Genomic DNA, 111430 nt, shown 5'->3' with positions numbered 1-111430 from the left:
AGACTAAATTTTAAATTTATTCATCAACACATTGAATCATACAGATTCGTATTCTTAATATCAGTACGTTCGTGTATAACAGGCGTTAACACGGATATTTTGGTCCGATAACCATTCATTCACCAAAAATATAAAAAAATATATATAATTCGGCTGTTTAGTCTGTTCATGGACACAGACCCCATGTTTACATTAGAATTAAAAAAAAAATTACTTCCCGGCCTAGGCCTTCAATTTCGTATGAAATTCCTTTACAGTTCTCTGAAGTTGCTCCGCCCTAAACGTGATACTTCGAAGCCTGATATAACGCCCGGAGCGACGACATTTCATTGCATGTTTGAGAAAAGTTATTATAAAAGTAATTATTTATTTAATGTAATATTATTCGTTTTCATTAGTGTCTTGTCCCCTCTTGTTATGTATATTTTTTGACATGATGTATCAAAAGCCGTCACGAGTAGGTATTACAGGGATGCACATAGCCAATAACGGCTTATTATACCTAATACAAAATAGCCATTAGTGAATGACCTAAAAGCAATAATAATAATTGCTTGTTATTGCTATACTATAAGTTGCTGTTTCGCAAGTATGCAATAAATAGTGTACCTCAATCCCAATGTACATTCAGACTCAGTAGGTAAATAGATTCTCTAAGCTTTCAAAGTACGAGGGGCGTTCAATATATAATGAGAATGAGATGCAAACTCTTTAAATATTAGGAAAGTAAATACTGGCCGACGAAGCTAATCTACCTAGCTGATTGCCATGAAAAAAAAAACTAACTGTTCTTTGTTTAAAAAAAAAATACGGCGATTTCTTTGCGATGCTATTGAGTACGTTAGCGAAAATGGAGAAAATTGAACTGCGCGCCGTTATCAAATACTTGTGTTTGAAATTTTTTTCTATGGACCAAGTCAATTTAGATTTACGGGACACTTTAAGGTCTAATGCTCCTCCGTATTCGACAGTCGCACGTTGGTGCGCCGAATTTAGACGTGGAAGAACATCGACCATGGATCACCCCCGCTCCGGACGCCCTACTACAGCAGTAACTGAAGAAATTGTGAAAAAAGTTGAAAACTTAATTTTGGCGGATCGTCGTGTCACGGTTCGTTTTATTGCTGAAAATGTAAAGATTTCAATGGGGAGCGTGCATAATATTTTACATGAACCTTTGGGTATGAAAAAGGTATCAGCGCGTTGGGTACCCAGAATGCTTACTGACACGCAAAAACAAACTAGAGTCGAGATTTGTCAAGAAGCTTTGGACCTGATACAGCAAGACCGGGAACTTTTTTTGGCGCGATTTATAACAATGGACGAAACATGGCTCCATCATTACGACCCTGAAACGAAACTGCAGTCTATGACATGGAAAAGGCCATCATCTCCAACTCCGAAGAAATTCAAGGTGGGCCCATCTGCCGGTAAGGTCATGGGCTCTGTTTTTTGGGATGGTAAAGGGGTCGTAATGATTGAGTATCTCGAGCATGGAGCCACTATTACGGGCTCTTTATATGCCAAACAAATAGCAACATTGCGCAATTAGATCCGTGAAAAACGGCGAGGTAAACTCTCGAAAATTGTGTTGTTCCATCAGGACAATGCACGGGCACACAAGTCCGCCGTTGCAATGGCTGCAATACGTGATGCTGGGTTCGATATCCTTAAGCATCCTCCGTATTCACCAGACCTCTCCCCTAGTGATTTCTACCTATTTCCGAGATTGAAGGAATACCTAAGAGGCAAGGAAGACGACGACGCGGTAGTCGCTGCAATACAAGATTTTTCAAGTACTCAAGATGAAACCTTTTTTAGAAATGGAATTTTAAGTTTAGAAAAAAGATATACTAAGTGTATTATGCTAAAAGGTGACTATGTCGAAAAATAAAATAACATTTAATAAAAGTTGTATATAACATACTCATTCTCACTTTTTATTGAACGCCCCTCGTAAGTATAAACAATTGCGTGTGGCTGTAATATTTTAGTACCTATGGCTTACTTCCTTCTAAATGTCTCAGACCTAGAATGAAAATATTACATTATTATGAAAAAGGTTATACAAGTTATACGCCAACTAAAAGTTATATGTGACGTTCCACGGAAAAAGGTACCTTATGAGGGGTTTTAGTTTCGGAGATATTTTTACAAAACATTTAATGTTTTGTAAAAAGGTGATAAAATGTTAAATTTTTTGTATTGTGGAATCTCAAACCATAATGTGTAATTGTAATAAAGAACTAGTGTACTGACTACAGTATGGTAAAAGAAGTTTGGTAGGGAACTGTATAAGCATACTAAAAGACAAATTTATCATTTCAGTTCTGCTTAGGAACGAATATTGTGACACAATTAATGCCAAAATCCATAACTGCGTTTTTTACAAATCCAAGTAGCCTGCTATTATCCCAAAGTTACTCTTGTAAAGTCTTTTTACAGCAGAATAATCTTCAATTGGTTTATTTGCTGCCATTGGATACTGAAAAAAATGGCCTTTCCTTAAGCATTATAGCGAGGTTATCAAACCACAAAGCCATGGTAGCCAAATGATATCTATTTGATAAAAAATTGATTATTTGTGCCATTTTAACCAAAAATATTAGTTTATCCTAACTGTCCCATCAATCGTCATGCCTCATCGTCTAACTTAGCAACACGGTATAGTTTTTTTCCTCGCAAGTGTGTTGAAAAACTTCGTATGGAACACGTGTGCATTGGTCATTACACACATAGGCTTTCTTATTGCGCAATATCGCCTGGTGTGTAATGGCCAACGTAGCACACTTGTATCACAATGTACTATTCTCTAATCTAGTAATGGTGTAGTATTACCGGGGGGCGGGTCTTGTCAAAGGCGCCCATGGCGATCTTAAAGCCGGCGCCCTCGCCGATAAGCACGTTCTCCTTGGGGATGCGCACGTCCTCAAACGTGATGCCGCGCGTGTCCGAAGCACGCTGCCCCATGTTTTGTTCCTGATATTAATACACACATCAGCAACCATTAAAAAGAAACAAGAAAAGGAAATACATTCAATTGCATCACAGTTGCAAGAAATTAATTTTACAAGAATAGAAAACTTAAACACAAATTAGTCAAACAGGGTCCCCACTCAGCATGCTGCCATGGCAAGCCATTGTGCTAGTTTTCAGTGGGGACAAAAAAATACTGCCGTATCAAACCGGACATTGATAAGTAGATACATTGTATCTTTCCCAAATGTATACAGTGCTATTTGTTTATTCTTATAAATCAAGGATTCAAATTAAATTAGAACTAAAAATACTTTTAAATATAGCTGATCAAGCAATTCTTGTCAGTAAAAAAAGGCGCGAAATTCAAATTTTCTATGGGCCGATATCCCTTCGCGCCTACATTTTTCAAATTTTCCGCCTTTTTCTACTGACAAGATCTGCTTGACCAAGTATAGGTATATATTTTCGTTATAATAATTATTGTACCTTGCGTCCTGGGGTAACTCCGGGCCAGTCCCTCTCGACAATGAAGCCAGTGAAAGCCTTGCCGGCCGGGCACTTCGGGTCCGGGTTGGTTCTTGCCAGCACGAAGTACCTTTACATATATAAACACTGTATTAGGGCATTATTCAAGTTAAAAGCTTAATTATTGACATATTGTGAGCGTGAGTTACAATTATCTTAAAATTATGTCAGGGTAGAAACACCACAATCAACGCGATACTGCGTACAAAGTAGAAAAAATCACAAAATGTATTGGTGGATAAATTGGGTGAAAATATTTTCATCTTCAATATTTTATTTAAAACCTAACTAGGTTTGGAGCGTATCTTTCACAAACGTTACTTATTCCTTACTTTGCCTCCTAGTCAAATTGGCAGTGTCCCTGCCTACGGTCACATACTTATTGAATGTTTTTATCTATATATCTAGTTATTATAATATATCGTCGTCTAGTACCCACAACACAAGCCTTATTGAGCTTACCGTGGGACATGGTCGATGTGCGTAAGATTGTCCCGTAATAGGATCGAGTGCCATTATTCGGGCAACTTTTAGATTTTTTTTTAAATTGGTCTTTAAAGATAAATTGCTCAACAAGTTATTATAGCATTCCGCTCGCTACTCAAAATGTTAGAAGTCGATAACTTTTATAATAAATGAATGAATTGAACTTTATTCGAAGCTCTCATAAGTATTATCCTCGTGACTCGTTACGAAAATGAATGAAAATGAAACTTACAACAATTGAGCAATAGTTACATATTTTAATTTAACACCCCTCATGTCGATTGCGACGGCTGCGTTAACACCTAACTTCGTGGACACCTGAATCTCACCAACAGCTACTTAATACACGCAAAGCTGTAATAATTACGCTGTTCTGATATGCTGTAAGAGTGGATTTATGAAGATACCCCGTGTCCGAATGGTGCCAATCTACCCTTAAAGAACCTTTTCCCTTCTATAAAATCCTATCTGGAAAGGAGTAAAGACCTTACCAGTTGGCGACACCACCATTGGTGATCCACATCTTCTGTCCGTTGAGGATCCATTCGTCGCCCTTCTTCTCGGCCCGGGTCTTGATGCCGGCCACGTCGGAACCTGCGCCGGGCTCGGTCACACCGTAAGCCTACAATCAGTCAATTGCTCTTTAATATGTTGTTGCAAGGCGGATTGTCTGATCGTAAGCGCTAGGCTCATATAGCGCGTAAGCTCGCGCTGGAAGTGAATGTGTTAATTATTATTAGAGAATCTGGCAGCCCTATTGGGAAAGTAGCCGACGTACCCGCTGAAGCCATAAATAATGTTTTCACCACACCAGCTCGTAAAGGCTCTATTGGTTGTTCAAAAACTGATAAAGTTACAAAGAGAGATGAGAGTTGTATAATCCACAAGAGTGGCAAAGTAATTTGATGCAAAATTTGAGTTGCTTCCTTATGTTGACTGGTAGAATTGACTTTTAAATGATGAATTTGAATGATAAATAATTACTAACGTTCATTTAGATTTAATTTTGTTTGATGTTTTACAGTTCGTATTATCCCCGCATTGGTGTGGTGAAAAATTTTGTGTTTCACTCGGTGGCAAAATTACTTTAACCCTCGTGCGTTGAAACCCTCGCACTCGCAACGATCAAGTTTCCACTTTTAGAACCACTCGCTACGCTCGTTGCTCAATTTGGGAAAATTTCGCTCGCTCGGGTATCAATATTTGCACGAGAGGTAAAACAAATAACTATTATTTGTAGTTTTTGCTTAAATATGTTAAATATATTAAGTTTTGTTATTTATGGTGAGTGGTGAGTCAAAGTTTCCTAGGATACACTAATGTTGTGACGGCCTGCACTTTTCCAAGAGTTGGTAACGCGCATGTAACATCTCTGGTGGTATTTCGTCCGTTGCCTACGGTGTTCGCTTGCCATTAAAATGCCCAAGCGGTGCTGAGGGTACAGTAAGCTTAGCGTACTTTATTTTCTTTATTTAGATACTGAATAATGTTAAGATAGACGTGTCAAGGTTGAGGTAGGAACTGGCGAGGTTCTGGCGAGGTTGCGGAAGAGTACTTCGGCGTTCCTGGGACCTCGCCGTATAGCAGCGAGGCGGCAACAGAGGGGTTTTAGTGGGTAAACCTGGGGTCTCATTAGCCTACAACAGGGAGTCCCACATAACCATCCCGGCCCGTCCCCGCACCGGGTGGTATGCGTAAAGCATTTCCCCTCTTCTGGCGAGGTTGCGGAAGAGTACTTCGGCGTTCCTGGGATCTCGCCGTATAGCAGCGAGGCGGCAACAGAGGGGTTTTAATGGGTAAACCTAGGGTCTCATTAGCCCACAACAGGGAGTCCCACATAACCATCCCGGCCCGTCTCCGCCCCGGGTGGTATGCGTAAAGCATTTCCCCTTTAAAAAAACAGGTAGGAAACTTACAGCAACAAGCGGTTCGTCGATGAGCCTGCCCAAGTACTTCTTTTGCTGCTCCTTATTACCAGCAATGATCACGGGTGTTTGCTGAAATATTAGAAATAAAGGAGTTAACTCACGGACGGGATATTAAACATACAACATACTAATGTTCTATCAAACCAATATCCCAAAGCACATAAATGCACTATAAAGCAAGCAAAAGGTATGATGTTAGTAAACTACGAAGTAAAGCGTATTATACGAGTCTCCATGGAGTGACAATATGTGAGGTATAAATAAATAAATAAATATTATAGGACATTTTTACACAAATTGATTAAGCCCCACGGTAAGCTCAAGAAAGCTTGTGTTGTGGGTACTCAGACAACGATATATATAATATACACATACATAAATACATAGAAAACACCCAAGACTCAGGAACAAATATCTGTGCTCATAACACAAATAAATGCCCTTACTAGGATTCGAACCCAGGACCGCGGCTTCACAGGTATGCATAATGTAATAATGTATCTACATAAATGGATCAGCTGCTCGTCGCTACAGTTATTAATATTTACGTGAATTTTACACGCCATGACTTCAAATTATTTACGCCCGAACAACTACTACAAAACTTGCTGCACTCCAAAACGACGAGTGGCAGGATACCACTTTTACATCATTAAGTTATTACAATAACAAATGAAACTAAAATGAAACTAGTCCGCTCTACAAAGTACTTAGCTGGACTGCGACAGGGCTTACATGCAGACCAGACACGTTTTCCATTCACAGAATATCTTCCGACGCCCATCACGCTGAACTCACAACTGCTTTCATGCACGGGTTACATTCCTCTTAACATAAGTAGAATGGCATGTTAATATAACACCAATACATATATTCGTCGTATGAGGTACCTAGTTCAAATTATGTTTTACTTATTCATTACAATATTGGATTTTGGAAATAACATTCTTCGATCATTCTACAAATATTAGGACTCGGAGAAAAGAAACCCTAAAGTAACTTTTCGAAGGAAACCGATTAGTATTTTTAATAGGATCAAGATCATGCACTGTGCAAGTATTTTGTCGAAAAAGGCCAATCGCTTCACTCACGCCAAGCCCACTGGCTTCCATCGCAGTCATGATACCGGTGCAGCCATAGGCCAGCTCCTCTGCTACCATGCAACCTTCGAAAACTCCCATGTTCATACCACCTAAGGAAATGAGAAGGGTGAAGTGATGTAAGCCACGATGTATATAACAGATACATGTAGATCAATACTTAGATAATACATAGAAAACATCCATAACTCAGGAACAAATATATGCCCTTACCAGGATTCGAACCCGGACTTCCTGCTTCGTAAAAGTCACTTGCCGTCCTTGCCGACTAGGCCGGGGGGGCGTTAAATGCTTGTCCCTTCAAAATTAATTACATCAGCTCTGTACCGATTAAAATAAATATTTATTTGAAAGCAATGTGTGCTCCCTGGTTTTATAGATATACAAATGCAGTCCCAGAGCCATCAATTCAGTACCTCCTTCTCCAGTCCTTGAAATAAAATATTGCCTGTAAATATTTGTGTACAGTAAATTTGAGTTCCAAAAATAATGATGATAATAAATAAATATATTAAGTAAGTACCTAAGGTAAAAAATATTTTTTGTTTGTGTACAAGTTTACGAGAAGACCATAAGTAGACCAATACCACAACAGGTATTTATTAAAGGACGAATGTTTGAAAGCTGTAGAATTATGCTGTCCCTCACTAATAAAAAGTGTGTTTTTTTTCGTCTCCCTATGGTTCAATGCGGATATTACTTGGATGATAAAACTGCGCGAAATCTGTGTATCTGCGGCCAAAACACTTATCACAGTCAACGCTGAATATTCCAAAATCCAAATAGAATGACGAATTGTCAAAGAGAAACATTTTTTATGAACGATTTAACCATGATTCCGAAGATCACTGACGGCCAATTTGTTTATGTGATCTTAGTTAAAATTGAAAATGCACCGACCACGGGAACTACGATGCACCTACAATGCGAAATTCAACCAAACATTCGTCGAATACTCCCATCTCGACGCCTCCTGAAACATCTCTAATTCACATAATATCTATATTAGACGATTTTAACACGACCTACAAACCACTTAACTAGTACTTATTTATGAATGTTAGCAGAGATATCACGAGTATCACGACAATATCACACCTTCACGCCTGCATCGACTCCATTACATACACATCTCGTACAAGAGTAAATGTTAAATAAATATATCGGCAATGGATTTCGAAAAAATATTTTTACTGTGAAAGTAAAATGAATGTAAGAATGAAAGCTTAATACTGCATGTTAATCCATAAAATGATCGCGTTTTGTAATATAAATTAATTTATAGACGTATTTTTTGGCAATTCCCTGTTTCTTCGTTAGTAAATTAAGCTAATTTTTGTGTCATAGAACCTTGAGGTCCTAGGTTTGAATCCCGGTAAGTCCCTGGTTCCTGTACAACATATTTTAATTTGGGGCTAGTTCGATCTGTGTATGTGTCCCTAGTCCCCAAATATTCATTTACTTGTATACCTACTGAATTAGTAGGCCGTTACGAGAGTAAGAAGAAACATAATCGGTGATTTTGCTGAACATGCTACCAAGGAACTTGTGACGACCTCGATAACTGCGAAGCATGAGCATTGAGTTTGTAACTTTGTAACATAAAACTTACTCCCAAGTTAGTACTGATGATGGCCGTCTTAATACCCGAACACCCGAAAGCAAATTCTTCAGAGATAAGACATTCCTCGAACACTCCTAAATTGCCAACGCCGCCTGAAAAACCTCTCACTTCTAAATCAATACTAATATTATAAATGCGAAAGTGTGTCTGTCTGTCTGTCTGTCTGTTACCTTTTCACGCTTAAACCGCTAAACCGATTTAGTTGAAATTTGGTATGGAGATAGTTTGAGTCCCGGGGAAGGACACATGGTTTTTATCCCAAAAATCACCATTTAAGGGAGTGAAAAGGGGGATGGAAGTTTGTATGGGGAATCGTTAAAAAGTAGATTGCGTAAAAATAAGCTACCCATATTACTAACTCCACGCAGACGAAGTCGCGGGCAAAAGCTAGTAATGCTATAGTTCAAGGAACAGCTGTCACTATCACCAACTACTTATCTCCCGATAGTCGATAATTATTCCTCCTACTCGTTATTGGATACTCGAAGTTTTACCCTTGTTCCTGTATACCTCTGTACCTTACGAGGAACTTATCAAACTTTTATGAGATGATAACCTGGGCAGTAAAAATTACACATAATGTTATCTCGGTTTTGGATTAGGCATAAAAATCATGTCTTGGCCGAAGCTTCGATATCTGCCAAAAATGCCGAAACTGTATTTTCGGTAGCGTCCGACCGAAGTTTTATATATTTTGTTAATTTCATGATATACCATTTTAGAATTGATCACTTCATGATATCGTTCGGTCAGGTTTGCCTTTTTCATGATGTGGCCAACCGATCATTTCATGAAATGATTGCTACATCATGAAATACTTGAAAGTATGACATAATGACAACGTGAAAGACAACACAAAAATATAAGTGAATAATAACTAATAAGTTAACAGAAATGAGCCCACAATACCTACCAAAGCCGAGAGTTAAAATAGGTAATTAATTGGCTTGGCGGAAGTTTTTGAAGTGTTTGATTCGATCGTGATTGATAGGCCGACAATGTTCGACGCACATTCGTGACTTGGAGTCAGCCGTGACAGTAATATAATATGTACATGCATTTTCCTCCACACCCGCCACGAAGTTGCGCTGATAGCCAAGACGAGAGCTGTATGTATTTTTATGGAAATGTAAAATATACTAGAGATAGCGTTAAACCAAGAGGCCCAGCGATTAGCAGCTCATGTGACGGACTCACGCCCAGGCTGGTGCCCCCAATGGCTGTGCAGATGCCAGAGCACCCGAATGCGAACTCTTCGGCGATTATACACTCCTCGAACACTCCTAGATTACCAACACCGCCTGAAACACCCCTCAATTGTACATAGGAAATGTTTTAGCATGTGCCTACACAGGGACTTCATTATTTATTAAAATGAACAAGTGAATACCTAACCTGTATGTATATTAGATGCGGCAAATAATAAACCATACCATACCTCCATGAATAAAGCCCCATTTAGACGGCTCCAGATCGCATGATTTTCAGTATACAGTCGCATGTTTTATTTATGACCCAATTTTTAGGGTTCCGTAGCCAAATGGCAAAAAACGGAACCCTTATAGATTCGTCATGTCTGTCTGTCTGTCCGTCTGTCTGTCCGTCCGTATGTCACAGCCACTTTTCTCCGAAACTATAAGAACTATACTGTTGAAACTTGGTAAGTAGATGTATTCTGTGAACCGCATTAAGATTTTCACACAAAAATAGAAAAAAAACAATAAATTTTTGGGGTTCCCCATACTTCGAACTGAAACTCAAAATTTTTTTTTTCATCAAACCCATACGTGTGGGGTATCTATGGATAGGTCTTCAAAAATGATATTGAGGTGTCTAATATCATTTTTTTCTAAACTGAATAGTTTGCGCGAGAGACACTTCCAAAGTGGTAAAATGTGTGTCCCCCCCCCCCTAACTTCTAAAATAAGAGAATGATAAAACTAAAAAAAATATATGATGTACATTACCATGTAAACTTCCACCGAAAATTGGTTTGAACGAGATCTAGCAAGTAGTTTTTTTTAATACGTCATAAATCGCCTAAATACGGAACCCTTCATGGGCGAGTCCGACTCGCACTTGGCCGCTTTTTACCTTGTCACAATGAAAGTCGCTAGAGACCTCATGCTATTGTCACTGTGACAAGGTACAAAAATGGGTCATAAATTAAAACATGCGACTGTACATTGCGGTGTACGGTCGATCGACTGAATTAATTGTACTCTGTACTCTCTGTACTTAGCAATGTATCGAATATTGCATGCAAGTTCTTGAACCGTCTAAATTACTCTAAATGGAGCTTAAAGAGGTGTATTCAAGACATTACTTTTAACATAGTACTGATATAATAGTCTAATCATAGGTTCAGTTACAAAGAAGTGCATATTAGCTTACATTTATATACTATTATTTATGTATTAGTCCAAAAATCGCATACAAATTATGTCTCATAATAATGATTATTACATTGAAAAGTTATTTTCTTGAGTGGATATCTTTAATCCAATATGTAATTTAAAATAATTTAGTTTTTTTAAAATATTTTTAGTCTGTATTTATATTTAAGTTTCTACAATAAATGTTGTTTCTATATGTAATTATGTATTTAGCTATTAAGTCTAATAGAATATACCTGAACAGTGAACAACATAGTTACATCATTAATAAATCGCCTAAACAAGTTAAGTGCCTTGTCTAATAAATAATAAGCATTTGTTTGTAGAGGTAGATGAATTTATACAATAGCTATGGAACTATCCCAAGCAGCTCATTTCACAATGTATTGAAAGTGGAGGCTGAATATCAAAGCCATAGAAATATTTGTCGTTGACCACTCTCTCCCAAACCACTGGTAGTTATACCTAACGTTACACCCGTGCAGCCAAACGCTAACTCTTCCACGACCATACTCGTTTCGAACGATCGGATATTCCCAATGCCACCTGAAATTGCTGACTTAAATGTTTGTTTTTCCTTTTGTCTGTCCACACATTAAAAAGCAATAATTTTTACTGCTCTAAAACACTAATCTTAGAACCTCTCGCATTCATGACTCAAATAAAATTCTGACGATTAAGTCGACAATATAAAATGCACTTTTGATTTGATCTAAGGATATAAAAAGCCTAACTTTGCTTCAATATCTGAAGTTTGTGTGGCACTACTCATACGGATGTTATTGTTAAGATGAACATGATATGAAGAAAGAACAGAATGAATAACTGACAATGAGGTTAAAATCTGCCAATAGAGACGTTGACCCATATAGAATAATATAGTCAAATTTAGTTCATAAATAAATATCGACAATAGAAACGCTTGTGCCTTTTTTATTTGTACCCTGGCATTAACTTGCGTTGTGGTTTTACATTTTAATCTCATTATCTGTCTCCATTCCGCCAGATTGTCGCAGCCATTCCAGTCAACCCACACAGAACTGAGTTGCATTAGAGCTCACTCCGACTTCGGTGATGTAAACGGCTGCCATGATTCCGGAGCAGCCGAACGCCATTTCCTCTGCGACTAGGCAATTCTCAAACACCCCTAGTCCTAGACCGCCTGTCGTTGAGGTTAAAAAAGACCCGTTAACGGTGGTGAAACTAAAATATCGTAAAATAGAAATTTGTTCTTATATCAATTCCGGTATCTTCTGTTAATTAATACACTAAAGTTACTTTAACAATTCAATACCCGTTATAGCACTTGTGGCAAATATTGCACCGGTTTTCGGATACCATACAGACTGTAGGTCAAAATATTACTATCGTAATCATCTTCTGTCCCTATAGGTAGTTTACAGATACTTAGGCGTCGCATATTTTCTTAGAAAAGCCGGAACAATATTTTCCCAATGCTCAAATTACGTGAAAAGTATGAAAACAATTGATTAAGGTTATAATTGAGTCGATAGCAGACGTATATGAGGTTCTATCTTACCATTCTTACTAGGGCTTCCAAATACCGGACTTCTCACAATACCGGTATTAATACCGAAACTGTCTTTATCAATACCGGGATCCCGGGATCCCGGTATTGGATATGAATCGCTTAAAAATATATAGTTTTATTAAAAAGGGGAATTAGAAAGGCTCACTGGAATACCAGATATGTCCTAAAAGCTATTACAACAATAAACAATCAATGCCGCCATCTGCAATAATTTTAATTCACACTCCAGGTTGGCAATAATTTTATCCAATTTGTTGACTTCACCTCACCAGTCTCATTTGTAGTCCAACTTAACCAACCAGACAACATTTTTTCAAATTTGCGTCACAATTGGTTTGCCATTATTACAGTTATCCCTGCTCTTTCGTTTTATTTTTTGATAAAATTATAAGAACTAATTATGTTAATGTTAATGTCACTATCATCATATTCATCACTCACATAACTTCAGGATTCATCCACCACCAACCACCAAATATTTATCTGACGCATAGACGATCTTGTTTCAATAATAAGATGAGGGCTTAGAGACCAGTTAGAGTTAGACCAAGTAAAGTCTGCAACGATTTTGATAGCATACGCAGTACGCAGTGCAAGTGTTATTTGTACGTCATAATTTCATAGAAGTTTGACGTTTAAAATAACACTTACACTGCGCGTGCTATCAAAATCGTTGCAGACTTTTCTTGGTCTTTAGATGCGTCTGACGTTTAGTAAGCTTTTTGATACAGCTGAATATAATGGATTTAAAGGGTTTATACTGCGCATTTCCCTAATTTTTTTAAATACCGGGATCCCGGTATTGCCTTTAAAAATACCGGTATTGAAAAATGCGTTTAAAAAGACGGGATTCCGGGATCCCGAAATACCGGGATCCCGGTATTGGAAGCCCTAATTCTTACCCAAGTAGGTACATACATACTTACATAATTTATTTTTACCCGACTGCGTCAGAAGGAGGGTAATGGTTTTTGCCCGTATCCTGAGGGTTTATTAAAATAAACCCTCGAATCGAATCGAATTAAAATTCGACTTGTAAGTACGTTTTAGTATTTGATAATAGAGCAAGTTAACTCCTAATTGCCAGTGTATAAATCTTGACACAGGGAAGTTGAAAATTATAATTGACACACTCCATGAAGACGTAGCCGATGTAAATATAAGTATGTATTTTAATAAGTGTTAGTATTTTTAGATAAGTAGGTAAGTACTTAAGTATTTATCTATTTTTATAAATCCAGTAAATAATCACGAGGATGTTACAATTGGAACATTATTTTTACTTTCAACGATTGTTGATAGATAGACAAAGTCGGCATTAATTAGTTGTTTAAAGCTAGGCTATATAAATATGTCTTACATAGAACTTGATCAGGTCCATGACGCCAATGTTTACGATCACTACAATACTTAACATATCCCCATAGGCTTAGCTAATTACAGGCAGTAACGTGCATTATATACCTCTATATGTGTAAGTAGGTATCAAATGTAGGTACGTAGGGGGATTCTGGCCACTTACGCCTATGTTTGAGGTCAACAAGGCTGCCTTAATGCCCGCGCACCCGAATGCAATCTCTTCAACGACTAGGCAACTATCAAATACGCATAGCTCCAACCCCCCTGCAATAACAACTCGTATAAATTGTTAAGTACGCCAATAAGATGTCTTTTATTTTATTTCAATTTGGAGCGTATCTATAGGTATGGTACCTTACCTACACTATAAAATACCTAGTCCATCCAATATACATAGATACAATTAAGGTTCTGTTATGAAATCATTAACCAAAAAAACGATTATTAATATTACCGTGGAGGAGAGAATAATAATCTTAACTACCTACCTAGATAGTTAATACAATAATTTGTCACGCGATAACTTGGATAGTTGTCACGATTGTCACGAAATTATAATGGACCTACTTACCTACATATATTAATTATCACGAGGCGATATTGAAACAAATAGGGATGTTTACTATCAACTATTTAATAATCAACCAATTCATTTTTAGTGCTTCGTACACAACTTTATTCACAAAGAATTTCAGTTAAATGCGTTATTGCTATTGTAATTTAATTTCATTACTGTACTGTTTGGGAACGGGAAGTTGTACTTTTTTTACTTTTTAAACCATCCTCACAAGTCTCACAACCCAGCACAGCTTCTCGCGTGTTTTCGGCAGGGATACCAATTTGTGGATTCGTCTTCTTTGTCGGATTTAGCTTCACATCGTCCGAAAAATTCGAATCTCATTCACAAATTGCCATTTCCCGGCCTCTGCTATCATTTCGAATGATGGAGGATATTCAGGATATCTTAATATAATCATTTTCATCTAAATTTTTGGTTTTTTTTTTTATATTTCATCATCATTGGCCTTTGCGTCTATTCCAGACGATTTATGGTGTAACGCCGGAGAAACACCTTTTTTGGTGGCTGAATAGACCGATGCGAGACCGACATGGTCTACCACAGGACTGACAAAGGAGATTTCCGGAAAACGGCACTGAGACGCCTTGTCGTCGCTTTTGCCTCTTGTCAGCGAGTGCGGCGAACCAGGTCTCATCACAAAACTTGCGACCCTCCACAACACGTTTGCGCCAATCCGTCCGCTGTTCTGCAAGCCTCTCCCAGTCTCGGTGGTCGATATGGAAGGCAATCATGTCCCTCTTTGCGCAATCTTTAAAGCGAAGCAATGGCCTCCCAACGCTACGTTTTGCATTCGCTACTGCACCAAGAAGAACACGGCGGGGTAGTCGAGAGGGTTCCATCCTGTGCACATGCCCTAGCCAACGCAGACGTCTTTGTTTGAGAAACGCGGTTAAGCTAGGCAGCTGTGCAATTTCTAGAACTCTTTCGTTTGTTACCCTGTCTTGCCATGATATTCCCAAGATCTTACGAAGGCAACGCATGTAAAAAGAGTTTATCCGACGTTCTATTTTTGCGTACGTCGTCCAGGTTTCAGCTCCGTACAAGAGTATGCTTAATATAGAAGCATGGAAGACCAACATCTTGGTCTTTGTTGTGAGATGCTTGTTTTGCCATACTCGAGTACTAAGCTTCCCGAACGTAGTCGCCGCTTTGCCGATACGTATGTCGACCTCCGCGTCAAGCGAGAGGTTGTTCGTTACGGTCGACCCTAGGTAGCAAAATCTGTCAACTACTTCTAACAGCGTGCCGTTGAGGGAAATAGCTGGTAACACAGAAGTACCTTGTGCTAGCACAACGGTCTTCCTCGTGTTAATGGACATGGCAAACAGGGAACACGCCTGTGAGAATCGACTCACCATTGACTGGAGCTCGCTTTCAGAGCTAGCAACGAAGGCTGCGTCGTCGGCATATAGGAGGCTGTCAACGAAAAGGTCCTCGCGGTTTCTTTTCGACTTGAGGAGAGAGATGTTAAATATCTTTCCGTCGGCCCTCGTATGCAGATGGATACCCTACCCTTTTATATTTAAGTAGTATTTATTAAACTTTATAGAAGTATATATACCGTGGTTTTGCGTCTATTAAAGTGAACTCTCGTGTACATACCCTACCTAAGGTAATCTTTCGTGGGTGCATTCATCTAAAATGTTTCAATGTGAACGACCACATAAATATTAAATAGTACATCATTTTGAGTTGTTTTCTCATGTTGGCTGGAGGAACTGAGTTTTAAGCGATGATTTTGAATGATAAATATTTAGTAGCATTCATTTGGATTTGATTTGTAATGTTTAACAGATAGTATAATATTCGCATTGGTCTGGTAAAAAATGTTGTTTCTCTCAGTAAAGTTTGTTTAACTCTCGTGCATTGAAACCATAGCTCGTGGTTCAAATTTGGAATATTTCGTTTGTTCGGGTATCAATATTAGCACAAGGAGTTAAACAACAACTTTGCTCCCTTGTAGATCATAACTATTGCCCACTACTTAAATATTTAGCGGAACAAATACTGACTAATGAGCTTAATTATAATTTATTTCAAAAAATTATTGCGGTAGAGTTACGAAGAAAAAAATATACACATTGTTCCACTGTATTTGTTTGTAGGATTACTGGAAAGGTGTTACTAGTTCTACCACGATAACTGGTGGAAATGCACCTATTTGGGAAGACATCTCCGTAACTTCATTTCTGACTTTTGTAATGCAGTTGGACTCCTATAATGACGTTTGAAATAAAAAAAGCGGCCAAGTGCGAGTCGGACTCGCCCATGAAGGGTTCCGTATTTAGGCGATTTATGACGTATTAAAAAAAAAACTACTTACTAGATCTCGTTCAAACCAATTTTCGGTGGAAGTTTACATGGTAATGTACATCATATATTTTTTTTTAGTTTTATCATTCTCTTATTTTAGAAGTTACAGGGGGGGGGACACACATTTTACCACTTTGGAAGTGTCTCTCGCGCAAACTATTCAGTTTAGAAAAAAATGATATTAGAAACCTCAATATCATTTTTGAAGACCTATCCATAGATACCCCACACGTATGGGTTTGATGAAAAAAATTTTTTTGAGTTTCAGTTCGAAGTATGGGGAACCCCAAAAATTTATTGTTTTTTTTCTATTTTTGTGTGAAAATCTTAATGCGGTTCACAGAATACATCTACTTACCAAGTTTCAACAGTATAGTTCTTATAGTTTCGGAGAAAAGTGGCTGTGACATACGGACGGACAGACAGACGGACAGACGGACAGACAGACAGACAGACATGACGAATCTATAAGGGTTCCGTTTTTTGCCATTTGGCTACGGAACCCTAAAAACGGATAAAATAGAATGATAACGTTACCGCAATGTTCGGGGATGTGTCCGTTCATGAGGCCGACCTCCCAGGCCTTCTTGACGATGGGCCATGGGTACTCGCCGGTCTTGTCGTACTGCGCCGCGACTGGGATGATCTCTTCCTTGGTGAACTTGCGGGCTAAATCCTGCAGGGCCTTTTGCTCGTCGGTTAGCTCTGTAAACCGCAGTCAAACAAATTGCTAAACATACTTCCTTTTTTAAATACATAATTGTACCGCTATTATCCTAAGCTAAGTGTTTATCAAGAACTTTGGGTTTTTTGTTTTTCCTTTCGACTTGCCAAATTTCATAGTTCTAGGGAATCTAGGATCTAGGGCAACGGGAAGTAGCCTATAAATTTGATTTCCTTGAGAGTGTCGAAATGTAAGTTTTTAGCAGTATAAACGGCCGTAGCTTTTTTTGACTTTTTCACAGCTTTTAGGGACCTGAGCATATGCTCTCCATTTCAACTCGACTCGACGGATCTCCACACATTTTCGAGATCCGTCCGACAACAAAGTGATTCAAATACGGTACCTATTAAAAATTGCATGAGAGGCTCTCTTTTTCCTATATATTTATTATATGTACTATACATATATACTATTTGATACCAATCACCTGTACACCTGATGTAGTGCATAATTGTTTTCCATCGTATTTTCTCGGGAACGTTCGCATTTCTCATGTTACATCAGTCAACCCGCAAGTACCTACTTTTTGTACCCAGACTGACTGAAATAGCAAGACACGTTACGGTTAAAGATTCTTTATTCTCATAAGAATTACAAATTCACTTACATGAGAACATTATAAACTAAAATACATAAAATAAAAACTAAATTCGTACGTTCGTACGTTTCCGTGAAAATATGATGTAATAATACTGTGTGCAACTGCAATCTCTAGGTTACCCATAGCCTTCGGGAATTAATTCGAAAAAATTAGGTGCTTGTGTTTAAACTATATGTTCTACCGGCATATTGACTACCTGTTCTTATCCATGAAAGAACACCTAACAATCATACATCCATGATTAGTAACTCACCTCACGTAAATAATACTAATATTTAATGTTAATTACTATATTGAAATATATATTTTCCCTACACATAGCTCTGAGTTATTAACACTTGTGCAAGTAGCGAGGCGACTAAATTAATTATTCGCCTCGCTACCAGTAGCTAAAAATGGATAAGTGTATCATTTCGTAGGCTAAAGTCGCAAACCTCTTATCTACTACACATGAAAGTTATGAGATTTTGCGATTTGGTAAAATGTCTTGTATATATAACTCTATCTATCTATCTAATACCTTTAAACGAGCAATTCTTGCATATTTATTTATTTATATATTTATATGTATATATATTTCGGGGATCTCGGGAACGGCTCTAACGATTTCGATGAAATTTGCTATATGGGGGTTTTCGGGGGCGAAAAATCGATCTAGTTAGGTTTTATCTCTGGGAAAACGCGCATTTTTGAGTTTTTATATGTTTTCCGAGCAAAGCTCGGTCTCCCAGATATTACCTATTAAATCCACCTTATCATTCTCAGAACACGGCCGCTAATCCATTCTGCGTTACATCTGATTCGCAAAGATAACGATAACGTTAGTACGTTGAACGCTGTCTAAAGGACAATCGTCAGGTGACAAGCAAAAGTCACTAAGTACCTCCACAAGTTCATAGCCATAGTCGACCATATTAGTACGAAAAGAAGGTTGATTTTTGTTTAAATATTTTATAGTAATTAGTGACTTCTGCTTGTCATCTGACGACATTTCGAACTTTGTACTAAAGGACATGTCATACTTATCGATCTTTGGACTTTGTACTAAAGGACACGTAATACTTATCGATCTTTGGACTTAGACACAGCGGGCTCAGCACGGTTCCATTTTTATCGACTATCACTAAGCCCGTCACTTTCGCACTTACATACTTGTTAGAACGTGACAGGCATGGTGATAGATGATAAAAATGCGACCGTGCTACTAGGGGACAGACTATATCTATTCGTACATAACGGGGGTCTAGAAAGTAGAAACTTAATCAGATGGCTCACTAGCAGAGCTTGAGAGAGCCATTAAACTTAATTATTCGGTTCAATATTAACTTTAATTCTTTTTTTGGGGGGGAATAAGTTGCATGCAGCCAGAGATGGGCAAAATTTATTCGAATGACGAATAACGGATGAAAATAACAAAATTTATCGCGAATGACGAATAAAAATGTCGGATGATTATTCTTATTTGAATAAATTATTCGTCGAATAATTCATCCGCGAATAATTTATTCGGCGAATGAATTGCCACGAATAATTTGTTTATTGGAATACCTTATAAACTTTTCACGGTTTCGAAAGATTTGGCAACTGTGATGTGCGATACAACTACTTGCAAGTCCTATAACTACCTACATAGTTACTGTAAATATAAATTACGCGTTGTGAGATTCGCTGTGAAGCAAACAACTGCTAAGAAAATTTGGTTTTCTTACTCTTTTAGTATATAGCTATCTCTTTCTGTGTCTGGCTAGAAAGTTACTAATATAACTTTGAGTGTGAGTAATTTATTGTTCACGCTACTCCTTTGCAGGGATGTTGCGGATGCAGATTTTTTGACATCCGCGGATGCGGATGCGGATGCGGATTTTTAAAGGCTCACATCCGCGGATGCGGATGCGGATGCGGATGTCAAGATTAGGTACTTAGAAAACGTCAAATATTACATTTTTAGTATTTTTTTATTAAAAAAACCAAACGTTTAGTATTTAAGCAAGAATATAGGTGCGTTATATTTAACCTGTCAGATCCCAGTGGCTCAAATATGAGCCGGAATTGTATGGATTTGAGAGGTCCTGGGAAACAGTAACTTCGCCGACTTTTCTGGATCTAGACGATTTCGTTATAGGTAATGACGAAATTACCTAGCACTTACGCCGCCGCTAAGACGTTCCTGTACCGACTTGTTCAACATCCGCATCCGCATAAGCTCCGCATCGATTTTATGCGGATGCGGATGCGGATGTTGAAAATAATGCGGATGTTCCGCGGTTGCGGATGCGGATGCGGATGTTCGCAACATCCCTGCTCCTTTGTTTATTATACTACCTAGGCTTATCCTTTAACCCTTAACAATCTTTAACTTATCAGAACAAATTTACAGTAAAAACAAGTCATATTAAACGTATTCGTGTTGTTTATTTGAATGGAATAAGCCAATAAACTTAAATATTTATCGTGGATTTATTCGAATGAAATAAAGAATAAATCATTCGTCATTTGAAAAGTGGTCGGATGATTTATCCGCGGATAAATTATTCGCGAATAAATCATCCGCGAATAAATCATTCGCGAATAAATCATCCGCGAATAAATCATTCGCGAATAAATCATCCGCGAATAAAAAAATCGTGAATTATTGTTTATTCGAATGATTATTCCGATAAAAGTTTATTCGAATGATGCCCATCTCTGCATGCAGCTCGACTTATGGTTTATTGTCTCAACACTTATACGTTCTTTTTAGACCCTGTTTGAGAGTTGAGACCCTAGAGGGCTGTCATATCGCTGTACCTATACATTATTTTGATATTCCGAAGCGATTATTTAACAGTAATCAGGTAATCAAAAAACCGTATTTAACATTTATTTCGTTTAAGAGGAAAAGGGACGGCCGCTTTTCCATACAAACGTAGGCCCCATTTTCCTCTCTGACAAGTGACAACTAGTGACAACTACTTTGATTAAAAATTAAAACTTGTTCTCCCAATACACTTACTTATAAATAAATGTTACATAAACAATGTGTTAGGTACTTCATTTGGTAATAATACATCAACAGCTAAGATAATCTTAATCTAGTAATAAAAAAAATATTTTATGGTAAGACCGTTATCTGCAATAACATTGCTGTTGTCGTGCAGTCTAGCCATTAATGTCGGCCTTCAAGGGCGTACTACATTTCAAGGAACGAATACTGATTATCACTGACACGGAGAACTTTATTGCATCTAAGAAATATTAATTTACCTTGTGACCAATAAAAATAAGTTAAAACATTTTCTGAAAACTTGTCTAACTTTCTGATCATCTGCATATCTATAATTTTTTCTTTACAATGAAATCCCTAAATCACACCTGTTTGACTCATGAATTCTGTCCAAGCGTTTAGTATGGCAAAATAGGCCAAATAAGCACATGATTTCTGGAAGACCCAGGGGTAGTTTTGTGGAAATTATGGGGTATACCTAAACTTAATTTTTACTAATAATAATTAATGTAATAGAATGTTCAGTGTTACCTATGTATTACATTACATGTAATCAGAATAACGAACTCTAGGTATGTTACAAAAAAAATTTGCATGAAGTTACCCAAATCTATAAAAAAAAATTAAATCTATTTATTTCGCTAAAAAAGTACTTAAATCTACATACATCTGTGTGCAAAATCTCTAGTATGAGATTATATGCGCGGTCACTAAACTCGCGTTTTGATGTTACCTAATAAATAATAATACATTGAGTAATTCGAAATATAAATATGTCTTTACTTTTTTTTTTAATTTAACTAATGGGTTTATTTTCGTTTGTTTGCCAGTATATTTGCCAGAGCATTATCATTTGTGAAAAGAAACATTTCAAGTATGTTTTTTCTTAAAAGGGTAAATGCACAAGAATTACATTTATAATATGCATGGGCCAATGGGCCATGAATTATTTAATAAAATTTACTCATGCTACCCTACCATGCCAGACTTGTGCGAAGGTAGAGTTTAATTAAATCATGAACAATAGAAATGGTCCAAATGGGTATATTTTGTATACAACTCTTATACTCTCTCTTTGTCATGAAAGTAATTAAGTAGCAAAATCATAATGATTAAATATACTTAGTAAATGATTGTTACCAAAGGAGAAGCCGGTAGTTGGGACAGGTTTTGGAGCCGCAGCTGCCGGGCGCGTGGTAGACAGCTGACGGTACAGTGGACGGGTTGCACGGGCAAGCTATAAAAATTACAAGTTAAACAACATATTTTTATGAATTTTCATTATATTGTGGCTGAAACAACAAGTAAATCATCTTACACTAAGTGTTTTGTAAATAATAAATTGCACATAGATTCTTAGACAAGGAAACCTCCCAACCTGAAAAGATGTACTTATAGCTAGTGAATGTGGGTAAAGCCACCACTTCTAATTATGCCAATAATGATTATTTGTTGAGTGAGTTTGAGAGAGAATAGTCTTGAATGTATGGGGCCCAATACATTTTACGACTCTTCTCTATAGCCATAGACAAACAAACTACCTTTGTCTTATGCTAGTATCATGGGGTATCATCAATCCAAAATAGATGAGTTACTTTTGTAACTGCTAAGTTACTGCTAAGTTTGGCCACTCACACTATATTGTAACAATGTTGGTATCTGGCGCCAATTTGCCAGCATGCAAGTACTGGCAATGCTGGCATAGCGACAATACAATAATTGCAAAGAGGAGATACCAACCTTAATAACAAATTTACAAGAAATAAGTACACAATGTTAATAAAAAATTAACTTCTATAGGTTTTTTTTTGTATCAGCAAGACAACTAGATTGATTTGATTACAAGTGCCTGATAATTTTTTTTTACATAATCATGTTAGCAGTAAATCTATAAGCAAACGTTATGGGAGTAGATACTGTACGAATAATTAAATCTATCGTTTGACAATTATATATTGTTGACAAATTTAAGTAACATTGGCCGAACGCCCTACTGTAAAATGAACTTTGGACATCTTGTTAACCTGGTAATTCAGGCTTTTCGATGATGACCTGCTGCAGTAAACTGTACAAACAAATAGTAATAATAAACGGGCTTTTAACCTGAGAACCTAAATAAGAATCCCTGATAAAATTATGGGTTATATTTTGAATCCTTTTAGCGGTACTAATCAGCATAAAGTAAACGTAAAACTGAATACTTACTTGGCTTAATGGCTGCATTTTGTTAAAAATACTTATTTTCAATAAAATAAAAATTTAACTGATTTCTGGACTTTGCACTATGTTGTGAGTTTGCTAAGTGCCGTGCATATAACACGACACGTAAAATAGAATGAATCTAAAAGGAACCCTACGACTATCACAATAATAAATAAATCAAAAAATGTAGGTGAGGTGAGAGGTGGGGAGTGAAGCGGTGGTAACAGACATCGCAAGCGATTTTTATATAATAGATTGCGGCACTTGAGAGATAGATTGAATTTGTTGCGCGTACTTAGTCGGCAATGTAAAGGAAAACACATGAAAATCACATGCGATTTGTAGCAAGGTCTATGGATCCCACAAATAACATCTTTAAACTCCTATACACTTGCAATCTTTAAAGCAATAACAGACTATCGCACCGCACCGCGACCATGGTGCGCCGCACCCATAAGTGAGAGCGAGAAAGAGATATTTCTTGGTGCAGCAGTCTGTTATGGCTTTTACATCTGCACCGCCAGACTTGGGCTAGCAAAGAAGATTGTAAAGGACTTCCTAGGGGTCATGGCAAGAAGCCTTCGTGCCATTCGTGACGAAGGTGCACTCGTCGAATATATAGTTGATCAAGCAAATCTTGTCAGTAAAAAAGGCGCGAAATTCAAATTTTCTATGGGAAGAAATCCTTTCGCGCCTACATTTTTCAAATTTGCCACCTTTTTCTACTGACAAGATCTGCTTGACCAAGTATTAAACTGGTATTAAACCTAGTATTAAACTGGATTGGGCATGATTGGTGGGGATAACTGACAGAACGGGACAGTCTTATGTATCTTTCAATAGGAGTAGCAGCGAAAGCGAATTGTTTGTCCTTGTCACAGTCTCACTTTTTTTAAATTCCCCACCATAAATTAGTATGGATTATGGTGGGCAACAAATAAATTCGACAATCATAGCGTCGCATTGCGTATGTTTTGTCCCTCACGGAGGCACGCGTAGACCACTTCTATAGCATGCTACCTTCTTTCAATACGTGGGACACAATAATTTGTCGTAAGAGACAAATAAGTCGCCTGGCGACTAAGTTGCCCGTGCGCGCATACCCTTATTATAGCTGGTCAACCAAATCTTGTCAGTAAAAAAAGGCGCGAAATTCAAATTTTTTGTGGGACGATATCCCTTCGCGCCTACATTTTTCAAATTTGCCGCCTTTTTCTACTGTCAAGATTTGGTTGACCATCTATATATCCTACGAACGTCTTAGCATCGGCGTTAAGTGCTAGACTGCAAGGTAATTTAGTCATTAGCCAAAAAAACCTATTAGAAATTAGCAGTCAAGCGCGAGTGGGACTTAACGTACGGAACCCTTGGAACGCGAGTCCGACTCGCACTTGGCCGGTTTTCTTAAATAAAAATTACTAAAATGTAATATTTGACGTTTTTTATGTACCTATCTTGAAATCCGCTTTCGCATCCGCGGATGTGAGCCTTTGAAAATCCGCATCCGCATCCGCATCCGCGGATGTCAAAAAATCGGCATCCGCAACATCCCTGATCGCGACATCCTAAAGGCCCCAGTACACAATGGGCCATCGCTGGCCACTCCAAGGGACGCAGCCATGCGGTACAATGAGATAGCAATATCACTTGCTCTCTCTCTAACGCATAAATGCGTCCCTTGGCGTGGCCGGCAATGGCTCATCGGGTACTGGGGCCTTAATGTCGGTAATATTGCGCAATAAAATTGCTCTGACTCCCTGCAAGAACTGTTGGGGTTAAAAATTAAAAAAAAAACGTCTTTTATTGCCAACCAACCAGCCCAACCACCAGTTCCAACATAATTAAAAAAAGGGCGTCAAGGCGAACAAATAGTGTTTCGATAGAGTAGTTTCTGTGAAATGTGCAACTAACAGTATTTTGAACGAAGACGAAAACGCTAAAATTTAATTGTAATGTTCTCATCTTTTTGAAAATTAAGTAAAGATGACATACGTCACATAATGTAGTATCGTGTCGAATAGGAAAAAGTTGCTAGTCGCGATGTTAAGGAGGCGGAATGGGTGATGGTTGATTTATATTCTGGTTTAAATGTGAATAGTTGTAGGTCAGATAGCAATATTGGCGGTAGAGTAGGTGTTTCGGTATGTGGCACAGTCAGGCCGTGTTATGAATAAGGAATCATTGTTGGCTCGAGCTGCCGAGGAGCGGGAGCGTATCTTTCAACGGTACGAAAGGGGTCGGGAGAATCTCGCCGGACAGATAGACCCTTGGGAGGATCCAGAATATGAGACATACCATAAAACTGACAGGTGAGTTTAGTACAGTAATCAAGTGTTAGGTTAACAGTAGTTAAGTATTGGGACAACTGAACTCTTTATGAACTTAAATAAGTATCATATTAATTAACCATTTGGTAACTTGTTTCAATAAAGGCAAGCACATTGTATATTATGATACAGCTACTGCCCAAAACTTCAGTCAGTATTATTGTTTAGGACAAAACATTCATCTCAGGTGGAATTTATGAATAAATTCAAGCCCAATCTAAAAGGACAAAAACATCTACAAATACTTATTTATATGTTATATTCAGTGATCGGAATTGGTAGTGCCATTTCACGGGACTTCGGTGCGTTAGCTTAGTATGGATATACTTTTTCACCCCGAGTTTTCATATTACCTACTTCAATAGGGATGATGACACATGTTGAATTTTATAACAAAATCTAGTAAAATAGATAGCAAATGAGAATCTTTCATAATAATGTGGATATTAAAATAAAATACGGAAATGTTACAAAAATACAGGACCTGAAGCTTCAAAATTTTAGTTTTTTTTTAACTTCCAAAAACGATAAAAGTAAGGGTACCGTTTGATTCCTTACATTTTATCCAAAAAAATATTGTATAACAACTATATGCCTACATAAACGCAATATTTCACGGACATAAACGCAATTTTCTTGTTTTGTCCATACTTCAAGATGGGATCTCAATGACCTTGACGTCACGTTCACTTATTCTTTTGTGAGGGGCGTTTCGCGAGTGAAGTGCGACTGTCGGACTTTGACTATAATTTCTGACTTTTGTGTTGCTTTAATGCAATGGGTCCCATATAGACATTTGATCCTAAAAACAAACCCGATCGATTGATACCATAAATGAAAATTAGTCATGTAGCCTATTAAAGACATGCCAGCGCGGGAACGCTGCCTGCATATTGGGCACCCTCCCGAGGGCACCAAAGTTTGATAGGTATTTTTAATTTTTAGTTTTAGTTATTTTAATTGTAGTTAGTTTTAATTTTATATTCCTGTCTATGTCCTTTAGTAATTTATATTAATAAATGTATATGCCAAACAATATTTTCGTGAAAAAATAAGAGTCTTGGAATCCCGAGTCTTATCCATGTTAAGTACAATGTTAGAGGTCATTGACCCCAAATGGCACTACCTATTCCGATCATTGGTTATATTTGATTACAATAATTTTAATTTAATTTGATGATATTGTTGGTTATTGATTAGAATGAGTATATTGGTATGTTAATAGGAAACCAGTAGTTATCAAGTATAAAACAGGAAAAAAGAACCTATGCCTGTGTGAAATTAACTACATGATAACATTATGCTTGATACATACAGTCAACGGCAGATATAGTTGACCCCCCTCACAAAAACTAAAAAAAGGGAGGTTAAGTGTCTTCACAACTAACTGAATATCTATAATTATTAATTTTTCTATATAACATTTATGTTTTCTACATCTCACCTGTTTCTTGTTATGCTAATGTAGTTTCTCTACGTAGTGGGATGGAATCTATTGACAATATAGTAGTAGTGTTAGTAAATAGCTGATGTGAAAGACATATTGAACTTTTGGATCTTAATCCAAATTAAACATTTTAGCTATTACTATGAAATTTCAATCTTTTCAGAAACAGTAATGAACCAAAAATCTAATTCTTTTTATTTAGTATAATGTGTGACTATAATTTTTTGCTTCCCCTTTCAATAATTGACTTGTTTTTGCTAGGTGATAGAAGTAAAAAGGCAGGATTGCACTGTATGAATTGCCAGTCAGTTTGTAAAGCTCAAGTTACTGTACATTTGGAAGACCGTCTGGTACTTTTGATGCTGTGTGATGGAGGTTTTATAGTATTATCAGTATTGCCATCAGTATTTATTGACTAATATTTTACATAAATGATTGGATTAAGATTAAACATGGGGTATTTGATTTAAATGGTTTCTCAATATTAAAATCCGACATACTCCAATTTAATATCCAAGATGGTGGCAAGATTCTTCATCATAAAAAATGTTTCTGTAAAATAAAACGGATGTTTATTTATTAATGTCTCCTATCTATTTGGGTATTCTATAATCCCTGAGTAACCGCTGGGATTTTAAGCAGCACAGTTTTAGAAAATTAGACCCACTCCCCGACTTCCGATTGAGCTGAAATTTTGCATATTTACATATGTAAATCGGATGACAATGCAATATGATATCATGGAGCTGATCTGATGACGGAGAGAGGAGGTGGCTAAGGGAACTCTGTGATAAACTAATGCAAAAAAAATTTGGTTGTTTGAATGATCTCGATGAGTAACAGTTGCCTGTGGAAAGAAAAGTACAGTCAGTGATAAAAGCTTATACTAAAAATGATTTTTTTGCCAAAAACTTGTTTACTGTGTGTTTAGTTGCACTGTTACTTAAACATTGTGGCTGGACATTGTAAGAAGTGTACTTAGTATTCCCAATAGTTTTATTGAATCCTACTTGAAAGCTATGCAGCATTATGTGATTACTTCTGAGTGTTTTAACTTTTAAGCAGTTTCATTTGTATGAATTCTTACTAATGGAAATGTGTCTGTGTTGAAAGAACACTTATGTGGTGGCAGGTTGTCAGTGGCCTTTTGAAATTAACGGTATTTTTTTGAATTTCCAGCGTCTCCGTGTACCAAGGCTTTTACAGTAGAAATATACTCAAAGGGCGTTCAGATTTGGGGGTAGTGTGCCATTCGCGAATTGTTCACGCAATGCACCTGCCCTGCACATTGTAACTATGAAATATATGTGATCTTTTCGAAAATTGCATTGGCTAGATCTTGACAACCTGAGTAGGTCTTCAGTTTTAGCGGTGGTAATAGTCGATTTCCTATTGTTTAGGTAGTGTTCAAATTATATTCTTCATTTGTTGATTTAACTCTTAATATCATGAAACATGGAATGTTATTTGTCATTTTCGTTTGTTTTATTAGATACTAGCAAACCGCCCCGGCTTCGCACGGGATAACAAATTATACATAAACCTTCCTCTTCAATCACTCTATCTATTAAAAAAAAAAACCGCATCAAAATCCGTTGCGTAGTTTTAAAGATCTAAGCATACAGGCAGACAGACAGACAGGAAAGCGACTTTGTTTTATACTATGTAGTGAAGACTAAACAAAATTCTGATAATGAACGTTGTGACGGATATAATACGGACATTAATGCAATAAACGAGTTGAATTTGGTGTAACTGAAAGATTCATGTAGTAGGTACAACTTAGAGGATGTTCATGGCAAACAATGAATTTATTCTGCTTTTGCGAATGTTACTAAATAGTTATACGTATTTAGGTACTTTTCAAAATGAATTCATGATATTGTAACCTATTTATATTTTCTAATGTTATGATTAACTTGTCTTTTATTTGGTGATAGCAATGCGAATACTATAGAAATAATCAATATGAAAATGTGTGTTCAGTATAATAAAGTGAGCCAAACAGGAATAAATTGTTGGGATAGCAGGAGCTTAAGTATTTGACTTCTTTAAAACAGTTTCCCAAACTGGCAAGCTGGAGGAAATCGGGGTTTATAGACGTCACTAACTTAACTAATTTAATACCAAACGTAAATTATAATAATTTCTGTCATTGCGTTAATAGTGTAACAAAATGAATTAGGTCAAATGTAGATTGTGGATGGATAGCATTAGGAACTGGCCATTCATTGGTGGTGACGCACTTTGTCGCGGGATGGTGACTAATATTTCACTGCCTAATATCACTGTTCCGTCGGCGTAAAATTCACTCTTAGTCATGACATGATCATATCCCGCACATTGATTATTTAATTTAATTTGTATTATCCTTAATTTAATTACGAATGCAAACATTTCCAGATATGGATTTATCCACGACGAGCGGTTGCTTCAAAAAACGGCGCCGCAAAAAATTAACATCGAAGTCGAAAGAGAAAAGAAATGGCTCAAAATGTTAAAAAACTGGGACTCTCCAGCTACCAAAGAAAAACTACACAAGCGTACATACAAAGGCCTACCACTCTCATTACGACCGCGAATATGGTGCAAACTACTTGACATCAATCGAATAAAAGCAGAGAAACTTGGTAAATATCAGGAAATGTTGAAGCTAGCTAAACTATGGTCTACGGAAGTCAGGCAGATAGACTCTGATGTAAACCGTCAATTTAGAGAACACCAGTTCTACAGAGAGAGATATTCAGAAAAGCAATGCTCGCTGTTCAACGTACTGTGCGCGTACAGCATGTACAACTCGGAGGTGGGGTACTGCCAGGGCATGTCGGGGCTGGCCGGCGTGCTGCTCATGTACATGGACGAGGAGGACGCCTTCTGGGCGCTCGCCATCCTGCTGTCCGACGCCAGGTACAACATGCACGGATTGTATATCGAAGGATTTCCCAAGTTGACGCGGTTTTTAGGCCATCATGATAAGATACTCACAAAGTTTATGCCCAAGTTAAAACAGCATTTTGATAAGTATGGGTTGGATGCAATACTATATTCACTCAAGTGGTTCTTTGTATGTTTTGTGGAGCGTGTGCCCTTCAGTTTGTGTTTGCGAGTGTGGGATATATATCTTCTCGACGGCGAGAGAGTGGTTACTGCCATGGCGTATACGATACTCAAGCTTCATAAAAAAGCTATAATGAAATTGAATGATATGGATCTTATTGTTAATTATATTCAGGTGTGTATTTACTTTTGACTTTATATAAATTACTTGGTAGTTTAGTTAAGTGGTAATTAAATAGGTATTGTTTTTTGCAGGTAAAACTACATAAAGACTTTGGTTTCGAGGATGATATTGTGATAGTAAATCTAGAACGTTCGATGGAGGAGCTCCGGCGAGCCAAGCTGGACTACCCGGGTCCGCCGCCGCCCAGCGAGCTGCCGCAGCGGCGGCTCGGCGTGTTCGTGGAGCCCGACGACAAGTCCAAGATCGGGCAGCGCGCCGACACGTTCTCCGATACCGAGAAACAAGCCAGAGCCACTGTGATATTAAGGTACTCAGTTCCTGCAACAATCATTTACTAGTGGTAGAAGCACTGAGGCGCTCGTAATGCGCTTATGCGAGTCATGACCACAGGTTCATGAATTAAACTCTAACCCCCTTATTCATAAATGCGCTACAATTTCAATTAGCTAATAATCGTTTGTCTTTATCTGTCATTTCGACTTATGTATTTGTAAGAAAGGGATAAAACATAATTTAACTAAATCAGGCCCGTAAAGTTTTATGAATAAGGGGGTAAACCTGTACCTACCACGGCATTATGTCAATTCTGAATTCAAATGGGACCGGCTAAAGTGTCCAAGTCGACTGTAGCCGACTGTAGTTATCTACATTAGAGTTTGTGCTTCTTCAAGACTTCTTCGGGAACTTTTGTTCGTGTAGTTACCTCTGCTCCTCATCTTAGAGCTTCTCCGGTCGTATCCTAAAGACTATTCTAGGTACACAACGTCATCTTGGCCACTTAATAGGTACCTAAATTGGCGAGACGAAATCTGACATTTCTTTTCGGAGGAAAAAATAGACCTTAGCGATTATTCTGATGTTTTCCTTCCATTCGTATTAGTAAACAAACTATGTTTGGTACGCATATATTCGGAGAAACTCAATGGTATCACAGACTTGAGGTCCACCCGGTCTCGAAGCAGCTTACGTCACCCGGCTGCCAGTACCCGCTGTTACTGCTGGCTATTATTGGTTGACTTGATGTTGTTGCAGACGCGAGAAAGCCGCACTGGAGCTGCAGGACCTCCGCGTGTCCCAAAGCGACACCGTGTCAGGTAATTTGGAGAATTCTCCGTACTCCTCGAGCACCTCCTCCCTGGAGAGCTTAGGCTCTGACCACTTTACGCATCTGTAAGACTGTGATGCGCGTTTGTCCTGCTTTCGATGACGTGCCCCCGATTTCACCTAGTCGGTAACAATCCGAGTCTTTCGCGTATTAATTCGGAAGAATTTGTCACACTACAACACTTTTGAGATTTGAGTCGTGAGTTGTGTCCTTTGTAGAGTATTTATGAAACGTGACTCTACAAGGACTCGAGTCCTATAATAATTAGGTACTCAAGTAGACTGTAGAATCTTATTAACCCGGTCTAGTCTTAAAACTGTGGTTTCCCAAGAATCGAGAATTGTCTGTTGACACTGACAATCCATAGTGTAATATTAAATTTTAACTATAGGTTTACCGAAGGAATCAAAACAAACAACCCGTTAGTGGACAAAAACCATTTATTGACAATTCAATTAGTGCCTATGTGCCGAGACGGAAATGCACGGAGGATTGTAAATGTCAGATGGCAATTGCCAGATTGCTAAAATAGAAACTTACCCGAGTGTATCATTGACTTATGGATATTCCGATAGCGATTATGAACATCTTAATGTTTTTTTAAGAAAAATACCTACTCAAAAAAAAATTACCACGATTCATCGAAATATGGATGAGATATCTTTAATAATTACTTGCCAGAATTAAATAATAGTTAGTTGCAAAGTTCTAACTATGATGAAGATCGAATGGCATAGGTACTGACACTACCAAGAATCATTCGTAGTAATTTTAATTTACTTATTTAGATTATAGAAACTAAAGTGCACTGCATGCTTGCCGCTATAAAACCTACTAGATGTTTTGTTTGAGTTTTTATGTCAGGTTGGTTTGGTACTGACTACTGGGAGTACTGGGGCCAAAACGCTGGGGCTGTGCGCCTAGGGGACAGCGAAAATAACGTCAGGTTATAGAATTTGCTAATATTTGGAATAGTTCTACTACTCTATGTCCTGAATTTATATATAATAATATCTGGGAGGCCGAGCTTTGCTCGGAAAACATATAATAAGTCAGAAATGCGCGTTTTCCCAGAGATAAAACCTAGCTAGATCGATTTTTCGCCCCCAAAAACCCCCATATAGCAAATTTCATCGAAATCGTTAGAGCCGTTCCCGAGATCTCCGAAATATATATACACATATAAATCAATAAACTAGTGGCTCTGTGAGCTGTAGACCTCGCGAGCATAGCTTATTGGGACCGTGCACGATGACAGCGCCACACAGCGGTTTGATCAATCAACAATACAAATATTTTAATTTATTAAAAAAAAAAAGAAGTTTAAGTGAAAAAAAAATACAAAAAGTTATGTCTTACTGGGGATCGAACCCAGACCTTCGAACCCAGACCTTCTGTGTGCAAACAAAAAAAAGCGATTGTTTACAAAATGCGCCATGATAGTTCTTAGCTAAGCTGACGAAATTCGGCTACTCATTCTCGAGTACAAACTAAATATCTAAATACCGCCTAAACCAGTAATACAATTCTTCTGCATTTTTTGCCATTTACTATGTAAATATGTCTCAAAAAGAAAATACTCTTATGATATCGATACGACTATTTGTTTAAGCGCGAGGTATCACAACTCCTCCATTTTTGAAAATTTCCAAAAACGGGATCGACAAAAAAAAAATTTACTCATATAATCTGGTCACAAACTTTCACAAGAATCGGTTGAGAATTGTGACCTGTAGAGGAGAACATCCGGACATACAAAAGCAAAATGCCCGAGTCAAAACGTAGACCTTCGCTACGCTTCGGTCAATAAATATACAAGAATCGCTCTTTTAAAGTTATAAGATTTTTATGTTATTTTTATTCGCCACCATTTCCGGTTTCGAAGCATTTTTTAAAGCAATATTAAACTTGTTTTTTAGTTTATATAATAAAGTTAGCTCTATCAGCATTTGAAAAATGAACTCCTCTGATTTCGTATTTTTTTTAATTCTTCTAAATCGGAAGTGGTGCCGGATAAAAATATGCATAAAAATAATGGCCGTAAAAATATGCATAAAATAGGACATCGAGTAAGTATAGTATAACTATTCCAACTTTCCAAGTATCAGCAAATTCTATAACCTGGCATTATTTTCGCTGCCCGTTTGTCGTGAAATGCCCCTAATACTATAAATCCGTCGCTGAACGTCTGTATTAACTACTTGTCAACATAATTAACGTTCTTGTGTTTCCCCATTTTAAGATGCGCTTTCAATTAAAAGTATTTATTATTTATTAGGCGAGTTGTTCTAAATTAGATGAGTCTATTTAACCCTGTTGAGTGCAAATTATATTGTCTGTACTGTAAAAGGTCAGAAAGCGAAGTAAATAAACATATGAAATAGTATTATCTAAGCATGCGGAGTTATAATCTCAAACTGACATGGCTAGTCTGTCTAACATCAGCGCAGCTCAGTTATTAACTTATTACTTACCTAGTGCTATATAATATAATATAGCAAGTATACATTAAACGTATATAAGACACTTAATATTTTGTGGACATGACAGAACCGCAGTATGTAATAAAATCTTATTATTTAAAAAATATACGCAGGAAGTTGAAAGGTCACAATATTGTATCGAATTTATATCCATTTTACACAATAGAATTACTATGTGGATAGAGTATTACCGATACGACTAGTTAATAGGTAGCTGTACTTGTAACTTGTAGTTCTTGTTATTTATGGTGCTCTTTGATTTTACAAGCACTAAACTTGTGAAAGTGGAATTTAATAGATGTGTTATTTGCATAGGTATTTGTGACGTTATTAATGTTGTTTATAAGTACTAAGGCAGGAGGAGATTGTTATATTCTAGAAAAGACAAACTGGAAATTAAATAGAGCTGTGTAAAGTAGCCATTAGGCATTATACTAATAATCGTTGATTTTAAAAGTCATATGAAAAACCACCTTTTAAATGTAATTTGGTTAGAAATTAGGTTATTTAAATAATTGGTCACAGACACTTACAAACTTACATCCTAACTAAAACTTGTAAAATTAACACGTATTCGTCTACACGAATTCAGTTGCAAAAATATCTGCATTACGAATGCACGTAGAAGGTAGTTCTGTATTATGCAATTAAGGTAAAAGAGTTTTCTGGCAATATGTGCTCGTTTACACGTGCTATTCGTTGTGTAGATAGTAAGTAATAAACATTTTATTGTACTACATAAACAAGGATAGGTAACAGTACATATACAGTATACATTTGAAAGTAAATAGGCAGTGCGATAGTTTCGCTGGTCCGAAAAAAATCCTTAGTGGCTATCTAATTTTATCAAAGTTACAGGGCTCAAGGTTACTGCACGGGTTATTGAAAATTTTGATTTTGTTTTGTTTAGGTAAGCTATAATTAAATAATTTTAAAATAAAACGGCCAACATTACATTCATATACCTACTTAATCGCGGATAACTTAACACTGTAATTTATTGCGGTAGGTACATAATTCGCACGTCAATCGAGAAATCCAAAGAGACAAGATTTCTTGTCTTTAATATTAAACTTTCTAGCTTTACCTACATATTTCCTAAATAAATAAAACCTATTTTTTAAATAAATTTTAAATTAAGCCCAACCAAAGGTGTTGAAGAAACTGTCATAGGGATCGTCACGCGAGAAGTATAGATGTCGCTCCACGGCCCCATAGTCCCGCACCTATATATTATACGGTAAATCTGGTTGCCACAAATTGACGTTTTCAATTCAGTTACCACCTTCGATCAACACGGGCTTCCGGCACGGAAGGGATAGGCCCAAGCGATATCTTGACATTCAAATCATTCTGCCATTTTTCGCGGGGGCGAACGTGCACACAGTCGCACTTCTCACACACTTACATACAAAATTTAATCTGTAATGACGACACAAATACATAGAAAATGACACCCTACACAGACAAATCCTGCACACCTCGATCTGTTTTTGTGTACGGACGAGTCACAAGTGTCACAACACGCACACTAACACATTATCGTCAAATAATTTTATCGTTTTCTGAGAGATGAGAAATCGGATTTGTCGCTCGACCGATCCGCAATTTGTACTGGGCGAGGAAAATCGATAAATCCAGCAATTACATGAGACTAAAATATAATAATTGTGTTTAAATGTAATTAAACGTATGACATGTAAAAAAAATATTACATGTGAAATGTAACACCTTCTTTTTGTAAATTTGATGTCCCCGACCTCTTTTTACAACAAAAAACCGAGCAATTAGGCAAATTTTCTGCTGCTGTGTTCACTCGCGCGTCTGGACTCGGTCTAGTTTAAGATCCGAGCGCAACTAGTTTTATTACCCGCGCTAGATCAGTTGATCTTGTACCTAGGCAGAGGGGAAATAGTGTGAATGCCGCATCCCTTCCGTGTTGATCGAAGGTTACCACAAAACATATGGCAAACATATCGGAGTGTACTACTAGTCCATCACTCGGACTTTGTTGTTGATTTTTAACCGACTTCAATATAAAGACACGTCAAGATTGTTTACCTTTTTTCTAATGCTAAAAAAAAACGAACTACTTATATGATAGCGAATTGGAGCGAGCCACGTTTTAAGTTGACATAACTCATGCCTTTATAATATGCTGATGATGTGGCTTTGTTTATAATTTGACGTGGATAGTATTGCTTTTTAGGGCACATAAGCAGTATACAAACGTATATTACACAGTTAAACATGTCTAATCTATGACGTTTAAAAATATGAAGAACACTTGATTTGGCTGTTTTATTTAGAAATTATTATTGTTCACTTGGGTTCAATCGTGTTTTGCATGTTCTCGTACGATGAATTCGTTTGCAAATAAGTATTCAAATATTAGTATGTAGGTACTTACCTCATAACTTTAGTAACATATACGAATGATGCGTTAAGATGTATGCACTAGCAAAGTAATATTTGGTGGTACGGCGGTGGGTTTATGTTGTTATTAACGCTTACAGTCCGCATTTAACACGCTGTTTTAAGATATGAGGAGAATGTAACTTTAAGTGTCTTGTGGTAATACCTATTGAGAGTTAAATCGCTTCCCAAGTCGCGCTTGCGCACTCCTCATATCTTTCATTTGTTTGTGCTAACTTCATAACGCTATTTTCGCATAAACTTTTTATCACGCTCGTACTTCGTTATTTCCTAAGCACTTTAAACAATGTTTTCTTTTTACAAACTTCACAACAAATCTTAGTATTACCTAATGATAAAAGAAGTCGTTTGTTCTGTTTGTGATGTTGAATCTCTGCTCACACTGAGTGCCATCACTGTCCACTGATCGTTTTACATAAACCCACCCCTATCATCCATTCTTAATACGCATTAAAATGTAGCAATAATATGTTTTATTTAATTTATTTTTAAGTAACTTTAGTAAGAGATGAAAATCATCGGCTGAAGCCGAAAGAAGCGAAGCGATATAGTCAACCGTAAATATAATAAATATATTGTAATTGAAATGTATAATATACATTGTATGAATTTTTGCTCCTCGAGTTATGGCCACATGGGACCATTAAGCAGTGCTCGATGAAAATTAAACACATTTAGAGTAAATTTTATGTTTTCGTTTTATTTTTAGTTTTGCCGCCGGTGGTGATATGAGGAATACAAATAGATAAATAAAAAAAAACACATTACAGTAACATAAAATTAAGTGGTACGTGATATAACGAACTATATTAGATATCACATACATTTGTAGCAAGCCCACACTTTATTTGACGCTTATTGTTGTTTACCCTAATAATTTACATAAGGCGTTAATTTTAAACAATAAAAGTGCTTTCTGCAAAGCAAGTGCATTTAAGCGAAAATTAATTATATTATTTCTGTGCCACGTTCACAATATGAATGTGACCCGACCAAACTGTTTAATGTCAGTATCATATGTTATAGAGTAGTAGTTTAGTATTCTTGTAGGATTGAATGGAAGTGCTTTTGTCCCCCAGAGTGCTCGCAAGCCGTTCCCCTCCGCACCTCCCTGGCCTCCGTCGACATCCACCTCGACCCGCCCCCCCCTGTACTAGGCACCAGCAACTCTTTTCCCGCCAAATCACCCAGTTACCTATTTATAAGAAAAAAACGGAAGACTAGAAAGCACAACTACATAAATTTGTAACGTTATTGTAAATAATGTATCCAATAAATATATTTCATAATGTTACCTAATGTGTTTTGCGTCATTTTGAAGAGCAAAGTATGAGCAGAGATTTTCATTACACTCGTCATTACGTAATGCATGTGCATCGGCACAGTTTGGTTTGCTTGAGAATGTGTGTGTTTGTAAAGAACCTGAGGTAAGTTTTTATTTACATTTCATTTTGCATGTAATTTGGTACATCAATTTTAAAGCTCTGCAATTTTAACATGTTAACTCTCAATCGAATCGGCGTCACTACGATTTACGCTTAACTAAAATAACAGGAATCGGAAGTAATTTCCATCACTTACTAAGGTATACCTAATAGTATAGGCATCATGTGTCTTTGAGCAGGGTGCATAATTATATTCCTTCGCATTTTCACGAAAACGTACTAACGTGTCTTGCTATTTCAGTCACTCGATACCAAAAGTACTGAGGTTAACTGAAGAACGTAGCATGAGAAATACGAACGTTTCCGATAAAATACGATGGAAAACAATTATGGACTACATCTGTACGCCCCTGAGACAGATGACATTTTGCTGGCCGCCTTAATTTTGTTTAAAACTTTATAATACAGAACCTCCTCCTTCTATGAAATTGAAGTCGGTTAAAAACTGACAATCATGATTTCTTTCAGTATGTAATTTAGTTATCTATACACTGGCAGCTGGGTGTACATTGCATAATACTTAGCCTTTCACTGTATGTATAATATTTATTCTAAAATTGCCGCCAAACAAAACAGTTATGAATCATTGTATGTATAATACTGAATGAATTAACTGCGGATTCTGCTGAATTGCCAAACAGCAGCATCAGGATTCTGAGTCAGAGATGCTCCCGCACCATCAGTGAAACTTATCAAAACGTTAAGGTTTAATCAGAGAGTTAACGTGGTGAATTGTGAAGTGGTATCTTAATAGCTGCATTTATAGAGTTGGTAGTGTGAGTTCGGTGTACACTTGTAAATTATGTGGGTATTGTGTGACAGAGCACAGCGGCGTGGCGGGCGGCGCGCGCTGCGACGACTCTGTGTCGGCGCTGGGGTCGCGGCGCTCGCTGGCCGACACGTCGGTGACCAGTACGGCGGACCTGAGCGTGTTCTCGAGCGGCCGCTCGCACGCGCCCGACAACTCGCTCGACACGCACAGCAACGCCAGCGACGACGGCACTGGGTCAGATGGGTGAGATGTCTTTGTAGATGTACGCGACCGAACTCTGGTTGCCACGGTGTCATACCAATACCATACCATACCCGACAAAAGTATCTTGGAAAAATATAACAGAACAAAGGCTTCTATTTTTTTCTACTTCGGGTACGGCACTTTCGTTGTATGTACATCACACTCTTACAAAAATATAAGTCAATCAATAGTCACTATACAATTGAATGAATGCAAAACCTTGGCACCCCATGTAAGGCGCGCTACTTGCTAGTGTATATTGCTAAAAAGCCGGCAACACACTACGGCGCACAGTGTAAACTCTTTTTTAATGATTTTATTTAATTCCTTGTTTATCATTCCTGGCTGATAAGTACTCATACATAGCGTGCGCCGTAGAGGAGTTCCGTCTTTTTGCTTCCCACTTTTAGTTGATATGGTTTGTAAATTGTTAAAACATATTTGCTTATCAGTTGCGTTTAGGTTGCTACCAATAGGCAATTTAGTGTTACGGTGGAAAACATAAATCCAACAAGACCCTTGGCTTGGGCTGCGTTTTGATTTGTGGCTTATTTTTATGAAACACATCCTCGCACATTGCTGTTGGAAATGGAAACGCAGCCTTGTGTGGTAGAATGTATTTGGCCGTGATGACGCGGTATTAAGAATTAGTATGCTGTTGTTTTTATTTATTTGAGTGTACCAGCTAGATACTAGTACTAGTAGTAGGGCTTCATGTACAAAAGTGCCTGCTATAATCTATTCTGCGCTTACGGAAGCAAACAAATTAATTCAAAATACATCTATCATATTAGATATAGGTACAGCATGGAATACACAATACGATCAAGCATTGAGAGTGCTGCGAGATTTGCAATGCACACTACTTAGTGGTATTTTCATCGCCCACGCCGCCAATGGTAGGCATTTATGTATTTCATCAATATTCTTAATTTTTGAGATTAAACGTTAAACCAAACCTCCATACGATTCATATGTTAAATAATGGCGGCGGCTTTTCCAGGTCCGGTATTTGCGGGCTGAGCATCCAGCGGGCGCCCTCGACGGCGCACTCGACGCCGCGCGCCACGCCGCACCCGCCCTCCACGTCCCCGCTGTCGGACGACGTCGTGCGTATACACGTCACGTACAACCCACTCGCGGCTAGCCCGTCCCACCTTCACCCGATCTCACCCTCCAAGTACAAACCGTACTCCGAAGAACACCACAAACCGGTCTCGCTCGGCTTCTATGCGAGCAACGGAGCCGGCAATATGCCATCCGATAACAGAATCAGGATACAAGTGCCGTCCGAAGAGCTTTTGACACCTGTCGTCGACTCCGGAAGGATTATAACGCAACGGTACATAAATACACATTCTGACTTGTACGATTTAAAGTAAGCCATTAGTGTTTAGGTAATATTGATCTAAACTTAGGTTTTTTTGGAGAGGAATGATCAATCAACGCAATATAATATAGTAAATTAGAATCTCTTCCGATCCCTGAATCTGATCTATGTAAAGTATTAAATTTTGTCATTGTGTGTAATTTCGTTGAGGCCGAATGTTTATGAAAGTAAAAAGTATGTCGGCTTATGAATCAAGTAAATAATTCAGTCTAGTGTCACGGCATCAATACCTACTTTGGATGGAGTTTGTTTCTTCTAAGAATTAATTGTCTATTATGCTACCAAAGCAATAAAAAGGTAGGCAAGCAGAGTCAATGTCTTAAATTTCCACAAGACTTTCTACACAGGTCATCCCACATGGCTACAAAGTGTGACGCTATATTGTCACTAATTACCGTCACATTATTACAAGCAAAACTCACTAATTACCACCACAAGTTCATAGCCATAGTGAACCAATATATTAGTACTAAAAGAAGGTTGATTTTTGTTTAAATATTTTTAGTAGGTAATTAAAGAGTTTTGCTTGTCATCTGACGATATGAAGTTGTATTCTTTTTTTAATATAGAGATTCGAGTGACAACTTTGGATGAGGTGGTCATTTTTAATATTTTCAAAATTTATTTGTTAATGGCCATTTTGATTTCTCTTTTCCTATGCTATAAATTAAAATATGATATAAAGTTCAATAAGTAAAAACTACCCTATTGTTGAATTTCGCGTGATGATGCTCATCTGAACTGATAGCAAGTTTAAGAACACTCAGTCAATTTCACGATCGCGTATTTAAATTTATTTGTGTAAATACAAGTGTTAATATATTTAAGACGTAGTTAATAAAATACAGTTCAAATTAAGTCACACGTTGTTAGAAATACTGACATATTGCTTCATTTGTAAGAAAGATGTGCGAATAATTAGAATTGTGTAGTGTTTACATAACTCCACTAAATGTAAAATTTATTCTAAGAACCGAAAAAAGTTTAAGCAGCCTTAATTTAGAACATACGTATTGTACATTTTCAAATCCTACCAAAAATAATAATAAATACTGGAATATGATCTTTAAATGTATAATGTATTCAGTCTTTCTGAATGCGAAAAAAATCGTGTCATAGATGTACACTGTACAGGTTCAAAATTGTTTATGCGTTTATTTTGTAAAAAGCAATGTGATAAGCAATAATTTCCTTAAATACCTAGCTGTTTAGTGAATGATTGGGTCGCACATTTGTTGTTAATATGGTTATACTGGAACTAGTACAGATATTTCTATAAGTAGAAACATATTCATCTATACTTATTTGATTATAGTGTACCATGAAGTATCTCGTGACGCTAATTTCTGACAACAATTAAGAAATTCGATACGCTGTTTGATTTGTCTATAAGTACCTATAGTGCGAAATTAGGTATCTCCCCAATACTGAGAAATACGTAGATATTTCAAATAGCGTATCGCGGTGCATTTCAAGTAAGTCATGTGAAACAAAACCGATCTGCGGTTTTTTCAAGATGCAATGCGTTTGCATGGATTTATTTCCGTACAAAAATGTATGACATATTTGGGCGTTATTTTCCCTTTAATTTTGTATCAAAATAATTATGACAACTATATAAACTTTGCGCTAATTAAGTACCTACAATTTGATTTGCACTCGAAAATGGTAGTAATTAGAAGAGATGTAACAATTGGAGCGGTTAAAATTTGTGTCAACTTTTATATGGATATTTGTTTTTTTATGTTACCCTAGGCCCGTAAGTGAGATTTTCTCCTCGCGTAGCGGGCCTGGCCAAGGCAAGACGTAAAACTTTAGACAAACCACGGGCGGTAAGTCGTAAAGCCCCAGATCGCATATTTATGGCCCTCATCTTCGGTTCGGGCCACAAACACCTGCGATCTGGAGCATTCACGAATTCACTTCCCTAGGTATGTAATGAAATGTACTATTTATTACCAGGCCCGTTTGTAAAGAAAAAACAAAATGTGTACCTTGCATATTTGTCGTCTGTTCGTAGATCGCTACGCTATCTACTGTAATAAGGCTTCAATTATAAATCAACCTAACGACTTTTAACATCAGACAATGTGGTACTTTTTGCCTGCAAATATCTCATCATTCTCTTATGAAATCCTGTAACAACTCATAACATAGTCTAAGCGGTATTAGTGACTATACTTGCATTTAGATGGTTACAAAATGTACTACGAATAGCCGCAGACCTATGCACAGACCTATGTAACTTCAAGCTCTATTTATTTAAAGATAGTATATAAGTGTTCAATTAAAATTAAATGTGATTTACGCTGAATCTCTTCAAAGACTTGGATATCATAACATTTTGCTCCATTAAAAATACTATAGATAATAAATATGTTTTCTTCCTACACACACATATGTATGTACATAAATTAGGTATGGTACAAATATTTTTCAACAGTATTTTTTTGTAAGTAACCATATATTTTTTTCTACAAACAGTAAATGGCTATGGCGCATTTTAATAATTATTATTTTGTAGCAAAAAGTTCTCAATGTTTATACATATAGGAATTTCCACATGGTCGATAATGGCACAGGCCTGCATAAAGATTAGTCCGTTAAAAATACTTGAACAGCAGTAGTCAAAATGTGAGAACGTATTTGTGGATTGGATTATTTTAGAACACCTATACCATACATAGATGACAGGAGCATTCTATCAAAATCATTTCATTCGATGAACAATTAACTGTAATATACCATGACAAATAATTGTTACGTGGGTACTTATTTTTTAATATTAATACTTGACAGATACTTTTGAAACATTAATTTGTACAACTTGCACTGATTTCTTCTTGTTCACATAAGAGATTAACCTTTTAACCGCCAGAGTCTGATATATAAGACATTACATATCCAGCTCATTTCGCCACAGTCTGATAAGACAAAGATCTGATTTGGTTCTTACAGCACATTTATAACTCCCGTAACTATGCCAACATTTCTCTGCGTGGGACAATTACTGTCGGTGGTGACACGAGCGCGCTCGATCAAAAATTTTCGGCGGTTAAAAGGTTAATAAACTTGTAGGTTACCTAAAATGACAGTTAATTGTATGAACATGAAATGTCATTTCATACTATTAACTGTCATTTCAGTCTACCGAATAAAAAAATAGACTTTAATATGTACAACAGAAACAAATAAGTACATTGATAAAGTTGTGAACGTTTTTAAATTTGGAATAAAGTACATATATGTATTATTTTTTTATATTGATTCAGCATAATCTTGTTAAGCCTTGCTACCTTAAAATAGGAAATGTGCTTCTAGTACCTATTACCGATTTTCCAAATGATCTCGCTTCCTAAGTTACTCTAATGCACCTTACCTACTTATACATTTTTCTTTTTAGTACCTAATCAAGGATGTCTAAGTAGATTTCAGTTATTATAAAAGGTTACATTTAATTTACAAGAACGCAGTACTGGTGTACAAGAATTGCGCTGGTTGTTTATAAGTAGGTAAATTAAGAATACATATTTTTTGTGTCACTTAATAATCAGAAAAATTAACTTAAGTACAGGCAAAATATAATATGTAGTACTAAATACTTCCGTATAACGTGTTTAAAAATATACCATAACAATTGATACTTTATGGATAGAGGTAGGTACTTCACTAGTGTAGCAAGTTAATTAGGATTTATGACCATACATTACTTGGTCAACCAGATCTTGACAGTAGAAAAAGGCGATAATTTAAAAAATGTAGGCGCGAAGGGATATCGTCCCATAGAAAATTTGAATTTCGCGCCTTTTTTTACTGACAGGATTTGGTTGACCAGCTATACTTAAAGTATATTTATAGTTATAGTCTGTCAAGCCATTTCCGTCAGTAGAAAGGTATCGTCCCGTAACCGCGAAGGGTTATTGTCCCATAGATAATTTGAATTTCGCGCCTTTTTCTACTGACAAAGTTGTTTGACTGGGTATAGATAAGTACCTACTTTGATTTATATGTCCGTATGGTTATGTGTTAAAACGTACAGTACAGTGAGAATCGCAATAACGTCTGAAACTGCTGCTGTTCTATATAGAAATAAAGTTTAAGGTCGGTTTTCATTCAAACGTCTAAAATCACAACATACAGTTTGCTTAAGTATACAATTTTTAGCTTTTGTGCAAAAGTTGTTGCAAATTTTAAGGTGCATTTTAGTTGGTGATTTTTTTCTATAGAGCGAAAGTCTAGAGAACAGGTTTCGAATATGAAGTTACCTACTAGAGAAAGGCCTCAAGATATTTAATTTCTTTTTTATTATATATAATTAATATAATTATATACTTCGTCAAGCAGATCTTGTCAGTAGAAAAAGGCGGCAAATTTAAAAAAATGTAGGCGCGAAGGGATATCGTTCCATAGAAAATTTGAATTTCGCGCCTTTCAAGATTTGCTTGACCAAGTATATAATAAGCAATCGATCGATCTAAAAAAGCGGTACGATTTATCAAAAACTGCTGGCTGAAACAACTGCACCTTAACCACCCTACGAGACCAATGAATAAAAAAAACCACCCTACGAGTAACAGTTTTGAATGATTCACGGTTAGTTTCACTAGTGACTAGACTTATATCGACCGGGGACTTATATCAAAACGTAATCACGGTTCATATGCCGGTCGATATTAAGTCCACCCTACGGTGCCTACGAGTTATCGCCCGGGAAGCCATTTTTGGAACTTAGGTACGTCAAAAATAGGAAAATAAATAATGAATTTGGTTCAAATAGTAGGTATTTATCCCCATGCAAATTGAGATTTAAATATTGCCCTAGTTTATCAACGTTAAATAAAATGTTTCATTACAGGCTTTCATGTTTACTTAACTAAAGGTCATGTAAGCTAAAATTATTTGTCACCGTTTATGTGGTATTTATGTGTGATATACTAGAATTACTATTTTTATGCTATCTATGTATAGAAATATATTTATATTATAAAACACTTGGTCAAATTAATTGATGTAAAAGATTAGACGTCCAATTTATGTTCACAAAAACCTGTGCCATTTCTAAATTAAGGATGATTGGTAAGACATTATGTTTTAACTATATTATTGTTGTATTTTATTATGTATTTGTATATGCAAGGCATTTAATAGGGTAAGTTCCTCACGATATTTTATATAATATTTGTTGACATTTAAGTTCTCTTTATTTCTATATTGGTACTGACACTACACAACCATTACTCAGCAATGTAATAATTTATTTAAATAGCGACGATTTGTAATGGTGTATTCTCATTTGTCTCCACCTCATGTATGGCGGCGGTCAAGTGAAGCAGGTACAAATGGGAATACCCCTTTTTAATTGTTATTAATGGCACAGTCAAAGCTTTTATTATTATTTTATTGTAGTTTTTTTTTATTAAAAACATAACTGAGAGCAAGAACTTAACAGCTAGACAGGGAAGTGTATATGATCAAAATGTCGTGATAGCTAATTATTGGTACTCGTGTCGGTAAATTACCTACACGAATGTGTAGGCTTAGCAAAGGAGCACCGCGATAGTATCTCGCAAGCTAGATGGACTACCCGACCCTCTTGAATTAATACAGGTAGAAAAAGATGGGTAGGTACTCCTATCTCACGCGCGAGATATAAGCCCACTGGATTTAGCCACCTGAAAGGGCGCGCCTCACTCTTATGTTTAGGCTATACCTACCTACTTAATCCCCTTGAACCACGCCCACGAGTAAGAAACGTTGGTAAATGGTAAATGTGTTTAACGTTCTTTAAAAAAATCTTTTTGGACAAATCACGTAAAATATGGGAGTCTATATTAATATTCATCGAAAATTCGTAGTAACAAAACAGGGTAAAGCATTTGCGTGATTATATTCGAATTGATCGTTATATTCCAATGGCAATAGTATTTGAGACATTTGAGTCTGACTTTGCAAAAATGGTTTTATCAAGCAATTTGTATCCAATGGTATTGTCCTATTTCAAATCTTGAAGGTATAAAAATATTTTACGAAAACTTTGAAATTTGCTCAGCATACACGCGACTCACGCGAGTATCGCCTTTAATTTGAGCACTATTGATAGTTAAAAAAATGCCAAGGAGTGGGGTGCGCCTTTGCGAAGGAACTGACCTATAATTGGCTTGAAATAAACTACTTATGCCTAATACGCCCATCGAATGCATAATATGTATTATACTTATTGCATATAATGCCTCGATCTTTTGGTGTAGGTACCTACATATTATCGTTAAGTTTGCCGATGCCTATACTTACTTCATATATTTACTGTTATTTTAAAATTGAAGAGTTCTTGAGTAGTGTTATAAACATTAAACAGATTTCACTATTTCAGATTTTTTTTCAAACAGTTGTTAAGAATGCTCTGATAAAATCTAGCAACGAGAAAGGGATTCGCATCCTAATGTCAATATTACTTACCCACCTAATTAACATGAAAGGGGAAGAAGTCACGTGACCACGTCTCCAACTCCATACAAAAGTCGTCCCCATTTTCCTCTTAGATATTAACATTATAAATAAAATGTTTTCGCAATAAACTGAAGCAGATGTCATATAGTAAAGAAAAAGCGACGAAGCCCTCCAGTGGTGAAGGCCGGATCCGGCCTTGCCGTTGCCGTTGATGGGGAGTATGGGGACTACGTTTGTATGTAGAAGCGGTCGTCCACTATCCTTTTAATCACATACTAGCGACCCGCCCTGGCTTCGCACGGGTTACACAAACGGGTTATACATAAACCTTCCTCTTGAATCACTCTATCTATTTAAAAAAAAACGCATCAACATCCGTTGCGTAGTTTTAAAGATCTAAGCATACATACCTACAGACAGACAGAAGGTAAACTCGTTACATAAAAGAATAACACAAAAACATGATTGAACGATTTATAATTCATTATAATAATAATAATATCTAAAACATATTTTATAAAATTAGATATGACCCTCTTACAGTCGCCATGGAATAATATACGTTACCTATACAGGTTGCTTCATAAAATCGGAATTTGCACTGAATCATACTGAATATAGTCTTGTCCAGATCTTTATGAACACCATGTTCACATCGATATAGGTATTTGATGAATAGCAACTGTACTTCCGGGCAATATGGTTTAAAAAATACATACAGTTATGACGGGCCAAATAGGAACTTCAATAGTATATTTGGTTATTGGTACAATTGTCTAAAAATATACCTACACAATTGTTTAGTACATGTACGATATCTTAGATACCTACTTCCAAAAGGATACAACATTTTTTGTCAGTCCGTCACAGCCGAATTCATGATTTGAAATAAAATCGGTCATCTTTTCATACCTAAATGAAAAAGCCTACAGGGAAAAATATTCATCTCATTCACACGATATGGGTAAGTAGGTAGATACTCGACAATACCACATCATACGATACATTTGTTCCATTAGATTATTTAAAAACTCGTGGAAATTACGACTCCTCGGAATCCATTCCAACCCAATTTTACGAGTAGGCAGGTAAGCTTTGATTTTAAGTAAATAGCAGGGGCCTATCGGCTGTTCATACGCGATTAAACGAAAAATTTGCAGCATAAGTACTTACATGTCGATGTGGTTTAAATATAAATTGACCTAGGTGCCTATGAAATAATGTAACCTTAGCCTTACTGCCTTAGCCTGCTTCAGATCCTTATTTCTACTCTTTGCTTACTATGTTAAACAATAGAGAATATTACGCAAAGCTCTGCGTAGAGGTCGCTACTAGCACAAACTGAGGATCTACCGCGCAACACGAAAACAGAAATTTCCATTTTCGTGTTTCGCGGTAGACTGTAAACAAACCGCCTTGATGCATCAAAGTCATAGTAAAAACTTGTCAAAAAAACTGTTTAAGGAATAGTATGTACAAGTTAATCTATACCTAGTTTACAATATGTGCTGGCGGCAGAACATTGCAGATATACCCCTATTGCATTTTAAAAACATAGGTATTGCTTCTTTTACTGCCTATCGCTTTTGTTTTTGTTTTGATATGGTAACATTTAGATAGTGAGTATCTACTTTTCATCCAAAGGCTTTATATGCCAAGCCAACTACAACCATATGATAGAATATAATACCATACAAAACTGAATTGGACAACTGGTAATTACATTGTAGGGCAGAAGTACCGTGTATGGACATATGCAAGTTTGCATCGTTTGTGGCCGGTTTAAATTTGAATCAATATATTAAAAAACTTATAATATTCAAATAATATTTTTTTAGTTTTTAAAGCGTAACTATTGGAGTTCTGTTATAAATAAATCTATTTGATCATGCATTAAGTACACGGTAGGTATGTTCTGTCCTACTCGTAGGAGTTCCATACATTACAAAATTTAGGCAGGATAATAAACCATACTTGCTAAAACATAAGAAATAACCTCATTATCACTTAATTTCAACATACCTAGTTTAGACTGTAGTTTCTCACAGAATACTAGTAAATGCAACTTCGGCTTTGGGCAAAATATCCCCTTGAGTGAATAACCACCTGTTTTCTAGGATTAGCTAAATACGAGAATAACATCTTTACCGTTACATTCCAGTTAGCGAATTTAAACATGATAAAGTGATAACTAGGTATCGTTATGGGAAATGCAGGCAGGAATCAACTGTTTTTATATAACACAAGTGTTTCTAAGCAAAACTTAAAGACGGGCGTGCCGGACCGCGACCTCGGTACGGTCCAAGCCAAGGACTGTTTCATCGAGTAATAGTTGGTTCGCTGTATGTCCGTTAAGGACGCAGCTGTGAGTGAGAGCGAAAAGAGATACGCGGACCAGACCAAAGTCGCGGTTCGGTACGCCCTTCTATTAGTGCTTTGACAGCCACTTAACTCAGACGATTGTTATCTTGGAGGTAGTCGCACTACTTGATGAGCACATGATTTTTTACTTAATGAGCACAACTGAACACTTAAAGCAAAATCTTTTACCATGCCATAGTGGTCACAATAGTAAGGTCTTACCAATCGTCTAAGTGTAGCTGTAGTGCAGTTAGGTACCCGTTTTATTTATCTCGATTTTTTTTTAAATTCTTATTATATCTACTGTAAAAGGCCACATATTGCCGATATAGGGAATTAAAAATATAGGCACTTAAACTCTTGTCTTTGCTGATTTCAATTTAGATAGCCTGATATCTAGTCTTACTCTCCTCGAATCTGGGACAGGAATGCAATATACTTTTTGATATACCTATGTTTGTACCCAGATACTTTACTAATATCTCCTATAACTCCATGGTTAACATGTCGACTTCCCTGTTTCTTAGTAGCACCATTATCTATCAATGTTAATAGTTTAATAGTTGCATAATATAATAAATTAGTATTTTGATAATTGTAACTAAGGCTTAAATAACATAGTATGAACTAATTATGAAACAGACTGCTTAGCCACAATAGGTACTTTTTTGCTAGCAAGGCTATGCAAAGCCAAGCTAATACAATGCGAATGTTCCGCAGGCATAACACCTGCTTTACGGCACACCGTATCGGCGGGCATTTCCTGTCCATTCTAACACTCACTCAAAAAGCCCACTAGGAATATGCTTTTATTATGTCGGAAACTGCGTCTTTCGTGCCGAAAATGAGCGCAAATAGCCCAAATATGAGCACTAAAATGTTTTTCCAAATTAAAAATTTGCCAGGACCGAAGCCGATGTCCCAGTAGGTGATAACCTCAATGAACGCCGGCGCTATCAGGCCCAGGATGGAGAAGCAGAAAGCGCCGATGACGCCCATGAAGGGGCCTATCGTGGGCACCGCCACGGCCAGCATCACGCACAGCGTCACCATGATGGTGCGCATCACGTAGTCCGCCAGGTCGGGCCGCTTCGTGAACTTGTCCTTGATGCAGCTCCACATAATGTCCACGCACACGAAGAACTGCAGCCCGAATGTGCAGTATACTGCTATGGCGATCGAGATTTTAACAATTTGGGCAGGACTGTAACAAGAAAGAATAAATTTACATATTAGATTATTAGGATCTAGAGTTTTATTTAGAGACCTAGCGTCTTTTGAGCGTCGTCGTCTAGTCAGCGCTATGGAAAATGGTGTCGATGGGGTATCGCTTTCGAAATGGCAAAACTCGAATTTAATTTGTACTTGTACAAGTACACGGGGACTTACGAGGATAAGTAGTTAGGTATAGATATATTATGTGGGGTAGATACTTACATTTCATTTATATCCAGATTGAGTGTAATGGAATCTTCAACCTGGTCAATGTATCGCAGGTATCCGAGGAAACCAAGAAGCATGTAAATGAGAGTAACTCCGGACATTCCCTTGTTGAGTACCCCGCAGAATCCCAGCATCGAACGAGGCGTCTTCATGGCGTTCTCCAGAGGCATCACTACGCCGATAGCTTCCATGGCGAAGATCGTAAGCGAAAAGAATTGAGGCCAACTCGATGGTGGTTGTACTAATTTAACTTTATCGAAATCCAGGCTGCCCGTGCCGACCAAGTAGTAAAAAGTTATGCCAAGCCCAACGCCCATAAAAACGTTGGCAATCATGGATACGGGTGCCAAGTACTTCAGGTTTCGGACCCAAGCCATGAAGATAAGAGGGAGAAGAAGCGCTATAATGAATATTCTTATTTCCACATCTTTTTCTTGAACATTCATGTAATGAGCCACGACCTGAGAAATAAACATTTGATGTTAGATATCGTCAACTAACTTAATTTAGCTTGTTTCTATTAATAGGTAGATACGGTGAAGTGAATATGCACACTATGTGGACAATTATCTACCTATTACTTCGTTCGTAGGTTCGTACACCTTATTTAATTAGCGCAATTTCAAACACAATCTATTATTGTTGTATTGTGGATGAATAAAGGTACTATTATGTATTTTTCAAGGCTTGTAAGTATTAAGAAATATCAAAGTCTATGGAAGTCCGCGTCTCTCGTAAGCTAGACATGAGATTTAGAAACAGGCACTTTACTTCGCGCCATATTATTTCAATCAACCTCTTGTGGCAACGCCTGGTTTAAATAAACGGAGATAAGGCGTTTTCGAGAAATTTTATTTCATGGAGTTTAACTTTTCTGGTTGTATTATATTAAGGGCATTAATTATTTATATATATCTAAAATGTTTAAATACCTGTAAAATGTTTTTGGCCACTATAACCGTGTACACCGAGCAAGTACCAAAGTATGTCATGAACAGACTTACAAGAATGAAAAGTCTGAAAAAAAAAGAATTATGGTAAATGTAAATAATATATAACAAACAATTTCGCAATGAACAATACTCGTATTGTGGGTCTGTTTTCGCGGCTATTACTTTTTTGATAGGTACTTATTAGTTGAAATCTGCTAGAAGTAAGCAATACTTATCATTGAAAGTTTGGGCGTACCTTCATTAACATATTTCACTCGCAGTGCGATGGTGTTATCACTACGCTCTCTGCACATAGCCAACATAAATTTAATTACTTATAATTTATTATATTGGTAAAGTGTACCTGAAGGCGTTTCCCCACCGCTTGAGACATTCTGGACCGTTTTCTAGCGCAGCCTGTCCCACTTCTGGAAAACTCATCGTCGTCCGTCTGGTTTTCTTATACAGCACGTGGGCGCATTTAATCTGCAAGTAGAGATGGGTAGTAAGTAAATACTCACGGGTAAATACCCGTATTTACTCGTTTGTACCCAAATTAGTGGGTATAAACTATTTAGAGTGCTGAAAGGGTCATGTAAATTTGAAATATAGGTGTATTTTGTAAGCCGCTACTGGATTATGTACTCAAAATTGTAAGAAATGTATTTTTAAGAGGGGCACTCCATACATGTAACTAATCGTCACAAAAAAAAAAATCAGAAACCACCAACGTGTTGCACATCATTAAATGGGTCTTTAAAAATAACTGGAATGTTTCTAAGAACTTTTTTGGATAAATTGAATATTTTTGGAAAAAAACCGTTTCCAAAGGCCAAAATAATGTTTATCTCTCTATAACTTTCGAACCAAAGTTCAGAAAAAATATAAAAACATATCAGGAGATTAGCCGTATAATAGAGTACAAAAACTATATTTTGAACATCATCGGTTGAGCCATTTTTGAGTTTTCTTTAAAAAAACCCTTAATAAAAGGTCGTAAGTGCCGCGTAAACACGCACTTTTGTGCGACATGCAGTTATCTAGAACATCGATAGAATTTAAGTACCATATTTTTAAAGTAATTATATGCTTATTTAAAACAAAATTGTTAACTATGCGTTATCACAATTTGCCTCTCACTGATAATTACCTTTTTTTACAAAAACAAGCGTCCTATATGCTTTTTATTTTATAGATATTGTTAACACACGTTAGCATTCGTTATTCTTCGACAATGTTGTTCATAAATCTCACTTTTTGAATATTTTATAAGCAATCGATTTACCCACCTATATGAATAAATACGGGTATTTGTGCTTTGAGTAAATACCGACTAAATACTCAGTATTTACTCACCCCTACCCATCTCTATCTGCAAGGTACACGTTACTATTTAATGCAACATAGGTACTTCTACGCTAACATCAATCGGTTTTTTCGCCTTGCTGTAAGCTAATTAATTATAGGTATGTAAAATTTTGTTCATTAACTTTTAAATGTCAACAGTCTGCTATGGGGTGAATTAACTTTGTGGCAATATTTATCGCAAGACGAGGTACCTACTGTGAAACCAGAATGCTATACAAAGTACTCGGCAATCTTCCTATATTTTCTCACAGTGTTACATGATTTAAGGCTCCGTTAACGATTTTAGAGCCAAAATGTAAAATTGATAGATTTAGTCGTTGAAATTGTACTCCTTTTGTTACGTAATATCTAAATAACAAGTATTGGTTTCTATTAACACGTCTTCTCATCTTGCCTTTTAATAATAAGGTCCCGAGCGTGCGTCACCGGCAATATATGACGAGAAGGGGCAGTTTTTAAAAATTCATCAAAAAATTATAGTTATAAATTATAAAAAATGATGTATAAGAACAGTTTCAGGAAATGTTGTAGATTGTTTAAGTATCAAAATTACGTTGAAATTAAGTCGATTTTCACGAAAAATGTTCACTTGTTTTGAAGTAATTTCTGGTGAAAATTGATTTCGTCTAACTTTCATTTACTCTTGTTCAATATCATATAACAAAAATGTAGTCTATGAAAGTTGGAGTACAGGATATGTGTAATACAAAATTACCATTTTTAGCAGTCCAAACTTTACGAAATTTACAAATAAGATCGACTAAATCAGTGCTTTACGCGCGTTTACCTAAACGTCCATCTGAAAAAAAAATCATTACTAATTTAGTGAGTCAGTTTTAAAAAAAATGATCTGTACAAATGCAAGATAAGAAGACGTGCTAATAGATACCAGTACTTGTTGTTTCTATTACGTAACAAAAGGTGGACAATTTCATCGACTCAATCTATCAATTTTACATTTTTGCGACTAAAATCGATACCGGCCTCTTAAACACGAGTAACACTAATAAACATCAAACTATTTTACGGAGCTTATCGATCGGTTATCTTCTAAAAGGTCGCCTGGCAGCACTGATTATTTATACTTTTATACATCATATATTGATAATTAATCCACCATGATATATATGCAAGTAATCCACCAAATATGTTTATGCAAGGCACACGTGATTAGAATGAACATTAAATACGTATTAGATTTTTTTTAAATGCTAATGCAAATTATCCAGATCTGAAATTCCAGGACAATTTAGCGCCTGAATTTTCCCTTTTAAAAATACTATACCTAAGTGATAATTACCCTGTTTGTATTAATTTTAGGAATTTTCAGGTACATCTTACTAGAAAGTCTGATGATTTGCGGACAATTTTACACCAAAGAAGGCCAATTAACTTTGCGCCAACTCATAGAAATTTAGCATTAAAGATGACATTGCCTCACTTTGTTATTGCAAATACCATGCAGAGTTAGCTTGGTCTGACTATACCATGGTCACAACAATAATTTAATAGTTTATCCGTAACAAGAACAAAATTATTCGCTTTAGCTTATCACTAGCTATAGGTAGGTACTCAAGAGTAATGAAAATGGACGATTATTTATAGAAATTTCAATACAAAGTGACCCTTTTGTATTGATTTTGAGTGTATTTCAATATTACGCGAGCCATTCTTCGGGTAGGTACTGTTGGTGCGCTAGCTCCGAGAATTATGGAAAGTGGTGTGGGAATTCAAGTGTTTACCAGAACATAGGCGCAGTGCGTGCAGACCACGGCCACGAGTATCGTGAAGAAGATCCCAAGCACTAGGCCCGCGGACTTGAACGCGAACGGCATGGCCAGGATGCCCGTCCCCAAGGAAGCCTTCAGCAGATGCGTCAGAGTATCATTGTTCCTGGTGACAAACATTATAAATACAGTTCAAGTAATCTGGAGCAAATTAGATCTTAAATTACCATAGAATTACTCGAATAAACAATAGGTATTTTAGTGAGATTTGTATGTAAAATGATTACCTATTTAGGTAATTAAGTATGTACAGTCAACATCAATAGCAGCGGATGAAACACGTAACAAAAGAATCTGCCACCCTGGAATACTTTTTCAAATATAGATCTCGACATTCTCGACTGGAATTCCGTAACGTCGGATTATAAAGAATGCCCAAATTTGAATTTTATTGTTTTTTTATGCGGACTTCACATGGAACTACATAAGTACAAGTAGAGAGCATAATTTAGAGGTTCTGTATATTACTAACGAGGCAGTATGTAATAATGTACGTACGATGTAGGATTGTCGACTTTTCTCTCCGTAAATGGATCAAAATCTCCTGCGGACTCGACGTCTTTTGTCATATTGTATCTGCAATAATAAACAATAAATATAGAAATTAAGTATATTATTAAATGAGACCAAAAGTAAAAAATAATGTGAACAAAGATTGTACACTTACTTGCTGACAATTTTCTCTTTGTTTTTTTCATCTTCCGGCATTAAGTTTTCCAGTTCATGTTGCGGCTGTAAGCCGTTTGTTTCTTGTTTCTGGAAAAGGAAACCAACTTTGTATCTTAAACGAATTTCAATAGAAATAGTTTGAGTCCCGGGGAAGGACATAGGGTAGTTTTTATCCCAGAAGTCATCCTTTAAGGCGGTGAAAAGGGGGGTGGAAGTTTGTACGGGGAATCGATAAAAAGCAGATTGGATCAAAAATAAGCTACCCAAATTACTAACACCACGCGGACGAAGTCGCGGGCAAAAGCTAGTAAAATATATTCGTTACTTACGGTGCCCATTTTGCTGTAATGGATGCCTCCTGGCTGACCTTGGATTAGGATAAAGATGACGCGATCTGCGGGCAAAGAAAAAAATTACTAAATATTTTTATTGTTAAGAGTAAAATGATCACAGGTAAACGTGGAAATGTAGGTATAAGTATGTGGTTTTGGTTTGAATCGCGAACATAACAAAAGTCTCGCTCTGCGTCTAATACATACGTAGATCAAGGCCAAAATTATGTTTTATTTATTCCTTTACGTCTGGTCGTAGTTTGCATTACAATATCTTTTCATGAAGAAATAATCTTAAAAACATTAAAGACGGGCTTTACGGGCACTACGCAGTGGGCCGTAAATGGCGTTCATGCATATTTCATTCGTGCGCAACTGCAACTGCCCATGTTCGCTCGGCATTATATGAACCGCCTATCTTTACTTTTGAAATCTTTGCTTAAAATTGATTCGCGAATGAAGCGACACCGCTTTAGTTAATTTGCGTCAACGTTTCTACACTTTCTACAGTATTCATATGCTCAGACAGGTTGTCATATAAAGCGACCGTAAAAAAGTAAGTAGATTCCTAGCTGATAGGGCAGAAGTTAGCTAGGCTCTTCATCAGAGTTGCCCGCAGACTTTTTTAGAAGTTTCGGAGTTATTGCCCATGTTAGGCGAATCATTAAAACATCCGTCATTAGCATTATACTGTCATTATAGTCCGACTAAGTTAACTTTGCACCAATTTGAATAGAACAAAGTGAGGGACTGTCAGTACAATCATCATATTTTCATTGAAATTTGACATAAATGATCACCACGCTTTGTCATTGCAATGCCATGCAGAGTTATCATGGCCCGACTCTAGTATATATATATATGTCATTCGCTTTCAGCAGTTTTTAGGGTTCCGTACCCAAAGGGTAAAAACGGGACCCTATTACTAAGACTCCGCTGTCCGTCCTCCGTCCGTCTGTCACCAGGCTGTATCTCACGAACCGTGATAGCTAGACAGTTGAAATTTTCACAGATGATGTATTTCTGTTGCCGCTATAACAACAAATACTAAAAACAGAATAAAATAAAGATTTAAGTGGGGCTCCCATACAACAAACGTGATTTTTGACCGAAGTTAAGCAACGTCGGGCGGGGTCAGTACTTGGATGGGTGACCGTTTTTTTGCTTGTCTTGCTCTATTTTTTGTTGATGGTGCGGAACCCTCCGTGCGCGAGTCCGACTCGCACTTGGCCGGTTTTTGACCAACAACCAAACATCTAAACATACATTATTTCGTATTTAGGAGGATGTATTACCCAATTACCCATTGCGTTTGTAAGTAGAAACCTATAATTAATTATTAAATAAATACAAAATACTGAATACCGTCACTGTTGAATAACTGACCCGTTGGCAGTATTTTAGTAGAAATAGAATTGCTGCTTTGTACTTAATAATATTAAGTAAGACTAAGTTTTTACTTCCGGCATGAAAATAGAGTTAACGCAATGTTCTTTTTATTACTTTTGGGTTCGGTGGGACACGCTTGTGATAGGTACATAGCGATAGGCCATAATATCTACTGATGATAAGAAAACGTGGTCACCCTTGCATCCGACACTGGTGTATCTAACGCGCACGTGTTTATGTATTTATAAATAGTATATTTAATAATCATTTTGGACGCAACTGAATCATTTGTACCTACTGTTCCAGTTTTTCTATAAATACCTAATTAAAAGTTACAAAATGAACTAGGCCTAAAGTAAGTGCGATATGCATATCTGAATAATGTCGTGCAAAATAAGTAGGTACCTAAGAGTTCAAAACTGCAACTTTATGTTTCGCAGACTATCAACACGATTAAGTACGTATCGTAAATTAATTTTTTGTCAGGGCTTATATTTGTTTGATAGTTATTTGTAGATAGGAATTGTTAAAATTTATTTTCACTTCACCAATTCTAAAAAGGGCTTTTTCCTCCCTGCTAGGAGGGATCAAAATGGCAAAAGGCGCCATTTCAGTCTCGGACAATTGCTAAAATGAGTGCCTTTCATCCCTTTGTTAACAATCTAGTATTTCTTCCCTTTTGCTACCTATTTCTCCCTCTAAAATGCCACCCTTTATAAGCAAGTGTCATGAAAACTTAATTAATTATATGTAAATTCAATAATTATTAGAAAGTGTATGATCCTATTGTCTACTTACTGCGTAGTTAATTGAATATGAGTGTTTTATTCCTCACTATCGGATTTATCGTTTCCAACTGCGACCGGGAAGCGACTGATCGTTGCCGGCCATCGATCGCTAGTGACCGATAACGAAGTGTTGCGTACGTATTGACATTCAAAGTTGACACAATATTATTACGAAACAACGCGATGTCAAACGTGTCTTATATCGACTACTGGGATTTTTTCGCACGGGTTAACAAATTATACATAAACCTTCCTCTTGAAACACTATCTATTAAAATAACCGTATTTACTCAGCTTATTTAATCGATCAAATAAAGCAATAAAGTGCGTCAGCACAGACCAGTCTGATCAGAACTACTATTAGTACCTATGTAACGTACCACGGCTCGCCCCGGAGTAATGTACCTATAGCCAGTTTAGTATCAAGATATATTATAAAATAAGATACTTATTTAAGTACCTACTTATTATTATTTTTATAGTTTTAACAGATCACAATCGGCCAGCCGTATAATAATAATTAGAATTCACTTATCACTATAAGAAATTAACCGAACGTGATCCAAAAGTACAATTTTGTAAATTTCGGCGCTAAACATGATTTTTATGCCGAAACCCTAACTTCGGTCGGACACGAGTTAATACGAAGTTCAGCTAAGGACGGGTTGAAAGCTTGATGCCCATTTGTATTATTTAAGTAGATAAGTAAAAATGTAATAGATATATAAAGTAGTTTTAGTCGGGTTATTCCCACTAGTTACCACCAAGGTGTTACCAGTGGTAACTACTGGGATTTTTTTTCCCACCTTTTACCACTGGTAACTACTGGAAAAAATATTCCCCGTAGTTACCACTAACTCGCTTTGGTGGTTACTAGTGGTAAAAGGTGGGAAAAAAATCCCAGTAGTTACCACTGGTAGAGCTTGGTGGGAATAACCTTTTAGTCCCATACAACCATGTCTCAGCTACCTTCTACTATAAAATCACCCAGTCCCAGTCTGAGATAGATAGTATGTATATAGTACCTAGTGGTAGATCTTTAGTGTGAATGGTTGCCATTCCACCTCCTTGGAAGCGTATTGTTTTGTTATTCTAGCCGTGCGTTAAGGTTGGCCATAGTTTCCCCGTTTTACTCGCAGCACATGCAAACTTGCTGCAGTGCAGTAGGTCATCCGATTGACGCATGTGTAATGTATCTAATACACGTGTAAGGAATCACGCGTTTAGGTATACCTACATCTATGTAAATATTCTGACACTGACAATAAAAAGTTGTTTATATGATACGAAACAACCCATTTACCTATTTAATTTACTTATTGTTTATAAGTACCTAGAAGGTAGCTAAACACCTACCTATTGTTGTGGTATGAAAATTAAAACTGTTATCGGTCAGCTAACTTGCAGGTACGATAAGATGTCTATGAATTGTAATGTCTTAAGACATAAAAAAGAGAATTCTTAATCAGTAGTTTTGTTGCGGAACTATTCTTACTTGCCAATTACTTTCGTTTGAAATTAAAGCATCCTACTCTATTATTTGAAATTACTACAGGTGTTTAAAAAAGTAGTTGATATTTAGCTTTTTCTTAGTTTCTTGTACAGGTGCAGACACGATTGGAAAGCAATGCCGATGCCGTTTATCCGTAGTTTATTTACATCACATTTTAGTAATAGGTTTACGCTCCACCGAAGTATCTAAAAGACATAATGATAAAAAAGACTTTCGCCATTATTCGTATTTCTCAAACTTACAATATAGTTTACAAATAAGTAGGTACACCGTTTCTTTAAATTCAAGAAAAAATTGCTTTGTTGATAGATCGGTCAATTACACAAGAAAGTGTAACTATCAGTTTCGCTTACGAACTCGGTAAATCTTGGTGTGTTGTGTTCTTTTTTACGTATTGTTGCATATATGTCGTAACAGGCAGATTATAAGATACGACAAAAGAGCCTAAACGTTACCTTTGTCGCCAAAACGAGACTCCTTGGGACCAAACCACAGGAAACCAGATTGTCTCTCGGTTTCCCAGAAATAAAAGGTAAAAAGTCACCGGTCAGCCTAAATAATGTCTGTCTGATATTAGGTTTAGGTAACGCCAAATTATAATAATTATAAAATACAGAGGTGTTGGCTTGCCCCCATTACTGAACCCGTGGCGCGAAACATTGCTGGGTGTTTGTAGTTACGTTCTTGACGTAATAATAATTTAAAGCATTGTCCATGTTTAAACAGGTTCATTAGCGTTAACAATAGCACCATCACACACATTCATTCATGTTAAATAATATTAACAGTTTAATATTTGCTTTTAATGACGTGTAAAGGCACTACGTATGGGTAGGTACGTACCTGAATCTACCGCCGCACCTACATTAAGAAACTAAGAATATTCTACCGAGTTCAAACTCGAAAAGGTTTGCGTTATTTTAAAGCATTTGAGTTTATTTATAGCATTGCTATCATTTTGTTATCACCAATACGGCTCGGAAGTACTTACCCAAATAATGGCGTTCATAAACGCGCTACTAGCCTCAATTGGACTGCGTTATGACTGTAAGAACTAAGAAGCGATCAAACGACACCGAGAAAGTTTGTTTTAACCCTTTGACTGCCCATGACTACAACTGGCGCAGTCTGTTACAGATTTATATCAACCTTCGTGCATTCCAATAACAACGGCGCGTTGTATATAATAGGAACTATTAATGTTGTATGTTTATTTATTTTTGGTGTTGGATTCTGTATTATATACAACTATTTATACGTGAAATAAGGCGTCTATGTAAGCGTAAGCGGAAGTTCAGTTTCAATCAAGTTGGTATTTTGTTTACTGAACATCAAAGATGAACATTAATGGATTAAGTGCCAAATTTTGGGCAAATTGTTACAGATAACTCTTAATCCATGTTTGGATCCTTTTTGATTGGCCAGAGAAGAGAAAAGAGAAAGAAAGAGATAAATAACATAAATTTACTAATTGAGCTTTGTAATATCTTATGAATAAGAAGAATGTATATATCTAGCTTTAAAATAACCGTACCGTAAAACGGTCCTACTTTGCTCCAAAATTGGCTCCACTTTAAGGAAATCTTGAATATTTTTTAAACTGTTCCTCATTTAAATACTTATTCAGACAAATTGAATATGAGGAAGAACATCTCATGTGACATATTTCATCGGTAAATCAACTTTATGAAATGTTGTTATATATAAAACGAAGCTTTGAATACGGGGCACAACATACTCATTGTTGGGGGTATTTTTGCTCCTACCTATAGTTCACTTAGAAGTGCAAAGTCACCCCATTGTGCGCCAAATTAATAGACCCCGCCAAGAAAAGATATTAATTTTATGACTAAAGTAGCAATTCAAAAAATATATACAATTTCGTTTATCTGAGTATATAAATAATAATATAGAAATATCATGGTTGGATATAATAAACGATAAGTCATTTTTTTTTAAATTGGAGCATAGTTACTCACCAAGGAGCAAAGTAGGCACATTTTACAGTACGAACAATACAGCTAGGTAGGCTGTAATATATATCTTTTCTTATTTGACGACTGGTCTGGCCTAGTGGGTAGTGACCCTGCCTGTGAAGCCGCGGTCCTGGGTTCGAATCCCAGTAAGGGCATTTATTTGTGTGATGAGCACAGACATTTGTTCCTGAGTCTTGGTTGTTTTCTATGTATTTATGTATTTGTATATTATATACAGGGTGCCCAGTAATTAGTGGATAACCTTCTGACCACCGACAGAGCACCTTAGGCTGGTCCAGAAAATGCACTTATAGGTCTAGTAAAAGTTTCGTGGTTTTCGAGATAATCGAACTTTTCTGTCTTTTTTAATGGCTAGCTCCATACTTCACTTTAATCACAATCTAGGCCATATCTTTGTCCGTAAAGATGTAATTAGCGTGTGTGATACCATTTTAGAATCAGTATTAGATAAACTATTTTTAAGAAAGTTGGCCATTCTGTTCTCCATACATTTTTTTTTCACCACAAACGATCAAACTTATTGAAATTTTTTAAGAAAAAATTGATTGGAATTTTTTGTGTGGCCACCATAAAGCGACAACCATAGGTGGGAACGAAAGCTCCGATCGCTGTGTCTCGCTCCAACCTATGGTTATCGCTGCCACCGTCGCAAGTCGCTCAATGTCGTGGCAGCGATAACCATAGGTTGGAGCGATACACAGCGATCGGACCTTTCGTTACCACCTATGGTTGTCGCTTTATGGTGGCCACACAAAAAAATCCAATCAATTTTTTCTTAAAAAATTTCAATAAGTTTGATCGTTTGTGGTGAAAAAAAAAATGTATGGAGAACAGAATGGCCAACTTTCTTAAAAATAGTTTATCTAATACTGATTCTAAAATGGTATCACACACGCTAATTACATCTTTACAGACAAAGATATGGCCTAGATTGTGATTAAAGTGAAGTATGGAGCTAGCTATTAAAAAAGACAGAAAAGTTCGATTATCTCGAAAACCACGAAACTTTTACTAGACCTATAAGTGCATTTTCTGGACCAGCCTAAGGTGCTCTGTCGGTGGTTAGAAGGTTATCCACTAATTACTGGGCACCCTGTATATTGTTGTCTGAGTACCCACAACACAAGCATTCTTGAGCTTACTGTGGGACTTAGTCAATCTGTGTAAGAATGTCCTATAATATTTATTTATTTATGTTTAGGTATTACACCTATTTTCTTATCACAAAAAATATTACACAGGTACGGATCGATTGATTACTAGACCTATAAAATCAGATTATATTTAAAACATATTAAACCTTTAGTTTTATAAGTGTTATATAGTTTAGTTTTAAACCGAAATTAAAGCGTAAATATTGTAAATATACAATATTGTATACTCTTATTATAATACATAATAGTTAATAGTTAAACATTTTTTATTTATAATAAGTCTATTAACTAATATAGTTTTTACATTTTAGTAATTGGTTTATTATAATTATCGTAGATACAGATGTCACATATGACAGACAAACAACCATTAAGACATATTAGTGATTAGCAAAGTTCCACTTAACTATCCTGTTGTTCCATTATCTTGCCCCTAATGACCTAGCTCCGACAGAACAATAGCCATGTATCCAGACATTTAACACCGAACACACTGCCGCATTATAATAGTGCATACAGGTTATAATGAACCACTTTTAAATACTGGACTGTATTATAACTATTATAAGTAAAAGTACAAGTAAGTACCGTTGTTATCAATTAGGCTGATTAGAACAATGAGACGAATTTATTTCAAACTATTACAACTTTTGACATTTGCGTATCAGTAGATTCAACTTTAGTAACAATAATACGTTTTGAATTTTAACTTTGACCTGTGAACTTATGTAATCGTTAAATATGTACCTACATATAAACATGATGGACAACATATTTAAATCATTGAATATTTTGCTTACTTACCTACTTTGTATGAAGTACCCAAGTGTTTTTTTTGTGTTTTCGCAAGGTACAACGTCTTTGCAGCAATGAATGACAATCATAATGTAACTGGGTCATTCACAGCAATTAGGTTCACTTCTCCCCTGTGGTGTAAGCATACCCAATAAAGTTAAGAACTATAATTGTTGATTGTTGAAATATCCATCCATCCATCTTCTTTTGCTGCATAAGTGCGTTTTTCATTGTTAATAATGATATTATGTATTTATGTATGGAGTAGACTATATAGACTACATACACATCATAGAGGTTTATTTTTCATCTTACTTCACATTTTTACAATAGCAAAGAACGTATAATAAGAACATAACACATATAACATATTTCATCTATAATTGTACATCGATATCTTGATTTATGAATAGGTACTAAGTTATGTATTATGATTATACAGGCCCGCCGTTTTATGTCATCTTGCGAGTTTAACAACGTTTTGTTTTATTCGTTTTGATGCGTACTGTTCTTTAATTAACACAGAAATACTTAAAATAGATCTATTTCTATAGTCATTGTTTACATTGAAATGTTAAAAAGTGATTGTTGTAACAAATCAACTGGTATGGCCTCTGTGTTTCGCCTTTAATTCCATTTTATTTAGCACCTACAATTTTATGTACGTACCTACCTCTGTACTGAATAACATATACTTAATTGTTGAATAATAAATATTATTACACAAATTGACTAAGTCCCACGGTAACCACGTTAAAGCTTGTTTTGTGAAATTGAAATCTTGGTAAGTAGATTCTCGACTATCCCGGCCTAGGTATGTGCAGTATTTTGGTCAAAAAAAGCGCGAAAACAATCAAAAACCAATAATAACCTAAAAGTTCAATGTACAGCGCGGGACATGACGCGCCTCAAGAAAATTTTGTCGGTCAAGGTCGACAAATTTGTGTGAAAATTATTGCCGGGCCGGTTTCCTTAAGCGCTTGCACGTGCATCATAACGTTTGGCAGCTTAATCATGACGAACGTAATGACGTCATTTCCACGCATCATGTTTAAGAAAAGCCTATTTGTCTTATTGGTTCCTTACCTATATATTAACGCACACTAGCAGTCAACTATTGTTTTTAATTTGTTAAGACAATTTTTTTATATTATTATTTTTGGATTATACTACTACCATCGTTTATAAGTGAGAGTCAGGATGGCGGGTGTATGTAAACAAAAATAAACAAAAAGCATACCATATTTTAGTACCTAATTTGTACTATTTGGTACCTCATATACAAAAATTAGTATCTCACGGTATTTAAAGTTATCAGCAAAAAACGTTACACCCGCCAACCTGACAGTCAGAATGGCGGGTGTATTTTATTACGCTATGATCCCGCGATTATTGATAAATTCTATAAAAGCCAAATTTTAGTACCTTTTTAGTACTTTCATATTCAATTATAAATTGAGCCATTTTATTTGTGGTTTCCGAGTTATACTCATTTTACATTTTGCATTGCTATTAAAAAAATTCAGGCGCTTTAATTTTTCACCGTATTGATATCGTTTTTAAGAAAAAACGCTACGCTACAACTATTTTTATTACGCCAGGATTTAGTACCTTTCATGATTAATCTGTTACCCTTTCACGGGTAATCTGTTAGGTTCAATTAACTATGAAAATTACGTCTTACAAATGGCCAGGCGCCATGTCAAAGGATTCTTCCTAAGAAGAAATTCCGCTCTTCGTTGTGCATGTAATTGTGTACATAATACCTACTCTTAAGTAGGTACATGGTGATTAATCAAATAAGAAGAGTGGAGATCGAGGGGGGGAGGCCTTTGCCCAGCAGTGGGACACTGTAATTGTATAGGCTTATAATAATAAAAATAATAGGCCCATCTAGTGCGCGGCAAGTCCCCACCTGCCTCGATAACTTGTGAACACATTGTTATGGCAGGTGTCCGTACGTCTTTGTAATAACCCAGTCTCATAGTCCACCCAAACTTCAATCCATAGATCGGTATACTGTTCTCTTTTTCTACAATAGTCCCAATGCCTCTGTCTATTGTTGCACCTGTGAACGGGTTCCAGCAGGCGTTCTACATGACATAAAAGCTCTCCAAGGGGCCTCTACGTGTTGGATCTGTGTCCCCACGCAAGCCTATCAAAAAACCGGGATTATAGGCCCGTGATATCCAAGGAGATACAAAATAATAATATTTATAATAATACACTAACTATCCGTCCTGAGCAATTTCGATTTCGTTAATGTCTGCCCTATTATTGGGCACATTAATGTGCAATTGTTTTACAAGGGGCAAAGTTGTTGTTTAATATCCTCGTGCTAATATTGATACACGAGTAAGTGAAAGTTTCAAAAATAGAACCATGAGCGTAGCGCGTGGTTCTAAAGTACAGGAATCTTGAAAGTAGCGAGGGTTTCAACTACAACGCATGAGGCTTAAAAAAACTTTGCTACCAAATGAAACACAATTTCTTTCCACACCAACGCGAGGAAAATACTTAAACAATTTGAAATCAAATTAAATAAACGAATGCTGTAATTATTAGTGGCTTTTGTTCACTAAGTATTATACATTAATTAAATTTACAGAAATAGGCATGCACGTCATGCTCGGCGTTTTGGCACTTTTATATGCAATTATGATTATGGTAAGTCAGGATTATGATAATCATATTGATCATATGACCAGTCGATAGAGTGTGTGCAGAAGAGTCGTGGAATGTAAGGCATATTTATACGAGTATAAATATTTTTTTCATTTTTATTTTCAAGGCAGCCCATACATTTCACGACTCTTCTCTTTCCGCACAGACTCTATTAATCTTTACAAGAAATTATAATTTTCACACTCGACTTAAAATAATAATTATTGTTGAACTTTTTTAAGGATGCACATGTTTAGCGGTATTTTTTTAACACCATTTCATGATAAAAACAAAGGTGTGTTACTAGTAGATTGTTAACCAAGGGATGAAAGGCACTCATTTCTGCCGAGGTAGTTTGGTGCTCGAACGCAGTGAGAGCGCCAATAGTCCGAGGCTGATATGATGCCTTTCACTCGAGTTAAACACTCTACTTTTCATTTCGAATACGAGGAAAGTAAAATACGTGTTTTATTAAAACATGACTAAGTATAAAATTATATATTAAATCTTGAGGGTACTTATTACAATTACCTCACAATTTAGGCAAAAGTATCGTTATTTATGGAATGGGGAGTTAAATATCAGAATGAAAATTGTATAACAAATCCATTTAAACTCAAATTTCAATTGCTTATCGTTAAAATTTTAACATAGTCTTATTTGCAACTTAACGTAACATGCTCTACGTAGTACGTAGTGCAGAAACGTATCATCAACACCTTTTAGAACAACGTTCTATCAGAGCATAAGAAATATATTTCCATCCATTTTGATCCTGATTTCGGTTTTAAGTTTCGTTATTTAGATTTACTTATTTCCATCCGCTCTAAAGGAAAATTAAAGACACAAAAGGCGCTAATAGGGTTCAGTAATGAAATTTATAATGGTACATTACGAAAATCTTGCACAAACACGGCTTGCACGTTTTTATTTAGATAAAATAACGACATTTGAAAAAGTAGTCGATATAAAACAGTCAAACACCGATAGGTTATTAATCTAATATCTATACTTAATATACCTCCCTGGCAACGGAAATGCACTTATTTTTTGGCCAACCTGTATACCTAGCTAGTGTGAATCATTAAGTTGACGAAGAAGAAAGTTTGTCAAGGAAATGCTTGCGCAGCATAGGTACGCTTGAATGTGAATTTGGTCTGCGCTTACCTGATAGAGAGTGGGAGAACGTTCCAAAGTCTGATAGCCTATGCCTGTACATGTACCTACATACTATGCCTTAAACAGTTTTTTGAAAAAAAAAACACTATAGCCTAGTTCGGACTATATTAGTCGAGTGGCGAGTATTTTAGTTGACTAAAATCGGTCAGCTAAACTAAAATCGTTCGCACTACAGATGAGGCCACAATGAAGAGCGGAATTTCTTAGGAAGAATCCTTTGACATGGCGCCTGGCCATTTGTAAGACGTAATTTTCATAGTTAATTGAACCTAACAGATTAACCGTGAAAGGGTAACAGATTAATCATGAAAGGTACTAAATCCTGGCGTAATAAAAATAGTTGTAGCGTAGCGTTTTTTCTTAAAAACGATATCGATACGGTGAAAAATTAAAGCGCCTGAATTTTTTTAATAGCAATGCAAAGTGTAAAATGAGTATAACTCGGAAACCACAAATAAAATGGCTCAATTTATAATTGAATATGAAAGTACTAAAAAGGTACTAAAATTTGGCTTTCATAGAATTTATCAATAATCGCGGGATCATAGCATAATAAAATACACCCGCCATTCTGACTGTCAGGTTGGCGGGTGTAACGTTTTTTGCTGATAACTTTAAATACCGTGAGGTACTAATTTTTTTATATGAGGTACCAAATAGTACAAATTAGGTACTAAAATATGGTATGCTTTTTGTTTAATTTTATTTACATACACCCGCCATTCTGACTCTCACGTTTATAATCTAATAAGTTAAATAATCGTATCTAACATAGTCTTAATTTTAAGTTCCTGCACATGCAGCGTGTACATACACGTTCTAGTAACCTGTTATGTATTTCTGTGGTCCGTTTATTTTATTTTATTTTTATTTTTTATATACCCCTAACTTTGTTGAGTCGTTTTCTCGGGATCTCTAATCTACAGGAGCTTCAGTCGTAGTGGTTTTAGCTCTGACAATTAGATACTTTTACATATCTAAATAATGTTAATATTTGTCTATTGTTTGTTATTTTATTATAGTTTTTTTTGTGATTCGACATTTAGAGACTGTATACATCTCTAATTAATTATCTGATATTTAATTGAATTGAAATTTCTATTTGTATTTTTTTTATTGCGTGTAAAAGTGCCCTTGTAGCCTATTTGCTAAATACATGTCTGAGTTTTTAGTTTTAGTTGTAGGTAGAGATGCTTAGAGATGGGGATTTGGGGAAGACATGCTCTGAACACATGACGGCCGTTAGCCGGTTGTTTGTGTATCGTCGATTCACCTTGTTTAAGGACACAGGAACAGGAGGCAAAGTCAGCTAACGTGCTAAATGAAATATCATGATGAGTAAAAAACGTGCGTGCTGGGAAACGGCATCATCATTATGCAACATTTTTCATATATCATCACACGTTAACGTTAAGTGGTGACATTGAATATATCCTTGTTACCACGGAACAGGCGAAAGCGGTATGGAACAGCTAGGTTTTGCAGGTAATTTATTAATTCCTTGTACCTATCTTACGGAAGATGCTAAACAAATTCAGTGCATGTTTTTATCTTATACTTACCTTTAAATTCTTGTATATTTATTTATTTATTTATATATATATTTCGGGGATCTCGGAAACGGCTCTAACGATTTCGATGAAATTTGCTTATGGGGGTTTTCGGGGCCGAAAAATCGATCTACTACCTAAGTATCGATCTCTGGGAAAACGCTAATTTTAGAATTTTTATGTTTTCCGAGCAAAGCTCGGTCTCCCAGATATTTATTATTATTGTAACTAAGTACTTGTATAATTCCCGCAGTCGGTAGGTAAGTAGAGTTCATCTGACTGCACAATTAGACAAGTTACGGTTAAGACCTATATATAAGTAACACGTCGATTCTATTTATGTAAAAGATAATTTATTGCTGTGGGCTACCGTTTACGAGTTACTTACGAAAAACTAAAAAAAAAACGACCTTAGAACAAATAATACGTGACTTTCCAGCCTTAATATATATAAAAAAAATTGATTCTAGCGAAAAAGTGTATTAAATCTTTTTTGTAGAAAATATTATGTACATTACTTATGTAGTAGAACATTTCTTGCTACGGGCCACCGTTTAAGAGTTATTTACGAAAAACTATAAAAAGGGACCCCCCTACCCGTTAGCTTCACCTCCACCCCCGGTACTTTTAGTATCTTGTTTAATACACCATTACCTACACCCATGCTAAAATTGGCTTACACATGCATTATTTCCCCCGATTGGCAATTTTTGGTGTTCGTTTGGTGTACTATGTCTTATTGGGGTAATGAAGTACCTCTGAAAAAGGCGGTATCTTTACTTATGCCGGTGGAAATGTTTACCTGACCCAGACACTTTTGAATAGCCTCCTGAGGCCCGGCTGTAAACATGACCCGCCATCATTCAACGTTCATGGAGCAGTCAGTCAGTCTTGGCATTTTACTTGACGAGTGGTGCACACTGTACAATCGTACGTACATATCGTATCGCAGTATATTTTACGACTGCCAAACACTGTGTACCTAACACTCGTATCCTTGAGCTCGATTGCGCCCGTGGTTACTATAACAACCTTATCTTATATATATTGATTTCTTAGCTAAAGATTTCTAAGATATAGATCAATCGAAAACAATAAAATAACGGATAGGTAGTGACACCTTGTATGGAATACCTCGGTCTACACGGGCGACTGATCCAGCGAAAGTCGAAGCCGAGTGGCCGCACTTCACTAAAAAGGTCGTATGAATATTGGATTTCAAAAGCAGTTGAGTCTTTTAGGGCTTTGGTTGTGGCCGGCGTCGCATTACGCTGTTGCAGAAGCCTTACACTTCAACAGAGCCGATTTGTACCCTTCAATTACGTGTACAGTCAGCGTCAAATACTTTGTAGCAGTCAAAGTGGCCAAATAGTTCGGTACACCATACTACATATATGGTGCACCGAACTATTTGGCTACTTTGGTTGCTACAAAGTATTTATTGACGCTGACTATACCTACGGTGCCTACCACTTCTGACAGTAACACTTTACCTAGCGGTAGCTATTTGTTTTTAATAGCTTTTTTATGTGCAGACAAGGTCCGAAGGCGAATATAACAATGATAAAATATCAGTCTTCCTCTTCCACCATCGTGCTTTAGATTTACCACTTAGTTAAATACTGTTTACCTCGAAGTAAACAAAGTAAACAAACAAATTCAAGCGACATTATTTATAGGGATTATAATAATATGATTTATATGTAAGTTAGGTACGTCATGTCTAATTTTAGTGTAATAAGAAATGTAAGAATGTTAAGAATTTGTAGGTAAAGTCAAAGTCAACAATGAGAATGACTAGCATTACTTGTATTATGACGCAACAACACTAAAAATAGTTAATCACTGTTCACCTAGTCCAAGTATTGATCCAGAGAATAGTGCTACCGACTGGCGAAGGCGGTGTGGCTTGTTGCAGTGTTTTTTTTATTAGTACATTGGTAGTTAAGGACTTAAATTTATTAATTAAGTAAAATGGTATCAATGAAACTGGGGCCGTAGCCAAGACAACAATCGTATATTGATCAACGTCAATCGAAATGTAAAAATGTATCTAAATTAGGTACAAATGGGAACGGATAGTCACGTAGTATTTTAAGTTTAGATTGGTATTTTCTGTAAGATACAGGGATAATCGTAAAATATATTGTACAAGGTCTGTGAAAACTATTTCATAATAATGACATACTCGAAATACAATATAAGAAATATAGGAAACGACGGAACAAAGAAAGTACCTATGTTTTGAATATCGAAGTGGGCAAACTGCCAATACAATGCATTTATATCAATACCTGCTGCATATCGAGTACAAAATAATTGAATGGATGTTTTTATCAATTACTTCGTTTTTACAGGATTGGCAATGAAAAAGTACAGAAGCTGTGTTTGATTTTTAAATAGATGTTTAATTGTGACTACCAATGATATAAAGCTATGTTTCTTAAACTTTGTATTAAATAAGAGTATAATGAATTTGGAATAGATAGTAAAACTTGGCAGTTCACAAGTGCCTAAGTACACTTGGGCTGACTTGGGTAATGCCCATAACAAAATTGCTATGTCACGCGACCTGTCTAACCCAAATGCCGCTCTCGTTAGGACAATTACAGCGTTCTATATATTAGCCTCCCAACTTTGTAATAAGGTGATCAAATAAAGCTAATTTCCTTTGTTCCCGTAAACTTAATAAGGAAGCGCTTTGTCTTGGTTTAGGTGCGCCCATCCGTCAGTATTGAGCAGTTGACCACCCAGAAAAAAAGATACCTTACCTGTATTATCTTACCATTGAGACTGCCCCAGTTAAATCGAATGAAAACATATAACTACCGTTCGTATCTTCCATCCATACGTACATGGAGAAATGAAAACTTATCACCTATAGGCTTAAACATAACGGGTGATAACGTTAATGCAAGGACATATCTCGAAATAATAAATGTACCTACATATTATACGTATATTTTAATTCTCTCTTAACAGTCTTAACTATAAATTAATAGAATACCTAACTATAAGTCTCTGCAAATCTAAAAGAAATAGTCTCTTTTATGACATGTCCTCTTAATTATTTGCGTTTGGCAGGAAAATATTGACGCTATTATAGCTTCCGAAGCTTGTTAAGTACATAATTATGTATTTATTAACCCTGAACAGCGGGGTTTGGGCGTCATGGCACATGCCGCCTCGTACATTGAACTTTTCGGGCACTGTAGTTTTTAGGTCGTACCTATTATGCGCATGTTTTTATTTTAAGAAAAGCGTCATTACATACCTACCTATCATCTACTACCTCAGTCGGAATAGGAATGTTTATCCTTGAATAGTACCTCCATGGCTATTTGAAGCGCCCTTGCACACCATACAGCTGATTAGAAAATTGATTATATTTATATATATACGATACTAATTAACGCCTCTAGATATTTGGTTATTTAACGTATTTATTATGGAATTGTGGTTAGGCCGACTAGGGCCGAAGTTCGAATTATGTCGCAAGACTCGTAAGATAAGAATAGATAATATTTAAAAACAGAACGTATCTCAACTACAAGTGATCGAAGACTTACTTTAATTAATTTGATATATTAATCATACATAAGTAGGTATGTATATAGCTAGTATAACATAAGTATAAAAACAAATTAACTTTGATCTCCCTCATAAGTTAAATACAATTTTACAAAATGTAGTATTTAGTTTGAAATGCAGTTTAATAAATTCTAATAAATTGCTCATTTTTGATTATCTATTTATCATCATATCATATTATCATTTAATTATCTTATAAAATTCATTATGTGTCATCAATGTCATCATCCCTGTTGAAATAATTCATGTAGGTTTATCGATGTTTAATACATTAAATAAACTACGCTGCGCTGTTACCTGCATATATACCTACATCTAGACGATAAACCGATAGTAGTTACCATAACTAACCGTATCGTAACAAATTGGAATGACAGGGTATGCACAGGGTATGCAGGGGCGTATGCACAATAATACAATATGCACAGTGGCTAGTTCATAATCATACGTCCTCCGAAAGCCAGCAATTCGATGTACACTACTGACACCGACATCTATGGTTAATGGAACTCAAACGTATCTATGTATGTATGTATTGCTATGGGTTTAGGACTTTTGGTAATCGTACGAGTATATTAGTTTACCTATCTAGCTGCGCTCGGTTAAGAAAAAGTCTGCGCGACGTGTCATTAGATTAAGCGTTGTCCTTGGAAATAAACATGAAAACTATAATTTTCATGTTTTAATTACAGCCCATAAACCTACATGAGTTTTTTGTGTCCAGTCCCAAATTCAAAATATGACTTACTTGACTTATTGTCCTATGTCTCCTAGATGGGGCAGAGGGCGTCCACAGTGCGCCGCCATCTGGATCGGTCTTGAGCTTCGTGCTTGACTTCGCTCCGTCTTCCCAATAGCCTCTGCCTCTGCAATAATAGTCCGGCGCCAGGTCTGCCTTGGACGGCAACGTTTCCTCTTTCCTTGGGGATTCCAGTCTAGGGCTTGCCTCGGCATGTGGTCAGGATCCCTTCGGACTGTGTGCCCAATCCAACTCCATTTCCGGCGCTTGATCTGCTGGTTGATCGGAGTCTCATTGCAGCATCTCCACAGGTTGGCATTAGAAATTTTCTCCGGTCAGTATACATATACCGAGAATGCGGCGGAGGCAGCGGTTAATGCAGACTTGTAGCTGGCGCGAGATATCTTTTGTGACCTTCCACGTCTCGCACCCATACAGCAAAACGGTTTTATGTTTGACCGGAATATTCTGAGCTTAACTCTCCGTGTCAGTTTACTTGAGTGCCATACGGGGCGGAGCTGTGTGAAGGTTGCTCTTGCTTTGGCTATTCTCGAAGCGATGTCCTCTTCGGTCCCTCCAGTTTCCGACACGACGCTCCCGAGGTAAGTAAATTTGTGGACTTGCTCCACAGCCTCTGTGCCAATAAGGAGCGGCACAGTACTTGCCGCCCTGCACCTCAGCTCTTGGGTCTTCCGGGGGTTGACTTTGAGTCCGATCTTCATTGCCTCACTTCGAAGGTCATCGAGCTTAGCTTGCATATTAGCGCGTGTGTGGCATAGTCCAGATCTTCTAAGATGTTGGAGAGTCCCCACTCTATGCCGCGGCGCTTATTATCAATTGCATGATGCATGATACCATCGAGAACAACAAGAAAGAGGAGAGGAGAAAGAAGACACCCTTGTCGCACACCCGCATTCACTGGAATATCCTCCGAGACAAGGCCATTGTGCGTCACTCTACAAGAGTAGGTCTTGTAGATAGCCTTTATGAGGTTGGTGATTTTCTCGGGGACACCAATTTCACGCAGCCGGTTCCAGATACAGGAGAGGTTCTACGGCCTTCGACAACCTATCCAGAATGATCTTGCAGAGCATCTTAGATGGGGTCGAAAGCAAAGTGATGCCACAATCGCTGAGGTCTCTCTTTTTTGGCACGGTAATGAGAAGTCCCTTGTTCCAGTCGTCCGGTAATTCTTCAGCAAGCCAAATGCTATTCAAGAGTGGTGTTAGGGCATTCACGGCGGTCGGCAAGTCAGATTTTAGCATCTCCGCTGTGATGAGGTCGACTCCTGGGGCTTTTCCGTTTTTGAGCGATTTATTGGCCTTCGCTACTTCTTGTTCAGTAGGTGGAGAAAGAAATTCAAAATATACGCTACTGTTAATATCATTAAACAAATTCAAATTAGACATTGCCTATTTATTATTATTATTATTTTATTATTATTATTCTCTTTATTTATTTGAACTCTTAGGCTAGGTTATTTTATAATATGGATATAAAAATAAAATACAAAAACAATACAAAATACGTATAAACATATTATAAAAAACCTAACCTAGGGTGCCGCCAGCAGCGGGGCAAGGCCCAAGCTGCCGGTGGTCAGGGCTGCAGAGAGAGGAACCGGCGGACTATCCGCGCCGTGTCCAAGATCACCGAAGATCCCTTATTATTATTATTATTAGTTAGTTATTATTATTAAACTATTCTTCTATTCTTTATTCTTTATTTTTTTCTTTTTTTTCTTTGTTCTCCTCATAACAACTAACAGCTGATCCTTACCAATATCACACCAGTGCCGGTGTATCCGTCTGCGGCAGGTTTCAAATAAAATTCAGTCCTTAAGTACCTACGTAGGATCATCAGCACAAATGCTTAGTCAACACTACTCTGCTCCATCCATAGAATTGATAAATCGCTTGTGCATTGTGCCGTGCAAGTTTCCACTTTACTGAGTTAAGTGTTTAATGAGTACTGTAATTATTTACTGCGATTCCGTTTATTTATGTTTCTGCATGATGTAGTTGTCAGTGTGTGTAGTTAGTCGCATGATAAACTTTAAATTGGCCTGCAGCTTGGATACCTGTGTAAGTATACTGGCATAGGTAGGTAATGAATTTTTGATTAAGTCTTGTTTTTTTAGCCTATTATTTTCATTGTTAACTAACCTAACCTATTATTTTCATTGTTCATATTGTGAATGTGAAAAGATGGTTACTCCCTAGCTCACCTACAAATGGGGGTTGAAAAGCCATCAATGTAGATAGATAGGTACCTACTTTTGCAAAACTACCCTGAAATGAAAAAAAAATTATGCAGACAACTTCAGGGCATCTTAATTGTTTCAATAACTGAAATTATCTTAACCCAAACGAAAATAATAATAATTCCCTTTCCAACTGTAGTACTTACCTAGTGTTTGTTTGCTCATCTAACACTTGAACAAAATTTAGATTTGACAAAATTTGACGGTTCAAGTGTTCACATAATTTTGTTCAATTTTCAGAATCGTTATTCTTAACCTTAACTATTCATAAATAGTTAACATCGTCGTTTGAATAGCAATCAATGAAATACTATTCGATCCAATAATCCATCGATTTAATACCCATTTGGTAATTTTATGTAGGTACCTATTATATAGGTAGCACGCGTAAATATAGTTGGTCAACCAAATCCTGTCAGTAAAAAAAGGCGCGAAATTCAAATTTTCTATGGGACGATATCCCTTCGCGCCTACATTTTTCAAATTTGCCGCCTTTTTCTACTGTCAAGATCTGGTTGACCAAGTATAGCAATCGACGTTGTTATACAATAGTGCAGGGGGCCGATTTTTGAATTTCGATCATTCGATTTCGTCACTCGAAAATCGATAGAAAACGGCGAAAGGCAAATTTTTGAAAAACGAGTGATAAAAATTTGGAATCGAGTGAGTCAGTACGACCACTCGTTTTCAATTCTATTAGTAGAATTTATATGCCTAGTACTTAGTGGAGATATTTCTGAACGAAATACACGAAATCGAGCGGTCGAAATTCAAAAATCGGTCCCCTGGTAGTTGCAGTACTTGCAATCCACTTACAATTATTATTTTGCAATATGCGTGGTTACAGTTGGATATGTACAAACGGTTAACAATTTGAACTTGAATTTGATCTTAGGTTGGGAGCCTGAAAATAGTTTGTTTAAAATCGTGAGTAGAATTGATTACCTACACGTTTTTAATTTAGTAGCCTTACACCACATACATATTCGCTATCGTGTGCGTAACCTAGTTTCTACGTATTATATGCATTTCGCTCGTATAATATAAATTTATACTGGCATATTATTGCGAGCGAGATGTATAGAAAGTAAATTACGCAGACATTAGCGAATACGTTTGTCAGTGTTAGGATTAATTTAGTTAGTCACATAGTGTGTTTTGTTCGAATTCCATAAATTCTTTATACTCTTGCCTTTTTAACTATCAAAACAACTGAGTTGGTGTGGTAAAAAAAAACCTCCCAAAGGTAAATAGAAATAATGAAATAGGTACATCAAAATATTTCGTAGCTTTCGCTATTATGTATTTCAGCACTAAGTTAATTTAGCGCTCATCTCATGGCTCGAAATATTCAGGACAGTGTACCTTTAAAGCTATTAGGCTAAATAAGAGGTTTTAATTAATGCACTAAAATCAGCTGTAGTTAAGAATGCTCGCCATGTGACGAACAAGAACAAGTCAAATTCGCTTACATTACTCTATCGATCGACTTTAAATGAGGCTAGCCTTACGCGTTGTGAGTGGAACATACGTTAAATAAATAAATTAATAAGAACTTGCCGTACTGAGGTAGGTAAGGTATTGCTGTAGGGTAATTGTGTCAGATACCGTCCAATTATAGGAGATGTCTACTTTGAAATGCTAAAAAAAAATATTTAAGTAGTCTTACTTAAATGTGCTATATTTGTTTGTATTGCTCATATTGTCTATTTTAGGTTAATATTACGTGACCTTAAATAATATTTACGGTTTATTTTATAAAAAATATATTTTGAAAAAGTAGGGTTATTTCAGTTTCCGTCCGCCTGTGAGCTACTTTTCGTCCACGTATGAGTCAGTTTTCGTCCACTGTATGAAAAAGTACTGTAGGGTGCATTATTGCATTGAAAATCAATTATACCTATCTTTATTTTTTGTTTTTATGTTATATAGATAATTCTTAGTTAGTTACTAGCTTCTACCCGTGACTTCGACCGCGTAGAATGGTTATTTTCGTGATAAATATTTATATATATTTCCTTCCTCAGGACTCAGACCGACAAACAATGTTACATTCGCATTTATAATATATAATATCAATATAATAAGGAATCATTTATTTTTAAGCTATGTACGTTACTAGTACCGACTTAGTTTTGTTTTGCATATGCGACAAAAAAATCGCAGCGATTTTAAAATTGTGATTTGTCACATTTTTCCGCGACTGCTCGCGACGCCATTGTCACAAAGTGAATTGCAGCATACGGAGTTGTATGGCCCCGCGCGCACTGCGATAATAAAATCGCACCCCGGACCTCAGTCGGCATTTCGCTCTCCAAGAGTCAACATATCGGAACCTGCTTCTCCAATGGAGTCACAAGATGAGACGCTAGATGTTGACCGTTTAATTATAGAAATAGAAGGAGATCACCTTTGTGGTATAAATACTCAGTCATACAGCGATTGCATATTGTTTCACGCCTGGCGACTGGTACGAAATCCATGTCGAGAATGAACAAATCGTCGACTTTTCATCGCAGTGCGCGCAGTGAATTTTCTGCGATAAATTACAGCGCGATTCTAAAATCGTCTCGCAAAAATTAAAATCGTGGTGCGCGCTTGGCCTTACAGACGCCCGGACCGTGACTTTGCGGTCCGGCGCACGTTCGATCGTGTGTAAGGTGATCCGCCGTATGTACGTCCATTAAAGCCGTGTAACAGACAACCGCACCCATGAGTGAGAGCGAGAAAGAGATGGCTTTTAAGGACGCAGTTTTATAAAGCCCCACATTCACACTCCTACCGTGTAGGCCGCCTCGTAGTCCGCCTCGTTGGGTAGGATTGTGTATGGGGGTTGTGGACTACGAGCCGTCCTACAAACGGCTAAACGGTAGGAAGGCTCGTAGTCTACAACCCCCATACACAATCCTACCCAACGAGGCGGACTACGAGGCGGCCTACAAGGTAGGAGTGTGAATGCGGGGCTTAAGTGAGAGCGAAAAACAGATACTTATTAAACCAGCATCCACACGGCCTGGTACAGCTATCAGTTCATGCTGTAGGATATAGAGCGAGATAGGGAGACAATTATATGTCTCATTCTTGCAGGACTATTTTGTAACATCGTGTAAATACTGCTTAATAATCATAGACATTTCAATTATTTTAAAGCCCGCTCCACACTCGTGCGCGAGATATTAAGGAGGGAAAATCGTAAGATTTGACATTTTTTATATTAAGATTCGAGTAATGCTTGATGCTTAAATAATTAATTGCCTATTTTAACTTATTTCCTCGCATATTTGGGGCAAACCACTATGCTCCGGTGGGAATAGCAATTCGTGGAATCGTCTCATTGTCGGACTCAGTTCAATTCTTTCATTTCGTCGAACAAAATCGAAACTCATCCACGAATTGCTATTTTCGCCCTCAGTAATCATGTAATAATAAATCTCGTCTACACCACTCATAGTACATGGACGGAAACTGAAACAATATTTAAAGCTATTTTTAGTTTTCGACCACGTATTTTAAACATGATTTTAATCAAGCAACACTGACAAAATCGTGGACGAAAACTAAAATGTATAATCTTATAAGCAAGAAACATCATTTTAAGAGAAAATATATAGTAGTTTATAAGTCTTTTGAAGTAAAACGATCATAACAAATACTCACCTAGCTGTTCCAGTTACCGTCCGTGTGGTCGGAAACTAAATATTTTTCAAAATTAGTATGTCAGTACTCGTCCACTAAATTTATCAAAGATTATTATGAAAAACCTATAAAAAACACTTAAAATTGCGTTTACTATACTTTTAAGTTGCAGTATGTGCCAATAACGTAACTTAAACTAGTTAAATTAATTAATAAACTTACCGTGAACATTAGCCGCCAACACTTTTTTTTTCTTGCAAAATGACGTTTTCAAGCTCTGGATGCAATGCCGCCACTTACATAATTTTTTTTAAAGCCGCTATTTGTCAAATAACACTTTTATTTTGGTAAAAATATTGCTTAGACATTATGGATTGCAACAAATCCAAACATGTGTGAGAAGGCTTGTTTATATTCAAATTTTCCGCAATTCTTTGTAGCAACTCCGCCAAGTGGACGGAAACAGGCACTGGACGGCAAACAGACACAATTACCCTATATCACGATAAAGTATCTACGTCTTTTACGAGTAAGTTTGAGTAGATTCTATTCTAGTATAACCGATAAACATACTTAGAGGGTAGACTACCATTAGGTAGTACCTAAATCCTAAAATTCCTAAATATTAGGGCCCAATCTCTTGGACATGCTCTTATTCTCTTAACAATAAAGTCGCGTCAAGATAATTTTGAACACCTCGCCCGCTTAGCAACTTCTGCTGCTGACTGTACTATGTATTTATACATCTAAAGCCATTTTCTGACAACCTTGACCATTATGTTTTATGTAATTGTACATTTTTATCATGGCGCTTATCATGTGTATTATGTACCTAGATTTATTGTATATACGGTTGATGAACATGACTTTTAAATAATAAATAGTATGAATAGAATAAATACGGTTTTTCAACTTTAGTTCTTGTTCACTCATACTTATTATTAGTTTGTATACATTTTAAATATTGATAAAAATGCGTTTCAACATATACCTACTTATCAGATGAGTTTGCAACCTCTAAAACTCGCATATCATCCGCTCATGTTTAAAAGATATTGAAAACAGATACCTAGGTGACTGTATGTGTAGGTATTGTATACTTATGTAGGTATGTATATACTTACACTATTTAATGCATAACAGGTTATACGTAAGTATCAACGAGAGTCACAAGAATCGAAAACCCAATTTGGCATTTCTCAACCCATTCTCGTGAAATTTTTGAGCAGATTTGATAATTATGTTATTTTTTGTCCAATCCGTTTTTTTGAAAATCTTTTTAAAAATGGCGGAGCCATGAGGATTCGCGTGGTCAGCTCATATTTAGAGCCACTAGTTATCATCAGTAGATAATAGTAGGTAGCTACGGGTTATTCAATTAGCACAAAAAAGTGTTGAGTAGGCATGGTTATTTTTGAACCTTCCCACGCAATTGCGCTTTTCATGCTTATGAACATATATGTCTGCTATTGACTGGTCAACGTGTAAAACTGTGTGTAGGTAATATATAGGTCATGTATTATTTCAACAGTTAAATTTTATTAATTCGCAAGGAAATATCAAAAGGGTGGTAACGCAATAAGGAAAACTGTTAAGTAGTAGGTAATGTGCTGTACAATCTGTAGGTATACATAATAATAATATCCTGACAGCTAAACCAGACAAACCAGTGGCTGCAAGTCATTACAAACTTATTATAATAAATAAATGTTATTTGAAATAACCTGTCTTGCCTATAAAAAAAATTACAGCCGATCTATAAACTATGTGACAGTAAAATAAACAGTTTACCTAAACCGACGGCGAAAATGATAGGGCTACTCTTATTTGAATTATTTTAGTGCCACGATGGGAGATTTTTTCACAACCTACGTCTCAGGTAGGTATGGGCCGGGTCACAGACAAAAAGTTCTAACGGGGTTTACGGAAAAAAGTTTTAAAAGGTTTCAATTATGAATGGGAATATCTAAGAATCAGTGACATTTATTATTTAAACTTAAAACTTAAGTAGAGTACAGGCCATGCCTAGTGCGGGGTTCACTGTAATGTGCCTGTTAAACTTTTATTGTCAAAAAAGACATTGTTATTGTTAAGTATAGAGTCATAATTCTTAACATTTAATAAATACATTAAATTGAAGGCCGGTCTAAATAATGAAACTAACGAATTCGGTGTCTTCAGTTTAGTTACTTAGGTAATTACCTAGCTACAAGATTGGACTAAATTTGTATTAGTTTCGCACTATCTTAAATAATATAGGTATATGAAAGGTTATTGACTGACACACATGAAAGTAGGTACGAGTAAGTATGTTACCCTACATAAGTGTATTGTTTCCAAAGTGGGTAAATGACCGGCGAGGGCTATGCATTAAAAAATATTTCTCTAATAATAGCTAGGTGCCCAGTTAAATGCGTTGGCATAGGTTACAGAAGTTTCGAAAGGTTTGTTAACTGTAGATAAGGAGTAAATTTGTTTAAGAATCGCATTAATTGTTGCTTGAGTATTATTATTACTCTACTAAAACCTGAGCAACATGCGACATCTGGGTTACACACAGGATGTAAAAAATACCTACTAAGCTTTGTTAGAAGTCAATAATAAGTAGACATCGATCGTATCAGTCAAACAAGTGTCAAAATGACGACATCCATATGTCGACGGTGTCGATTCGCGCACATGCAGTGATATCAATACGGAACGTAAGAACTTATTTTCTGACACAAACACTTACCCCTCCGACCGAGTCTCGAATTGGCTGCCGGCTGGCTATAGGTTATGACTGCAGCACTGTGCCACGTGCTTTAAAAATAGAATAAGCGACACGTCCGACCGACACACGAGTGAAAATTGTAATGAACGTAGCGAACGAGCAGGCGTGCAGTCAGAGCGGCACGACGCGCCGGCGGTGGCGCTCGGCCGAATACAATACGCCACCGGAGCCGCAGCCCGCCGCGCCGAGCCCGCGGCGGCTCGTTCGCGAGCAACTGCCTCGGAATGTTGCATCATGCCGGCCGCCGGCTGCATAGTATTCCCGCGTCCCACATGACCCACGTATGGCGCCCTTGGGGCTATACCATGTCCACCGCGACACCAGTGCAAATTCATTCAGCAAGGTACTTTCGTTGAAAAGATAGTTAGGAGCAGTCACTTATTGTATAATACATTATAATGGTTACCTATAGGAAGTGCACGTAGGTAGATACTTAGAAAGGTACTTCGACAAAGCTAGAGAAAATATTGTTACGTTACCTAGTGCTTTTGCTTGATCAGAAAGGCTGCTTGATAAGTAAGGACCTAGGCACATGTATCACGTCAAAACAAAACAGATGTCTCACACTCAAGTGTGTATTTGATACAAGAGATACAACTAATAATAATTAATTGAACACGTGAGTTGATGAATATTTTTTATAGATTTGATAATTTTGATTACCTAACAGATTGATACAGATTAGTATATGCGGAGCAGAATTCAGATTTGAAATATCTGTTATCGATCTTAATGCATCACGCTCGCACCAATTTATAAGCGCGAACGAAAAGCGCAGACTAGTACGAAGAATAAGACATAAAATAATATAATATCATATCATTATCAGATTTTTAAAATATGAATACCGGTCCAGTTTTGTAATGTATCCTGGCCAATATTAACGAAATACATGCATCATTTAAGCAATCACCTCGGATTAATAACGGTCAGATATTTTGATTGTAATTGGGGTCACCCGTTCTATAGAGTAGACCGGTAGGCAAGTGTACCTATACGAGGTAGGTACTCGATATTTTAATACGCGGGTGCCACCAGCCACACGTATTATGTCGACGCCAAAAATGTTGTTTTAATAACATGTTATAAACCTATCGAAAGGGGTACCTATTAAGTAATATACATTTTTAAAATGACATTAGATATTAGTAAATAGTTATTTGTACAACAAGAGATCAAAGTTTGATATTTCTTCGAGTGCTTATTTTGAGTCCCGTGCAAGCGAAAGATTCTATCTTGAGCGTAGTAAGGGACTCAAAAGCGCACGAGATGTAAATAACTTTGATCTCGTGTAGGTAGTTCACAAAACTTTTCACCTCAGCAGTGAGAACATATTAGAGAACCCGAAAAATGTATTCCTTCTTCATCACTTACCTCTATTCACTCATGTTTTCTTAAGATATACCAACAATTAAGTTTTCACCTCAGCAGCTCGTTCAAGGGTACTTTGCTACTTAAAAACAGTGAGCAAAATCGCATTTTGCTCACTGTTTTTAAGTAGCAAAGTACCCTTGTTCGAGCTGCTGAGGTGAAAATTATATTACCTACTCATATACCTACGTATTGTTACTATATCGCCCGCAACGCCTTGCAAAGGCTAATTAAAGTCTATTTTTTTATTCCGTAGACTGAAATGACAGTTAATTGTATGAACATGAAATGTCATTTCATACTATTAACTGTCATTTCAGTCTACCGAATAAAAAAATAGACTTTAGGTACAACAACCGTCAAGTCAACTACAGCTCTTTAGTTGACGGTCGTTGTATTACTCGACTATGGCAAGAAAACCATAAGGAAGTTTTATTGTAATTATTTTGGCAATTTATATATGTATGCAGTATGTGAATTTAATTATGTACCTATATGAAACAGACAGGTTTTGACAGTTCCTATTTTTACGTGTTACTTACCTAATATTATTGTCAATACCTACATATTAATTTTTGTTGCGAGTTATCTTTGGTTACGAAATGCGAGCTTACCTTGCCTATCTACAAACTATGTAAGTACATATACAAAACTCGAAAATAATCCAGTCGTTTACGCGTTTTTATGCGGGGACATATGTATAAGATATTAGATATTCTCAGCATCATCGTAAGTACGTAAGAAGTGAGACGCGTTGTACATTTTCAGAGGGGCTACCGCGAAAACCGAATTTCGCAAATTGCGGGCATTTTTCTCTGTCACTCTAATTACGCCTTCATTGGAGTAAAAGAGAAAGATCCCCGCCATTTGCGAAATTAGGTTTTGGCGGTAGCCCCTCGGTGGCCGTGGGCGCGGGCGCGGGCGCGGGCGGTGGTGGGTGGGCGCGATCTGGGTGACGCGGGGCCGACGCCGATTACGCCAGCCGGCCGCCGTAGCGCCGCTTGGTAGGTATAGTACATACGTCACGTCACGTCGACTCACCGTTACTTTAGTTAGGTGCCTCTTATCTGTCTGTTGGTCAATAGCTCTTGCGGCCGTTCACGCTCCTTGGTGCTACCTTCATGCGTTGCTGGCCGCTGATCGCCTTATTAATTTTGAATTCAGTTTATTGACATGAATGAGGGTGTCAATGTTAATCAAGCACCCAGTGGCGTATTTGCAGTCTTTGCCGCCCTAGCTAGGCCCAGACCCTGTAGCCGCCCCTTCAGCATCAGCACCCATCATATTGACTACATTTAGGTTAGGCAACGAAAAGGTATAGAGGGAAATGCTTGGGACACATTTTTAACTTAGTAACTTTGTTTGGACTCGTTAGTTAGGAAATGAAAATATCAAAAGTCCCCGGCCGTAGCCCTTGAGCGGGGGTAGGGGGGTTTGATTTGAAGGTTCCATTTTTCGGTTTTGGAAATTTAATGCAAAATTATAGACATTCAAGAGCGGCTATCTCAAAAACTAAACAAGATACCTATCGAAAAACTCGACTGTATAAAACTTGTAGCAAATTTAATCAGCTTTCATTTTGTACAATGATCAGTCGTTAGAACGCATAGTTTCTGAGATATAAGCGAAAAACCGAAAAATAGGACCTTCAAACCTCCCTCTACCCCCGGCTCAAGGGCTACGGCCTGGGACTTTTGATATACTGTTCACATCCTAACTAGTTCAAAGTTACGAAGTCAAAAATTGTGTTCCAAGCATTTCCCTCTATACCTTTTTTTGAGAATTCGTTGCCTGGCCTAATTTTAAGTTATTTCTTGTTATCATCAGCGATTTTTTTGTCACAATTTGCAGCCCCTAATATCTCGCCGCCCTAGGCACGTGCCTACTGTGCCTTATGGGAAATCCGCCACTGCAAGCACCAGGTATCTGACACCCCTCATTATTATGACTTCACCTACGCCAAGCCGGCGCCCTATCCACCCACGTATTGTCTATTGATAAATAAGGATTAGATATTATTGAATGAATCGTGATCTTAACACAGCTCTAAGTTTTTAAAACATTACAGTTGACATTCTATCTATTCTAGCCATGTATCGGCAAATCTGGAATCAGGTGTGAAATTAATAATACTAATAATAGGTAATATCTGGGAGACCGAGTTTTCCCCACCTAGCTAGATCGATTTTTCGCCCCCAAAAATCCTCATTTAGCAATTTCATCGAAATCGTTAGAGCCGTTTGCGAGATCGCCGAAATGGATTATTCCCACTAGTTACCACCAAGTTGTTACCAGTGGTAACTACTGGGAATTTTTTTCCCACCTTTTACCACTGGTAACTACTGGGAAAAATAATTCCCAGTAGTTACCATCAACTCGGTTTGGTGGTAACTACTGGGAATTTTTATTCCCAGTAGTTACCACCAAAATTTTATTTGAGTTAAATTCTAATAAAAACAGTATAAATAGTATATAGTATAAATATAGGGTGATGTTAAATTACCTAATAAAATCACTTGAAAAATAATCTAAATGGATTTTTACATTTATCCTTACATATATTCAAGTTTTTGTACTAGTACCGGTTAAACTGTTTCAATATTTTGGTCACTTTTAAGGCAGTTTACTAAAACACTAATCGACTCATAATCATTTATTAAATGACTCTATATTTATACTATACTATTTATACCCTTTTTTCATTAGTATTTAACTCTAACAAAATTTTGAATTTTTATTCCCAGTAGTTACCACTAAACTGAGTTAGTGGTAACTACTAGGAATATTTTTTCCCAGTAGTTACCAGTGGTAAAAGGTGGGAAAAAAATTCCCAGTAGTTACCACTGATAACAACTTGGTGGTAACTCGTGGGAATAACCCGCCGAAATATATATAAAAGAATTGCTCGTTTAATTAAAGGTTTAAGATAAAATATGGGCCGTGAAAACTTTTACATTTTATAGTGCTGTCATCGCTGGTAACTTAGTTCCCTTTACATTGTAAAGAAAAAATGAGGTCTCCTTGTTGCTACTGCGAGTTTGTCTGCCAGTCACAGAAGTTTATTATCCTAATATGAAACCCGTCGCGAAACACGAAATTTCGTCATCTGCCTCTCTATCGTCTTGCAAGAGTGAGTAAGGAAGAAAACTAAATTTCAATTTTTGTTTTTCGTCGTAGGCCCTCAGGGTGTCCGTTGCGGAGCGTACGAAACGGTAATCTCCATCTCTCTTCGATATTAGTAAAACAGAGACATTAGCGATTCGTTAGCTACGGGGCGTAAACGATTGGCATCTTGACTAGTCACCCAGGTATAATGGCGCGTGCGTGTAATCGACCGCTTTCAATAAATTACATTTAATCTGAGTCACTCAAAGTAGGTACTTATTGGCCGACACGACGTGATACTAGAGTGGACCAACGGTATATTCACTTTTTGCGCGAGTATCAACACGAGTAGGTAAGTCCTATCTTCTTATAGTAAGTTAAGACGAATCATATATATTTTAACTTTGAGCCCAGGTAAGTTTATATATTTTCTATGATGTGCGCTGTACTTCGCACATAACCACTTCAAACACGATAAGTTTTTGCCAAAAATATCACTATTGGTACAAGCTTTTATCGCTGACTGTACTTTTTTACCACAGGCAACTAAAATTACTCATCGAGACAATTCTTAAAACCCCAAACACAATTAGGTTGCGTTGTTTCATCACAGAGTTCCTATGGCCACCTCCCGTCCCCATCATCAGATCAGCTCGATGGTACCACAGTATTGCATTGTCACGCGACTTACACATATGTAGGTATGTTTTCACTTTTCAGCTCAATTTAGCTTCCAAGATTTGACCCACACTAACTAACAAGGCAACAGGGCAAGTAAAATAAAAGTTTGTAAAAATACACGGTTTATGTATTTTCTCGCGAGTGTGTAATTACTTTACAGTACATATGGGGCTACTTTTCCGCACTAGTGCGTAAAATAGCACTTTTCGTGCGTAGGTATGTTGAAACTTTAAAGTGCCATATGTACTGTAAAACGTTGTTCGATATACACGTGCGAATAGGTAATTCGCAACTCGTGTCGATTTAAAACACTCCCTTCGATCGTGTTTTAATTTATCGCCACTCGTTTCGAATTTCCTCTTTTTCGCACTTGTATCGAAAATAACTATATTGAGATGCACTTGCGATCTTAGTTGAGATACTAAGTTTATACATACAAAGGTAAGTATTCTTCTTTAATTGTATTATTTAATACTTAGTTGTAAGTTGCACTATACCTATATGTATCGGATTTTTCAAGCCGCTGCTGTTACTTACTTGGTTAATTTACGCATGTAGCTGACTTTCACGACACAGCTAGGCTTAGCCTAGTGTGGAAGTCGTCGATAATCTGATGCATACTGTATTTAAACAATTTTTCTTGGTTGATAAATATTTTTGTTTTGTTTTTTTTCTTTTTAAGTTTATTTATAGGTTTAAAACGGAGACATATACAACAATCACCTTGACTGATTCGCCACGTGCATGACAGTAACGTTACCTAGCAGGCGCAAATTCAGGGGAAAATGTCAACGAAGTAAACAAATATTTTTTAATATTTTAATAGATAGAAGACATACCTATGTATGTATATTGAAAGTCAGGAAGTGATATAAAAAAATTTGTTAAAGTAATATGATATTAATCAACACTGAATTAATAAAGACCACGTAAAATATAAGTAGTGCAAATAAAATGAATGATCGTAAATTGAGGATAGATATAACATCAACTTACTTTTTTTACAGCAGCTATCCATTTATTTCTTTGATGCAATTTCCAGTGTTTAAGTTAACTACACAACAACAATGATGCCCTATTTCGAAAGATATAAATTGTAGGAAATGCCACGGCACGCGCTGCAATCGCTTTACACCCCGACCATCATGCACCTACGCACATTTCAAATAATTTTAATCGTTATTTTAAAGCAACATCAGAAATCAGTTCCATTCCTTTAATATTTACAAAACAGTTCATTTAATAAATCAGCATTATGTGAACCTAGCTCAAATTAAAACTGATTTTCGTTAACAGAGATGTGAAAAATACTTTATAAAAAGTATTTAAATACAAAATACAAATACTTCCTTGATATACTATTTCAAATACAAAATACAAAATAGTTTTTGAATTTGTATTTAAAATACAAAATACGAAATAGGTATTTTCAAAATACTTTTTTAAAATACAAATACTTTGCGATAAAAGGTACTCTGAATAGTGAATACCTAGTCTGAATTAAAAAGTATTACTCAGAATATCCGAATTGAAAAGACTCTCTTTATTCTTTGAAAACAGTGTGTCAATCAGTCCTCTATCTAAAGTGCAAATTTCTAGTTGTTTGCTCATATTAACCGGAAGGATGGATCCGATGGATGATGGTTTATAACGGACAATTTTTAAAAGCATTAATTTAGATTTGTTATGTTTTACAGCTAGTATAATGCCTCTCGTTAGTGTGATAAAAACGTCTCGTTTGTGTTTCATCAGGGCAGAAAAGTTTGTTCTCCTCTCGTACCTTGAAACCCTCGTAACACTCAAGATTCCCCTTTTTTAACCACTCGCTACACTTGTGATCATGTGCGACGTTACTAAACAGATTCAACAGTTCCATGTTAAAAGAATGAGAGAGTGGCCAGGATTGTAAGATCAGAAGAGGTTGTAACTCCTACCTACATTACCTACTATAAAGTATTTTGTATTTTGAAAATAGAAAATAGGTCACAAAAACTATTTCAAATAAAATACAAAATAGTTTTCTTCAAAAGGTATTTAAATACAAAATACAAAATAGGTATTTTGCATTTTGTATTTGCATTTTAAATACAAGTATTTCAAATAAGTCACATCTCTGTTCGTTAAGCATATATAAAATATGTTTCCAATTTCAAACAATTTCACAGATGTTTGTTACGGTTTGACTACTGCGTTGAAGAGTAAGAATAAATATCATAATTAATCGAAACTACAACCAGGTTGCGTGATCAGGCACGTGATGATTGCTGCGAAGAAATCGGTATTTGAACCATGGAGTCATTACGTACCTGATCTAATAATCACGTCTGTGACGATTCATCAGTAACTAACTAGTGCAGAGTTTATTGCACTTCTTGGATATTTTTAGTTTGGAAATGTTTAGTAAAATCAGAATATTTTCGGCGTAATATAAAATTAGACATCTTAAATTAATGCACAAATAGTAAATCAAGTAACAGGGGAACTTTTTTATATTGTTAAGACGCAAGGCAGGCCCTGGCCTTGAGCTTCTGGGTGGAGCCAATTACCTATTTATTTTAGTTATTTACTTACCTACGCATATTTTTTTCTTTGGAAGCGAATATTTCTAAAAATCTTTACTTTATCAAAAAATGTTGTTTCAAACCTCCATTCGTTTTAAAAGACCTATTAAACGACACCTTATTACACTATATGGCTATAGGGTTGAAGCGGGAAAAAAATCCACTTGCTGGGAGTAACGGACTACGTGTAAGGCGTATTTTATTGTACCACTTTGTCAGCGTGATTGATTTATAAATCCATACCAAATTGCAGCTTTCTAGCTTTAACGGCCACCGAGCAAAGCAGCGGTTGGATAAACGGACATTACGAACTATAAGATAAGGTCTATAAAGATTTCTAGTTGACTACGAAACTCCAAAACTCACCAAACTCACACACTCACTCACCTAGATACCTACTTAAGAGGGGAGTAGGGTCCACTGCGAATCGTGTCAAGGTTGTATCATAAATCATAAAATCATAACAAGATCAAAACTTTAACAAAACGTTAAATCAGAATTGGCATCAAGAAGTGAGATTGAGTGCAAAGACACGAAATGAGCACATCAAAAATTGTTAATTTACATCAACTAAGTTTTTTTGCGTAATAGCTACCGTACCTACGCGTAGGTAATTACTACATAGTACCTACGAAGAAAAGGTTAGAAAAAAAAGCTGTGTTCGTATGTTCGTGATTTAAAAACCACCATGACTTATGTCAAAGCAACTATTTATGTAATATATATATAATATAATATATAATCTAATACCTTTAAACGAGCAATTCTTTTAATACCTTTAAACGAGCAATTCTTGCATATTTATTTATTTATTTATTTATATATATATATATATATATTTCGGGGATCTCGGAAACGGCTCTAACGATTTCGATGAAATTTGGTATATGGGGGTTTTCGGGGGCGAAAAATCGATCTAGCTAGGTCTTATCTCTGGGAAAACGCTAATTTTTGAGATTTTATATGTTTTCCGAGCAAAGCTCGGTCTCCCAGATATTAGTATTTTATGCATCCGTTAAGAGAGGTCAAAAAGGCAAGTGGGGTGAGTAACAATTGGAGGCGAAGCCGAAAATTGTTAATAAAGACGCCACGAGTATTTTTTGACTCAGTTAAACACCGTTGCATTGCATACAATACTTTTTCTACGACCAAGCACTTACTTTGAAATAAAATTGTAAATTTAACAAATATTTTTCATTCAAGAAGTAGCAAAAATGGAGGGTACGGGCGGAAAAAGAATAAATGAAATTTAAAAAAAAAAACATGTCTATGGTTCACTTATTTGTCAGAGATGATATTTAAAATGGTTGGCAGCAATGTATTTCAATCAATATTTTTTAAGTGGTCATTTCACGAAGTGTCGAAAAAGTGCCTAAAGATCCGATACTGCGTGTATGCACAAATACTTTTTTGGGAAATAGACTAAAGACTTGTCTTGACAACTATAAGGTAGGGGTTTAAAGGCACGACCCTTTAAATGACAAATAAAAGTACGGGAGTAGAAAAAATAATTTAATGGTGTGGATTAAGGACCATGTCGAACATAGTTCTGTACTTCCCTATACTATAAACCTACTAGCGGCCTACTTATGAGCGAACTTTACAGTAACATGCTACAATTCTCTTCGTGTACAGTTCTATAATGCTTTCAGGTTGCTGCTGCTGATGGCTACCGCGATACTGTAGTGCATCAGGGATGTTTGTGAGGCACGGGTGGACTGTTTCTATTCTACGCGACTATGCGCAAGCGATTCGCGACAATACGTCGTAAGGATCTCAGTTAGTCTGAATAGATAAATGAAATTGAATAGACAACTTTTCGACTGCATCATTTTTTCCACGGACGTCAAAGAAACAAATCAGTTTTACTGAAATAAAAATCTATTTCTTAACTATTCTGATGCAGCGCATCAAGAAAAGGTGCAACCTGAAGACGAATAAAAAACAAACGTATAAAATGTGATCAAAACCAGTCGTTTGCTGTTCGGTACTGCACAAGAAAACTTTATTACCCAGTTCTTACTAAAAAAGTAAAGTGTATCATAATGGAAACATATTGTAAATTTGATTGAAAACTCTATCGGGCCCACAATTTATAACATTCTCGGCAAATAAATATTAGGTTTCTCAAAAAGAGTAAAAATTTCTTATTACGCTACGGGAATCGGGAACTATAAATGCTCAAGTTTACCGCGACGAATGCTTATAAAAGAGGTTGTTGCCTTTTATTAAGAAGCATACGATTAGGATGCCTTCTTCATTGGGCTGAAAATAATGTTAAACGCGCAATAGAATATTCATATTAACATCGAGGTTTCAGTTAACATATGGGCATGCAATTTAAATAACCAGCTCATAGGACTATTAGAAATTCCTGGAACGCTCTTTGGTGACAACTATTTGCAATTTCTGCAAGCACAACTCTCGGATTTCTTTGAAGATTTGCCACTGGCAAAATTGCAAACACTTTGGTTGCATTGCAGCATGACGGAGCACCTGCACACTTTGCTTGTCTGGACGCCAGTATCTAGTTAAACAAAAACCCCGGGCATTGGATTGGAAGTGGTAGTACCTACTTGCCTTATCCTGACAGGTCACCGAGTGTATTCAAAAGAAAAAAAACAAGAGTAGGTACATCTTTTGCAAATGATTCAAGAAGAAGCGGATAACATGTCTGCCATATTTGTCATTTTAAATCGTCAGATTCGGACGCGATTAAACGTTTAGTTGGAGTACGAGGGCGGGCACTCCTGTAGCTTCTTAGGCATATTGAAATCAGATTGCCTCCCGTAAATTAAGGTGCAGTAAGTTGGTGGTCTTCTCTCACTCTCACTGAGCGTAAGCAAAGCGTGAACGAGATGGATGGATGTGCCGGATGTGCGTATTGTGCGTGCCAGGGAGCGTGGATATCATGTTTTTTAATTTTAATTTTTTGTGTGTTTTAAAAATAAATAAAGTAATCACTGAGATCCCTCAAGCATAATATTGCTCATATTTTAGAAATATTTCTGATATAAACATACCTTAGATCATAAAATTTATTACAATATTTGAATGTGCATTTTAGACTTGTTTATATATCGTGATTTTTTTGTATCGACCGAAATTCAAAAATTTCACACACAAGCACACTTCACGAACACTACCTCACTTTACTGGGACAGGTCAGTGACCCAATCTGTTTTCTTTTTAAGATGCAAATGAGAGCATTTTGAGTTTAGTGTTAACCACTAGCCTCTTTAGAGAAACAGGAACTGTAAAAGCGTTCCATTGAAAGAAGAAAGAGAAACAATACATTGTATCTTGTTTTCCTTGAGATGTAATTATTTTTGAAAAGATGTGTCCCGCCGAGTTTGTTGCCGGTCCCATAATGGGATACCCTCCTCCAATTGAGGGGGGATTTAAATCTTCTCGGGGCAGAGGTGTAGGGTTGGAGCCGGTCTACCTAGCTTTATTTGACGTTCATAAGCGCATTGTAATTATGCCTACTTGAATAAACTATCTTTTATCTTTATCTTCATCTTGTCTGTTAATGTCAAACGTGACGTACTTAAATGTAAATAATCTAATTCATTTGATTGTTGTTGAGTTGAATTACTAAATAAACCGAATAAATACAGAAGTGCGATTCAGAGCGTGTTAAGCTGTCATGTTAGTTCAGAGGGCCTACCGCGAAACACGAAAATAGAAATTTCGTGATCTGCTTACCTCTCTTGTAAGAGTGATAGAGAGACAGATAACGAAGTTTCAATTTTCGTGTTTCGCGGTAAACCCTCCTCGCCTCAGTGCTCATCGAGCTGAGTTCGGAGCGCGCTAATAATTTATAATGGGAAATATAAAAAAACAAGAGAAAAAGAAAAAGGCTCGGGCATTTCAGAACGAGCAAAAAAATGCTCAAAAAATGAAAGCCATACGGTGAGTATTAATTTAATATACCCACTTTAATAATGTATGCTATCGAGTCGTTATCCCATTTTGGCGTAACCATGGCAACGTGGTACATACAAAAATTTATGTTGAATAATTATTGCATTATGAACGTTCCGTCATCGCATTGATAACCGAACTGAGATTTTCAACATCACGTAACCATTATATATCTAGACCTTCGATCAACACGGGCTTCCGACAGGTCGGAAGGGATAGGCCCAAGCAATATCTTGACATTCAAATCATTCTGCCATTTTTCGCGGGGGGGAACGTGCACACAGTCGCACTTCTCACACACTTGCATAGAAAATCCAATCTGTAATGACGACACAAATACATAGAAAATGACACCCTACACAGACAAATCTTGCACACCTCGATCGGTTTTTTGTACGGACGAGTCACAAGTGTCACAACACGCACACTAACACATTTTCGTCAAGAGATGAGAAGTCGGATTTGTTGCTCGACCGATCCGCAATTTGTACTGGGCGAGAAAAATCGATTAATCCAGCAATTACATGAGACTAAAACTGGACTAAAATATAATAATTGGGTTTAAATATAATTAAACGTATGACATGTAAAAAAAATATTACGTGTGAAATGTAACACCTTCTTTTTGTGAATTTGATGTCCCTGACCTCTTTTTACAACAAAAAACCGAGCAATTAGGCATTTTTTCTGCTGCTGTGTTCACTCGCGCGTCTGGACTCGGTCTAGTTAAAAATCCGAGCGCAACTAGTTTTATTACCCGCGCTAGATCAGTTGATCTTGTACCTAGGCAGAGGGGAAATAGTGCGAATGCCGCATCCCTTCTGTGTTGATCGAAGATCTAGACGGAACTAAATGCAAAAAAATAGCTGTAGACTCTGTAAGATTTTCAAGTAGTACACGAAATATTTACATAACGTTCCGTATTAATCATCATCATCATCATCTCCTAGCCGTTTTCGGCCACAGCGACTGCTTTCTACCACTGAGAGCGTCGCTGGTGCGCTCTCAGGTGACTGACGTATAGCCATGCAATCTTTGCAGCAAATGTGCGGCCACACTCGCTGTAGGTCAACACCCCTCCGACGTAATTATAGGTGATCTGGCCTTTAGCTTGTCACGCTTAGTGTCGAGTTCTATGCGTCGCCTGGCTTCAAATTCACGCACGTGCGTCTGCAGTCTGCACAATATGCCTCCACTGTGGACGGTCACCAGCTAGTGTCTCCCATGTTAATTAATAGGTAATAAATGTAATACTGAAGAACAAAAGTTCTCTAACATAAATACCATAGATGTATTATTTTTAAAGATGGAGCGTAAGCCATCTGTCACCGTAGCCTCACACACACAGACACATTTTATGTACGATTTACAGTGAGGAACCAGAGGCATGTGGCCACGACGATAAAGTCATATCGATAAACTATACGGCCTTTTTACAATTTAAATTTTACTTGAAAGGATCTAAACTATCTAAAATGAACAGATAACCATTATAACATAACTTTATATTCAGGGTGTAAATCCAATACGGGCGATAAATTAAACCAGATATAGAATTTATCGGTGTAATAATTAATTTAGAAGTTCTTTACTTATCAAACGAATTTTCTTTGATTTCAGTAAAGGACCGAGGAGGTCTGAACAAGCCTTCTCAAGACGTCACGATAACTTGCAAAACAACGGAAAAAACGCTTAGAGAATTTCAAGTTAGATTTAGCAAAAATTCTGTTGGCAAGCCTATTTATATGTTAAAAATGTTAAACCAGATTTCAACCAAAATATTACCCACTAATATATTCCAAAACTTACATTACATGGACATTCTTTGGAGAATAATTTCATAGATGATTACAGAAATCTGTTAATTAAAGCGATAGCCCTGTCATACTTAAAACTACGCATACATCACATGACAAAAAAATGACCGAACCTGTTGAAAGAGTACGTTCTTTTTTAAACAAAACTATTTTGTTTAAAGGCCAGTAGTAGTGCAATTGGGCTTTTCTATAAGAGAAGCTCATTTCTAGTTACGGACAAAATATAAGTAAATAACATAACATAACATATCTATTCTCGTAATTACTTTATATACAGTCTGTAAATCCAATACGGCCGATAAATTAAACCAGATATAGAATTTATCCTTGTAATCATTAATTCAGAAGTTTTTTAAGTTACTCTTAATTATGACCCCGTTATAATTATTTGAATTATTGTCTAAAGGAGGCATGGAACGCCACATATATAAATATTACATTAAAACCAAATAAAATATGTTTTTCGCAATAATAGAGTTCATTATTATATTATAAAATTTATAAAGTATTCATTATCCATTAGCATTTCCGGTTGTTTATTTTTAGTGAAGATATCGAAGCTTCAATTAATCGCTATTCCGTTCCGCTGTGTAGAGGTATCGATATATAACATGATTAAAATCGACAAATCCACATCCTTAAAAACGTGCAATAAACTCACACATACACATTTTAACGCACACATACACAGCTTGCCCACCACCAAAATGGCTACGGCTTGACGGATAAATTTTGTACTGAGAACCGAGAACGAGCCTTGATAAATACAACATCACAAAATTGTCATCTGTCATCACAGTTCATTGACGTACAGAAGTCACATAGGCACGTTTTGATGACGAAATATGAATACCAGCATAATGAAAATTAATTCCAATCAGTAAAAAGCGGCCAAGTGCGAGTCGGACTCGCCCATGAAGGGTTCCGTATTTAGGCGATTTATGACGTATAAAAAAAAACTACTTACTAGATCTCGTTCAAACCAATTTTCGGTGGAAGTTTACATGGTAATTTACATCATATATTTCTTTTAGTTTTATCATTCTCTTATTTTAGAAGTTACAGGGGGGGGGACACACATTTTACCACTTTGGAAGTGTCTCTCGCGCAAACTATTCAGTTTAGAAAAAAATGATATTAGAAACCTCAATATCATTTTTGAAGACCTATCCATAGATACCCCACACGTATGGGTTTGATGAAAAAAAAATTTTTGAGTTTCAGTTCGAAGTATGGGGAACCCCAAAAATTTATTGCTTTTTTTCTATTTTTGTGTGAAAATCTTAATGCGGTTCACAGAATACATCTACTTACCAAGTTTCAACAGTATAGTTCTTATAGTTTCGGAGAAAAGTGGCTGTGACATACGGACGGACAGACAGACGGACAGACGGACAGACAGACAGACAGACATGACGAATCTATAAGGGTTCCGTTTTTTGCCATTTGGCTACGGAACCCTAAAAATGAGTCTTCAATTTTTTTTCATTTTAAGCGGGATTTCAAGGAGCAATTAAATTACTTAAATGATATTGTAATCGTATTGTTTTAAGATAGTTTACTGTGTTTTTCAACCATTACGCCCCGTAAATAACAACAAATCAAATTTAAAATGAGATTCGAGCTCCACGTGATGATAATAGGCTTTAAACTCGGACTGTCTAGAACACAAAATGACTAGTGTAATATTTTGCCCATATCTCTTTTAGTCTACATCGCAAACGGTCTAGAGACAAACCAAAGAAAGTCTGCAGCGCTAGATTAAAAGTAGTTTTTAAAAATCAGTATGCGACCACACCACAGAAAATGGATTAAATAGTCTTGATACTTGTGAAATTTCTAGCATATTTACCGTCTATGAAAAAATTAAGCTGTATGCACAGCTTAATTTTTATGGTAAAATAAATTTCATTCCAACAATAGATGTCACTATTAATATGTAGAAATATACTAATATTGATAAATAATATTGGGAGAATGTGACATTTGGCTTCATCAAAATTAATAAGCTTTTGTAATATCCGCGACGGCGGTAAATAGGTACAGAGGGCCTACCGCGAACACCGAAGTTCTCAATATGCGAGCATCTTTCTCTTTTACTCCCATTAAGGCGTAATTAGATTGACAGAGAAATTGCCCGCAATTTGCGAACTAAAGTTTTCGGAAAAACGAAATAAACCATTAAAACAATAAACATATATTAAAAATTTATTTTAGCTTTAACTAGTAGGTACCCATGCCGTGAGCATAAGCATGGAGGTTGTGGGTTCGAGCTCAAAACCCGGCTAGTACCAATGAGTTTCTCGAAATGTTAGAGGAAGTTCATAAGTATGCCTATACCTATTAGGTGTGTTCAATTTGCTTAGTCTAAACCTTAGTCTAAACCAATATTATATTATCTAAGTAGGTACATATGGTGAAGTATTAAGATGTTTCATTCCACTTACCCGTCATCAACTCCAAATTTTGTAAACATTGTCGTTTTTCAGCTTGAATCGCCTCGTGCTGACTTTTTACAAGTGTAAAATTATTCGTCACGCGGAAAAGTAACTCCCGCACGCCGGTTTTGTAAGGTTTCACCATGTTTATTCCGTTCATCACAAAACACAATGAATATTTAAACGATTTTGACAAACACATACCATAGTGCATGACGTTTACTGACTGCTTAAAAAACATTGCCATATGTAGTTTTTTAATTCGATGTCAAATTATTGCGCTGCAGACTTTCTTTGGTTTGTCTCTAGAACACAAAATGACCACATATAGGTAGGTTAGGTTCGTTAGGTATCTTCAAATGGCCGAAGGCCAAACCGCACAGAAATAGGAGCCCCGCGGCAGCGGGGCTCCGTCGACATCGCTAACGTAAAGATTAACCGACGAAATGTAGGTAAATAAAGGTCTAAATAATTGTAGTCATTTTGTGTTCTAGACCGTTTGCGATGTAGACTAAAAGGGATATAGGCAAAATATTACACTAGTCATTTTGTGTTCTAGACAGTCCGAGACCAACCCCCTGATGATGACACATGTTGAATTTTATAACAAATACTAGTAAAATAGATAGCAAACGATCAATTTATCACAATAATGTGGATATTAAAATAAAATATTGAAAAATTACAAAAATACAGGACCGGAAAGCTCCAAAATTTAAGTTTTTTTAAACTTTCAAAAACGATAAAAGTAAGGGTACCATTCGATTCCTTACATTTCATCCAAAAAAATATTGTATAGCAACTAAATACATAAACGCAATATTTCGCCGACAAAAACGCAATTTTCTTGTTTTGTCCATACTACAAGATGGGCTACCAGAGACCTTGACGTCACGTTCCCTTGTCGTTTTGTACAGGGCGTTTCGCGAGTGAAGTGCGACTGTCGGCCTTTGACTACAATTTCTGACTTTTGTGTTACGAGGGGCGTTCAAAATATTCTCGGTATTGATATCTTACAACCTCTTCTAAAATTTCTTTCGTTACTGGCCGCTAAGGTTTATTCATTGACATTAAAAAAAAGTATAATTCGAACCGAGATGTTCTTTTGTTTTTCTGCAATTGCTGAACAAACATGAACATCATGTGGGAATTGACAATGTTAACTAAATTAGAACATCGATGCGTGATAAAATTCTTGACAAAACAGGGTAAAAATCAAAAAACCATAAAAGAGGAAATGGATTGTGTTTACCGTGAGTCTGCTCCTTCTTTATCTACCATTCAAAAGTGGTCAAGCGAGTTTAAACGTGGAAGGGAGAGTGTTGAAGACGACCCTAGACCTGGCCGGCCTGTAGTAGCTACTTCACAAGAAAATATTGATAAAGTGGAAAAACTTATATTGGAAGATGGTCGAGTGAAGGTAAAATCTATAGCACAAGTAACCAATCTCTCTATTGGTACCGTACATGATATTATCCATGACCATCTTAATATGTCAAAAGTAAGTGCAAGATGGGTTCCGCGAATGCTGACTCGGCTTCAAAAAGACATGCGTGTAGCTTGTTGTTCCGATTTTATTGACCTGTGCGGTGAAAATCCTGATGAGGTGCTGCAAAGAATAGTTACTGGAGATGAAACCTGGGTTCATCATTATGACCCAGAGAGTAAACAAGAGTCCATGCAGTGGCACATTAAGGGTTCAGCTCATCCCAAGAAGTTCAAGGTCATCCCTTCAGCTGGCAAGGTCATGGCCACGATATTTTGGGATTGTGAAGGAGTATTACTGATCGATTATAAAGAAAAAGGTGTAAATATCACAGGACAGTACTACGCTAACATTCTACGTCAATTAAAGGATGCAATCAAAGAAAAGAGGCGAGGAAAGTTAACCAAAGGTGTTATGCTTCTGCATGACAACGCCCCCGTCCATACTGCTCATATTGCCAAGGCAGCTATTGTTGAATGTGGGTTTGAAACTGTTACTCACCCACCGTATAGTCCGGACTTAGCCCCCAGCGACTTCTTTTTGTTCCCCAATCCTAAAAAGGATCTGCGTGGAAATAAATTTTCCGATGATGAAGCATTGAAGGCGGCAGTGGAGGAGCATTTTTACACCAAAGATAAAAAATATTTTTATGCAGGATTAAAAAAAATAATTGATCGATCTTTTAAGTGTATGAACATAGGGGGGGAGTATATTGAAAAATAAAAATATCAAACTTTTCGTACTTGTTTGTTTTCATTCTCATACCGAGAATATTTTGAACACCCCTCGTACTTTAATGCAATGGGTCCCATATAGATATTTGATCCTAAAAACAAACCCGATCGATTGATATCATAAATGAAAATTAGTCATGTAGCCTATTATTTACCCTATTTCTTTTAATACTGGTATACTTTTACGTGTACGTACATAATTTAATTGTCAAGAGCGAGCGTACTTTAAGTGTCATGTTATGGGTGAATCAACTTTTAAATGTTCACATGATGAAATTGTGGATTTTTATTTTTTAGTTCTTATTTTCCATATTTATATATTTTATTCTAAAGGTAATGTTCTCTTGTTTATGATTATGCATACAGCAGAACTGTTTCTTTAAGAATTTAGTGAATTTGGCTAAAAATGTTCACCAGCCCAAATCAGCCCTGTCCCCTGGGCCACTCTCCAAAAGTATTTTTAAACAAACTAGATATTAATTATTGTTTAAAAATTATTATACTTACATTCATTAAACAATGCAGTTTAATATGTTATCTTTATATATGGCATATATCTTACGAAATCTCACAATATATCCCTTAAAAGTGTCCCCTGGACAACTCTTATTTAACAGAATCGGAACTTTTTAATTTAAACGCGAAATAGTTATAGTAATGTAAGAAAATTGCTCCTGCTACTTCCTTTTATATTGTGTTATTGTATCTTTAAACATTTATGAAGTGCTCTTGAATTTAAAAAGAAATAAAATAATGATATGTGGTTTTCAATTAAGGGACAACTTAGTTGTCCCATAGACATATCTGGTTGTCCAATGGAAATATTAATAATAAATCTTAAAGAGGGTACTAATGAAACAAATTTAATAAAATATCAGAAAGCAACTAGTGGCTCTGTGAGCTGTAGACCTCGCGAGCATAGCTTATGGGAACCGTGCACGATGACAGCGCCACACAGCGGTTTGGTCAATCAACAATACAAAGATTTTAATTTATTAAAAAAAAATACGTAGCTTAAGTGAAAAAAAAATACAAAAAGTTATGTCTTACTGGGGATCGAACCCAGACTTTCTGTGTGCAAACAAAAAAGCGATTGTTTACAAAATGCGCCATGATAGTTCTTAGGTAAGCTGACGAAATTCGGCTACTCATTCTCGAGTACAAACTAAATATCTAAATACCGCCTAAACCAGCAATACAATTTTTCTGCATTTTTTGCCATTTATTATGTAAATATGTCTCAAAAAGAAAATACTCTTATGATATCGATACGACTATTTGTTTAAGCGCGAGGTATCACAACTCCTCCATTTTTGAAAATTTCCATAAACGGGATCGACAAAATTTTTTTATTTACTCATAGAATCTGGTCACAAAATTTCACAAGAATCGGTTGAGAATTGTGACCTGTAGAGGAGAACATCCGGACATACAAAAGCAAATTGCCCGAGTCAAAACGTAGACCTTCGCTTACGCTTCGGTCAATAACATATATATGTATGTTAGTGCTTTCTGATAGATAATTAAATTTATTTCATACCTTATAAAAAATCTTATCTCATCGTTTTTGTCCAAGGGACTACCAAAATGTCCTACGGACAACCACTTCAGTTGTCCAAGTGATTAGTTGTCTGAGGGACTTTTCTAAAACTTTCAGCCGTATAATAAATATTAAGAATTTTTTGTGTTTTTTTCACCCTTACGGTAAAATATATATAAAATAGTATCTGGTACAATGTCATTTATTGTAATATGTTAAGTATTTATGTATTTGTGCCAGTGGTCTGATGGACATGCAATAAAGCCACCCACGCTCTCCAACAGTACTCGACCGACTGAGGCCGCGAATTTCGTGTAATCAAAATGACGGGTAGGCCTATCTGCTTACCAGAAATTTGAACTTGTTGTCAAGTATCTTACTACGTTATCTATATTTAGATTTCATAACTAATTTATGGTTGTCCAGTTGACCTGCATGGCGTGGATAATTAAAGGAACAAAATTAAAAGACAATTTATTCATAAACCAACTAACGCAATATAATAAATTGGTATGTTTTATTAATTATACTTATCCATAAACATGATTATGTGTTTAAATACCAATTCCACAACAGTATTTTTTTATGATACAAAGTTTTATGGTGCACCGTTGCACGGGGACAATCTGTCCTACTATTGAAAATCGACTTTTGGTCTTTTGGACAACCAATATAGAACGGGTAAATTGTAAACAAAATAAAATATTTTGTAATAAAATGTTAGATAATATTAATAGGAACATAACGAAATACTAAAAATCTCATTACTTTTATTTAAATTTGTATTATCGACCAGGGACTCTGTACCTGTGATGGTGAACACTAAAAAGTTGATTCACCCTTATATAAAATCGCGATACGTCCACCTATCCAAAGCCCGCGGGCAACCAGAGACGTGACTTATTTGAAATACTTGTATTTAAAATGCAAATACAAAATGCAAAATACCTATTTTGTATTTTGTATTTAAATACCTTTTGAAGAAAACTACTTTGTATTTTATTTGAAATAGTTTTTGGGACCTATTTTCTATTTTCAAAATACAAAATAAGTACTTATTCATAAGGTACCCCCTTATTCATAAACTACTTAATCTCGATCTCCATACAAAACCCCAAAATCGACACAAAAAAGGGCATCGCAAGAATGAACCGCATGCATTAAAATAATGACCTAATTACTAGTTATCTATATTTCTCAAACTCTTAGCGATTTTGATATAAATATTTGATTTTAAATCTTATTAAATAGTATGACTTAAGGACATAGCAAAACAAATAAAATAAACATAACTCCGTAGGAAATCAAATGGGCGAAAGGTAACTCTCGCTAAAGCTGATGTCCCGATCACACCACGGAACGGCGTGCGTATCCGCAATATCCGCATCCAAAGTGAAGACCGCTTGTGCACTAACGTCTGCGGTTGGGACATATTCCGTGTAATAAATTGTATATCACCTCATGAAAAAAAGAGATACAAATCTGTGTGAGTTTTGTAACAGAATAGAAGACCTAGTTCACATATGTGAATACTAGAATAAATATTTATAGAATATACTAGAGGTCAAGTCGAGCGAAAAAACATTTTAGGAAATATTTTGGACAGTGCATTATCCTTGAATAGCTTACTTTCTCAACCACTATCAGAAGGAGCTGAGAAAATATTTACATATTATAAAAAATATCTTGAACTTATATTCTGAGGGTTAGTTACACACGTAAACTCCCTTATGAGGCTGGCATCGTCACCACGAGTGTAGGGAAGCCGCTATAAAAATTAAGAATTAAAAAAAAAATTTAAAAAAAATTCTCACGGTTGAAAATATTTAAATTTGACGTTCAAAATTTCTCCAGCAAGATCAGCTTTTCTAGCAAGCTAATCTTTCCTAAGAGACATGAATACTCGGCTCAAGCTATAATTAGGTATAGAGAACGCGATAGACAATTAGAAAACGCATTTTCACCAGATACATGCATTTGATAGAGAACAAAATATACCAGATTTTAAAGAAAAAGATATACCAGAACAACACATGTCTGATGAACAGTGTGCAATGAACCAGAAGTGCAATGAATACTGGACAAAACGAAGTGCGGAAATTATTTTAGAACAAATAAATGGCATTGACGAACACAAAAAAAAATCATAACTGGAAACGCTGGCACGAGAAAAACTTTTTGTTCAAATTACTAAGGAAACAAATAAATAGGTAGATGCTGTAGCAAACAGGCCGTTCATGTTTGTGACTTAACAGGAGTAGCAGCGCAACTTAAGTTTTATGAAGGCATATTTTTCATCATTTTGATCTTCGGTTATTAGAACGTGTGATACGTATGTATATACCTAACAAGTATACCACCTTATTTTTATGTAAGTTTCACTTTGCAATTGATTCACATAAATGTTCAAATAAGTGCACATAATGCATTATGAACTATCTTGTATCTTGAAAAATTATATTTCTAATTTTCAACAACAGAACAAAAATTATTCCAATCAGCACGAATCTGAAGAAACTACATAATAGCAATAAGTAGGTGGTCAGGCTACAACCTTACCCAAAGTCACATCAACTGACGTCTGAATCAAAATAAAGCGACATTGTAGGACTTGCAAAAACGCCGATTACTTATGTCGAAAGTTCTACATTGGAGTCACCCCATGAACAAGAATTGCTTACAGAAATTGAGCAGTGATAATAAAAAGAAAACAGCGAACACAGATAAAAAGTTTCCACAAAAACTAGCCGATATCGGAAGAAAATAGCACAACAAGATGAGATTTTACAAAATCCTAAGAGTGTAACTTAGTGTCAAGTGGTCAAGCCAACCAGTTTATGGGACGCAAAAATCAGACGCGCAAATTTTAAAAGTTTTGCAAGACGACGAGAAACTAGTTAAATTTCATAATGTTTCAAACTCTCGGCTGAACAAAAATTTAACGAGACAAAGAAAATTAAAGATTATCAACGATTAGTCAGTGAAATAAATAGAGCTGTAAGAGATCTGAGAAAACCGGTCAAGTGCGAGTTCGTTTAATTCGCGCACCATTGAAATACGCTAAAGCTGTTCACAATATACTACGTGAGTTTATGGAGGTATACAGAAGAAGGGACATATATCATATAATAGCAAAATTGTGAAAACTGCACTAAATATGAAAACTACCACATTTTCTGAGGCTGAGAAGAAAAAATCTCTTCATAGTCGTGATTTAACTTGGCTGGTTTTACGCTCTAGAAAGTCGTCATAAATTATTATTATTCCAATCATGGACAGACACAAATAAAGTTCTAACTGAAAAATCGCACCAAATCTCGACAACAGGTTATAGTCCAATTCTCCAACCTGCTCATGAAACACATACCTTAATTACAGTTTTACAGTACTGAAACGCTGACAGAAGAACATACCTACTGTAATAACTTGCGATGAAGCTGTCTGTAAACTCAAGCAAATCCAGTGGCATTTTGGTTCTTCAGAAAAAGTAATTACATAATAACAACAGCCTTCTAAGGTCGATATCGTTAGTAATAAATTACGATAAATGAAATTTTAATGAGACCTGTTTTATTGTTATTGACTAATTTTAATATCAGTAAATTATTATTATTTTATATTTTTATTTTATTATTCCAACTTATGGGTGTCGCAATTTTCGTCTGAATTTTATAATGTAAATATGAAATGTGCAACACAATCATGTAATGTAAGTGATTGTGCTGCTGAAAGGAAAACTCCTACATCTCGTACGCTGACACTACTTGGCTTGTTTCCAAGTAGTATTTTCACATATTATTTATAACTTCGCCCCAGATACGAAAACTCCAAGTTACTTGACCGCTTACCTTGTAGACGTAAGTACGTAGGTGATAATACTGATAATTATATGCTATTGTTTAGAATTGAGCCGTTCCTGTATTAAGTCTCTAGTTATCGAAAAGGGTAAAAGTAGGCACAAGTAAAACAGTTCAAACAGTTGACATGTTAGGACCAGTACATCAGACGGCAATGCAACCCGACTGCAACTTGTTTGGGAACTGCACGCCGACGTTGTTCTTAAATGCATAGTGATGGATGCAGCCTACAGAACAAAAAACATATAATTTTATGCATAATTAGATAAGAACGATTTGGTCCTGTATAATGATTTTGATCGTAAATTAATATACTTACTTTCCGATGTTTTATTCAAATTTGCGCAATATTTTGGTTTAAAAAACTTACATGTGTTTTAAGACGAAATGGCGGAAAATTGGGAAAAGTTGATGATATTTAGTACCTATGTAAATTAGGCGATTTTTTTGGGTTTCATTCCCTAAAACTATGTAGGCTACTCGAGAGCGCACAGAGTACGTTGACGAATCAGGGTGCCTATATTTAAAAAGAAGGTAGGCGCATAATATCGTTCGATACTCGAGTCGCGCTGTCCGTTAGTCGTAATTTGTGAGGCGCAGTGTTGCATTCCATAGTTACCTATGCCAGTTGCTTTCAAGGCTTTTGAGAGCTCTCAAAAATGTCGTGTAACTCTTGTATAATGTGAATATGTCATTAGATGCGAGTAATGTAGTTATTGTAAAAAAACTGGGATTACAAAATCTTATAAAATTTAGCACTAAGAAATGACGGACTTATCAAACTTAAACTAAACTATACTTCAAAATGTCGTCGAAATATGCTTAGGTACACACACACCCAGTGTCGATAAAACGATATCAAAGAAAGCTAAAGGGGTGTTTTATTATTGGGTGATTTCATCTTATAACCCTATTACCCGTTGAAAGACCTTTTTCACGTTTTATGCAGCAATGAAAACGACTGCAGCAATATTGGTTCAGACTGCATTATTGCCGTAAATGTCAAAATCGAAGTTCCTGCCTGGATTTTAATGTTTATTTAAAATATTTATATGCCCATTTTATTATGGAAAAACAGATAAACATTTGAATCCAAATGGCTTTCAAAAAATTAATGTTTCACTTGCGACTTGCAACACAAATTTTTAGGCGGCAGCAATCAAGACAGCTAAAGAAACAGGTGAACTTCAAAGCGAAACCGCGTTAAAAACACTTCGCAGTTTATAGAGACGGTTAATAATAATGTTTGATTGTCTAAACAGCCAAAGAAGATTCGAAACAAATATTTACAGATGTGCTCTTACAAAGTAAATTACTTTGGCTCGGCAGGCAATAACAGACGGAAAAAACATATTCATAAAATTGAAAAAGATTTCTTATAAATTATTTTTAAGGGATGACTTTTGGCCAGATGGGGTGGCATTTCGACGTTTTGTTAATTTTTCGTGGAATAATGGAAGTGGAGATAATAAATGATAAAAAATAATAATTTTTAAATGGAAGATACAACTAAATTAATAAGCTTTAATTGCAAAAATGTTGTTAGATCTGTGGAATGTGTGCGTAAGTTGTGCCACACGGCCGGAATAATTGGTCTGCAGGAAACATGGTTGATGGAGCATGATATCCCGTTCCTTGGCACCATTGATAAGGAGTTTGCTTTTACGGGAAAATCAGCAGTAGATTCTTCAGCGCAGGTGCTTCGAGGGCGACAACACGGTGGAGTTGCGTTACTGTGGCGGAAGTCGTTGTTTCCGTGTGTTTCGGTCATTCAGTGCAATAGTGTGCGGCTAGTGGCTATCAGGATAGTACTCAATGACCGGTCGGTGATTGTTATGTCGGTATATATGCCGACTGACTGCGCGGATAACGTAAGTGAATTTACGGAATGTTTGGGTGAAATTCAGTCGATTGTGGAAAGTAACGATGTGGAATCCGTCTTCGTGCTTGGGGACTTCAACGCGCACCCGGGTGAGTTGTTCTCACGTGAACTTTTAAGCTTTTGCTCCGAACAGTACCTGTCATGTGTAGATATGGATATGTTACCGAGTGATACCTACACTTTTGTCAGTGATGCCCACGGTTCTAGACGATGGCTGGACCACTGTGTGGTGACGAATGCCGCGCGAACAACGGTTGTTAGTGCGGCAGTGCTATACAATGTTTATTGGTCCGACCACTGCCCTTTGTTATTGGAATGTGATTTTAAGCTGATTAAGGCAAAAGTTCAAATTAATCATCAATCATATTCCTTTGGTAAGGTAATGGGGTGAACGGGACGAGGTACAAGTGGAAAAATATACGAATTGTTGTACGAATAAACTTAAGGATATTAACTTTCCTACCGAATTCTCGGTCTGCGCAGATAGGATGTGTTCAAATACCGATCATAAAAATAAGTTAAGAGATTTGTATAATAATATAATATCTATACTAAAATTAGCCGCAAAACAGTCCTATAATTGTGTTAAGCGTGGAAAAAATAGGTACATAACGGGCTGGAATTTACACGTCGGTGAAGCTCACCGGGAGGCTCGGTTTTGGTTTCAGTGGTGGGTAACTTATGGTAAACCGGCTGCTGGCTATGTCTACAATAAGATGCGTGAAACTAAAAAAGTTTTTAAAAACAAGTTAAAGTACTGTCAGAAACATGAGCATGATATAAAGATGGACATTATTGCTAAAAATTATTCTAATCGGAACTTTGGAAAATTCTGGAAAAACACCGCTAAATTAAATTCTAGGGCTAGCCTTCCTGTAAGTGTCGCCAACTATTCAGAACCCTCTGCCATCGCTAATGCTTTCCAGCAACACTTCACAGCCGGATTCACTCACCAAGCGCTTGGGGTGCTTGATGCTGAGGCTGAAGTCGGCACCCAGCTCGTTAGATTTTCGGCCAAGCAAGTAGCTGGTAAAATTAGTAAGATGCATAGGGGAAAATCGCCAGGACATGACGGCCTCAGTATTGAGCATCTCAAGCATGCGGGTGTGCACTTACCAGTAGTCTTGTCAATGTTTTATAACCTATGTATTAGTCATAGTTACCTACCCGAAGAACTTGTGAAAACAACTGTTGTGCCTGTCATAAAAAATAAAACAGGGGACGCTTCTGACATATCCAATTACAGGCCGATATCGCTCGCCACGGTTGTGGCCAAGGTGCTGGACGGTTTGCTTGATGACATTTTAAGACAAAACATTAAACTAAATGATGCTCAATTCGGATTTAGGCCGGGTTTATCGACTGAAAGTGCAATCCTATGTCTTAAGCAGACCGTCCACTACTATACGTCGCGCGAGACGCCGGTATTTGCCTGTTTTTTGGATTTGTCAAAAGCGTTTGACATGGTGTCTTACGACCTATTATGGAGGAAATTACTCAAGGACACGACGGTCCCCCGTGACGTCATCTCACTGCTTCGGCATTGGTATGGTAACCAAAAAAACAGTGTTAAGTGGGCGGGCTCATTGTCCGAGGAGTACGTGATGCACTGCGGGGTCAGACAGGGTGGATTGAGCTCTCCTACATTGTTCAATTTATATATGAATGGCCTCATCGAGGAGCTCAGCAGCGCTTGTGTTGGATGTCACATAGAACACGTACGAGGGGCGTTCAAAATATTCTCGGTATTGATATCTTACGACCTCTTCTAAAATTTCTTTCGTTACTGGCCGCTAAGGTTTATTCATTGACATTAAAAAAAAGTATAATTCGAACCGAGATAGTCTTTTGTTTTTCTGCAATTGCTGAACAAACATGAACATCATGTGCGAATTGACAATGTTAACTAAATTAGAACATCGATGCGTGATAAAATTCTTGACAAAACAGGGTAAAAATCAAAAAACCATAAAAGAGGAAATGGATTGTGTTTACCGTGAGTCTGCTCCTTCTTTATCTACCATTCAAAAGTGGTCAAGCGAGTTTTAACGCGGAAGGGAGAGTATTGAAGATGACCCTAGACCTGGCCGGCCTGTAGTAGCTACTTCACAAGAAAATATTGATAAAGTGGAAAAACTTATATTGAAAGATGGTCGAGTGAAGGTAAAATCTATAGCACAAGTAACCAATCTCTCTATTGGTACCGTACATGATATTATACATGACCATCTTAATATGTCAAAAGTAAGTGCAAGATGGGTTCCGCGAATGCTGACTCGGCTTCAAAAAGACATGCGTGTAGCTTGTTGTTCCGATTTTATTGACCTGTGCGGTGAAAATCCTGATGAGGTGCTGCAAAGAATAGTTACTGGAGATGAAACCTGGGTTCATCATTATGACCCAGAGAGTAAACAAGAGTCCATGCAGTGGCACATTAAGGGTTCAGCTCATCCCAAGAAGTTCAAGGTCATCCCTTCAGCTGGCAAGGTCATGGCCACGATATTTTGGGATTGTGAAGGAGTATTACTAATCGATTATAAAGAAAAAGGTGTAAATATTACAGGACAGTACTACGCTAACATTCTACGTCAATTAAAGGATGTAATTAAAGAAAAGAGGCGAGGAAAGTTAACCAAAGGTATTCTGCTTCTGCATGAGAACGCCCCCGTCCATACTGCTCATATTGCCAAGGCAGCTATTGTTGAATGTGGGTTTAAAACTGTTACTCACCCACCGTATAGTCCGGACTTAGCCCCCAGCGACTTCTTTTTGCTCCCCAATCTTAAAAAGGATCTGCGTGGAAATAAATTTTCTGACGATGAAGCATTGAAGGCGGCAGTGGAGGAGCATTTTTACACGAAAGATAAAAAATATTTTTACGAGGGATTAAAAAAAATAATTGATCGATCTTTTAAGTGTATGAACATAGGGGGGGAGTATATTGAAAAATAAAAATATCAAACTTTTCGTACTTGTTTGTTTTCATTCTCATACCGAGAATATTTTGAACACCCCTCGTATGTGTCAACAACCTAAGCTATGCTGATGACATGGTGCTGCTGAGCCCCTCGATGGGAGGTCTAATAAAAATGTTAGGCATTTGCGAAGTGTATGCTGAGGCCCATGGGCTTAGGTACAATGCGTCTAAAAGCGAGCTCTTGCAATTTAAATCAGGCAATAAAAGTTACCGAATGCAGGAGGTTAAGCTTTGCGGAACTCCGTTAAAGAGAGTGGACAAATTTAAGTACCTGGGCCACTGGGTCACTGACACACTGTCTGACAACGAGGACATCGAGCGGGAGCGCCGAGCGCTATGTGTCCGCTGTAACATGTTATCCCGCAGGTTCGCACGTGGCAGTAAAGAAGTAAAGTTAATTTTGTTCAAAGCTTTTTGTCAAACTTTCTACACGTGCGGTCTGTGGGCTAATTTTACGCAGCGGGCGTATGGCGCTCTGCGTGTCCAGTACAATGATGCATTTAGGATGCTGTTTAGGTTGCCGCGGTATTGTAGTGCCTCAGCAATCTTTGCTGTGGCTCGAACAGACTGTTTTTTCGCCATAATGCGAAAGCGATGCGCGTCACTCCTCAATCGCAGCCGAAGCAGCACGAACAGCATCCTAAGTACGCTGGCGCAGCTTTGGGACTCGCCCCTGGTCAAGCGGTGTGTGCAGCTACACTCACCTATTGCTGTTCCGCCGCGAAAGCTATAAATGTTTTGTTTTGTTTGTTTGTTTTGTCGTAATTATAATACTAACTATAGATATAAGTTATTGTAATACCTAACCCTATATATGGACTACATGTTCGAAATAAAAATATTTCATTTCATTTCATTTCATTTCATAAAAAAGAAAAAACTGGGACAGTTACTAAAATTTACACAAGACCTCCTTGTTTCGACGCAATGGTGCAGTCTAGTACTGCCATTCTAATGCTCAGTGACGAAGTGCTCCAAGAACCTTTGATCAAATTTGTAATTACTAACAAACCGAATCAAGATGCCATAGAAAACTTATTCGCAGTATTTCGATCAAAAAAAGGTTGGAACGGAAATCCCAGTGCAACTATGTTAAGATGTATTTTTCAGAGTAATCTTGTAAATTCACTAGTTTTAAGATAAATTCAAACGCTAACTGTGCAAAAGATAGCGACGTGCACGTCGAACAAAATACGGACGACGTTTATTTTGACGAACACCCCAGGCTCAGACACACAAGAAACAAGTATTTCGCGCGTGAGGACTGTATACACTTATGTGATACCGTTTGCCCATCAACATCGGCATCGTCTTCAGAAAAAGAAAAAAAGATAATAATAAGCATAGTATCAACTGTGATGACATTAATATCACCATAGAAGATTGTTCTGTAACTTATTTTGCAGGTCACTTAGGGAAAAAGTGTTAAGACAAATTTCAGGG

At 36.6% G+C, this 111430-nt stretch overlaps 3 protein-coding genes across 6 annotated transcripts in view; 1 reads left to right on the top strand and 2 right to left on the bottom strand.

Annotated features, from left to right (window-relative positions):
• LOC134661338 (medium-chain specific acyl-CoA dehydrogenase, mitochondrial) overlaps positions 1-23532 on the bottom strand; it is a 26452-nt gene extending 2920 nt beyond the window's left edge. Inside the window, exons 1-8 of one of the 3 annotated variants that reach the window (XM_063517373.1) lie at positions 23356-23532; positions 22291-22387; positions 17380-17547; positions 12100-12200; positions 5907-5987; positions 4482-4612; positions 3466-3574; positions 2839-2979 (exon numbers count right to left, since the gene is read on the bottom strand). In XM_063517373.1, the coding sequence (XP_063373443.1) occupies positions 2839-2979; positions 3466-3574; positions 4482-4612; positions 5907-5987; positions 12100-12200; positions 17380-17547; positions 22291-22387; positions 23356-23373 (846 nt within the window). In that variant the 5' untranslated portion in view covers positions 23374-23532. Of the gene's footprint in view, positions 1-2838; positions 2980-3465; positions 3575-4481; positions 4613-5906; positions 5988-7009; positions 7111-9839; positions 9944-12099; positions 12201-17379; positions 17548-22290; positions 22388-23355 lie in introns of all 3 variants that reach the window. The other 2 variants (XM_063517371.1, XM_063517372.1) reach the window with 2 other exon arrangements.
• Positions 23533-25170: 1638 nt separating this feature from the next.
• LOC134661522 (USP6 N-terminal-like protein) lies at positions 25171-40416 on the top strand. 2 transcript variants are annotated; one of them, XM_063517639.1, is made up of 6 exons: positions 25171-25661; positions 29530-30358; positions 30439-30674; positions 31400-31461; positions 38659-38842; positions 39855-40416. In XM_063517639.1, the coding sequence occupies exons 1-6, from the start codon at positions 25519-25521 to the stop codon at positions 40231-40233; spliced, it is 1833 nt and encodes a 610-aa protein (XP_063373709.1). In that variant the 5' UTR covers positions 25171-25518; the 3' UTR covers positions 40234-40416. The 2 variants fall into 2 exon arrangements, with proteins under 2 accessions (XP_063373709.1, XP_063373708.1); XM_063517638.1 differs by having other exon boundaries at positions 25173-25661; positions 38659-38851; positions 39855-40414.
• An 8918-nt stretch (positions 40417-49334) lies between these two features.
• On the bottom strand, positions 49335-81863 carry LOC134661336 (proton-coupled amino acid transporter-like protein pathetic). The gene is made up of 9 exons (XM_063517368.1): positions 81573-81863; positions 55578-55642; positions 55247-55335; positions 55078-55155; positions 54535-54685; positions 51789-51910; positions 51425-51509; positions 50487-50953; positions 49335-50253 (listed from the first exon to the last, which is right to left on the bottom strand). The coding sequence occupies exons 2-9, from the start codon at positions 55584-55586 to the stop codon at positions 49845-49847; spliced, it is 1410 nt and encodes a 469-aa protein (XP_063373438.1). The 5' UTR covers positions 55587-55642; positions 81573-81863; the 3' UTR covers positions 49335-49844.
• Positions 81864-111430: the final 29567 nt, after the last annotated feature.

This window comes from Cydia amplana, chromosome Z, assembly GCF_948474715.1.
Source record: "Cydia amplana chromosome Z, ilCydAmpl1.1, whole genome shotgun sequence".
NCBI classification, from domain to species: Eukaryota; Metazoa; Arthropoda; class Insecta; order Lepidoptera; family Tortricidae; genus Cydia; species Cydia amplana.
The sequence above is the reverse complement of the archived record's forward strand: the minus strand, read 5'-3'. Positions and strand labels throughout refer to the sequence as shown.

What these genes read in the sequence shown, in the direction of transcription:
- LOC134661522 (XM_063517638.1), top strand. Translation starts at nt 25,519, where the DNA reads ATGAATAAGGAATCATTGTTGGCTCGAGCTGCCGAGGAGCGGGAGCGT. An exon ending in TTATTGTTAATTATATTCAG is followed by an intron (nt 30,359 to 30,438) that starts GTGTGTATTTAC and finishes TGTTTTTTGCAG; the next exon opens with GTAAAACTACATAAAGACTT. An exon ending in CCAAAGCGACACCGTGTCAG is followed by an intron (nt 31,462 to 38,658) that starts GTAATTTGGAGA and finishes ATTGTGTGACAG; the next exon opens with AGCACAGCGGCGTGGCGGGC.
- LOC134661336 (XM_063517368.1), bottom strand. An exon ending in AAAGAGAAAATTGTCAGCAA is followed by an intron (nt 55,156 to 55,246) that starts GTAAGTGTACAA and finishes TTATTATTGCAG; the next exon opens with ATACAATATGACAAAAGACG. An exon ending in CGGTGGGGAAACGCCTTCAG is followed by an intron (nt 51,510 to 51,788) that starts GTACACTTTACC and finishes TTTTTTTTTCAG; the next exon opens with ACTTTTCATTCTTGTAAGTC.